At 40.9% G+C, this 136,371-nt stretch overlaps 1 protein-coding gene across 1 annotated transcript; it reads right to left on the bottom strand.

The window, feature by feature from the left end:
* Positions 1 to 32,290: 32,290 nt before the first annotated feature.
* On the bottom strand, positions 32,291 to 82,759 carry LOC126470912 (uncharacterized). The gene is made up of 4 exons (XM_050098943.1): positions 82,642 to 82,759; positions 70,800 to 70,926; positions 43,656 to 43,771; positions 32,291 to 32,386 (listed from the first exon to the last, which is right to left on the bottom strand). The coding sequence occupies exons 1-4, from the start codon at positions 82,757 to 82,759 to the stop codon at positions 32,376 to 32,378; spliced, it is 372 nt and encodes a 123-aa protein (XP_049954900.1). The 3' UTR covers positions 32,291 to 32,375.
* Positions 82,760 to 136,371: the final 53,612 nt, after the last annotated feature.

Genomic DNA, 136,371 nt, shown 5'->3' with positions numbered 1-136,371 from the left:
TGTGCGGAGTGGCATTCAGCTGGGAGGATGTGTTGCATGTCCAGGAATTTCCGTAATACTCTGTGTTTGGTGTGTGGTGATTTTACAATGGATCCACGAACAGAGCAGCACATGTGTATCAAATTCTGTGCGAATCTCAGGAAAATTGCTGCGGAGACCCTTGCAATGATTCAACTGGATTTATGGTTATGACCCAGAGACAAAGCAACAATCTTCCCAGTGGAAGAGCCCAGGCTCTCCAAGACCCAAAAAAAGTGAGACAGGTGAAGTACAAAGTGAAGAACATGATCATCGTTTTCTTTGATACCAAGGGAATTGTGCACAAAGAATTTGTCCCACCCAACCAAACGGTGAATTCTGCATACTACTGTGAAAACATGCAGTGACAATGGCCCAATATTTCATGTCAAGGGAACTGGCTGCTGCATCACGACAACATGCCCTGTTACATGTAATTGCTCACCAGGACCTTTATGGCAAAAAACAACATGGCGGTTGAACCCCACCCACTGTACTAGCGAGATTTGGCACCTTGCAACTTCACCAACTTCATGCTAGTCCCAAAACTGAAATTCAAGTTGAAAGACCATTGGTTCGACACTCTAGAGAGGATTCAAGAAACATCGCTGGCAGTGATAAACACCCTCAAAGAACAGGACTTCCAGAAAACGCTTGACCAGTGGCAGAAGTGCTGGGACTGGTGTGTACATGTGAATGGAAACTACTTCGAGGGTGATGGTGACTATTAGTCCAAAGGTAAGGTTTTCAACAGATGGCAGTGCCAGTCCCGAAAATTTTGGATAGCACCTCATACACAAACATGTATGTAACAAAATTATCAATACTTTCAGTCCACAAATCACTAAATACACACATCAAAAAAAGTGTGGCATCACCTCAGTTCCGAGAGTTACAAAACCTGTACAGAAAATTGGAACAAAGATCAACATAAACATCATTTCCCCTCTTTCTCTTGCTCATGAAAACCACACATTGCATGTTAAACTCACCATACGGTGGGACCTTCAGAGGTGGTGGTCCAGATTGCTGTACACACCAGTAACTCTTATACTCAGTAGCATGTCCTCTTGCATTCATGCATGCCTGTATTCGCCATGGCATACTATCCACTAGTTCATCAAGGGATTGTTGGTCCAGTTTGTCCCACTCCTCAATGGCGATTCGGTGTAGATCCCTCAGTGTGGTTAGCGGGTCATGTCGTCCAGCCCTTTCCAGTCTATCCCAGGCATGTTGGATAGGGTTCATGTCTGGAGAACATGCTGGCCACTCTAGTCGAGCAATGTCGTTATCCTGAAGGAAGTCATTCACAAGATGTGCGTGATGAGGGTGCAAATTGTCATCCTTGAAGATGAATGTCTCATCAATATGGTGGCGCTAAGGTTGCACTATTGGTCAGAGGTTGGCATTCACATATCGTACAGCTGTTACAGTGCCTTCCATGACCACCAGCAGCGTACATCAGCCCCACATAATGCCACCCCAAAACATTAGGGAACCTCCACCTTTCTGCACTCACTGGACAGAGTGTCTAAGACGTTCAGCCTGACTGGGTTGCCTCCAAACACATCTCCGATGATTTTCTTGTAGAAGGCACATGCAACACTCATCGGTGAAGAGTACATGATGCCAATCCTGAGTGGTCCATTCGCCATGTTGCTGGGCCCATCTGTACTGTGCTGCACAGTGTCGTGGTTGCAAAGATGGATATCGCCATGCATGTTGGGAGTGAAGTTGCACATCATGCAGCCTATTGCTTACAATTTGAGTAGTAACATGATGTCTGGTGGCTGCACGAAAAGCATTATTCAACATTGTGGCATTGCTGTCAGGGTTCCTCTGAGCCATAATCCAGAGGTGGAGGTCATCCAATGCAGTGGTAGCCCTTCGGAGGCCTTAGTGAGGCATGTCATTGACAGTTCCTGTCTTTCTGTATCTCCTCCATGTCTGAACAGCATCGTTTTGGTTCACTCCAAGATGCCTGGACATTTCCCTTGTTGAGAGACTTTCCTGGCACAAAGTAACAATGCAGACACAGTCGAACTGCAGTATTGGCCTTCTAGGCATGGCTGAACTACAGACAACATGAGCTGTGTACCTCCTTCGTGGTGGACTGACTGGAAATGATCTCCTGTCAGACCCCATCTTAGTTTAGTTTAGTTTAGTTATGTCTGTCTAATAGGTGCTGCTCATGCATGGTTGTTTATATCTTTGGGTGGGTTTAATGACATCTCTAACAGTCAAAGGGACTGTGTCTCTAATACAATATCCAGTGTCAACATCTATCTACAGGAGTTCAGTAACCAGGGTGATGCAACACTTTTTGGTATGTGTGTAGAATTGTAACATCACAGAAATTCATTACATATATTTGCCCATTTACTTCCGTTTCAGGCATCCTCAATACTGGCTATTGCATCTGCTTCTTCAAGGTTACTACAGACATCAATAGCATACAAAATGCTAAAAGATGAAATAAATAGATAAATTAATTAAGTGAGTCATTTAAATTGGGATATTTGCCAGTATGACTCTGCAGTATGATAATTCTTGTGATTTACATATGTTATCTGACTTCGTGGATTATAAGTCAGTGTCTACTGATTTCTTGAAAAAGTTTAATATAGTTGAAATTTCTGTACAGTTATTTTGCTTTAACATATGTAAAAATATAAAAACTGTGATTGACAAAGCTTTTGCACAATTTCTCATGCAAAATTATTGAGAGATCATAATTTAGGTATTGGGATGAGAAAGAATATGAGGAAGTTGTGTTGAGTGAAGGGGAATAGTAGGAACATGTGTGAAATATGGAAATGGTGTGTCTTCTTGGCTGAAACTTCCAGTTGACAATCCACTCACAGTTACATGTACTCACAAATACAAATGTTAATATTTGTGAGGTGGTGCAGTTTTAAAACTAAGTATACAGGGTGTCCCAGCTATCTTGTCCACACAAAATATCTCTGGAACAATAACAGCTATTGGAAAACGACTTTCACCGGTATCAATGTAGGGGTGGGGCCCATGAATGTACATATTTGGAAACATTCTGAAACGAAAGCATATGTGTTTTTTAACACAAATTTATGTTTTTTTTTAAATGGACCTCCTATATTTTTTCTTCAGCAATCCATTGCATGACAAAGCACATACACAATGGCATTGATTGCATCACAATATTCCCATTACATCCCGAGATATTGAGACGCGAAGTTGACACTTGAAACACCCGACATGCGCTGCTAGCATACGTCCTGAGGCTCAGGCGTGAACCCCATGCTGCCCGTAATCGTGATGTGATTGACATGTGTAATCACACCTCCATACCTATCAAGAGGGACACTTACTTGTCAATCACATCGCGATTACGGGCAGCATGGGGTTCATGCCTGAGCCTCAGGACGTACGCTAGCAGTGTATGTCAGGTGTTTCAAGTGTCAACTTCGCATCTCAATATCTTGGGATGTAATGGGAATATTGCAATGCAATCAACGTCATTATGTATGTGCTTTGTGATACTATGGATTGCTGAAGAAAAATATAGGAGGTCCATTTAAAAAAACATAAGTTTGTGTTAAAAAACACATATGCTTTCGTTTCAGAATGTTTCCAAATATGTACATTCATAGGTCCCAGCCCTACATTGATGCCGGTGAAAGTCGTTTTCCAATAGCTGTTATTGTTCCAGAGATATTATGGGCGGACAAGATAGCTGGGACACACTGTATATAAATGGGACACTCACAGTCAAATCATTATCTATACATTTTTCATAATCATATTAAGCAGATGTCAAGATGATACCATCAATTATGCAAGTATACCAACCTAGATCTTATAACAAACAGCTATAGAGATTATGTGAGTAAAATATAAATGATCAAAAATGAAGAAAAATTTGATTCTATCAAGTAACGATACAAACAAGAGAGACACACAAATTACAAGAAATCCTTCAAGGTCCACTGCCCACTTCAGTGAACTTATTTTAGAAAATAACACATCACTTGATGTGTGTCAGTCTAACATTTCTTACACTGCTTTACAACACATACCTCCCATAAACTAGATTATAAATTATATATCTAAATTATATATCAACACAACACCAGTTCTGTGACTAGTCTCAATCTTCAGCCTGGAAACAAAGGATGTCACTAGGAAAAAGTCCTGTATTAAGCTATTGGTCAACATCCAAGTGAGAACTAATTACATACGGTGTCCAACAAGATTCCTTCTTAGAGCCCTCTTTTTATTACATGCAGCAACAACCTCTTATCATCAATATTGCCACAAGCTGTACTGTATGCAGTGTGGAGTAGTGGTTAGCATTACTTGTCATTTAGTATTTATCATTTCTGGAAGATTCTTGAAATTTTTTATGTTTTTATAAACAACAGGACTCTTTGTCCAGAAGTTCATTTCTGTTCTAGCTGTATGTTGGAGTTTGTAATCAATGTGCTTTCATTGTTGACTGTTCTATTTCAGTGATAACCCTGTCTTCAGATTTGGGACTTGCTTCTGGTTATGACATGACAATATTACCAGATGCTAAGTTTATTTTCTTTGCAGAGGATATAAACATTGCAATAAATAGCAAATGAAGTATAATTTTATAAAGAATGGCCAATGAAACTGTCATGGATTTAGATCCCTCTTTATGAAAGGTAGTAGGACAGATATTAATAACTATTGATCTGCTTCACTATTTCTTCTAAAAAGCTTTGGAAATGATAATGCATTTCAGAATGGTTGAATCCTAGCAGTCTAACCTCAGCAGTTTGAGGCACTGTAGCTATGGCCTTGCTGGTAGGAATTTGTAACTACAGTCACTGACAATTTTGATAGTGCAATTGTAATGACTGATTTTGGTGTTAAAAGCAGAACTTTCTACTACACCATAATTGGCATTGGTTTCCTGCAATCATAGTTAAGTGTCTCCATTATTTTCTTCCATATTTTTAAGGTTTGAATTTATTGATATATTTGTAATTTTGAAGTGCCATGTAACACTGCTTTTAAAGTTTTGGCTGAAATTTATATAATGAGCTATTTTTATTTGCACCATTTCCTATGTTCAAAATCTAGCAGATTAGAATGTAACAACTATGACCCTGTTACAGTATGATTCCTCTATTAAGAAGCTTTTATATATGTCAACTATAAAATGTGGTCTAAGTGCTAAAAATAAAAAAAAATTCTTTTATTGTCAAAATATGGGCTATGTGCCTAACCTTCATCAGTAAAAACCAGGCTATTCAGTAATCAGTGTGGAAGCGGTTTAAAACACTGCCACTAGAATGCACCAGGTGCTAAGTGCCACCTGTTCTGAAACAAAATCCGGGCTATGTGCCCATGCTGTTGGTTTTAGTTTAAGGTTCAACTGTGTTCAAGTTGCAGTGATTAGTCCTGTCTGTTGAGTTTACTATTGTGGTTTATGTGATGGATGAAACAAGAAAATGTCAGAAATAAATAAGAAACTAAGAGCTGAGGGAACACTATATGAGAACAATAAGAAAGTTAATGTACCTCAAAAACAACTACCACCCGATCAGGTAAGTGTATATAACTTTAATGCCTTAGGACTAAGGCTTTTTGAAAGAATTTCACTTGATTATGATTTTTCCGTGGCATTTTAAGCTAACCTCTGTTTAGATTATGCAGACCATGTTAAGGTATGTCTGACTTGCTTCCTGGACTGTAGTAAACCAACTAACTGTGCAGAGTAGCAAACAAAAAAGGTTATTTGTGGCAGTCACAGATTATTTAATGCCTCTAATCCCCATGTCTGTTTGTTATAGGTTTCATGCCATTGCCACTATCAATATAGAGACATTGCATTGGAACACAAACGAAACACGTTCAATCAATTCTACAAAGTAAGTGATAATGTTAAGCAAAACTTCTATTTGATGGGAAATATAAGTGTATGCAATGTTAGAAGAAGGCGTCTTCTTACGAAGAACCCGAGGAGAATTGCAGGTAGGCTAGGGTTTTCTTACAGTTCCTGATCAAGGTGGACATTTTCCAGTTTGCAAAAACCTTTCTGGAAATATACTAAATTACCAGGCAAAGAGTGGAAACCTTGGCAAAAGCAAAAAAGAATGCTGTTGTTACCTACATTGAACATAGGGGAAATTAAAACAAAGAAAGGAAATATACAGCTGCTGATATAAAACATGTTGTTGAACACATTAAAAGCTTACTGAAGGATGAAAGCATCACACAAGGGCTAAAAGCTCTCTTCTATTTTTAAGCCTAGATTTAAATTACAGCAAAGCATATGAGGCTTTTGTTACATTTTATCCAAACACAAACATTAGATATTTGTACTACAAAAAAGTATTGAAAGAACACTTTTCCAAACTGAGATTTCACTGCCCAAGGAAAGATACCCGTAACACATGTGATCTGCTCAAAAGTAAAATGTTGAATGACTCAACCAATAGAGCTGTACATCATACTTCACTAGAATTTCATCATAGACGCACTGAAAAAGCTAGAGCAGAGATGAATTATGATCATGTATATTCTACCACTCCTGCAAGTGATACACGCACACTACCCATAGATTTACAACACGTTTTCCCTTTGCCGATATTGTGACACTGCCAAGTGTATTATTTACGTCAACTTTCTTGTTACAATTTGGGATTGCATACGGTAGATAATCCAATAGATGATCCAATACTGTCAAATGTTTTCCTTTTCTAACCACTATGATGAATGATGATGACTTTTATGACTTCTCCAAAGTAGCTAAAGAACACCTAATCACAAAAAAGTTAGAAATTTCCAAGGCCGTTTGGCTCAAAGTTTCCAAAACCAACCCAGGAAAAGTGTTTACAAACAACATTCCATGAAGTTAAAATGTGCATGCAAATGAATGTATTCAAAAAAAGTGTGAAGATGGAAACCATAAAAGGCTTAGTTTCACCAGCTGCGATATAGTCGCGTATATGAACAGTGGTCCAGTACTGTCAAATGTTTTTTTATTCCAGTCTTTGATCACAATATCAGTTGCTATGCTGACTATATTTATATGTTTTGATGATGCCATTATGGCCTTATCACTTTAGGACATAGTGTAAAAAAGTTCTGAGGATGGTCATTACGGACTAAAACCGGTCATCATCAAAAGAATTGATATTGTGTTCAAAGACTGGAATAAAAAACATTTAAAAAACATAAAAGGCTTAGATCTAGCCTAGCTTGAACTAATAGGCAGATTGAAAACTGAGAAGAAGGAGGACTCAAGAAAGATGATACCTTATCTCAAACTAGAAAACAAACTATTTTACTAAAACCTGACTGAGTAAACACAGCAGCTGTTTATTGACTGTAACATTGTAATATTTTGTTTATAAAATAGTGGTAAATTAATACAAAATGTAATTTTTTAAACTTCGTAAAAGGCATTTATTTTGAAATAAAACTTGTAAGAACACAGTAATGTGCTTGATTTTTTCTTTGTTCTTTAACTAGTTTGTTTGCAAACACAGCACTTCTGTAGGCCTAACTGACTTTTCATAATAAAATGGTTATTATAGAAAAACTGTAAACAGTAGTTTCCAGATTTTTATAATAGTAAAATTATTATTATTATTATTATCCTTCCCACTCCCCTTTGTTTACAGATATAAGTGGTAGACTTAGCCCAGTTTTTATGTTAGAGAGGTTGGCACATAGCCCTGTTCTTATTTTGTTCCATCAACAATTTTGTTTTGTTGTTGTTAAGTGTTTTACAGTAACTTTACTCTAAAAATGTTTGTAGATTAACTATCTTCACTTGTTTAGGCTATAAAAAAATAAGGATATCAAAAAGGATTGCTTTCTGGGAGTTTTTTGCGATTTCCTCAAAATAGCTGTTGTGGCACTTACCAAGGATTTTATGATTAGTCAACATATATGTAAGTTAAATAATACATTTACTTGTTTTTAGTAAGCATAGTCATGTAACTGTTTGTTATTTGTCATAGGCCTACTATTATTAACATCACCTACTGGCAAAATTGTTTAATTTGTTCCATGTCGAACTGCTTGTGTCAATCCAGGTACTGATCATGTTATGAGACGGAGTGGGAGGTGACAGGGTACTTTATACCAATTTTGACACACATATTTCTCAGCTTCACTGTGTTGTTGGAAGGTATGACTTTTAATACTTATCTTATATTTTATGTTCCATATCACAAATTTGATGATGCTATCCTGAAACTTGTGATGATATGATAAATAAGGGACTGTACTGGTGACCAAGATAAGCATATCACTACTCAGTATAAAACCCCAGTGTTCTATTGAATCCAGAAGTTTTGAAATGGTTGTGATAAAGAGAAAAATCAAAACTGTTAGGGGAATCTGGCAAACAGTCAGTGAAGGTAGTATTCAAGCCTTATGTGAACTAGTGGAAGGTGATCCCAGCATTGCTGTAGCCAAGCCTGCATCACAGATAGGGATAAATGTTGGAAGTGTCATTACATTTTTATCAGACACACTTAGGCACGGAAAACTATAGGTGAGGTGGGTTCCATGTTCTCTCACAAAGGAGCAAAAGAATCTGCAGAAAGGAATCTGTTAACGACTTCTGAATTGTTTTGAAGAAGAAAGATAAGCTTTTCTGGAGTGTATCATAACCTGTGACAAAACAAGGGTCCTTCATTATACTTCAGAGAACAGGAATATGAGTATGGAAAGGAGAAAAAGTGGACAGGGGGCACCGATCAAGGGAAAAACTTGACTATCACCTGGAAAGTTTTGGCATCTGTGTTTTGGGACTCAAATAGTGTATTGCTGATTGACTACCTGCATAGGTGGAGGATGGTGAATGTGGCCTACAATTGCAAGGTGACTACCTGCATAGGTGGAGGATGGTGAATATGGCCTACAATTGCAAGGTGCTGGATGATGCCAACACTGATTATTGCAATAAGTGATGTCAATAACCAATTCATTATGTCCTCTCCTGCACAAAAATGCAGTCCACACCTGTCCCCAGATGATCATCACACATTAGGTACACTGAAAAAGACATTAAGGAGGCAAAGTTTTGAAGACATTGCTGTTATCGAACAGTGTGTGCAGTTGGCTAGTGGGGCATCCATCTTCTTTCTTCCATGAAGGGATCCGAAAGCTTCCTATCTAATGGCAAAAATGCATTTCTGTTGGTGGAAACAATGTAGAAAAGTAAGGCACTACACTCGTATCACCAATAAAGCTGTGTTACAGTATTCAGGTTTTTATCTGAATGACCCTCACATATATGGCAGAGATCATTATTACATGTTTGTAGTTCCCTCAATTCCAGAGGGTCATATTCCTTTCCGACTGAACTTCCCCTAAATATGTGGGACACAGTCTTTGTCTTGTTAAAATATGTAGCATGCCTCATGTGGTTTTGATGTGGAATATTCTTAACTGCTCCCAGATGTTTGAGAGCAATGAAAGTACTCATTGCCCCTTATAATGTACCTCACAATCCCTTTACCACCTATCCAACTGATTCTTAAAATGGAACCTGTTATATTTCTATGATTCAGTGATAACCTGGTCCTTGTCTAGATACCCCATGTTCAACCAATGTAATTCATCCCATACCTGATAGACTAGTTCACCAAGTACATTTCAAGTATCACACACAATGATTACATTATTGTATTGTGGAATGCAGTAAATAATCTCTCTGTCTCTACCACACTGTTAGTCTCTTGTGTCAATTATTCCATTCTGCAAGTTACTCTGTTCTGAACAAAACAGAGTATAATGAACCAGAATTATGGGGTCCTAGTAGATTATGATACGAAGCCCATTAAATGAAATTTGCGATTCCATTCTTTTTTCAGCCATGTTTTACCTAAAATTGCAAGTCTGAAGTACAAGAGGTAGCCCTAAGGGATTGGTGTGATGTCTGGAAATACTTATTTAAATTTCACACTTTCTCAAGTTTTTCTGTAATACTTTTCAACATTACTTTTGATTTTGATTTTAATTTTTAAACGAATTTTACTATCTTAGAAATTCCATTTGTTTTATTTGACCATAAATGGCATATATTTTGAACTTTACAATATTTTGGTTATGAAATTTCTCACAATATTTCATTATCTATTAAATCAAGAACTGTTATATTTTTTCACAGACAAAATCAATTTTTCTTAAAAACGGTCATATGAAAGAAACTATAAAATGTTTATTATTTGGGCAATGTAACATACACCACAATTTTTACACCACTCTATTTAAAATTATGTACGATAGTATCTAATTATTTTAATTTTTACTAATCTCAAGAGTCATGTTTTCTTTGTAACTGTTCTCTCGTGTATGGAGAAAGCTATGTATGAATGTTAATTTGACCTGTTGCTAGCTCTGAAACAATCTAGAACTTTATGCTGTAATATATTGTTTGCCATACATACCAATCATAGTTGGTCTTTGGTTCAGGCTCATGTTGTTCACTCTTTGCTTAGACACAAAGTTGTAAGCTGGCCTGCCTGCTGTGGACAGAATGTGTGCCAAGTATGACTTCTTGTGTTGGAAATTGTAATTTATAATGAAAATAAATTTGGAATGTCTTACAAATTTGGACAGCGATCAGTATGTGTTTGCTTGAAAGAAGACTCTCAAGCAATGGGCAGAAAACTGATATATGAATTTGATTGCTTTGGCAAGTGTCAATGTGGGTGGAAAATAAAAGAAAATGTGATCAAAATTTGGTTGAGTATCTTCACCAATGTGCTGGGACGAGAGGCAAGATAAGGTCAAAAACCATAAAATTTCATTATTTTGATTCAGATGGTTTTTGAACATGATAAAAGAGATGAAATCATCCCCTGGACAAGAAAAAAGTTTTGAGCTACAAATACAGTCATGAAATAACATGAGTATTAAATTTTTTGCTCCATTCTATCATCCAGTTTAGAATTGTTTTTTAACATTCCTGTTTATGTAGCTATATGACTGGCTGAAGAACTGCAATTAAATATAGATGAACTTTGTAATCATGACTTTTAAATGGATACAGACAGCAGCAGTGTTACAAGTGCATGGTCATGTAGGGATTCTTTAACTATAAAGATGGCTATTCACATTTCATGATTTAGATAAAGGAAAGAAATTTGTTTCAAGATGTGATTAAGAAACAGAGCATCAGCAAGACAATGCAAATAATTTAGACATAACATGGATCTAAACACTTTGGGCCAAGCTTCTTAACAGAAAAATTGTAAGCAATGAATGAAAACTGGAAGTCCAATTCAAACAATGTGCCAGAAAGAAAGGTGAGATAAGTAAAAAAATTGTAAAATGTCTATATTTTGGATCAAAAGGGTTGTGAACATGATAACAGAGATGAAAAAAGTGAGGACATGGTTAATGAGGCAGTGTGTGTGTGTGTGGGAGGGGGGCAGGTGTGTGGGGGGGGGGGGTAGGTCATAAGTGAGTCAGGATACAGACCATTCAGAAAGTGAAAGAAAACCACATCAGGGCGGTTTTTGTTGAAAGCAATTTTAGGTTGAATAGAGGAAATGGAATCTAAAATAAAGCCCAGTAGTGATCTTTAAAATCTGAAAAAAAAAAACAGTGAACACATGGAAACTAAATTTATCATGAATCTCTCACCCAGAACAAAGCCCCAAGTGACTGGAAAAAAGCGCAGGCTACTCCTCTATGTATAAAAAGGGTAAAAGAACATGCCTGAAAAATTGAAGACCAATAAACTGCAGAATTGCTGCAGAATTCTTCTGCAGAATTCTTCAACATATTCTTAGTTTGAATATAATAAATTTCCTTATACTGACAAGCTTATGTCCACAAATCAGCATAGTTTTAGAAAGCATAATTCTTGTGAAACTCGGCTTGCCCCTTTCCCATGGCAACAGGCAGATTCCATATTTCTAGATTTCTGAAAAGCGTATGGCACAGTACCCTTGTTAATGAAGGTACAAGCATATGGAATAGGTTCATAGATATGTGAGTGGCTTGAAGGCTTCTTAAGTAATGGAACCCAGAATACTGTCTTCAATGGTGAGTGCTCATCAGAGACAAGGGTACCATCAGGGGTGCCCAGGGAAGTGTCATAGGACAACTATTATTTTCTATATACATAAATGATATGGCAGACAAAGTGGGCAGCAATCTGCACTTGTTTGCTGATGATGTCATGGTGTATACGAAGGTGGCAAAGATGAGTGACTGCAGGAGGACGCAAGATGACTTAGACAAAATTTCTAGTTGGTTTAGTGAATGTCAGCTAGATCTAAATGTAGAAAAAATGTAAATTAATGTGGAGGAGTAGGAAAAACAAACCTGTAATGTTCAGCTGCAGCATTATTAGTATCCTGTTTGACACTATGATATTCCTTAAATATCTGGTCGTAATACTGCAAAGTGATATGAATTGGAACAAGCATGTGAGGACTGTGGTAGGAATGGTGAATGGTTGACTTCAGTTTATTGGGAGAATTTTGGGAAGTGTGATTCATCTGTACTAGTGTGACCTATTCTTGAGTGCTGCTCGAGTGTTTGGGACCCATACCAGCTCGGATTAATGAAATACATCAAACCAATTTAGAAGTGGGTTGATAGAGTACTTACCAGTAGGTTCAAACAACATGCAAGTGTTATGTAGATGCTTCAAGAACTCAAATGGGAATCACTGGAGGGAAGGCAAGGTTCTATTTGAGGAACAGTACTGAGAAAAATTGAGAAAACCAGCATCTGAAGCTGACTGCAGAATGGTTCTGCTCCCACCAGCATACATTTCATGTAAGACCCATGAAGATAAGAAGCATGTAAGGGGCATGCAGGCAGACATTTTTTCTTTGCTCTATTGGTGAATGGAACAGAAAAGGAAATCAATTGTAGTGGTTCTAGGAGCTTCAGTGTGGAACCGTGTGACTGTTACGGTCACAGGTTCCAATCCTGCCTTGGGAATTGCTGTGGGTGATGTCCTTATGTTAGTTAGGTTTAAGTAGTTCTAAGTTCTAGGGGACTGATGACCTCAGAAGTTAAGTCCCATAGTGCTCAGAGCCATTTGAACATTTTGGAACTTGTAGAGGAACGAGGTTCCCTCTGCCATGCACCATACGGTGGCTTTCCAAGCATATATGTAGTTGTAGATGTAGATGCATCTGTATGATCCCTAATTTCTCTTATCTTCATGGTTGTTATGCCATGTGTATGTAGTAGATGTAGAAAACAGTAATCAGTTGAAAAATTGTAGGGATGAAATAAATCAGCAAATTTGTTCTCTAATTTCAGAATTAAAGAATCATTTGGAGGTTGGCCTAATGTCTGTGGATTCCAGAATAGATGTAGTTGAAAACAGAATCATAGTTTTAGAAAATGAATTTTTCAAAGAAAATTCTAAGCAGGTAAAGGACATTAAAGAATAAAGACTGCAAAAAACAGTAAAGGAGAGAATTAGTAATTCTGGTACTGAAACAGTGGGAAAGATAACTAAATTAGATGCAAAAATAAATTAAGTATAACAGACTGTAACAAAAGATGTAAATGTGTTAGATAAAAAAGTAAATGAAAATCAGGAGAATGTTATGTCAAGAAATGTGTGTGTTAACAATGGTATCATGTGGCCAAGCTTACCTGTGAAAGCTTTCCTTGAGACAACTTGCACCCTGTTGATTTCTTGCAACACTGTAAAAATAAGTTTGTGTCTGTCATGTCAGATAATTTAAAGATTAAATTTGTCTAAAAGTTTCTTGAAGTGGTAACACTGTCATGGCCTAATCAAAGTTTTGATCAGTAGGTAACATTTAGAGATTCTGAAGTTTTTTGAACAAATCTTGGTCAGAGTCTGAACAAGCTAAAATTAAGAGTGAATTTCTGAATGGGTCTGTTGAAAGAGGGGGAAATGGAACTATGAAAGTTTTTTGTACAAGCCAATGAAGGACATTAGTATATTTAGATAAATCTTTTGATCAAATGATTTAGAGAGATACACTCAAAAGAAGTTTGCCTTAAAGATTACAGTGGGATTTAGTTTATGGGCCAGATGATTCACTGGGTCAGTTTTGAAATATGTAAACAAATTAAATAGGGCTTTGGAGAGAAAAATACCCAAGGTTTAGCCAAGATAATTATCACCATGAGAGATGGAATTGTAGATTGTGGTGACCATTGACTGCCAGTAACTGCCACCTACAAAGTGCAGAGTAAACTGTCTTTGGGGACTCGTTGTTCTTGGTTCAGTCTTGAGTACTTTGGTTACGATGTGCTTGTTGTGATTTTCTATAGTGTTTTTCTTGTGTTTTGTGTAATTACATGAGCCCCTTAATAAAAGGGCTCAATCGTAATAGGTTGGAGCCTTCTGTGCGTGGTCAGTCACTATAGACAGAAAACCCACATTGGTGCCCCTGAGTAGCAAAAAATACGTTGCATTAGCTCACTGTGTACCACAGGTTTCTCACCAATAGACAATGTTGCAACCTCCAGTTTTTCCGGCAGTGCAGCACACCGCGACTGCAGAATGGACAGTCAACTGTGAAGCACAACACTTTACCCCATGTGCTACCAATACACCGGGAATGTTCATATCTCCGGCGTTTGCTTCGACTGGCCAGACAACCCTAACCTCCGCTGGCACATCACACATCGGCACAGAGACCTTCTACGGCATTCTATGCTCGACAGAATGCTCCTCCAGCGCAAGATCCCAGAAACCCCTCACCCGAGTTCCCATCGCACAACATGGTCCATGCAGCTGTCCAGTTTTGGGGTCCACATGCATGGCCTCCCCCTCCTCAGAGTGGCCTGCCGTTTAATGTGTCACCCTCCATGCCCATTGAAGGGACACTCGCATCAACCCTGCTAGTGTATGTATACGCCTACCCATCCTGCCGCCCCATGCACACCTTGAGCAATGCACCTGCCATGGTTTTGCCCTGTGACTTGGTGCTCAATTGCAATTTCGTGCCTCTGCTCGAGATTTCGTCTGCATCAGCCATTGATCCTTCCACGCCTGCTGTGCCGTGCTCGTCGTGCGGTCATACAGATTTCCTGCCTACAACGACTAGATATCACGTCTCGCCTGCACAGCTAATGGTCGTACAACGCAACACATCGCCTGTCACTGAGGCACAGTTCACATCAGCGAACACCGTGCAGAATCCCCGTATGATTTGTGCCTTTCCTACACCCCCACAGGCACTGGTCCTAGGTCGTTTTCTGAAGCTGCCGCCATTACAACCAGACAATCCAATGACATGGTTTACCTTGGTGGGCAACATGTTGGACATACATGGTATTGCAGACGACAGCACTCGTTTTCTGTGTTTAGTGAACCACCTGCATGACCACCCTGATCTCATCAGTGACTTGTTGCTGAACCCACCCAAGAGCAACAAATATGCCTCTGCCCGTGCACTATTCATCGAATGCCTTTCTCGTCCGCCAGCCGATATGATTCACAACATTATTTATGACGAGACTTTAGGCGACAGAACCCCATCACAGTTGTGGCGACACTTGCGTGCGCAGGTCAGCACCGAGATCTTGCCAAACTTAGCGATCTGGGCATTGTCGTTGGTGAAGCTGCTGCAAGAACTACAATTACATTTGCTCCCACATATAGCAGCGTCACTTGAGGATAAGCTACGGCTGGCAGACCAGGCACACGCCATTATCTAGCACTGACACCTTCCTCCGTGCAGCACAGTGCCCAATATTGCCGAGTTTGATAATCCTGTGAATATACTTCCACCGTTGGGTGGTAGAGGTCGGGTGTGTGCATATCGTTGACAGCACACAGAACAGCAGCCATCTAGCAGCCAAGACGGAAATCACGAGTGGGCTGGCAGCAGCCTCTCCCCACCCTAATCGGGCCAGCGTCTGCTCTCCCCGCCTTCCCCTCGCCTGACACTTTGGCTGGCGGGACGAGTACAGCTGACTCACGCATATGCTGGTTCCACTCCACTTGCAGGGACGCCGCTCGCAACTGCCGCCAGCCCTGCACATTCCCAAACGCCGCATGCGGGCCACAGTGGACGCCCACGGCTTCTGGATACATACAAGGGCGCCCACAGATGTAGCATTCTGTCAGATCGCCCAACTTATGAGGACGTCTGTATGACTTGGTTTTAGTTTCACGCCGATACTTTCTCGTCGATGCTGGAGCAGACGTTAGTGTCGTACCTCCCACATTTATCGTAAAGGACACAACACCAGCCAAACCGTTCCTTCGAGCAGCAAATAAATCGCCACTTTGTGTCGACAGTTTGGCCGAGTTACCTATCGAACTCATACCTGGCGAACAGTTCACTTGGTCCTTCTATCTGGTTGACGTAGAAGACCCAGTATTAGGCACTGACTTCCTTTTTCATTTTGGACTGTCTCCAGACCTCTAGTATGATGCATTATTGCACAACGCCTTGTCCACTCATATTGTGTGTTCAGTCGCCTCCTCAGCCCCCCCACTCCCTCCCTTTCAGCTTCCCGACGATTTCGATATGGCTCTCATCGAGTGTTCTTCATTTACGGACAGCCTCGCAACTTCCATCGCCCAGCTTCAGTCAGAGCGTTCTGTAGTTGACGATCTCCACGCTCGCCACACCAAACTGAACCGCGCCATATCGACAGCTGCGCAGGCCCTCACCGAGGCACGATGCCTCGTACAATGCCTGCCAGCCTTCGACACTGGCGACGCACTGCATAGGACTTTGACACCGCCACCCCCTGACACTGGAGACGCACCTCGTGGAACTTTGTCGCCACCGACGCGAACAGCTTCCTCGGCACATCAGGTTAGTGGCTCTCACATGCTACCGATCAACTTTCGCGATGGCCCCCGAGCGAGTTCGCGAGCCCAGCTGAACACTATCACGAATAGCACAACACACGAAATTGTCACAACAGACGGGCCACCATTGCGTCATAAAGTGCGCCGACTGCCGCCACATAAACTACGCCTCGCTAAGGCCGCAGCGGAGGAACTTAATGTGGGCAGATACTGTTCGTCCATCGGACAATAACTGGTCTTCGCCCATACATTTAGTTCCCAAAAAGGACGGCACAGTGCGACTCTGTGGCGACTATCGCTGCCTCAACATGCGGACTGTATTAGACAATTATCCAATACCTCTTATACAAGACTTTGTGCAAGTACTTAGCGGAGCACGCATTTTCAGTGTCTTGGACTGCCGCAAGGCATATTTGCAGAGACCCATGGAACAGAGTGACATACCAAAGACAGTACTGATCACACCTTTCGGCCTTTACGAATTTTGTTACATGCCTTATAGTCTCAAAAACGTGGCCCAAACTTGGCAACGTTTTATAGACTCACTTCTGTTTAACTGCACATATTGTTACGCATACCTCGACGACATACTCATTTTTTCCTCCTCTGACAGAGAACACAAACTCCACCTGGCCACAATACAGGACTTATTGACATGTAACGAAGTCTAGATCAATAATGACAAGTCACAACTCCGCTGCACCAGTGTCACTTTTCTGGGGTACACCGTCTCCTTGGAAGGTGTACGCCCTCCTCAGGAGTGGGTTGATTGCATTGGCGATCTACCTCTCCCAGTGTCATTTCGTGAATTACATCGGTTTTTAGGAACTATCAGTTTTTACCGGCGTAACCTGCCGATGGCGGGAGCAATTCAAGCCCCTTTGACAGGCGCATTGGTCGGGAAACAAACCTCGGGCAATCACAGAGTACAGTGGTCTGACAACATGGTGAGAGCTTTCGAAGACCTTAAGTCAGTGTTAGCACTTGGTGTCACTCTTGCCCACCCTTTGCCAGATGCCTGCATCTCTATTACAGCAGATGCAAGTGTTTTTGCAATCGGTGCAGTCCTCCAAAAGCACGTCGGTGACATGACGTAACCACGCCGGTTTTTTTTCCAAAAAGCTATCTACGGCTCAACATAAATGGTCAGCATTTGACAAAGTATTGCTTGTGGCTTATGATGTGTGAAGAGGAACCACTATGATGAGAGTTCATGGCAGTTCATCAATATTGCCTTTTTTTAAAAGGCAAAGGAATGATGGTAAGTAAATACTCATTAGAAAGTGTATTCCAATTTATTCAATTTTACCACGTCAGTGTAGTAGAACATCTAGTTTATAGGAATTTATGAACTTTTTTAAACTGATCTAAATATAACTTGTTATGTTACATGTTATTATCTCCTAGTGTTGAAGAATTGCTAACACTTATGCTTGTATGCCCAGCTTCAAGGTGCGAAGCAGAATGCAGTTTTCCTGTTCTTTGACGACTGAAGAACTAACTGTGATCAAAAATCACACTGCAGAGGCTCAATCACATAGCAGTTTGCAAAAGTTGCCGTTGGATCAAACAGACTTAAGAAATGTTGCTAGAACATTTATATCCAGTTCTGACAAAAGAAGAAATTTATTTGTATCACTATAAGATGAACTTTTGCAGATTATTTTACCTTGCTCTCTTGAAACCACATTTAATTATCGTCTCTTACTTTTTTACTACTTACATTTTTCCCCTAGTTTTCATAGTTTTCCATTTGTGCTCTTAAATGTATTTTTAATATTAAAAAAAAATGAATACGTAGTAGACTATTTATTTACATTTCCAATAAAAATAAAGCAGAATTTAGTTTCATAAAAGCCAGCCAAAGTGGCCGTGCGGTTAAAGGCGCTGCAGTCTGGAACCGCAAGAACGCTACGGTCGCAGGTTTGAATCCTGCCTCGGGCATGGATGTTTTTGATGTCCTTAGGTTAGTTAGGTTTAACTAGTTCTAAGTTCTAGGGGACTAATGACCTCAGCAGTTGAGTCCCATAGTGCTCAGAGCCATTTGAACCATTTTTAGTTTCATAAACTATTCAATTCGATATAGTTTCTACAGTTATTTAGAGCATAATACACAATAATTGTACATCGATAAATTTAAATGTTAATATTATGTAACTTCTTTATATTCCATAATTTTAATCCAGTCTTAACTTTGCATATATTAGGAATTACTTTGAAATACAAGGTAATCCAAAAATCCATTAACATTTGAAAATGCGCTAATTCACTGGATAATATAGACAGAGAGGTAAAAATCGATGTACATGCTTGAAATGACATGAGGTTTTATTGAATCCAAAAAAGTGCACAAAATGACCAATAGATGGCGCTTCATATGATACAAAATCAAACATTCGCCTAGCAATAGATTTTTAGCAAAGACAATTTCCTTTACAAGATATGCTCAAGATGTTGTCTGTCATTCATCAAAAATACTTGTAGTCGAGTGACAATGTTGTGAGCAGCATTGTACAGCACATCAGGAGGTATCATGAGAAACTGTCATCGGATGTTGTCTTTTACCTCTCTAATGAGGACAGACAATCCTGGTAGACTTGAGATTTCAAGTAACTCCACAACCAATAATCACACGGATTGAGGTCTGGGGACTTGGGAGAGGTCAAGCATGATGGAAGGGAAGTGGCGTCTCAGCACACAATCCTCACCAAATGGATTAGAGCAAGAGATATTTCAGATGCATAATGATATGGGGTGGAGCATCATCCTGCATAAAAGTCGTAACTTCCAGTAGGTGTCTATCAGCCAGGCTAGGGGTGGTGGGATTTTGTAACGTATCGGCATACTCCACACATGTCACACTGACAGTATGAAATGCAGCACCACGAAGAAAAAGGGTCCAATTACGATTGATGTAGCCAATCCACACCACACTGTGACTTTCTCGTCATGCAGCGGGGTTTCTGTGAAAGTTCTAGGATCTTCGGTAACTCAACTTCTGCAATCGTGGGTGCTGACAGACCCTCAGAGTGTGAAATGGGCTTCGACGGTCCACAATATATTAGACAACCAATCGACATCGTCCCCCATTTTTTGAAGTGGCCACGCACCAAATGCTCTCCTTGCCACAAAACTGGCGGCTAACATTTCATCAAGACGCTGGATTTTGTATGGATAGCATTGGAGTATACGCCTTAGTGGTCTCCAAACAGTAGTGCATGGAATGCCGGTTTGAATTCACAAGCACTTACTTCAGTATGCTGATATGAAACCAATGAAGCCTCCATTTCTTCCTGAAATGCCTGAGCAGCATTAGTACTTGCGTCTGGTCGCTCACTAGGGCCGATCATCTAAACGACCTGTGGCTTCAAACTTCGAGATCATTTTCTTCACAGAGACATTTATCACAGGACCTTAATCCATTTGAATACCCTTCTTATGGCGCCGGCCGATGTGGCAGAGCGGTTCTAGGCGCTTCATTCTGGAACCGCGCGACCGCTACAGTCGCAGGTTCAAATCTTGCCTCGGGCATGGATGTGTGTGATGTCCTTAGGTTAGTTAGGTTGAAGTAGTTCTAAGTTCTACGGGACTGATGACCTCCGATGTTAAGTCCCATAGTGCTCAGAGCCATTGAACCATTTTTGAACCCTTCTTATGGCGATAGGATCGTAAAGCTGCTGTAGCGGATTCTCTGTTCTGATGGTAAAGCTTTACTAGCAGTCCCTTTTCTGGTAAAATCAACATGCCCCAACTGCTAGTGCATCTGACTCACTCCCTCACTACAGCTCATTTTACACACGGCTCTAATGCTATGTCACAGATGTGTTGGTGTCCAGTGACATCTGTTGGCCAGTTTTTTTACTCGTTCTTGGTTTCAATAATATCACATGTCATTTCAGGCATGTGTGTCAATTTTTACCTCTCTACCCACATTATTCCGCGAATTGGTGCATCTTCAAATGATAACGGACTTGGGGTCACCCTGTGAATAGTCTGAGGCATCCAGAATGTTCCAACACGTGGTTTCAGATACTAATTTTTTTCAAATGTTTGAAAGGATGTCCCCTGTTTAGACAGCCTTGTCACATATACCTTATCCATTAAATGGTCCCCCCTCCTCCTGATAATGCAGTTGAAATATGTACAATTACGACATGTAGCTGAAGTCAGGACGTGTAAGGATATTTCAAGTCTTTGCTTACTTTGACTTAGACATATCTTACTCCAGTATTTAAAGAAATTTGTACTCTCCTATAATGTAGGGTGTGAAGTTTATTAATGCATTTACAGAGAAGTTCAATAAATTACAGTTGTGATGTTCACCACATGTGAGTCTAAATGGGCACATAAAATTATGTGCAGTGTCATATCAGCTGTAAAGACTGTAGATATATGGTGCAACTGAATACCACACCTGGAAGACTACGTAGATAATTTGATCATCTTCCACTTTTGGATCAAACTGAGTGGCTATGTGTTTGAACTGAAATGCTCCTCGTATGTAGGGTTGTACAGATTTGTCAGTAAAAGCTCCAGCAACACAGATTTTCGACACACAATTATGAAAATATAGTAAGTTGATAAAATTTTAGCTGTTGCTTGCTCCAAACACCATAATAACTGTGGGTCAGGACTGTGTTAAGAAGCAAGTGGCCACATGGGGTACCAAGTTGAGAATGGCTTCAGAGGTGTGCAAGTGCAAAAGTTGTATGCAAGGTATATTGTAATTAGGAGTGAAAATGATTATTGAAGGAAAAAAATTCCAGTAAATATGGATCCATAAAAGAGTAGTTTGCAAGACAACTGAGAATTTGTGGTTGTGAATGCTTGCTGACTGCAGTATCAAATTTTGTCCTTGTCAGTACAAATTTATTGAAAATGTAAACTTTCCGATTACATCCCTGTCTAATTGGGCTTAATTTTTCCCGATGACCTACTTAACAAGATATAAAATATAACATTCAGCATTTTGCATGTTAAAATGTAATGTACACTTATTTCCGTTAAAGTAGTCACTCAACGAGACGTCAGCATACTTGAAGGCAATACTGCACACTTTTTGTAGCGTATCAAGACCACTATACACACCCAGTGAACACAATTACTACATATTTACAAACATTTTTTTCCTTAAATAATGTTGTCGATGTGTGTAATGCATGATTTACAGTGCTACATAATTATTCAGACTTTATTCCTTGAATGCTTTTCGAATTAAATTTGTTACTAGTGGAATGCTTAGTAAACCAATCAAAGAGACCGTGTATTGCAAAGTGTGTGTTACCTAATAGTGGTTAGGCTTGTACTAAGTGACACAGTTTACATAAGTATGTGCTCATGGTAAGATGTGTCTCGTTGGCATAGTATGTAAGGCTGTAAGTAAACACTCAGCTGATAAAATGGAGCCGGATTCTGGTCTTTCCAAAGATATTAGCCTCAGACGAAAGCTAGTTAATGAATACAGATTTCTGAAATAATCATTGTTAAATGTTTTCACGTGTTCGACTGCCCTGAATCCAATTACTTACGGTACTGTATATCTTGTTGTGTGTGAATGAAAGTCGATGAGAAACGTACCAAACTGATGATAAATCTAAAACTATAATAACCAGTGATATTTCACAGCTCTGATATTTTGAGTGTAATCGTAAAACAGCAACTTTCATTAAATTTTATTTTCGATTAGGATTTTAACGCTTTTAGCCACATATTTATCTCACAGTGTATTTAAATTTAGCTACAAACAATGACTGAGTTTCATTTAAATAATCAAATAAGTACCTTCAGTGGAAAAAGTTTCGAGACTGGATTAACAAAAAATAGGGAAAGGTTAAGTTTAGTCCTTTTTTTGAAAGTTGTTCAACTCACCTGTCACATTAGTTTGAACACTGGTTATGTCGTCATAGCGATGACATTTCATATGAGTTTCTGCACTTATCGTTTTGTTGTAGGTTCGTTTTGATAGACCAAGTCTCGTCACCCGTGATGAGAAAAGAATTGTGTGCATTATGAATTTCAGACTTCTTCAAAACTTCTGGAGAATGTCTTGAACTCTTGATTTAGAGATGTTGCACGACTACCACTTGTGACACAACAACGTTGGACACACTACAACTGCACGTCCAGTACTTAACACTGTCTGCTCACAACTGCTCGAAGGCACATCTGTTGTTTACAGTTGTTACTTCAATGTGCCACCGTAACTACTGTGCTGACCCCACTTCTACGTCAGAAACACAATCAGTCCTGTAACTTCAACGGACAATGTATGGCGTGTTCTGATTACTAGAAACTCAAAGCAGAAAATATTCAGAGTCAATGGCAGATTTTGTCTTTTCAGTGCATAGTTTCAAATATATTTCCAATAAAAATACTTTCAGGTTAAGTTTCGAACGGTAGGTTCTGGAGTCGGTTATAGCCCCCCCCCCCCACCTCTCTCTCTCTCTTTCTCTCTCTCTGTTTGTGTGTGTGTGTTACAAAAATTGTGTCTTCAATGAAGGATTGCAAAGCAGTTAATAAATGAAGTGTTTAGATTAACGGCCGTATGTCCGGCGTGTCACATGTCTGCATATTTCCGATACCTTTGTCGATGATAAATGTTACAAAAAGGCAGTCAGCTCACAATGTAACTGTTTGTTAGGAAGTATATTAGATATAGTGACGATTATGGACAGATAACTTTTAGAGTAATTTGCCAGTGAAAGTGTAGTAGTTAAATTTTATTCCAAATTCATAATAAATTACCGTAATAATAAAACAATAAACCATTGATCTTACGATAGTCGCATCACGGTACTAGCAGTGTAGAATGTTCAGATGAATAATTATAAATCTACAAATAAACAACTCTTGTCGTCCATAGATACATAGGTTACTTCAAAACGTATTCGTCTAATAAGACCTACATGAGTTTATGTTTAAGGTTGTGTAGACAGGGGAAAATCATCAGAATGAAGTACAGCAGGGTCAGGGACGTGTTTATTAACCAGTGAAAAGGAGAACAGAATAAAGAAATACAGATTTCCATTTACATAAACACAGTTAAACATTCAAAAGTAAAGACAGGCAATTTAGTATCTAAAATAAGTTTTCGTCTGCAGTACTGAAAATGACGTTGAACATACAACGTTACGAGTAGTACTTAGCAGGCCCTCCTTTTCCCTTTATAACCTGTTCCATTCTCACTGGCATGGATTTCACCAGAGATTCTGTTTACGTTGTAATTTTATGCCATCCGTCTAGCAGATGGTTCTTTAGCTAATTTATATTGCATGTCTGATGATTGGTCACATTTCTCTAGAATACATTTCACAACTTCTCTATTGGACTAGTGTGTGGGGACTGCAATGATATCGCTGTCCGGCAAGGAGTGCCATACAATAGCCACAGCCTTGCATCTAGAACTGTATGTTTTGGACCATTATCTTGTGTGAAAATATAATCCTCGAAAAGATCCATATTATAAACACTTCTGACAATATGTGTTTTTAGGATATTTATGTTAACCTTGTGGTCGTTAATTCCATCAATAAAAAATAATACCCCCACGCCATTTGCAGTCATGCAGCCCTAGATTAGTACTTGAGGCTGTTATATTTCTCTCTTCAAGTTCACAATTCTTTTTTCTCTGTACTGTTACTTGCCCACTTGACTTATACAGATAAAATCGACTCTAGTCAGTAAATACAATCTTCTTATAGAAGGTTGTCTTGCAAGTGCAATGCGCTCCCTTCTGTTGATTTTACTGATGTTTAGTTTTCTATGAGCTGTTCAGCCCTCATACCCAGCTTCAAAAGCACATTTCTTATAGTCGGTGCTGAAACACTTTCCTGTATGCATCTGAACTGCAGTAGCAAGTTTTGGAGCGCTGAATTTGGGGTTTTTCTTGACTTCTCTAAGTAGCTTCCGTTTTCCCATCTTGGATAGAACTGTAGGAGGATCGCTTCATGATTGGTTTTCGTACGTTTTTATTCAGATTAAACGTGTATATAATGGTCTTCACGGCACTGGTAGGTCTGCGAATGGTTTCTACGATTTCTTGAAAAGGTTTTCGTTTTCAAAACAACCTGATGCAGATTTCGCTGTCTTATTCTGTATTTCCTCGACGTTTTCGACCCATATGCCGTAAATATCGCGCAATGGCTGTGAAAACAGAGAGAGATCTGTCCACTACTGTGGCTAAAATGCAACTGCATAAGGAAAGCGCGAGTAGCGTGTGTTGGTACAGCAGGATCCTGGGATCTTTTTTACTAGAGGACTACTTGTCTGACATCAACTGGGGCATGATTTTAAATTACGTGGATTTGTTCACAAATTAAGCCATAAATGAAGCCAAATAGCTTTCTATTTATAGATGTAGGTATTAACCAATGTAAGGAAATAATTATTCTTCGTTTATTAGATATATTTTTACACGTATGCTTGTTATATTCTATGCGCTAATGTCGGACGAATAGTTTTTGCAGTGACTGTAGATCAGTGGTTCCCAACCTGGAGGTGAAATGAAATTTTCTGAGGGGTAAAAAGTAAACGATTCGATTCTGTTTCAGTAGTGAAACTAAATTATTTTTAAATGATCACTAGTATTATCAGAGTTTTGTAGGACTCTAATACTGATTATATAATTTATCAGTAATTACTTTTTCTCAATATGCAGCATTAATGTGCTGCAGGTTACAGCTTCCTCAGATAGTCTACCCATTATACACATATGTTGTACTTTGTCCTATTCATCGCTGATGATAAAAGTGAGACATATACGTGACAAGTGCGAAATATCTCAAGTAAAGTCTTCTCCAAGTTGTACATAGTACCTACAGTATTCTGGAAATTGCTTTATTGTTCGCTTCAAAATAGATAAATTAATTATTTGACTGAATGACACAGAAATAATTGCTTAAGGGCTACTATAGTGCTGTACAGAGATTTATTATTATTTCTTTCTTGTCTCAGACGTTATGTCTGGTTAAAAATGGAAGGTGACGCGGACCTTGATCAAGTGTGACTTTCGTTTAACTGTACGGTATATGTTACATTGCATTTAGGAACTTTCGGGTAATTGAACATGTATCAATAATTACGGATTTCTGTAGTTGTATATATAAGTTTGGATGTAGCTGTATTGCATTCATGTACTGGTGGATATTGTGTGGTATGACTCCTGTAGTTGATAGTATAATTGGTATAATGTCAACTTTATCCTGATGCCACATGTCCTTGACTTCCTCAGCCAGTTGGGTGTATTTTTCAATTTTTTCTCCTGTTTTCTTTTGTATATTTGTTGTATTGGTTATGGATATTTCGATTAGTTGTGTTAATTTCTTTTTATTGGTGAGTATGAGGTCAGGTTTGTTATGTGGTGTTGTTTTATCTGTTATAATGGTTCTGTTCCAGTATAATTTGTATTCATCGTTCTCCAGTACATTTTGTGGTGCATACTTGTATGTGGGAACATGTTGTTTTGTAAGTTTATGTTGTAAGGCAAGCCGTTGATGTATTATTTTTGCTACATTGTCATGTCTTCTGGGGTATTCTGTATTTGCTAGTATGGTACACCCGCTTGTGATGTGATCTACTGTTTCTATTTGTTGTTTGCAAAGTCTGCGTTTATCTGTTGCGGTATTGGGATCTTTAATAATATGCTTGCTGTAATATCTGGTGTTTATTGTTTGATCCTGTATTGCAATCATGAATCCTTCAGTCTCACTGTATGTATTTCCTTTTCTTAGCCATGTGTTGGATGCATCTTGATCGATGTGTGGCTGTGTTAGATGATACGGGTGCTTGCCAAGTAGTGTTTTCTTTTTCCAATTTACTTTCTTCGTATCTGTTGATGTTATGTGATCTAAAGGGTTGTAGAAGTGGTTATGAAATTGCAGTGGTGTAGCCGATGTACACTCCTGGAAATGGAAAAAAGAACACATTGACACCGGTGTGTCAGACCCACCATACTTGCTCCGGACACTGCGAGAGGGCTGTACAAGCAATGATCACACGCACGGCGCAGCGGACACACCAGGAACCGCGGTGTTGGCTGTCAAATGGCGCTAGCTGCGCAGCATTTGTGCACCGCCGCCGTCAGTGTCAGCCAGTTTGCCGTGCACATACGGAGCTCCATCGCAGTCTTTAACACTGGTAGCATGCCGCGACAGCGTGGACGTGAACCGTATGTGCAGTTGATGGACTTTGAGCGAGGGCGTATAATGGGCATGCGGGAGGCCGGGTGGACGTACCGCCGAATTGCTCAACACGTGGGGCGTGAGGTCTCCACAGTACATCGATGTTGTCGCCAGTGGTCGGCGGAAGGTGCACGTGCCCGTCGACCTGGGACCGGACCGCAGCGACGCACGGATGCACGCCAAGACCGTAGGATCCTACGCAGTGCCGTAGGGGACCGCACCGCCACTTCCCAGCAAATTAGGGACACTGTTGCTCCTGGGGTATCGGCGAGGACCATTCGCAACCATCTCCATGAAGCTGGGCTACGGTCTCGCACACCGTTAGGCCATCTTCCGCTCACGCCCCAACATCGTGCAGCCCGTCTCCAGTGGTGTCGCGACAGGCGTGAATGGAGGGACGAATGGAGACGTGTCGTCTTCAGCGATGAGAGTCGCTTCTGCCTTGGTGCCAATGATGGTTGTATGCGTGTTTGGCGCCGTGCAGGTTAGCGCCACAATCAGGACTGCATACGACCGAGGCACACAGGGCCAACACCCGGCATCATGGTGCGGGGAGCGATCTCCTACACTGGCTGTACACCACTGGTGATCGTCGAGGGGACACTGAATAGTGCACGGTACATCCAAACCGTCATCGAACCCATCGTTCTACCATTCCTAGACCGGCAAGGGAACTTGCTGTTCCAACAGGACAATGCACGTCCGCATGTATCCCGTGCCACCCAACGTGCTCTAGAAGGTGTAAGTCAACTACCCTGGCCAGCAAGATCTCCGGATCTGTCCCCCATTGAGCATGTTTGGGACTGGATGAAGCATCGTCTCACGCGGTCTGCACGTCCAGCACGAACGCTGGCCCAACTGAGGCGCCAGGTGGAAATGGCATGGCAAGCCGTTCCACAGGACTACATCCAGCATCTCTACGATCGTCTCCATGGGAGAATAGCAGTCTGCATTGCTGCAAAAGGTTGATATACACTGTACTAGTGCCGACATTGTGCATGCTCTGTTGCCTGTGTCTATGTGCCTGTGGTTCTGTCAGTGTGATCATGTGATGTATCTGACCCCAGGAATGTGTCAATAAAGTTTCCCCTTCCTGGGACAATGAATTCACGGTGTTCTTATTTCAATTTCCAGGAGTGTATTTATATGAGTGATTGCTTTGTGTATTTTGCTAGTTTCTGCTCAGTCTAGAAAGAATTTTCTTAAATTGTCTACCTGTCCATAATGTAGGTTTTTTATGTCGATAAATCCCCTTCCTCCTTGCTTTCTGCTTAATGTGAATCTTTCAGTTGCTGAATGTATGTGATGCATTCTATATTTGTGGCATTGTGATCGTGTAAGTGTATTGAGTGCTTCTAGGTCTGTGTTACTCCATTTCACTACTCCAAATGAGTAGGTCAATATTGGTACAGCATAAGTATTTATAGCTTTTGTCTTGTTTCTTGCTGTCAATTCTGTTTTCAGTATTTTTGTTAGTCTTTGTCTATATTTCTCTTTTAGTTCTTCTTTAATATTTGTGTTATCTATTCCTATTTTTTGTCTGTATCCTAGATATTTATAGGCATCTGTTTTTTCCATCGCTTCTATGCAGTCGCTGTGGTTATCCAATATGTAATCTTCTTGTTTAGTGTGTTTTCCCTTGACTATGCTATTTTTCTTACATTTGTCTGTTCCAAAAGCCATATTTATATCATTGCTGAATACTTCTGTTATCTTTAGTAATTGGTTGAGTTGTTGATTTGTTGCTGCCAGTAGTTTTAGATCATCCATGTATAGCAGATGTGTGATTTTGTGTGGGTATGTTCCAGTAATATTGTATCCATAATTTGTATTATTTAGCATGTTGGATAGTGGGTTCAGAGCAAGGCAGAACCAGAAAGGACTTAATGAGTCTCCTTGGTATATTCCACGCTTAATCTGTATTGGCTGTGATGTGATATTATTTGAATTTGTTTGGATATTAAGTGTGGTTTTCCAATTTTTCATTACTATGTTTAGGAACTGTATCAATTTAGGATCTACTTTGTATATTTCCAATATTTGTAGTAACCATGAGTGTGGTACACTATCAAAAGCTTTTTGGTAATCAATGTATGCGTAGTGTAGCGACCTTTGTTTAGTTTTAGCTTGATATGTCACCTCTGCATCTATTATCAGTTACTCTTTACATCCTCGTGCTCCTTTGCAACAGCCTTTTTGTTCTTCATTTATAATTTTGTTCTGTATTGTATGTGTCATTAATTTCTGTTTAATGACTGAAGTTAATATTTTGTATATTGTTGGTAGACATGTTATGGGGCGATATTTAGCTGGGTTCGCTGTGTCTGCTTGATCTTTAGGTTTCAGATATGTTATTCCGTGTGTAAGCGTATCAGGGAATGTGTATGGGTCTGCAATGTAACTGTTAAATAATTTAGTTAGATGTGAATGTGTTGAGGTGAACTTCTTTAACCAGAAATTTGCTATTTTATCATTTCCAGGGGCTTTCCAATTGTGAGTAGAATTAATTGCTTGGGTGACTTCATGTTGCAAAATTATCACTTCAGGCATTTGTGGTATCATCTTGTATGTGTCTTTTTCTGCTTGTATCCATCGTGCATGCCTGTTATGTTGTACCGGGTTTGACCATATGTTGCTCCAGAAGTGTTCCATGTCTGTTATGTTTGGTGGATTGTTTATTTTAATGTGTGTGTTATCTATTGTCTGGTAAAATTTCTTTTGGTTTGTGTTGAATGTTTGGTTTTGTTTCCTTCTATTTTCACTTTTTTTGTATCTTCTGAGTCGTTTGGCTAATGCTTGTAATTTCTGCTTCTTTTCGTCTAATTGCTCTGTCGCTTCTTTTTGTGAGATTTTACCTAACCTTTTTCGTTTTTTTTTCCGAGATTTCATTTCTTACAAATTGTGTTAGCTGTCTGATGTCTTTTCTCAGTTTTTCTATTTTGATCTGTAGCCTGTGTTGCCATGCTGGTTTTGTGGGTTTCTTCTGTGTGTTGGTTGGTTCTGATCTCTGCCTAGTGTGTATATTTAGTGTAGTGAGTGCTCCTATATAAACCAATAGTTGTAACTCTTCCATAGTTGTGTTTTCATTTATTTTGTTGTGTATGATTGTGTTGATAGTTTTTATTGTTGTTTCGACTTGTGGGTTATTTGGTGGTCTATGCAAGAATGGTCTAATGTCTGTATTTGTGTCTTTGTATTCTATATATGTTAGCTGAAATTTTTCTTCTATATCTAACATCTGTGTCACTTCGTGTTCTATTTGTGCTTGTTCTGGTGGCTGTCTTAAGATTTCGTTTTCCTCTGATTGTTTAATTGGTGCGTGTTGTTCTTTGTTTGTTTGCTCTGGGATGTTTGAGTCCATTACTGTATTTTCTTCTTCTTATGATGGCACATTATTTTGTTCCAGTATTTGTTGTACTTGTTGTTTGATGTTTTCTAATTCTGACTGGGGTATCCTGTTATTTTGTATTATTACACAGATCTGATCAGCTAGTCGTTGTTCTGTTAAAAATTTTAATTCTGGGTATCTGGTAATAAATGTTGTGTATACTTGTGATCTGTATCCAGTTGTGTTGGTTCCTAGGTTTGTTGCTTGGTAATAACAGAACATGAGGTGTCAATTAACTTCATCTGACCATCTCATCCTCTGTCTTTGTTTTCCTTCTAGGGTGGTTGCAGGAAGCATATCCTGCAAAACACATCTATTTGGATTTAAATCATTTTCCAGTTGGCTAGCAGTGTCGTTACCATTGTGGGCGGGCATAGGGTTCAATCGTCGTCCCCAACCATGACGGCGCTTGTCCGAGGCTTCTTTAGTTCTGTCCTGAACCAACTAATCACACTAACAGGGGGGTTAGCCCTATTAGTGGTTTGTTCTTTTCGTCGCCTTTTACGACTGGCAGAACATACTGAAGGCCTATTCTTTTCCCTGGCTTATTATTATTATTATTATTATTATTGTGGTTAAACTTGAAGTATTCACAGCCTGAAGTCGTCCAATTTCTTCCAGTTCAGAAGTAAGGAATGCAGCACTGAAGTGATTTACGAACAGTAAGTATAGTGCGCACATCCAAACTTGTTTGATTTTAAATGGGGTTGCAGTGTGCTGTTCAAGCAAGTGCCACAGTGGAGAGGAGTAATGCAGGGGAAGCAAGTTTTGTAAGAAGTGTGTAGCCTTTGACACACACACACACACACACACACACACACACACACACATACACACACACACACACACAGACACACATGCACACGCTGAAATCATTCATCTTTCATCATTTTAAAAATAAAAGTGTTCCAAAAAATTCTACAGTTCAGTTGGGGCTAAATTTTGTGATAATTTGGGCAGGCAAGGCAACAGATTTCATGTTGAAGGGAGGGTGGGAGTACTAGCTAATATCTGATTGCAGTCAGGGGTAATGGTCTAATAAAAGTTGGGAACCACTACTGTAGATAGACAGGGCCTTTAGAGTTCCTGCAGCAAGTTACGAATTCTTTCAGACACCACAGAATCATGTCGAAAATCGTCACGAGACTGGACAGTTCGCTGCTCAAGTTCGTCAAAAGCATGAATGGGAGTGCCGTAGGCCTACATTTCACTTCTGAGATGACACAGAGAGAAAACCTTTCACCATATTTATCAGTTTTGAACTACTTTCGTGGGAGATCTTCTAAGATTTAAATACTTATTGGTGAGGTTTCTTCATATACAGTATACAATTTACGCAGTTAAACGGCGTCTTATGCTTAATATATCAATACAGAATTTGGAATTTTTTGTATTTCTAAATTATTTTTAAATTGTACAATTGAAATTTCCATTAATAAATTAAAAAATATCAGAAATTTTGTATTTTCATTGTTTCGATCCAGTTCAAAAGACAGCAAATTTTTATTGAAGCTGGAATAATACAACAGGTCTAGTTCTTTCTGATTTAATTATGGAAATGAATTATTTCTTTTTTTTTTATTTAGGATTGGAATAAGCATTGGAGTAAGATGCAGAAATTTATTTGTGGTACAGTGTAGTGTCTATGCAGTATTGATGTAAAAAATTTTCATCATCCATAGATTTATATGTATAACTAAATGTCAAAGGAAAGGCAGCTGATATCTGTGGCAGTGGGAAGGGGAATGAGAGTGGGGTAGTGCAGAAAAATGTTCTAGAACCAGTATTGCTAGAGGCAGATAAAAATTCAAATTAACAAGATAGGATGACCAGGCAAATGTGAGACAGATGCGACAAGCTGTTCAGTGATGAAGAAGCTGCAGATGCAGGCTGGTCAGCGCTGGGAGGCCATCTGGCGACTCCTGACCACACGCAGTGCTGGCTGCACCGTGAAGAAGTACGCCAGTTCGAAGCAGCTGAGCAGGCTCACTCCCATACACAGCCCCAGTAAACCGCCTACTGACGCTGCAACACGTCACACGCCCACTACAAACTGATGCTTTCCATTTCATATTGCCTCACCAATTAGGAAATTTTATCTTTATATGCGAACATTTTAAGTAAAGCTTTACTGTGAGACTACGTTGATAGCAATCGAAATTACAAATTTACTGTTAGCTAAGGCTGGTTTAAGCCGACAAGGAAGCTGCTTGGGTCCCAAAGATGAGAGGGGTATGAAGTATTCTCTTGGTTAGTATAAACGTATTCGAAATGTAAAATTTTCGATCAAGTTCCCATCTACTTGAGTTCAACTTCCACCTAATGGCTACCTTAAGAAGAATTACTATACTGCTTCAGGAAGTTGCTTGGAACATTTCACTATGCACTCTCACCTGTTGTTGGATGTGTACTACATGTTATCCCACCATTTGGATGCAATACCACTCTATGTTCTGCACCGGTTAAGAATTGTACCAAATGCCACTGCATCATCTCGTAAATCTTGGCGAGACTTACAACTGGCTTCTCTAGTTTTTTAGCTGTATTAGTGGGAGTGCTGTACACTTCACTTCTGAGATGACTCTGGACAGAAAAATCAAGAGGACTAATGTCAGGTAATCTTGGAGGCCAAGGGACAGGTTTTGCTCAATGTATCCATCTTGTGGCGTATTTACATGGAACATGTCATATTACATCAGCAGCAAAATGTGCGTGTGCCGCATAATGCTTAATGGCATAGTAGAGTGTGAGGAAAATTTGAGCCCCATTGGGCAGGTACTTAATCGAAAAGTCAACGTTTCATCCATATTTATACTAACCATGACAATATTTTATACTGAAATTAGGAGCGGCTCATAAACACAGATTAGCAATAAACATGTTTAACAAATGTTTTTAGCCTCTGTTATAATACACTTTCACCATATTAACCCTAGATAACTAAACCCTCGGAAAATTTACGACTGCAGTCGGGTATAAAACAGGACATATTATACTTAATTTGTTATGCAACATATCATTGGAGATTTGATAATTATAATTAACTAATGCATAACCTATAAATTATGACTTATTTTGAATAACATGCAGAGTAACAAACTTCATAATGGTTTAGTAGCAAAGTAACATTCCCTCTCCACCTTCAGTGTTCCAGGATTAATTTTGTATATAAAATAACAATACTTTGATAATAATGTTTACATATCATACACTGAAGAGCCAAGGAAAATCGGAACACCTGCCTAATATCATGTATGGCCGCCGTGAGCATCCAGAAGTGCTGCAATACAACACAACACGAATTTGACTAATGTCTGAAGTAGTGTTGGAGGGAATTGACACCATGGATCGTGCAGGGCTATCCATGAATCCCTAAAGTTCGAGCGGATGGAGATCTTGTCTGAACAGCGTGTTGCAAGGCATCCCAGATATGCTCAATAATATACATGTCGGGATAGCTAGGTGGCCAGTGGAAGTGTTTAAACTCAGAAGAGTGCTTCTGGAGCAACTCTGTAGCAATTCTGGACATGTGGGTTGTAGCATTGTTCTGCTGGAATTGCCTAAGTCTGTCGGAATTTATAATGGACATGAACGGATGCAGGTGATCAGACAGGATGGTTACATATGTGTCACCTGTGTCACCTCTCTGAGTCGTATGTAGATGTATCAGGGTCCCATATCACCATATAAGACTGTGTAAAAATTATAGTTAAATATCCTTCCCATATTATTTCTTTATAATCTTTAAAAAGAAACATCCTAAGGTTTCTAAAGAATAAAAACTTCTTTTTTTATTTTCTATTTCCAATATTGAGTATATTTCTTCTATATAAATTTTATCAGATAGAGACGAAGTTCAATTTAATAAAACTGATGGATAAATAAACGTATCTTCTATTCTTGATAAAATATAATTCCCTTTTATTATAGTTACAAAGTCAAATAATTTTGCAATATAATTATCAATTAATTTTTGTTAGATTTTCCATCATATTTAAAGACTCATACATAACAGGATGATTTGGATGGACTCACTGGCACCAATATTGATATTAATTTTCAATATCTTCATTAGAAATATTTAAATTTTTTTGCTTTTCTCATTCACTGGAAAAGAATAAAATTCATGTTCAATTATAATCATTAAAATATCTATTTATTTTGAAAGATCAAATATTATTTAATACATATCCAAAGATCAAAATTTATAAACTTTTTTTGTAAATTAACTATTGCATCAGCACCATTAAAAGCTATCAAATTATTATAAATCAGTAATATTTATTTCTGACTCCTGCATTCTTATTTAATGAACTGCAAAAAATGAAAGATATTTTGTTTCATAAAGTTGAGGAGTGCCAAATTCTAAATTAGGTAAAAAGAAGCTATAATATTGGTTTCTTCATGAAAATATTAATTTTTTCCTACAAGCATTCCACCAGATAAATTAAAATTTATATTTATTAATTGAAATGGGTAAATTTTGGCAAATTATTTGCAATATTTCCTTCAATAATTTGACTACTAAAACCAAATATTTCTCCAGTATAATCTTTTATAACCATATATAATTTAACATCACTTTATTTATTATTTTGTTTAGAATTTAATCTTATTTAATATCTGTATTACGTTTTCTAGAATAAATAAATTTTTTGTTCAGTAAGAATTATTGTATTTTCTCTATCAAAATATAATTAGTTGTTTTTTAAAGTAATCTTTATAGTTAGAAAAAGTTGTATAAAACCAATTACTGTGATATTTTTATAACTAGCTCTTATGGGAACAAATAATCTGTTTTCAAGGACTGATGAATTACTTTTTAATTTAAATAAGTGTCTTATTTAATATTAATGAAAAATTATGAAATATTAATAAATATTATTTAATAAACCGAAAACTGACTAGGAACCAAAAATAACAATTTTAGAATAGATATTAAAAAATAAACATTGTAAATTTTTATCAAATGCTATTTGTTGCTCTATATAAAAGTAGAAAAAATATATAGACAGAGTCTTAGACCTTGTTACTTTTATTGAAAACAGTGGCGCAGTTGTACCATTAATTAAATGTGGAGAGATTTCAGGTGGTTTATTTGATGACTGCATTCTCGAAAATCAAGATATAATTAAAGAATATTTTACTGGAGGAAGACACATGAGAATAAATTGCTTTTATGTACCACAAACATTTTCAGGATACCAAAACAATTAGTTAGAAACAATCGAAATTTTTAAATGCTTTCAGATGACATGAAACAAATTTAAATCGAATATATTATGAGGTTGTTTGGTGATGATTGAAAATTTGATGATTTCATAGAAATGTAGAGTAAACATTGGAATAATGAATAAATATAATTGCAATAGATGTGAAAAGAAAAATTAGTGAAGGTAAATATAGAAATAAAATAAAAGATTTTGTAGAATATAAAGCATAAAAACATAACTATATTGATATATGAAAACGTAAAAATATAAGAACTTAAACACGTGAAAGGAAAAAACCATAAGAATATAAAAACAAAACAAGATAATCATTAAAACCGCAAAACATAAAAATATAAACATAAAACATTAAAAATCATAAATTTTTTCTTTGCTAAATGTTTGAGAAATATGACATAGAAGTTATTAATAAAAGCTAGACAAAAATAGAAAAAAAGCAGAAGAATTAAAAGAAGAATCTAAAAAAGGCAGGAAACAACATAAAGCATCATATGAAAATGTAAAAAAGAAGATCAATGGGATTTTGATGCAACATAAACATTAAAGAACGAATTGGAAGTTAAGGTGATGATGTACTAAAAGCTATACATGAAAATAGAAAAGTAAAAATACAAATGGTTCCCTATAATCATCAACTGATGACCGTAGCAGTCTGGTCCCTTCAATCCCACAAACCACCACCCTATAATCATCAAAAGTATTTCGAAGAATTTGAAGATATACTACCAATTAAACATGTGATTATACACTAAGTGAATGAAAAATACAAGATGCACTGAATAAATATGAAGAAAAGTTAAAAATAAAAAAAAATTACATTAAAAGATGAACAGGCAAATGTTAAAAAAATAAATATAATTGAGAGGATGCTGGAATAAATCAACCACACTGAAGATCAAAGTTATGGATTAAGGCTTGTCTTAACAACTTGGGACCTTTGCCTTTCGCGGGCATTTGCTGTACCATCTGAGCTACCCAAGCACGACTCACAACCTGCTGGTTCACAGGATCGCAGAAAAGTTTCTGTGAAGTTTGAAAGGTAGGAGACGAGGTACTGGCAGAATTGTAGCTGTGATGGCGGGTTGTGAATCGTGCTTGGCTAACTCAGATGGTAGAGAACTTGCTTGCAAAAGCCAAAGGTCCCGAGTTCGAGTCTCAGTGTGCACACAGTTTTAATCTGGAAAGAAGTTTCGTATCAATGTACACTCCACTGCAGAGTGAAAATCTCATTCCTGTCTTAACATTCAAATTTGATTTTAAATTACCAGCAAAATCTGATGGAGATAATATTAACAGTTGGTGATAGGATGTATGAGGGTACAGATGGTTTAGCGTACCTTTCAACTAAAGAGAGATTACTATTAATGGTACAGGTCAAAATTTAATAGTACCAATTTATAAAATTATGCCACTATATTATTTCATTCAAAACCATTATATCTTGAAAAGAATCCAAATAACATAAAATCAGGTACAGGGATTAAATATAACAACATAGTACAATAATTTGTTGACATCCATCTCCTAAAATTATCAGTTGATTTAGATTCAAGTGTTGATGAGTGAATGGGCGAAAGCTTAAAAAAATGTAGATAAACAGATTGAGTATATTTAGTTGAATGATGTTAGAAATGTAATCGATAGATTAGCTATTATTTATGGAGAAGTATTAGCTGCAAATAAAAGTTCCTGTAATGAACAAGTTCAAATGGTTCAAATGGCTCTGAGCACTATGCGACTTAACTTCTGAGGTCATCAGGACTTAGAACTAATTAAACCTAACTAATCTAAGGACAGCACACACATCCATGCCCGAGGCAGGATTCGAACCTGCGACCGTAGCAGTCTCACGGTTCTGGACTGAAGCACCTAGAACCGCACGGCCAATTAATTAACATTTGAAATTCATCTTCTTGGTTATAATTGAACAAATATAAAAGAGCGATGAGTTAGATGTGATCAAAGAATATATAAATTGGACAAAGGTTGTAAACAACATTATGTTTTATGGAGATAATGAAGAACTAGGAAAAAGACATAAAGCAGATAAAGAATGAGCACTGAACATTCAACATTAGTTGAAAAAAAAAGCAGCAACAGCAGTATGAGGAACAACATTTGGTTAAGGAAAATTACCTATGGGACTCAATGAAAATGGTTGTAGATTGTAAAGTTTTTTGAATAAATTAACTTTAAGTAAGATAATTTTATAATTTATTTAAATATTAAATTTTTCAACCAAAATTCATTTTATTTAATCCTTATAGAATTTTAATCTATTAAATGAATAATTTTCGTATTGAATACTCATGGTTGCCGAGTGGTAAAACTGAGTCTAAGACAATTAGAGTTAAAAAATAATGAACGACAACACAGGATGTCTTTAATATGTTTGTTCTTTTATTAGAAAACAATTTTACCAATTTTTTTAATTTTAAATTTCATCTTTTTTTAATAGCAAAATTTTTAAAATTTGAAGTTTTTTATTTTTACAAAAAATGTTTTTCTAAATGAATTTTTCGGTTAGAATTAATTTATATATATATATATATATATATATCTTTAGTATGTTTTTTCATTTATTAGAAAAAGAATTTTAAGAATTTTTTTATTTTGTAAATTGATCTTTTTTAATAGTAAAATTTTTAAAATTTTGCAGATTTTAATTTTTCGGTACAATTTTTTTACTAAATAAATTTTTCAATTATAATTATTTATTATTTATTATTAAATACAAGTTATGTCATTAACATGATTGTTCATTTATTAGAAAAAGAATTTTAGGATTTTTTATTTTGTAAATTCATGTTTTTTTAAATAGTATTAATTTTTAAAATTTTGTCTTTTTGTTTCCATTAATTTTTTACTAAATAAACGGATTTTAAGCTTTGCATTAATTGTTGGGTCTGAAATCAATTCATAATTATACTTTAAACAAATATACAAAGGATGATTATAGAGCAATATGTAGAGCATATTCAAATGAGTATCACAAAAAGTATGTAATAAAAATAAAATTCTTTGTGTGTGCAGAAAATACATTTGTAAACATTATTACAAAGAACATCTAAAACGAATTCCGACTTAAGAACAATCAAAAATAGTATAATCGACTAATAATGACGAAAACATAAATTCAAAAAATGAAGAAAATACCAGATCCAAAAATGTATTAATCGTCAGGAATTTGAAGATTTAATTTGTTGATATAAGAATTCAATATCTAAGGACAAATATTCATGTAACTGTTATAGAGTATTCTAGAATAGAACAAAAAGAAGGATATCTATAACAACTCCTTTTTTAGCAATTAAAAGTGCTATCTAGGATACAACAAAATTAAGAAAATTTATAATAAATCTTTTTTCTAATTCTTTATTTTATTATTAAAAATTAAAATGATAACTTTGTCAGGAGTTTATTAGTTAATTTCTAATATCTATATAGTAATATGTTTATTACATTTCATGAAATATATTTCTTATTATCATGAGTACTTAAGGTTTTTTTATTAATGTCAAAAGAATTAATGTCCATATGGTAATATATTTATTACATTCTATCAGACATATTTCTTATTATCATGAGTACTTAAGGTTTATGTCAAGAGAATAAATTTCATTTCAAAACCTTCATATCAAATTGATAATTCTACATTGTTCATTATTGGTAAATAAACAGCCTTCACCGTCCTGTAAACTTATTTTATTTGTAATTAAAGAAATTTTGATTTCTCCTTTGAATTTTTTCTCTTCCTTCTCATCAACTTTGTGATCACACATTTTTCTCTTAAACCACAAAGTTCCTGCATTATTTTTCCATTACATACACCTTTCATTTCTCCTAATACATTTTATTTACTTGAGTTGTATTATAAATATCATCTTCTCAACAATTACTAGTATCGGTTTACCAATCACTGCTTTCATATCTTCCAAAAATGTCTTGAATTTTTATATTATAGATATAGCTATCAAAATCTAGGTATGGAAGTTCAATTTTTTCTCTATATTTTGATAATTATACATTATTTCTTTCGATAAATCAAGAATTCACTTTCCAATGTAAATAAGTTTATTAACGAGAATTATAGTTTATTCATATGGACAGAAACTAAATTTTTTAAATGTTATTCTTCCTTTGAGGATTGGTTTTGCTATTAATTTATCAAATTTAATTGAATTTGAAACAATTTTCGTATGTACTCTGTTGTATTTTCCATTGTTTCTCCATATACTGAATTTTTCATCAAGTTGGAAAAATCTTTATCACAATCAGTTTTTACTTTAGTCCTCAATTCTGTGTTTAAATCTACATACTTTTGTAAGCAATCAAGCTGTTTCAATTTTAAAACTATACGAATTTGTGTTAATTTTATCATTAAAGATAATTATTGTTTAAGATTTCTCTAGTGAGCAAAATAATTATGTTCATTATCTAAAACAATTAATAATTTTTTCTTCACATCCTGGCACAGGTATAGTTTCAGCTGCAAGAGGGGGATCTTTATGTAGATCCTGTTAACCTTTAGGTATTCTAGAGTTACAAGTATTTAAAAAACGTAATCTATTTTAGAATTATCTGAATTTTCACTTATTTTTTTAGATTCAATCAAATTTGGTTCAAGCCATTGAAAACTTTCATAAGGTAAATTTTGACTCATTGCATAATCATGTAAGTTATTTGAATGTAAATATACTAAATAAATCGATGCATTAGCGTTTCATATATTTATTATTACATTGGTATATAACAACTCTTACACCTTATTCAATCATTAAAATCATATCATAATTCCTAGAAATTCAAGAGGTTATTATGTCATCTGTGTCACGGAATGTAAAGACAAACCAGGAGCTGTAAAACACCAAGAAGGGTATAAATAATAAGATTTTCTACAAGTTTATCTGAAATTTTCAAAAGTGTCAACTAATAATAAAAATAAATTTTAAACATAAATAGAACAGTCTCCATGATATCTTGTATTAAATTTTTCCCAAATTAAGTTAGCACATTTATAATCTGCTTCACTAATATAATATTCATTTAATTTATTATAAAATGCTTCTTTTAGTGTAAGTCCTTTTTCTTCAGATTTGTCCTAACTATCTATACCACCATAACTGTAAACTCTTTTTTTAGGTACTAATTTTATTAGATTTACTATGAAAACGCTTTACATAGTTTTCATTTACATCTCTTTTACAACAGAAGAAACTTTCTCAAGACCTGCAGCTATAAATTAAATGTGTCAATAAACCTTTTTTTCAGATTTTCTGTCTTTTTACTAAAAATAATATGTCTATTTTCATTATCAGGTATTAAATTTATTTCTTTTTCATCATAACCAATTTGTTTAAATACTAAATGAGAATCATATCCTGGTAAATTATCTAAATAAACTGGTACAAAAGTTGGTTGTTTTAATTGCAAATTACAATTATTACACAATGGATTTATATATTTTTCGATAAGTGGTCTTCACAAACTTGTTTGTGTTTTTGTGAAATTTTTTGTACATAAAAAACAAATTTTTAATGTATTCTGTCTTGATTGTTCATGATAAGTTAAGGATTTCATTTATTATTCACAACAAAAATTCTTCCTATTCACGCAACTTCTTTTTCTGTACGTTGTATAATTTTTATGACTACCATATGATGGCCATTTATATCGTTCCTATAGTAAAAAAACCGCTTGGTTCATGAGTTTGATATTTTGTAGTATAAGACTGATTATTTACTTTTAATTCAGGCTGATTTATTCGTTCATTGTTAAGTTTATATATATCTTTTCATTTTTCTCTGCAGAAACCATTAATAGTATCATCTGTTGTTAATCCAAAATCTGTATCAATAAGGGAAGGATCTTTTTGAGTGCACTTACAATTTTTATATCGTTATATTAATTTCGATACGTATGGTTTGCAGTGTTTTTTAAAATGTCTTATTAACTAAATAAAGATAACTGTTTTCCTGTTCTTTTAGTTTCTCAGATATGCTAGTAGAAAATAGAAATTTTTTAGTTCAACATTTTTAAAAACTTCATAGCTTTTTCACTGTCAGAATAATGTAATTGTTTCCAATATATTTTTTTATTGGTCTCTGATTGATGATGATGATCACAAAATTAACTAAATAACTTTTCTTAATTTGTAATATCCCATGAAATTATTAGGTTTACAATAGTCACAAAGTTGAGCTACAGTGATGTTGCTCTGTTTTTGTGGATGTTAGAAAATATTTTTTGTGGAGTATAAGTCAAGGCTTTTTCTACAACATAGGTCTTTTATCTGAATATTTTAGGCTATTGCACTATATTCAGTTACTTTGGAATAGTGATAAACACAATTATTCTGCTACCTGCTAAACAATGACCATTGAATGAGAGGTCAAAGAAAATCACATGAATCTCTTGGCCTGCCTTGCATAGAGTCCCACAGCAGAGTCTTCCAACAAAAATAATTGGCCAAACAACATCATAATATGTATGAATGTATTTTCTGAAGCACAATAACAAAAGTCATGTTCTGAACACTGCCTGTGCACTTTCATGTGTTTCTCATAAGTGATATAGAACCGAAAGTAGAAGCAATGTATAGAGAGTTTTTCATACTGCCAACGAAGAAATGATGGAGGAAGTGTGTGTGTGTCTGTGTCTGTGTGTGTGTGTGTGTGTGTGTCTGTGTGTGTACACTATCTGATCAATAGTGTCTTAACTTCTCCATCTAATGCATAACTGACCACTAGGTGTGTCAGTATGGCAGATACACCAGTATAAAAGGGGCATAAAGTATTGTGTTATCATTGGACAAGCAGTAACAGCAGAGTGGGTCGATCGGGAGAGCTCAGTAAGTTCTAACATGGTCTAAGTATTGGATATCATGCGAGTAATTAATTCATCAGGGATATTTCAACCCTTATAAAGCTGCCCAACTCGGAAGGAACAACCATAGCTAAACCAAGACCAGATAGGAACTGCTTGGCATTATGGAAGGTTATGTGAAAATTGCATGTGAAAATTGTATGAAATCAGCAAAAGGAATCACTGAGAGTTCTAAAGTGCTACTAGCAGTCCAGCTAAAACAATGAATGTGCGGAGGGAGTTAAAAAGAGTGAGGTACAATGGTCGAGCAGCTTCTTATGAGCCACCCATTCCTGTAGTCAATGCTAAGTGAAACTTGAGGTGGTGAAAAGAGCGATGTCATTGGACAATGGCTGAATGGAAACGTGTGGATTGATGAGTCACGTTATACCTTGTCACAACCCAATGGAAGGGTTTGGGTTTATCAATGACTGGAGAACATTATTTGGCATCACATGCAGTACCAACATTTAAGTATGGTGAAGCTGATATTACAGTATGGGGATGTTTCCGGGGTTAGGGTGTGATCTCATTGTTGCTCTTAAGAAAACGCTGAATGTGAAACGATGTGAACACATGTTACCGAACTGTGTAATGTGTACAGTAGAGGATGATTGTTCGAATCATTATGACTATGCACTCTGTCATAAAGAAGCATCTGTAAAACCTTCCTGAAATGGACTAGCCCATCCAAAGTCCCGATCTGAAACCAATGGGGCACTTTTAGGATGAGTTAGAACGTCGACTTCGCTCCAGGCTCCAGCGTCCAACATCACTAACTTCTCTGGTTTCGGCTCTTGAGAAATAATGGGCTAGCATTCCTCAACAGATATCTAGGCACTTCGTTGAAAGTGTCCACAGAAGAATTCAAGCCGTCATAAAGGCGATCAGGGGGCATATCCAATATTCATGTCCACTAATAAGCGTCCAGAAACTTTTGAGCAGCTATTGTATACATCTCAACTGTAATTTATTTTTTAGTAAGGACGTTTTAAACACTTGTCCAATTCCGTTCCTCTACGCGAATTTTTTTTACGATGGTGTCATTATAGGTAAGGAAAACAACTTCACACAAATTTTGATGGTAGTCGTTGCATGTTGTACTGTCACTGCACTACAGAATGCACCACAGGAAAGCGATCAGTTTAAAAACTATGTGAGCTATTTATTGTTAATTAGTGCCTTGCGAAAAAAAAAACAAAGGAACGATAAAGGCATACCGAGCAGCCCACGCCATGTAGAGTAGACATCCCTGCGGTATCGGGTGCCCACCAAATCCACAAAGAAGACATGGATCAGCATCACTTCAGAGATAGAACTGTCATTCACGCCATCCCTGTGAAACAGTACAAAAACTATAATTTCATGTTAACAGAAGGAATTAGATTAAATGTGTAGTTTTTCGAAATCCTGATAACCTTTGAACACTTCTTCGTGAAGTGGCCCATGACTGCTGAGAATGTCATCTACACTGAACGATCTACAAATATCGTTGAAAAACTACACTGGTGTGCAAAACTTCCCGACGAAAGTAACTTTCGCATGATGTGTCACTGGCAAGTACCACAGCTCGATGGAACTTAGACGGTACTTAGAAATACCTGCTACTGTCTAATGAAGAAGGTAACAGAAAGAGATACTCAATGAGACACACAGAAATGACGCTTTTATTCAAGGACAGTAATTACACTCGAGTCATCGCGATTTGTGGTGATTCCCTGGACATTAAAAAAGGTGGAACATGGTTCTTAATAGGGTGTGTGAGCACCACAGACAGCAGTGCATGCTCCGCAGCTTGCTCCCATGCTAGTCACAAGGTTGGTAGGGAGTTCCATTTCTCCACCAGCGCGGTTGCCAACTGCTGGATGAACGTTAGTGCATGTGGCCCTGCAGCAATACGTCTCTAAAACGCATACCACTGCTGTTTGATGGGATTAAAGCTGGAGGAAGGGGTAAGCGAGTCCATTCGTCGAATATTCTCTTTTTCCAAGTGCTCCTCCACTTGCAGAGTTCGGTGTGGTCATGGATCCATAAAAATGAAGTCAGGGCCCAATGCACTCCTGAAAAGGCACACCCGGGTGAGGAGTTTAGTGTCACAATAACGTTGAGTGGTGACTGCACCGTGTTCAAAGACTTGGAGGTGAGTACGCCCATGCAATATTATGCATCCCCACACCATAGACCAGGGCCACCAAGGAAATCGTATTCGACAATGTTCCTGGGTGCTTTACGTGTTCCCACCACTCGCCATATGACGGTACGCCCTGTGTTATCGAACATGATCGTCTTCGTGGTCTAGATGTCGTGGTGTGGGGGTGTACTAGCCTCCAGACCTTATATATTGGTAACGACTAAGATAGTGGTTGTGCAGACCTGACCAAAAATTTTATGACAGAGGGAGTAGAGAAGATAGTGTAGTGATCTAGTTTTGCGGATTCACCAATAGGAGGTGCAGAGCTCAAATACCTACTCGCCCATACAGGTTTTAGATTCTACTGGCTACCCTAAATCAGTCCAGAAGGATGTCAAGGTAGTTTATTTAAATGCACCACAGCAAAATCTCTTTCCGATCCTTATTCATATGAATGCTTTGTTTCTGATGACCAAGATGGTCTGACGTCAAACTATAATCTTCCTGCCTTCCTTCGGGACAGACGAATTAGCGGAGAAACGACTATGTATCATCCAAAAGCAATTGTACTACATTGAGTTCCACTGAAACAATTGTGAGACACTCACAATCGAGATTGATTAACACATGCCCAATGTTAGTTCTGAGAGTTCAGAGGCCTTTAATCGAATGATTTGTACCAACAGTTTGTGTGTGTGTGTGTGTGTGTGTGTGTGTGTGTGTGTGTGTGTGTGTGTGTTGAAATTGAGTAAAGTAATTCTGTTTAAAAATTACACACACATTAATATGTCTCTTTTAGTTGAATTTGCTCTTAATTTATTGATATCATTAAATCATAATAGTTTAAAACAAACATTGTAAAAGCAATCGAGTGGTAAACAATACCAGTGGTCAGATAACCCATAAACATCTATTTGCAGTGCTAGAGAACAATACATTCATTATACTCCTTTGTAGTTGCAGTCTTTCATTGTTGTTGTGGCATGCATGTAGATTTGCACAAAGTATTTCGCAGCTGCGCTTGCAATTAACTAGATATTATTTTCAGTGCTATGTTAATGTGCTTTCTTATTTTGCTCTTCAAATTGTGCTTTTCTGTGTTATCGTGTGAAATATTGTGACAATAATGGCGTGTGAAAAACGTAACACTAGGCTCCAAAGTAAACTGAGAAATAATAGTGATGACGAGCGTAGCTTATCAGCACCACTGTGTAATGAATTAACAGACATTCAAAGTAGTAATTTGGTAACTGTGCATAGGGAAATGGAGTGGGCGGTAAATAATGGTGTAGACAGTGAAACAATTAGTGAACAGGGAAGCATTATCGATCGATCGGTCGGCAACAGCTCGCCTCAGGATTCCGAAATGACAGGACACAATCTTGCAAATACTGTAGATTCAGGTTTTGCGGCCCCACCATTTTCTCAAATAAATCAAGACACATTTTCTACTTTTCAAAATGCGAATATTGCCGGTTCAAATGCACTGCCGAATAGCATTGAGGAACATGTTTCAGACACCAGTGCATTGTTATTACAGTTAATGCAACAAATGGGACAAAGGCTACAAAAGTTAGACACAATGGAACAAAATCTTCAAAAGTTAGACACAACGCTTGAACAAAATCAGAAACAAATGGGACAAAATCTTCAAAAGTTAGACACAATGGATCAAAATCTTCAAAAGTTAGACACAATGGAACAACACCAGAGACAAACACAGCAACAGTTAGACGGAATAGAACAAAATCTTCACACCACGCTTGAACAAACACGTGATGATTTAACTACTGAGTTACATAAAACCGAATTGAAATGTCAAAAAGTCTGTAACGACGTAAAAACACAAATTTGTGAGCATTTCCAACCTATTATTTCGCGTCATGAAAATGGATTACAGAATCACGAGGCAGCCATAAAAGAGCTGCAAACTACTGTTCATGAAAATCACGACACCTTGCAAGCTAAAATTGACTCAGTTGCATCTACCGATTCGGTTACGCAACTTGCAAAAACTCAGGAAAACTTAAAAGACACAGTAGATACGATTTCAACACAAATGGACACTCTGAAACTTGGTTCAGAAAAACACACAGAGGAAATAATTTCACTAACGGATAAAGTAGCCGAACTTTCAGATCAGTTCACTAACTTATCTACAAAGCTAGATGATGATCTGAATAACACAAGACCTGTAGCCTTCACGGACACTGAAGAGTGTGAACAAATTAGAAAATTCAAACAAAATCAAAATCAAATCAATACTCAGTACAAAAGAGAAATCCGGGAAGTACAAGATCAGTTGGCACAAGTAAATTTCAGAGGACACTCGCGCTCCAGCACGGGAAGAGGGACATAGAAATATGGAACAACCACAAAATAATAACACAGGACACTTCAGAAATTATGAAAGAAATTGGCAAGCCGCATTGGATTTTGAGATGGAACCGCCGAAACGAAGTAACAATGAGCGATGTGCGACTCGCTGACACGATGATTTTGACTATAAGCTGTTCATTACCACACATAAATTCAAAACATTTAAGAATTCTGACAACGACAAGCATGGCTTCATCAATTCTCTCATTGTTTTCCTCCCAAATGGTCATTGGAGCACAGGTTAGAATTTATACGTGGTTATTTAGAGAATGAACCAGCTGTAAGAATGCGATCGGTCATTCACGATTGCCACAGTGAAGGACAATTTTATCATGCCTTCCTCTCAGCGTGTTGGTCTCAAGCTACACAAGACTGAGTAAAACATAGCATCATAATGATGAAGCGTTTCAAACAATCTGAATTTTCCAGTCTTATGAAATATTTTGAAGACATGTTGCATAAGAATCCGTATCTTTCAAACCCATACAGCCCCTCAGAACTCATCCGCATTTGCTTAATCAAATTGCCTGAACATTTACGACATATTATTTTAGCAGGACGTTGCAAAGACGACATTGAAGCTTTTCAGGGATTGTTACAAGAACTGGAAATTGACACTGACAATCGCGGAACGTGAAAACAGGAGCACAACAATTACAGGTCACATCTGTCACAATTCCGCGATGACAGAAATAATACACGACATGGCTATTCTTACAATGTAAATCGTGACCAAAACAGACACCACCCGTATGACAACCACTGGCAGAGTAATAATAGTTATAGAGAAAGATCGCATTTCTGTAGTAATGAATATGACAGAGATTACCATAGAAACAGACAATATGGGAACAAAAACAATTATTATCAAGGGAGACAGAATAACTTCAGACGCAACAGTTCAGCGCGCAGTTACGATTCCGCTAGAAATTCTCCACCACATGACCGACAATCAAGAAACTATGTAAACTACCGACAAAACGACAGAACTGAATTCCATCAGAACTGGTGGGATTCAAATAGAGCAGGGCATTCTCGACAAGGTGAATTTGTAGAAGTTAGGTCTCCTAATCCCAATAACGACGCACGCCAACAAAGAGACAGACAATGACTCGCACCGAAGGCAGCCACATGCGCCGTCTGGCTCAGGGAAAAATTACATAGACGCTAACCTTGAGAAAAATTTTAGCATTCTTTACCGATGTACCATATACCACATGATAATTCCACTGAAGCTGAAGCTCTGCGTACTAGGAAGAGTAAAGGTTTACACCACATTTCACATGTAAAACCGTTTATTGAAAGATAATCTGCTTTTTAACTTTGTCTTTGCCATAAAACTTTTCACTTCACATTTCTAGTATGGATTGTCAGACTTAGAAACTGTTACCATGCAACAATGTTTGAAGTTAAATATCCAATCAAGAACCAAGAGAACTTATTTAAACAGAAATTACGAATGCATTGTTATAGTGAACAGATGTCACAGTGTTATTGTGTGTGTACATTCTTGCTTGTTAGTTGCACGATTACGTAACGACTATAAGGCTTACATACTTAGAACATATACTGGTACTGTTAATGAGATTTTAATGCAACATTTTGGTTTACTTGAAAATACATTCTGGATTTAAAGTACTTTCAGTGAAATACCAGATGACACAGTGGTTAGTTTATGTGACAGCTACACGATTTTATCACGACGCTACTAATGAGTGACAATTTACAATGTTGCTTTTGCGGTGTTTCTGTTTTATATCTGCACAGTTTTTCTGAATTATTCTGGAAAGTAAAACATGTTTTAGTAGTAACTTTTGTGGTATAGCTACAATGAGACAGCCTTTTCTGTAGCACAACAATACGTCACAGCACAGTACTTTCTTCATCATGGCAATAAGCGTAATAACTAAGATATCTATACGCATAGCATTTCACTTTTGTTTATCATGAGGTAAGTACATAGGCTTCTGCAGAACTTAGCTTTCGGAGGACAATAACTACGACACTTCCACAGAGATTATCTTACAGCAAGACGCAAATTTAGCGCTACAGGACACGTATTTGAGTGATTAATTTTGCACTTAAATCATTTATTTTTAAAGATATTTGAAGTACAATGATACAAAGGTTTTCCGTGATACATTTCATTCCTTTGCTGTAATCTGTAACACCTGAGGGTATAATTACATTAATCCTCAGGGGGGTACACGCTTACTTTGTGTATCATGTGTTTGGCAAGCACAAGGAGCCTTAGCTAATATGGTATTTGCTTACACAACTTTACACATCGGTACCATATTTCTCTAACACATAATTACACAGCTATCTGATCATTTAACTGAAAGAGACAGACTTTTTTTACTATGGCAGTGACAGATGTTAACATAATTACACTGTTGGATAATTTCACACTTACTAAATTGTATTTTGTCTGTACTTTGTGAACTGTTCATATTTTTTCAGACCCATTGTGATATTATGAGAGCTTTGAATGATATATTTGGTATGGGATCACGATTTTTAAAGTACGTTTGAGGCAGATGACACTTTTGACATGAGCAGAGAATTTTTTTAGGTTTTGAAATTATTGGAGGAATCTACAACGATTTTGAGAGTTGACTGAGGTGTTATGACGTTATTATTACGATGACTATGTGTATTATGCTGTTGCGGTATGTTTATGATCAATAAGCTGATTCTATATGAGTTATGCTACGTATCTGTTATGATGAAATATTGAAGAAATGTGGACGAATAAGGTAAGAAATAATGAGTAGTGGTTAGGGACTCTGGTTTGTGAAAAAGGTTGTTGGAAACCAAGAATCGTACTTTAAGAGTTATGAAATGTATGTAAATGCGTAAATGTATTACAATGCTGATGGAAATTTTTTGGACACTGTTATATCAATAGGATATTGTTTCTACAGATTTGTAACGCAATTCTTGACCTGTGAAATATTTTTATATGAGACTGTCACTGTAGCGGAAACTGCTGTCGTAAATATTTCGGTAAGAAAGTTAAGTGACCACCTTCACGTAATGCATCATGGGCACCCAGCTGCATGACAGACGCCTGGAAAAAAAGCCATTAGTGTGTACCTTTCAGAGGCACAGGTGGAGAAAAAAAAGAGGCCATTATCCTCGCTATTGACATTCCTTTGTAGATAACATCGTAAATACGACACCCGCAAACTTGAAAACATGATTACACTGTAGAGTTCTTAATTTATGATATTTACTGAAATGAAATGATGAGAAACATTTCATGTCTATTGTCTTGCTAGTTGAAAGATTGTTTACTGCATTATGAAATGCCATATGGCTAGTGAATGACGTTTCATGCCTTGCTTTGCCTATTTTGTTTAATATCTAGTTCCTAGCTGCACTGCAGCATTGGTTAAAATAAAATTTTATAGATATACTAATATAAATATTTTATGCCTACAGGTCCAGTAAAAAATAACTTTATGATGGATGTACTCCAAAAAAATGAGGGAACACAAAAAGACATTTCCACTTCACAGGAATTGCATACATAATTTTTGTCACTGACTTGGTAACTTGTCTGCTAGAGCAAGTTACAGTGATGCATCACTCTAGTGTTAAGATGTGACATAGGTATTAAACATGGCCATTTTTACTGTAATATTTTTTCTGCTTGAGCTTTCTCATGTTTAGATATAAGTTATTGCATTTGCTGCAGCTGTTTGCCAGGCATAGTGCTACTAAATTTCACTTTGTATTACTCTGTTAAGCAAGTTTTACTACTGATTTATTTTTCTTGTTGCTACACATTGGCTCATATTAGTTGTAATGTTGCATTGCTTGGTAATTTAGTTTTACTGTAGCTTGGTTTGGCAATTTGCATTTTTTTGTCATTGCTGTTTGTGTTAATTGCTTTGTGCTGCTGCATTGCCTCGTCCCTTAGTTTAGCATCTGAGCTCAGTAGATTTAAGTTAGCTTAAGAGGGGGTAGACTATATAAGAGAACAAATTGTGATGAATTGGAAGAAATGCATTGAGAAGCTATAAGAAAATGGTTTGGCCAAAAAAGTATTTTGAAAGAGGGTATGAACCAAAAAAGTAGGGTTTAGAGACAACAGGTTTAGGTAGGATTTTCTTGGAAATAAATGATGAGGTAAGATAATGGAAAATAAATAATGAGGTAAGGAATGTGTGAACATATAAATACAGAAAGCATGCTTGGATAGAATTTTTTTGGTGGAAACAAATGTTGAAATAAGAGGAAAGATATATGGAATGAAGTTTTGGGGTGGACTGCAGTACCAAATGTCACACTGAAAACAAGCCCCGTCCTGTATTTTTGTGTTATTACACTATGTGAATTTGTGTTATTCCTGTCTTAATGTGTTTAGCTAATAAGAGTTATGTTGTAGAATTTTTCTGATAATATGTTATTTTCTTTGTAAAGATGTTTAGACATTATTTATTCTGTTCTGTTTTAATGCTCATGTGTGAAGTTGATGTTTCGAAAGTTATTCTGATCTTTTATGTATGTACTCATGCCATAATTCCTGTAACGCTGATGTATATGTTATTTCGATTCTTTTGTAAAGCCTGTACTACAAATGTATCTGTATTGTTATGTTCTTTAATGATGTATTTTGTACCTTTGTAATTGTATTCTTATGTTATAAAATTGTAATTGACACCAGTTCATCATATTATTAACTTGTAAGTTCCATTTCACTGCACACGTTTCTGTTGGTCATAATATATGGACAATATGTGAGAAGTAGAGACTGTTAGTGTTTGCACGTGTGTTAATAATTCTGCAAGGGACTGGATAACAGCATTCCTGGTTCTAATGACAATTGCAAAAACTTTGTGAGTGTACAAGTGGTGGTTTATGGACTTGCTATATTCTCCGCAAGACTCTTCGATGGTGATTGTGCACCTGCACAGTCGAAACAGATGGCTGCTGACCGTCTCTACAAGGACTGAAGTGGGTCTGAACCTTCCACGACCCACCAATACCACTATTTCTACAAGGACTGCAGTGGGTCTGCACCTCTGGTGGCCCACCAATACCATAATCTCTACTAGGACTAGTGGGTCTGCTCTGTGATGACCTACCTACCAACATTCTTCAAAACGTCGAATGACTCTGCTGTGGGTTTGCTCTGTTGTGGCCCATTACCTGTCTGCACGTCGAGAGTCAGCACTGTCTTTCCGTTGGAAGGACAACACTACTTCTTCAAGACTGCATGGAAATCCACTACTTCTGTGTGCATTTTCTTTTACTGCTCAGACTTTGAGAAAAACACTGCAATTTTACTGTGATGAATGATCAGGACTGTCTTTATGGACTGTGAGAAAATTTTAGCTTTTGACCAACATTGTATCAATAAGTTTGTGAATTTGATATCTTTGTTATTGTAACTATGAAAAATTTTTTTCAAATCTGTATTGGCCACTGCCCAAAACAATTTGTAAAATTTTTTGTGGGAGCATGGGGGCTATGTAAGTAGGCTGTTTAGGTTTCTTTATTGGTAACGCCACGTAGCACTCTGTATGAAAATCACTGGCTGTGCTGTGTGCAGTCTGTGGCTAGTTCGCATTGTTGTCTGCCATTGTAGTGTTGGGCAGCTGGATGTGAACAGTGTGTAGCGTTGCGCAGTTGGAGGTGAGCCGCCAGCAGTGGTGGATGTGGGGAGAGAGATGGCGGAGTTTTGAAATTTGTAAGACTGGATGTTATGAACTGCTATATATATTATGACTATTAAGGTTAATACATTGTTTGTTCTCTATCAAAATCTTTCATTTGCTAACTATGCCTATCAGTAGTTAGCGCCTTCAGTAGTTTGAATCTTTTATTTAACTGGCAGCAGTGGCGCTCGCCGTATTGCAGTAGTTGGGGTAACGAAGATTTTTGTGAGGTAAGTGATTTGTGTAAGGTATAGGTTAATGATAGTCAGGCCCATTTTTTTTTTAGGCATTATTAAAAGTCAGATAGCGTTGCGCTAAAAAATATTGTGTGTCAGTTTAAGCACAGTCTTGTATAATGATCAAAGGGGACGTTTCAAGAGTCTTTGTTAATGCAGATGTTAATTAGTAATTGCTACCCACCACCATTTATGTAATACATATATAAAAATTCTTTTAAGAACAGGAGGATTTGTTAAGGAGAACTTTTTGAGTTAGTTTTCAAATTTAACTTTGCTATATATCAGACATTTTATGTCACTGAGTAAGTGATCAAAAATAGTGATGGAAGCATTGCGCCTACCTTTTGTGTTAAAGATAACCTTAATGCAGAATGTTTAATATTCAGTTCAAAGTGGGAGGACAGAATGGACACAACCGTCTCTGATGTGGTCAGTACATTACCATTATACATAGACCGTCAATAACAATGGAACATTCTCTGAGGTGCATTTGACACTGCAACTGAAAAAGGCATAGCTGTGTTGCCTCTTTAGACCAAAGATGGTCCGATTCAGGACCGAATTCGATTGTCTTCAGTAAAAATAGGCTAGTACAACTGTGCAATGTACAGTGCAACTCTTAACCCCCCTTATATCTGTCCAGAATTGCCTACACAAAAGATTTCATAAATTATTCTAATTTCCACTGAGGGAATCTATACTGTAAGGCACTGTTATATATCCTAAATAACTGTGTACCAGAACAGGAGAGAACGTAAGTTACTGAATATTCAGTTATTTTCTTACTCTGAGCTTGAGCAAAGAACACATCAGCCAGAGTTCAACTGTCTTCATCCACATGTATTGGAAAGTTAATAACTGAAATCAAACTATAGGACTGAAGTAGGGTTTCCAAATCATTTTTCCTGACACAATTCTTTCAGAATCTTTATTGAAATCTTCAGAAACTATTAACCGTTTGTTGTTGTCTGACAGCATAATAAGGAATTCAGGTGGCTCAAAGACAGTTCAAAATTTCCCATTGAGATCTGTATGCAGTTATAATTAAAAATGAACCGCTTTTCAGCAGAAACTCACAAGCACACACTTCTGTGTACTGATCTCTACAAAATATACTTTTTTCAATGATTTTGATTTTGTGTTCTGTGTTTGTATGTGTAACAAATCCTTCTTTTCTCCATATTTGTTCTACTTGTGTAATTTGCTAGAGCGTAATCTTCTATATTTCATTTCTCTGTTATGTACTCATGTATTGCTCAGACAGACACAGGATGTCTACCTTTTCAGAGTTCTCTAAATTTTCCAAACGGAGAAGAAGTTCCTAATCATTATTATTACTCAACCTCTAATATTCCGATGAAATAAACAATGCTTACTTGTAGACAGCATTTCCAACTGTACAATCTGGGTCGTACACGTACGATAGTTTCAGACCGTGTACGAAAATACGATCTACCCCTCGGATCGTACGTCTATCGTACTATCTTATGAAACTCTTACTATTATTAAGGTCTCACCTTTTTTACTATTTTAATTTTTATGATTTATTTAACTGCTGACAATTTGTTTCACAGATGGGATTTTGAGCGGCCTACATGCCAATCTGTCCAGCTCCAGGATAACACAATTTCATTATGCTGCGGTTGCATAACGCAAATTAGGTTGTTCCCAGAGATGAATCCACCTGGGATATTCACCCCGTTCATTGCGTCGCACCGTACGCGATGCTCCTATGTAAGTGAAAAGGATTACAGTTAACTTGTTGACTTAGGTGAGGACAATGAGTGGCAGTGCACAGTTAATAACGTGTTACGAAGTGAAAAATAGTGAGTGGAAACAGAAGATAATGATAGAGGCCCTAGTACTCCCAAGAAATCTACAGCAGGGGTGTTTAAATGTAAGATGCGAAAACAGAAATACAGAACATTCTCGGAAGCTAATTCCAAATTTAAAAGTTGGATCGAACTCGGAAAGCGCTAGATGTAGAGTCTGTAATGTAACTTTTGTGTGTGAATTGGGATGCGTTAAAAACATTCTACAAGTAATAACCATGTCAAAAAATGAAGGGGGTGTCATGTAAACGCCCAATAATTTTGAGTACATTTGTGAAATCAGTTATCACACATATCTCTTTAATCAATCAGACTCACATTTCAGAATTTAAATTGGCAGTATTCGTGGCAGAACACTATCTTCCTTCCAGTGTTGAAGATCACCTGCAGGATGTAGTTAAGAGTTGCTTTCCTGATTCTAATATCTAAATTCTAAAATCGACCACGCTGCGTCGCACTAAATGTGCCCATATCGTGAAGAACATGACAGGAGAGAAACATAATATCGAACATAGAACGGACTTTCAGAAAAAGTGAAACACACAAAATTCAGTGTTCTTACTGATGTGTCAAGAGACGTAGGTTCTGTTAAAACGTGCTGATAAAGACACAAATAAAATTGAAAGGAGATTTTGAAATCTGATGGTTGTAATTCTCTTGATAGGATCAAGAAACTTTGTTGCCACTCGCTTAACTGAAAAATGTCCTGGATTAATTATTCTCAAACGCATATGAAGAGTATAGAAAAAGAACGAGTTTTGTCCACCTTTTTTAAAAAATGAGTTACGTGTACTATGAGATGTAGGATTCTGTGTTGTTTGGTATTGTTAGTCGACCAATATGATAATATGAATAATCCATATTCCATAGCCAATTTTACGTTAGGCACGCAGGGAAAGAAAATGCTAACGTCTCTCGCTTCAGGAAATAAATGTCCTTTGTCCAATGTTGTGTTTCAAGTTTTAGTTTCCTTGTAGCTTGTCAAACAATGTTAGAGTAAGAAACAGAGAATTTTTCCTGTATTGCGTGTTGTTGGTACGAGTGAAAACTGTTGCTTTAGTTTGAGACATTGTGTTCAGTGTAGAGGATTCACTTCAGTGTCAATGTTTTGTAGTTTATACTGTATGGCAAGTACTTCAACTGAGGATGAAAGAAAGAGACCTTCAGGTTCTAACAGTGTTAGGAAAGGGCAAGTATGAGGACGAATGCTTGCAGTCATTAAGAAACTAAATACTCAGTCACACGAACTAGGAGAAGACTGCAGCTGTAAGTTAAAGTGTTTTGAGGAAATATGTGCTCAAGGAAGATCAAATATTATTAAAAAAATTAATGATTTGGAAGACCAGAATGAACAATTATTGTATCAGACAGGTCTGATTACAATACTTCCGGTTCACAGAAGACAATCAAGGAATAATGAAGATAAAACACAATTTTGATAGTGTATTTTGAACTACTGAGTGAGAGCAAAATATGACACTGTACAAAAATTCCTATATGCAGAAAAGCCTTCATGGCAGTACATGGAATAACAAGGTGGTGATTAGTGACAGTTCATAAATTTATGAAGTTGTGTGAGTCTCCTCGTGATGAAGTGGGTAAGCATCGAAATAGGCCATCAGAAGTTAATGAAGAAGAGGGAAAGACAGTTTATGAAACTTCCTGGCAGATTAAAACTTCGTGCCCGACCGAGACTCGAACTCGGGACCTTTGCCCTTCGCGGGCAAGTGCTCTACCATCTGAGCTACCGAAGCACGACTCATGCCCGGTACTCACAGCTTTACTTCTGCCAGTATCTCGTCTCCCGCGAAAGGCAAAGATCCCGAGTTCGAGTCTCGGTCGGGCACGCAGTTTTAATCTGCCAGGAAGTTTCATATCAGCGCACACTCCGCTGCAGAGTGAAAATCTCATTGTGGAAAGACAGTTTATGTTCACATTGTTTCATTTAGTGTAGATCAAGGCATTGTTGTTGTTGTTGTTGTTGTTGTTGTGCTCTTCAGTCCAAGAGATTGGTTTAATGCAGCTCTCCATGCTACTCTATCCTGTGCAAGTTTCTTCATTTCCAAGTAACTATGCACCCTACAGTCTTCTTCATCCGCTTAGTGTATTCATCTCTTGGTCCCCCTCTACGATTTTTACCACCCACGTTGCCCTTCAATACTAAATTGGAAATCTCTTGATGCCCCAGAATATGTCCTACCAACCGATCCCTCCTTCTAGACAAGTTGTGCCACAAATTCCTCTTCTCTCCAATTCTGTTCAGTACCTCCTTATTAGTTACGTGATCTACCCATCTAATCTTCAGCATTCTTCTGTAGCACCACATTTCACAAGGTTCTATTCTCTTCTTGTTTAGACTATTTATCGTCCATGTTTCACATCCATACATGGCTACACTCCATACAAATACTTTTAGAAAAGACTTCCTGAAACTTAAATCTGTACTCGATGTTAACAAATTTCTCTTCTTCAGAAACGCTTTCCTTTTCATTGCCAGTCTACATTTCATATCCTCTCTACTTCGACCATCTTCAGTTAGTTTTTATTTCTTCTCCATGGATTTTAATTCCTACTCTGAATTTTTCTTTTGTTTCCTTTACTGCTTGCTCAATACACAGATTGAATAACATCGGGGATAGGCTACAAACCTGTCTCACTCCCTTCCCAACCACTGCTTCCCTTTCATGCCCCTCGACTCTTATAACCGCCCTCTGGTTTCTGTACAAATTGTAAATAGCCTGTCGCTCCCTGTATTTGACCCTTGCCACATTCATAATTTGAAAGAGAGTATTCCGGTCAACATTGTCAAAAGCTTTCTCTAAGTCTACAAATGCTAGGAACGTAGGTTTGCCTTTCCTTAATCTATCTTTCGGTGAAAAAATGCATGAAATATTTTAACAAGCCGAGACTCTAATGAAACAGAAGCAGTCTGCATGGACTACCACAAAACTGTATGCTTACCATGTATTAACATAAATACTAACGATGTTATTACAAGAAGCAGTTGTCTGTTTACTCTTTCACATACACTGAAGACATTGAAAGAACAGGGCCTAGTAACGTTGTTTCCTTTTTAAATCGCTTTATGAAAGAATTATTACACAATAAAGTCAAACATCTTGAAGTTTTTTGTGTTTTGTTTTCAGGCCAGAACGAGAATTACTCTGTTCTAAGTTATTTTAATTACCTTGTGACTAAACTAAACCTTTTGGAGGCAGTAAAATAACTTTCCCTACTAGGGGATATTCTTTTACTGGGCGATAAGAATTTTGGACTGATTAACACAAAAGTAGTAGCAGAAGTTCCAATGGACTGGGTGTGGATCATGTTTAAAGCTCGATGTAAACCTAAGTCTTTCGATGCTATCGTGGTCAGTCAATATTTGACAGAAAACTGGGAATTATTTACGGAAAAGGATATGCTAAATGCTAAAAAGGCCCTTTAAGAACGGTAGTCATCACAACAAAAAAAAATCTGTGCGTCATTCAACAGCGAGAAAACTTAAAACAGAGTTTGGTTTTCATTGGTGGTAAGAGCTTCACAGTGACTTCAAGAGCAGCAGTCTGGAGAATACCTATCTCCTTCTCGCAGAGGTAAAATATAAAAAGGTAATACAATATTATTTTAGAATAATTTTATGTAATAGTAGTAATAATAATAATTTGTCTTCACAGGCCCTCTAGCAATATCGAAAAAAAGTGTCATGACCTCCAGGTTTTGCAAGAGTATTGCAGACAAGGGGCTAGAGAGTTTCACACAAAATGTTTCACGAGGTTGAGAAGTGCACGTTGGGACAAAGTGATATTATATTTTGTTCTTATTACCGCTTTATCACACGACGCTAAAATGGCCACGACAACCTATTAAAAAACTGTCTTTATTATTTGAAACATTGTTCTTCATTATAAAATATTCTTGCACATGATCTTTCACAAAAACTACATTTTACTTGCAATATCTTCTGTTTCCTATACATAAGTAGCAAGTTTTTCCCTTGTAAGGCATGACTTTACTTTGAATATTATACCAGTAAAACTGCAGTTTGAATATTTAAGGTATCAGTTTATATAAAATTTAATGCATATGTCTTTCCAAATGACTTTAGTATTCACTAATTTTATCCACTAGCACCCATGAAATCCGGTTTCAACCTTTAAAATTGCACTCTTGAACAGTTTGACTATGGGGGCACTGCACATTCTTTTCCTGTCTCCTTCATATGTCACTGGCTTCACATATGTGCCGGTGAAGCTTATAAACGTCTTACCACGCGTTCTGAAGACCTGTATAGGAACATTCATAACCATTTCAAAGCTAGCGGTAAGGAACAGGCACAACTGCATGAATTTCAAACTTTTTTAGATATCAAAATTCAGAAATTTTGTATGCATCGCAGCCAAATCTCTATCTTTGCAGGCCTTTGTAGTGAGAATTTTAGAACAGTGAAATGCTTTGCGTCTCTGTTTTGTTTCTAAGTATGTACAGGAGAGACTGGTTGCGGCCGAAGAAAATCACCAATCCCTCAGTGACAATTTTTTAAAATTATTTCATTAATTTTGGCCTATATTTTACCGAAATTCACAGTTTTAAATAAGTACTTCCAGCGTGGTGAAGTTGTTATCATTGAGTTACGTGAAAAGTTGGTAGAGGGATACAAGGAAATGTTGCTTCAATGTGCATGGACTGGCAGTATGTCATAACCAATAAACTATCTGAGCTTGAGCCCAACAACAAGTCAAGTTTCTTCCTGATAGCCAAACGTATTTAGGAGCTGAAATTCTCAAAGCAGTTCAGAAACTAGAAATGAATGGGACGCCGTGAAAGACTTTTACCGCAAATACAGGTTTTTAATGCAGACAGCAAGTTCAGAGCTAAAAAACAAATATAACTTTGACGACGATTTATTGGCATTTCTTGCAGTTTTGACACCTACAGCGGCTCTTTCAAACAAAGGGAAAAAATTCTCTCCCCCATACCTCTTACGTCAAAATTGTCAAGAACAGTCTCTTCCAATGATAATATTCACCTATAACAAAACATGGTGACTGAAAGGAACTTCCTATTGTAAAAATAGAAGAAAATATCAAAAACTGTACAGAAGTGGACGTATTTTGGGGAAACATACTCAACATAAAACTTTATCTGGCGAGAGAGGATTCCCAGTCCTACCAGAATTTACATTCTCGTGTCTGTCCCTTCCACATTCAAATATCGACTGCGAAAGAGTTTTTAGTAAAATGAGTTTTGTAAAAGTGAAAAATAGGAATAGGTTCGTTAGTTCTACAGTGAATGGATGTTCGCCTCTCAAGCAGTGTGTGAGGAGCAACAGCTCATACAAACATTTTGTTCCCTCTGCAAATATGCTCAGTAGCTTGAAAAAAGCGCACTTAAATTCGTGGCGTTCCACTTCAGTTCTTCCGTTCCTGACCCTCTAAAGGAGGAGGGGAATGATGATGCATTCGATTTTTAAGTTTTCCTTGAAGGTAAGCAAATCCCTTTTTATAAATTTTATGAACCCTGTGTAATTTTAATAAATTATTCCCTAATAATAATTTCAGTAACATTAAAATGCGGAGAAATTAACGTGAAATAATCGGAATAGATCTATTTTTATGCAGTGTATGTGCGATTCCCTAACGAAACGTACGACGATTTCGATGCAGTTGTACATACATACATACATTAATCCTTGTTCCATAGATCATAAATACATTTCGTAATGATGTGGAATGTGTCACTTTAACACACGTTTTCTTTCCACAAAATAATTAATTAATTTTTTTACAGTTATTACTTCATATCTAAGAATTAATCTACTGAGTAGGGGGAGTTATAACTCAGATATTCTTTTAATTTGCTTTTAAATGTTGGTTGGCTATCTGTCAGACTTCTAATACTATTTGGCAAATGACCAAAGATTTTTCTGACAGCATAATTCACCCCTTTCTGTACCAACGTGAGATTTAATCCAGAATAGTGAATATCATCCTTTCTTCTAGTGTTGTAGTTATGCACGTCGCTGTTATTTTTGAACTGGGATGAGATATTAAAGAGAAATTTCATAAGTGAACATATGTATTGCGAAGGCACTGTGAGTATCCCGACTTCATCTAATAAATGTCTGCAAGGTGATATTTGGTGGGCTCCGCCTATTATCCTGATCACACGCTTTTGTGCAATGAATGCGTTCTCTCTTAATGACGAATTGCTCCAAAATATGATGCCATACGAAAGCAGTGAATGAAAATAGGCATACTAGGCTAATTTACTAAAATGTTTGTCACCAAAATTTGCAATAACCCTTATAGCATAAGTAGCTGAACCTAACCGTTTCAGCAGATCATCGATGTGTTTCTTCCAATTCAATTTCTCATCAATGCACAAACCCAGAAATTTTGAGTACTCTACCTTAGTAACAGACTTCCGTTCATAGCCTATATTTATCAATGGTGTTATGCCATTTACTGTACAGAATTGTATAAACTGTGTTTCCTCAAAATTTAGTGTGAGTCCATTTGCAGAGAACCACTTAATAATTTTCTGAAAGACATTATTTGCAATTTCCTCAGCTGATTCTTGGTTCTTGGGTGTGATCCAAAACGCTGCGATCCAAACGGTGCGATCCAAAGCACTAAAAGATTGACAACGCTCCTTGTATATGTATTCGTGAGCATTTTGTGAAGCTCTACTGTTACTGTAACTTCTTTCGTAGTAGGTCGCCTGAATCTTGACTCTAATGTAAGAAATGCAGCTAGATATCGACTCACAAAAAAATGAGAGAGTAACTCTATATCTGTGTATCGCTATGATCTAGTTACCATCTTCCGACCGCCCTAGCATCACATCCGAAACTGACATGCAATTTTGGACAGTTACTAATTACTGAAGTATCTGAATTAATTATTAGCCTCAAATGCTTCAGTTTCTTTGAGCCAAGTAATTTGCAGAAGACCTCCGGGGAGAAACCCACCACCCTACTACAACGAACATGAAAACAATCAGATTCAGCAACAAGAAACATCTCCTAAACTCACAAGAAAACTTCCAAATTCGAAAGGCAATAGCAGAGAGGAAACACACAATTAATGACCAGAGAAACGTCAGCAAGCAGACGCTATTTAAATTAGTAGAGGAAGTCGTAAAAATATGGACTACCATCTTGTTTCTCATCCATAAATTTCTCAGTTTTTCACGTTAAGCAAACAAAATATCTGTAGCACATATATATTTCAAGCTTCCTATATCTTCGAATACATGCTATATTAGGAACATTTCTAAATTAGGCATAACTCAAAGTTTGGCATTTTTGGCACTTCAGATTGTTCGGTGCAAATATGGGATACTCTATTCGTTTCAAGTTTATTAAAGTTAAAACAAATAATAGAAAATCTAATAATTCATTGTCAAAGAAAACACTGTGAAACATAAGAACACAGTAAAAAAACACACGAAATATACCATTCTCAGTTATTAAATTATTTACTCTAGGTAATTTCACTTGCAGAAGTCACACACATATTGTCCTTTAGCATAACGTGTACATTCAGCGTGCGCCCATGTTTCGCACATTAGACACATTACCCATTCTTCCCCTGCCTCATGCCGCGAAAATTTGCCTGAGCAAAAGAGATAATTGCCATCTTCATTAGTGGGTACATTGTTGTCCAGAACGCTTCTAAGGGTGAACGAATCATCTCTCATACTAAAAACATCATCCTCAGTAACGATTATTCTTGGTTCCTAGGCTTTGGTGGACTCTGCTTCTTTGTCTCTTGTTTATTTGTTGCTGTCGTCGATACTTCAGGAGATCTCTTGTATGGAGACGAGGTTGGGACTGCTGAAGAATCTGCTTTTCTTCCCTTAATTCCTGGCCTCTTCTTTATTTGTGCAATGGGTGAGATTTGTCACGGTGTAATTTCAGATGTGGCAGCAGACGTTCTTCCCTTGACATCAACATAAGCCTTTCCACTTTGAGAAGTTACAGCTCTTGCAGATGGTTCATTGACTGGATCATTAGGTAAATCCTTAATTATTCCTTCATTGCTGGAAATGAAGTCTACATCCGTGAAAATTGAGGGTTTGACGGATATATTCTTGCCACCGTAGACCCGTTGACTGTTATCTCCCCTGTCTGGCACTGGAGATAGACTTTCCCATTCAACTCGGCGATGTCCATGTTTGTTACTGGACCTGCATTTTCCCTCATCCTTACGCGTACCAGCTCATAATAGTAGGCTTTCAAAGGACTCATGAAAGTTCTATCCAGCGGTTGCGTATTGTGGGAGACATGAGGAGGCAGACAGAAGGTTTTAACATGGTTTTGCGTGCGAGATTTATAATACAAATTTCTGGAGTGGCCTATGTTCTTTTCTCTAATCTGGTACCGCGCGCCGCGGAATTTGAACTCTCCCCTTCACCTTCATCATCATCGTCTTCACTGTCGCCTTCGCCATCGCCTCACCGTCTCCGGCGCCGACTCCAGCACCGGGACCTGCCACTCCCCGCCACATTCCAGTCGCTCCCATCCCCCACACCTCCTCCGCCGCCGTCAAGCGCCCCAGTGGCACCCCTGCCTACTCTACTCCCAAAAAGGCTCCACCTCGTCCCCCTTCCCCAGCCCATGATGACATTGATGTCTCTCCGCCTGTCCCTGCCCCCTCCTCCTCCTCCTCCTCCTCCTCCTCCTCCTCCTCCTCCCCCTCCTCCTACCGTTACATCCTCTCCCGTCCTGATCCCTCCCTTCTTAACGCCCAGAACCTCACCCTCTTCCTTTGACAGAATTTTCCTGGTGCCCCCATCTCCCTCCTCACTCCTCGCCGTGATTCGGTGCTCATCTCCTCCCTCAGCCCTACCCTCCACACAGATCTCCTTTCCCGCATCCCTGTCACCCGCTTTGGCCCTAATGCCTCCCTCACCCCTGCTCCTTCCCCACCTCCCTCCCGCCAACCCCAACCCCCACGTCGCCTGCCAACCCTCACCGCCGTGATCACTCGGCTTAGTCCGGCAATCACGGAGGAGGAGGTGTTGGCGGAGCTCAAAGCCCATCCCCATCTGGAGGTGCGTGCGGTTCGCCGCATCCATAACTCAGCCGGCCCCACCCGCCTTATGTGGGTCTTTTCTGAACACGCCCCCTCCATCGACCGTCTCCTGAAGGAGGGTGCCCTTCTCTTTCACCAACACTACCAAGTTGACCCTACCGTTCCCCTCCTCAATCCCTCCGCTGCCAAAGGTGCTTGTGGTATAATGTACACCCGACATCTGAGTGCCGCGAGCCCCCTTCTGCCCGCACTGTAGGTAAGCCCACTTTTTATGGCAGTGCCCCAATCTCCAGTCCCCTCCCCCTCCTGTAATACCTGAACCTCCCTCATCCTACTTACTCCCAGAAATGTAAGGCCTGACCCCCTCCTACCACTCCTGAACTCTCCATTCCTGTCCGCCCTCTGGACGCCCCCACCCCTCCGGGCAATTCCCTTCGCCCACCCCCTACTGCTGCGGACATCATCAGATTCCTCACCATCGTCCTTCAGAATGTTCATCCTTTTCAGCGCCCCCACACCCTCCAACTGATATCCCTCGCCGCCCGTTCCATTTTCCAACTAAAAATGTATGCCACCTACTCTAACAACCAGGCCCATTTCACCTTCTCCCATCTTGACACCCTCGTCTAAATCCCTGTCATGGCGTGACAGCACTGTATCCTTTTCAACAACATCCGCTCTCTTCCCGCCACCAAGAACCTCTTCCTGCACACCCTTGCCACCCACCGCGTGGATGCCTTCCTCCTCAATGAAACCTTCCTTCAACCCCACCACACCATCCACACTTCACCCTACCTCCGATAATCCCCTCCCGATTACGCGTGGCGTAGTTACCATTGGTCACCACCGCCAGATCCCTGTTCGGCTCCAATCTCTCCTTCCTGACCCCACCGAACACCTGATCCTTAGTCTCTTCTTCCCCGGGCTTACCGTCACCTGCGCCACCATCTATGTCCTCCCTAATGCCCCTATTTCCTTCGACTTCCTCTCCCACATTGACCGTACCTTCTCCTACGTGATCGCCGCCGACCTCAACATCCATAGTCATTCCGCCGCCCAGTTACGGCGGTGGCATCAGTTCCTCTCCTCCCTTCAAGGCGACCTCATCCCCACCCCCAGCACACCTGTCCCGAATCCAACTCCACTCCCAATGTTGTCCTTTCCTCCCCCAACCTCCTTGTCCGCGTAACAGTGGATGTCCTGGAGCCTATTGGTAGCAACCATCTCCCTGTCCTCCTCACTGTTTCTGACGGTCGTCGCCCCCACCCTGACCCTCGTAATGACCCTCCCGTAAGTATGTCCATGACTATTCCCGTGCCAACTGGAATGCCTACTGGGATACCCTCTCCACCCACGTCGATAGCCACCCCTTCACCTACCACCACCCTGACGATGTAACCCATACCGCCTCCTTTCTCCAGCAGACCTTGTCTGAGGCCGTGGAGGCCCACATCCCTACTGTCGCCATCCACCCCCACCGTCCTACCTTACCCCCACAGGCTGTCCTCCTCCTCCGTGAATCCCACCATCTCTACCGTGCCTTCCTCTGCATGTGTGACCCGGACACACTACGACGCCACCGGCAACTCCAGCGACACATTCATAATTTGCTCGCAGCTAAGAAACGCCGGGACTGGCGACAGACATGCACCCGTTTAAATGCTACCCTACCTACTAGGGCTGTCCAGAAAGTAAGTTACGATTGATCGCGAAATGAAAATCACAGTGAAAATCAGAAATGTTTCATTTGTAACAGTTAGCTACACCTTTCAGCTACTTCTCTACGTAGTCGCCGTTCTGACTCAGACATTCGTCGTAGCATTGTACCAACTTTCCAATACCCTCATCATAGAAGGCAGCCGCCAGTGCTTTCCGCCAATTCTCTACGCTGGCTTAAAGCTCGTTGCCTGTGCCAAAATGTTGTCTTCATAGCCAGCGGTTCGTTTGAGCAGAGGTGAAACGCAGTGGGAGACAATTACAGTCTGTATTGTGGGTAACCAAACATTTACAATTGAAACGATGCAGGAACATCTTCATTGCCCCTGCAGAATGAGGCTGAGAACTGTCTTGAAGAAGAAACCGCACGACAGTTATGTAATCTTGGTTGCATAGCTTCAGGGGAAAATTCTCACCAGGCCCTCGTACTTGGCAGGAGACACTATTTTCTATAACATCTTTACGCGCTCACTAAGAGCTCAGGAATGAAAAGAACGACATAATTCTACCTAGAGTCATACTAGAGACACTGCCCAACACATCTTTGCAAAGGTTTATCGGATTTTCATAGTCATTTCCATTTCGCGACCGATCGTAACTTACTTTCTGGACAGCCCTCGTATCAACTTGTCCAAGTTCAGGTCAGCCTTCCGTCGCCTTACCGGAACTAAACCCTCCCCCTACTATCCTCTCTGCTCCATGATGATCACCCCTTCCCTGACACCCTTAGTAAGGCCAATCACTTTGCCTCCTACCTCTCTGATGTGTTTTCCATTCCCGATGATCCCCAGTTTGATTACTCCCTCTTCCCTGATGTCCGTGATCGAACTGACACCTAAGTCCCTCCCCTCGCACCTGGTTTCCAGTACTTGGACAACATTGCACACACGGAACTCAATGCCCTTATCACTACACAGGATCTCATTGCTACACTCCGCACGAAACGCAACACCGCTCCTTGTCACGATCGTGTCACCTACCGTCACCTTCGTGAAGCTCCTGTCTCTTTCCTCTCCACCCTGGCCAGGCTCTACAATGTAGTCCTGTCCACCGGCTACTACCCCAACCTGTGGAAAACCTCCCGTATCCTGATGTTCCTTAAACCTGGCAAACCGCCGTCCGCGTTCTCCTCGTACCGTCCCATCAGCCTTACCTCGGTCTTCAGCAAGGTCCTGGAATCTAATCTCACCTGCCGCATCCACCAGCATCTCCGCCAGCACTACCTTCTTCCCGTTACCCAGTGTGGCTTTCAGCCGTCCTTCTCTTCTGACGACCTTCTCCTTCACCTCACTCATCTTCTTTCTGAACAGCTTAATTCCCATTGCTCCGCAATCTTCTTCTCCCTGGGCCTCGAACGTTCTTATGACCGCGTATGGTATTCCAGTCTCCTCTTCAAGCTCCAAACCTTCGCCCTTCCCATTAATTACGTCCGTCTGATCGGCTCCTTTCTCTCCCACCGTCCTTCCTACATCATCATCCATAACACGGATTCGTACACCTTTTTTTCCTCCGCTGGTGTGCCCCAAGGCTCCGTCCTCTCCCCCCTTCTGTACCTTTTGTATACGGCGGACATGCCGCCGCCATCACCCCCCGTCCACCTTCTCCAGTTTGCTGATGACACCGTCTTCCTTGCCCTTGCCCCCACCGTGCAGCGCTCCCAACACCTTCTCCAATCCCATCTTGACTGGTTCACCGCTTGGTGCAACCAGTGGTTGCTCAAGGTCAATACCTCCAAAACCCAGGCGATCATTGTAGGCAAAACCACCCCTTTCTTCCGACTCCTTGATTTCTATATCACCGTCTATGGCCATCCTATCGCCCTCACCCCCACCCTCAAGTACCTTGGCGTCACCCTCGACCGTCGCCTCTCCTGGACCCCCCATCTCCGAACAATCCAAGCCAAGGCACGTTCCCGACTCCGTCTCCTCGAGCTCCTTTCGGGCCGTACGTGGGGTCTGGACCCCTCCACCGTCCTCCACACCTATAAATCCCTCATCCGCCCTATCCTTTGTTACGCCCATCTGGCCTGGATCTCCGCCCCCCCCCCACCTTTTATAAATCCCTTCAAATCCTTGAACGCCTTGCTCTCCGCCTCGCCTATCGCATCTGTCTCCCCTCCCCCATGCGGATCATGTACGATCTCATTCTGTTCCCCCACCTCCTCCTTTTCCTTGAAAGGATACGGATCCTGTACACATCCTGTATTCCCACGTCCCACCCGGTCTCCATCTCTCCACCCTCCTTACCCTCTCCCAAGGTGGCTTCCGCCAGCTCCCCCTTCCTGATGATGTCCTCCTCCCCTCCATCTAACCCTCCTATCAACTTTGATCCTCCCCCCACTTCCTGTGTCCTTTCCTTTGGGCACCCTCCCTCCATTCTCTTTCCTTTTCCCCGCCCCCTTCCTCCACCCCTCTTCCTCCGGGCTTTCCCCTCCCCCTTCCTCCCTTCTCCCTTTCTCCCCTGCCCATGGCATCTGTTCTCCCCTCTCCCTCTCCCACCCCTCCACTCCTCCTCTCTTGGCAGGTCCCCGGACTCGTACACGGTTAGTGAACATTCGCGCGCTGGAGATCAACGCCTCGTGTTTCTGTGTGTGCCGTCGTTTTGTGCTCAAGTGGATCAGTGTTATTCGTTCTGTGCCCCTACGTTCACGTGTGACAATTTTCGTCTCTGTATGTGTCCAAGTGTCTGAACAATTTTATCTTGGACTCTACGTCCGTGAACGGCACCTTGTATTTTAAAAAGTGTTTGTCTCCGTTTATATGTCCACCATCTTTTTTCTCTAATTGTCTGCATTTGTATCTTTGTGTTTCTCTGAGGCCAAAGAGCGGCGTAGTATGCTGCTGCAGGCCTGCCTGTAAACAAGTTTCAAAATAACAATAAAGAGAAAAAAAAGCTCAGCCAGCAGTCTAACATCGCGTGCGTCTCAGGACATATCGCCTCTGACAGCGTGTTGACTTTCGTGTTTCTATTCCAGTGGACGTGGTTGTCTTGTTTGGTTCGTTACTCTATTGTCTGTTCTTGTTGTGTCGTAACGTCGTCCGTTGGTCGTGACCGTCCACTCCTGTTGTGTTGTTGTTCGCCGGCCGCTCCGCGCGTCCCGCCGCGTTTCCGTCGCTACTACCCTGCGACCGTTCCGGTCGCCGTTACATCATCTAACATTTTTCATTGCTATTTGCATAGCAGATTCATCCCACTGCTTTCGAGCTCGTGAAGTCATTTCTGAAGCAATCCCTTTAAGTAAAGCAGACTGTGAAAGTATGGCACAAATATGGAATACCATGGTACAAATATGGAATACTAGTGTTCCATATTAGTGACACAGCCAATTTGAAATTCAGAAACGCAAATAAAAACGATAATTAAATTTCAGTAGGCTACAAATACGCCATTTTACGGCTTACTGTATTAGCTAAACGTCTGTTTACAAAATACACTCCTGGAAATGGAAAAAAGAACACATTGACACCGGTGTGTCAGACCCACCATACTTGCTCCGGACACTGCGAGAGGGCTGTACAAGCAATGATCACACGCACGGCACAGCGGACACACCAGGAACCGCGGTGTTGGACGTCGAATGGCGCTAGCTGCGCAGCATTTGTGCACCGCCGCCGTCAGTGTCAGCCAGTTTGCCGTGGCATACGGAGCTCCATCGCAGTCTTTAACACTGGTAGCATGCCGCGACAGCGTGGACGTGAACTGTATGTGCAGTTGACGGACTTTGAGCGAGGGCGTATAGTGGGCATGCGGGAGGCCGGGTGGACGTACCGCCGAATTGCTCAACACGTGGGGCGTGAGGTCTCCACAGTACATCGATGTTGTCGCCAGTGGTCGGCGGAAGGTGCACGTGCCCGTCGACCCGGGACCGGACCGCAGCGACGCACGGATGCACGCCAAGACCGTAGGATCCTACGCAGTGCCGTAGGGGACCGCACCGCCACTTCCCAGCAAATTAGGGACACTGTTGCTCCTGGGGTATCGGCGAGGACCATTCGCAACCGTCTTCATGAAGCTGGGCTACGGTCCCGCACACCGTTAGGCCGTCTTCCGCTCACGCCCCAACATCGTGCAGCCCGCCTCCAGTGGTGTCGCGACAGGCGTGAATGGAGGGACGAATGGAGACGTGTCGTCTTCAGCGATGAGAGTCGCTTCTGCCTTGGTGCCAATGATGGTCGTATGCGTGTTTGGCGCCGTGCAGGTGAGCGCCACAATCAGGACTGCATACGACCGAGGCACACAGGGCCAACACCCGGCACCATGGTGTGGGGAGCGATCTCCTACACTGGCCGTACACCACTGGTGATCGTCGAGGGGACACTGAATAGTGCACGGTACATCCAAACCGTCATCGAACCCATCGTTCTACCATTCCTAGACCGGCAAGGGAACTTGCTGTTCCAACAGGACAATGCACGTCCGCATGTATCCCGTGCCACCCAACGTGCTCTAGAAGGTGTAAGTCAACTACCCTGGCCAGCAAGATCTCCGGATCTGTCCCCCATTGAGCATGTTTGGGACTGGATGAAGCGTCGTCTCACGCGGTCTGCACGTCCAGCACGAACGCTGGTCCAACTGAGGCGCCAGGTGGAAATGGCATGGCAAGCCGTTCCACAGGACTACATCCAGCATCTCTACGATCGTCTCCATGGGAGAATAGCAGCCTGCATTGCTGCGAAAGGTGGATATACACTGTACTAGTGCCGACATTGTGCATGCTCTGTTGCCTGTGTCTATGTGCCTGTGGTTCTGTCAGTGTGATCATGTGATGTATCTGATCCCAGGAATGTGTCAATAAAGTTTCCCCTTCCTGGGACAATGAATTCACGGTGTTCTTATTTCAATTTCCAGGAGTGTATATTAACAGTTTATGTGTTATAACAAGAAAGAAACTGAAGACCAGCAACCTGCCACAATTATGTTTCACTCACTCGCAATGGCTGCCAGCTGTAATATGAATGCATCCCAAAGCAGTCTACAGTTTCTGAACGTAGTTTTTAAGCAGCTAACCAAAGTACAGCACATAAAAGGCGACGTGTAATAGTATTCCATATTACTGCCCCTATTCCAATTTTGTACCTCTTCCTCTAGTAAGTAAAGCATGCATCTGTTCATGATCATAGCAAACAAAATCGTAAGAGAAAAACCATATTGTTGCGGTGACCACTGAAAATATTTAAGAATAAAACGAAACGCGTCAGGTCTTAATAAGTCTTTCATTACAGCTGCAAAAGACGGCAATTAACCTATACAATTTGTAATTATAAGGTCTTATCGCTTGAGAGTATGGTGCCACAGTTGGTTGCACGCTTTATATCAGACGAAAATAAGTGAGAGTGTTATTGGCAGCCAGCAGCACTCACATGAGGTGATCGGAAGCTGGGTAGCGAGCCGCCCCCAGGATGCCAGTGGACGCCTCGGCGAGATACTCCACTGAGGAGCATTCCGGGGCGCAGCTGCAGCTCTCACCCTGCTCCGCCTCCAGTTCCTCTGAAACGTCGAAGCACACTACACTCAACAGTAAACTGAGGCACAATGTGGACAAGAACAATGCTCATAAAATCTCAGACGTATCCTAAGTCTCAACGCAAGGAATCCAGTCTCTAAGAGAATGGTTAAAAGCTGAGTAATTTAATGTTGATCTGTTGAACATATCTATACAGTATTATTCGTAAGTAATTTCGGGGATTCAGAAAACAATAAGACATAAGACATACAGAAAATAGACGTAGAAGGTGGTTGTAACTAAACTCTGGCTTCTTGCAAGGGACCCTATGAAAAGGAGTGACTGTAGGACTGTGAAACTTTGAGGAAACATTCTAAACGACATGAGGAAGAGAAATGACGAATAAAATGTTGAAAGAAACACAGTTTACATACGAGAGGGTAACATTTGTTAATTGTGTACCATTTTCACGCCCCAGGAGACAAGCGTTGCTCAAGGGGACGAGCATCTGCGTCCACGACAGCCTGGAAACGCGTCAGAGATGCAATTTCACAATTGTTCGCAGCACTATTCGGACAGTGGACCGTGGACTGTTCAGATGTCGTAACACATCTCGTGAACTTCTTGAAGATTGTAGGTTGCGTCCAGCAGCCCCAGCCATGGCAAAAGCAACTTCTTCACAATTTGTAGCGCAATTGGCAGTCGGCCTCCCCCAGGATCAACTCCCAAATCGCCAGCTAATTCGAACTTCCGAATCATGTTCTTCAACCTCAGAGCGGAAAGAGAACCTCTCTGTCTTCACCCAATGCGTCGTTACTCGCAGCAGTATTGCTGTTGTTTTGATAAAACAATTTTACGAGTAAAGCCTTGCTCACCTTGTCGGAACTATGTTAACTGTCTGCAACTCTAATGCACACTGATGCACGTACAAGACTTATTCAACGATCGGTCGCGAAATGGATACCACAGTGAAAATCCGATGAAGTTTTGCACAGGTGTGTTGGACATTGTCTCTAGGATGCCCGTCTATTGCGTTACGTCGTTGTTTTTAGTTCTGAGCACACATGGAGCACATAAAGATACCTACAACAATAGTGTCTCCCGCCGAGTACGAGGGTATGGTGAGAAATTTCGCCTGAATCTATGCAGCCAACATTACATTCTCAGCCGCATTCTGCAGGGGCAATGTAGATGCTCCTGGATCGTTTTCAATTGGAAATGTTTGATTACCTACAATACAGCTCGTAATTGTCTCCCTTTGAGTTTCATCTCTGTTCACATGAACCGCTGGCTATGAAGACAACATTTTGGCACAGCGTAGAGAATTGGCGGAAAGCACTGGCGGCTGCCCTCTGTGACGAGGGTATTGGAAACTTGGTACAACGCTACGACAAACGTCTAAGTCTGATCGTCCACTATGGAGATAACTAGCTGGAAGTTGTAGCTAACTGTTGCAAATAAAATAGTTTTGATTTTCACTGTGGTTTCCATTTTGCAACCTATCGTTTCTTACTTTTCGAATTGCCCTCATATTTCTGCTAGCGTGTCTCTTTCATTTTAATTAAAAACGGGATATTTTAAAAAGTTTACAAAAGCCTGAGACAATGAAGGGAAGAAAAACGTTACAAAAGTGTACTGACAAAATTTAATGTGCATAGAAGTTTACCTTTGTGTAAATGCACTCAGATTATCCCAAATGTCCTTTTACAATTATTATGCTGCACTGTCACCGTACTTTTCACTCTTATATATTTTATCAAGAAGTGCATTTGAGACTGAACACTCATCTGTTGTTTCTTCGTCTTAACCTGATTCACAATGGCAGACCTTCCATCACGCCCAATAGAAAAATTTGATTTCCACAGCCTGTATTCTACAGTTTCTTCACTACCACTGGTAAAAGCAAACTCACTTCCGATATTGGTGTTAAAATTACTCTTTCGCTTTGGCATGATGAAACAGTGACCATGAATCGGTACTACCAATAGTGTAAAACAACAACAGTGAACAAAGATTGTAGAGAAAATTGTACAAGTGACACTTCTTGGCGTATATATATGTGTAATGCGCAGTAAATTGCAAATCAAATAGGCGGTAGCCTAAAATGTTTCAGCCTTCACAAAAAGCGGGTCGTTTGAGCGTCCCAAAAAAAAAAATTCGGGACAGCGCGACATTTTGGAAAAAACGGAACTGTCCCGGGAAAAACGGTACGAATTGACACCCTAGTTTCAACCCAAAGTCGCTGTAGCAGTACCGGCGCCTAACGGCAAATCATGACACTAACACTACTAACAACGCCAAATCCTGCAGCACACAGTCTGGACATCTTTCCTATAAAGTTGTGTTTCAATACTGTAAATGGTTTTTCATCTGAAATGGCAGAAGTAGCGGAAGTTTAATTATAACAACCATGCATATCAGTGGATTGTAGCCATTTTACTCACTTCACAGGTGCTAAATAGGCACTGTCTGCGATAAGACAAACATGTTCTGACGTGCCTGCCCCCTTGCTGTGCGCCCTGCAACTACGAATGAAAACGTGAAGAGATGCTTTGTCTACTGATATTTTTCATTTCTCTGTTTCTTGAAATTTTCACACACTCCTCTTCTGAAATTCCGGAGTACTTATGGATAACCTTGTACTTCACAAGCAACCTACATCATAAGGCGGAAGGTATGTCATTACCACAGTTATCATACACGACTCTCCAGTGACGACTGAGAAATGAAAACCACGCTCTGGCACTGAAAAACTGTTACATACCCCAACCAGGGACATAACCCGCGCGGAGTGGCCGGACGGTTTAGAGGCGCCATGTCAGTGATTGGGGGGCTACTCCTGCCGGAGGTTCGAGTTTTCTCTCGGGCATGTGTGCGTGTGTGTGTGTGTGTGTGTGTGTTGTTTTTCTTAGCGTAAGTTCGTTTAAATAGTGCGTAAGTCCAGGGACCGATGACCTTAGCAGTTTGGTCCCTTAGGAATCCACATATTTTTGAACTGGACAAAAATATTTATTTGTTATTACAGGATACTGGATTTTATGGCAGTCTCAGTTCTTCCCAGTCTTTCATCACTATACAACATAATTTGTATAACTTTAATAGAAGCTTTTGAAATGTGGAGTAACAGAAGAATGTTTAAAATTGGATGGGTTGATCGAATAGCTAATGAGGAGGTACGAAATCGAATTGGGGAAAAAGAAAGTTGTGGCAAAAAATGATTAAAATAAGGGTTGGTTAATAGCACACATCTTCTGGCAGGAAGGAATCGTCAGGTTTGTAATGGAAGGCAATGTGAGGTCTAAAAGTTATAGAGGGAGACAAAGGACAGAATAAGGTAAGTAGATAACAATGGATTTCGGTTGCCGTGGTTATGCAGAGATGAAGAAGCTTACATGGGATAGACTAGTGTGGAGAGCTGCATGAAACCTCTCTTAAATCCGAGGATCACAACAAAGACAAACACTGGTTATTTTTTACGGTAACGGAATTCATTAACGTCTACTGTCACACCATTTTCACTCTTTAACGTCCGAAATTTGCTCTCGTTAAACAAATCGCTGCCTTCCCTTTTGTTTTTCAACCGTCACACAGCCGCCGAAAGCCAGAAACTATGCAGTATGCTATCATATTAATTTTCCTTTTTAAGGCTGCTGGAGCACAGGTTCCTAAGACACACATCTTTAGTTTGGAAGAAACTGCAAGAGAAAAATTTCCCACCGTTGTGCAAACATCACGAACTCACATGTAGTGTCCGGTGATGAGGAAGTTACGCGTATTTTGCATAACATCGTTCACTGCATGTTGTTGAGAATTGGGTTATGAGCCAAACGATCTGTGTGTGTGAAATCGTTAACCCAACGACATATTCAACAACGGCTGCCACATATTATGAGTGAACCATGGGGACTGCTTTTCAGATGATTGATAGGTCCTGTTGCAATATGTCGATGGTAGAGTCAAGATTCGTCGCTCCGAGGGGTGTTGAGCTCTCCACACAGACTTCGCAGATGTCAGGCAATCACATGGGTCGTTTTTGGGTCAAATGGTTATTGCAGGGGGCACCATGAGAGATACGACTGTGATCATTTCATTATAAACCATTTGCACTTTTAGTCATTTCCTTCTCCACCAGAGATGTCATTTCAGTAGTACAAGTGTGCAAGCCACGTGACCGCTATTATGAGAATTAGTTGCAGGACCATGGGGATCGACTGCATTTGACGTCATAGCTTTGCAATTGCCAGCATGAGAGCGTGTAGTGAATGACATAATGTAAGAAACAGCGTGTGAATGGACACAGAAGAGGGGACGCTGAAGTGCTTGTTTGAGTTTTGGGAAAATCCTTTCTCGAATCGCGAGCTATGGGCAATGCGGACTGGCCGAGAAGAGCACTGTTTCCCACTGTAGAGACTTTACAACTGTGTTGCAACCACGATGCTGATGGCGTATGTCGAGGGGTGCTTGCTTTTTTAAGAGAGCAACCAGAATAAAAGTCTGATGCGGAAAAAGTTTCTATATTAATTTAAAGGATATGTTGCATTTCGTTCTATTTTATTAAACAATGTATTGAAAATTGAATTTGAAATGACTATATGATTAGTGGTTGGCTAAGGCAGGTTTTGCCGCGAGAATGACCTGGAAGGATCATTATGATTGGTCATTCAGATCAATAGCCAATCAGAATCAAGCGATTCAAAAAGATGTTCAAATGTGTGTGAAATCTTATGGGACTTAACTGCTAAGGTCATCAGTCCCAAAGCTTACACACTACTTAACCTAAATTATACTAAGAACAAAGACACACACCCATGCCCAAGGGAGGACTCCAACCTCCGCCAGGAACAGCCGCACAGTCCATGACTGCAGCGCCTTGGACCGCTCGGCTAATCCCGCGCGACTCAAGCGGTTCCCGCGTGCAGATAGTTAGAGGGGCAGAGAGGAGAGGAGCATCGAGAGAGTCGCTCGCTAACCTTTTTCCGAGTAACACCATGCTTGATGTCTCCGAGAAAATAGTATGAAAAATGAAGAGCTTGTGAGATCATTTCAGATAGAACGCGTCGTGACTAATGCGGTTTAAGTTACGAACATTTTGAGGAAAGTGTGATTTTTCGGAACTGATTAGTTGAAGTTTTATAAGCGTGTGATATTTTGGTCGTAGAGACAATTCCGCGTGGCTTATTCCGTGTTCTTGACGGAATACAGAGGCGTCCAAAAAATGTATCCACTGTTTAAAAGTCCATAACTCGCAAACTAGTTGACGGACTTGTCTCATTTTTGGTGAAAGTGTAGCTTAAAGTCCAACTTAAAGATATCATTGTAGGTGTTCGAAATGGTCACCATTAACATTTACACACAAACGATGCCGCCGAACTGCAGCACGAACTACTGCCTGCAACGTGTTCAGTTGGATATTTGCACACGAATGTACGATGGATTCTCGAAGTTCATCCAATGTGCGTGGCTTTTGTCGATAAACGACGTCCTTTAGCGTTTCCCACAGGTAAAAGTCCAGAGGAGTTAGGTCTGGGGAACGTGGTGGGTACTCCACAGCACCTCTACAGCTGGTAGATTTTCGTCGAGATACGCCCTAACACGATTTTGGTAGTAGGCTGGGGCACCATCTTGTTGAAATTAAACTCTTCCGTCTTCATACAAGTCTCAGATGGCAGGTAAAATGGATTACTTTGGCTTTGGCGAGCACTTCTGCCATAGAAGACCATTGAAACGACCGAAAGTTAAATTCGCTAATAGTGGTGGGTCAGTGACTGTTAGATCGCAAAAGTTAATCGGGACGGACTTGCAGGAATTCTGGCTGCTTTTAAGTGTGAAATATGTTGGATACCTTTGTCTACATGGACTTTCGGATTTTCGGCGGTCCAGTAGATGCAATTGTGGCGATTTACTGTACCATTGAGTTTGAACTATGCCTCATCAGACCACACAATCATCTCTGCAAACTCTTCATCATTGCGCACCATGTTAGTAGACCAATGGCAGTACTCCATTCTACGATCTGGGTCGTCCTCGTGCATTGCGTGTAGCAATCGTGGGATGTAGCACTTCCACTTTGCTGTCTTCAAAACTCGCCGAACACTTTAGCGACTCACTCCAGTTTCACGGACACACTGTCTCACAGACTTCTGTAGTGAGCGAGTGAATTGTTGTAACACACGACGGGAGTTAGATGAACTTGCTACTGTTACAGGTCGTCCAGATCTTTATTTGTGTACATCTTTAACACAGTCTTCGGCTTCAAAATTGTCTCGAATGCGACGAATCGTTAAACGTATCGGTGGCTCTGTTTGATAGTCATTTCGCCATTGCCGTTGAACCTCATTAATGTTTTCGTACTTAAAATACCACTTCAAAACTGACTTCTTTTCATCAAATGTAAGCCTTGCGCCAGCCAAGTATACTCGAGTAACTAGGTGCAACTAAGAACAAAATACTGACTATCTGGCGACTGTCATCTGACAAAACAACACAATACAACGCTTGTGTGGCGACTGCCGGAACTACAAACTACTACACTATCAAAGATGAGACAACTCCGTCAATTAGTTTGCCAGTTATGGACTTTTAAACAATGGATACATTTTTTTGGACCCCTCTGTACTTTGGCGAGCACTTCTGCCATAGAAGACCATTGAAACGACCGAAAGTTAAATTCGCTAATAGTGGTGGGTCAGTGACTGTTAGATCGCAAAAGTTAATCGGGACGGACTTGCAGGAATTCTGGCTGCTTTTAAGTGTGAAATATGTTGGATAGACAGTAGACTTCGAATGATAGAGTATTACCATAGTAAATACGGACTTGATAGCCATGTCATGTGCTTCCTTATGAATAAAAAGACGATAATAGAATTTTCGAATGCTTACTGCAATTAAACTGCATTCTCCTACCGCCCGAAATTTGTGAGATGAACTTACAGGAACTGATTTGCAACTTGAGTTACGTGGCCTCTGTGTGGTAGGTATTAGGTAGTGGTTTCAGCAACGCTGCTTTACGCTGCCTAGCGTGTATCTACTACCGCAGAGTGAAGGGACGTCGGAAGGAACAAATATAGAGGTAGGTGAACTGTTCGATAAAAGTGACTTAGAGAGAGCAAAGGATACGAAAGAACGACCGACCGAGCCCGCCCCGCCGCAATTGGCAGAGGGACACGTCGCTAGCCGGCTTTCTGAGCTAGGAAAAAATATTCTTTCGCTAAATCTGCGCCTCCGTTAGAAAAATGATAACCTTCTTGCTTTGTACGATCACCAAGGAATGATATGGTAACTCCTCGAGGGCGTAAGCTTGGTTTCGACGCCACCCCCCCCCCCCCCCCCCATCCCCAGCCGTCACCCTGTAGGCAAAACCGGAAGACATTTTCTGGTCGCGTGTATGGGGTAGTCTGTCCACAAGAAACGAAAATGGACAGTGTGGAACAAGGAGTCAAGAGGAGGATAACTGCTCACGGGGAATCATCTATTGACTGGCATTGATATATAGTCAGCCAATGATAAGAAATGACGAGAAAATTCCAGCCCTCCCGAAGAGCGAGAGACCTGCGTCAAAAACCAGAGAGACAGAGAGTGGAGAATGAGGAATGAGCGTACTGTCAGTAGGGTGATGACATTCAGACGACTTTATTTTCTAAGAAGTGAGATTTCCTGATGATCCTTCCGAGAGACTTCGTGTTGGGACTTAATCTCAAGACTTGGTAGCCGCGACTTGGTTTGCACTTTCTCTTGGTGCTGATCCGATCCTGTGATGACTTTAGTCTACTCCATTTTGCTCTGGTTCCATTCCACTCTTTACTGCATTTCATTCCAGTTTGTTGCTTATTGTCAGGAGCATTCTCATTGGTTCCATTTTCTGAAGCCACTGTCTCAACTGATGCTACTTTTGCGGTCTGATTACAAAATTGATCTCAGTTTTGACTCTGCCAACGAGTCATTATCATCATCACCGTCATCCGGTTAAAATCCGATTCCTTGGGTGCCGCTTCTGTAATTCCACCCATGCACAGCCCCGGGAAACCGATCCTTCATGATGTTACTACTTGAATGGTAAACCTTCAGTCCTCGCCAGTGGACCACTGGGCGAATCCTCGCGGCCTGCACAAAGGGAACAGGCTGTTCAACTGTTGACAACTATCAATCATCTTCCTGGTGCTATCCACTCACACAGCATCGAAGTTACTTCTATGCTCTATGTGTCTCCTCGCAGAGGTAAAGAACACGAAAGAACCCCACCAACAGGCAACTCTGCACCGCTAAAGATCGGTTCAAGACTTCAGTGAAATCTCACTGACAAGCCAGCTGCTCTGACAACGCATTTGTGACATGTTTGTCCATTCCAAGCGCCAAGGCAAACTTTAGTCATTAATGTTTCTCCTTTTGTTTTTATTTTAATAAACTGTTTTGACATTACTATCTGTTTTAACCTGTCAGTCATTCTGATGTTTTGCACACATCCATTGAAGGATGACTTTACATTTAAATTAATGTTGATCAAGCTTGGCACCCAGAAAACGAGAAATCAATCATTTTTCCGTATACTTCCACCACAAGTTCCCATTTACCACATTTCAGCACCCAGCGTGGTGCTCGGTATATACGAGACTTACCGAAAGCGCTATATGTAAATTATTGTGTTCTTAATCAAAATATCCATGGGTGTACTGCCGGTCTACAGTGTCCAACGGGCACAATATTTCGGCGATCATACATGTCGTCATCATCAGGTGAACTGACGGACTGAGCTCCTGTGAACGTGCCGGTACGGAGATCCGTACGCTATGGCTGCTCAGGGGGAACTGGGTTCGGTCGCGGTGGCGGCCGATTTAAATACCCTCCGCCCGCGGCGCACTCCCTCCGCCGTCCGCGCCCCGCGCCACGGTCGCGCGGTGGAACAGATTGCGACGGCGTCTGAGGTGACGTCGGTGTGACGGCTTTGTCCGCCGTGGTCGTCACAACTGTACGTTTGCTCGATTTACTCTTGATTAACCCAATTGCTGCTTCCCAAGCCTTGCTAAGATTATAGCCACAGTCACGGTTTATGAGGTCGTGATTGGTGCGAATTTCGATGGCCTCTCTAACAACGCTGTCCCAGTATCTCGACGTCTGTACCAGAATCCTCGTGCGTTCATACTCCATAGCGTGATTTTCCGACAAACAATGTTCAGCGACCGCCGACTTGCTCGGATACATCAGTCGAGTGTGCCTCTGGTGTTCATGGCATCGATCCTCGACGGTACGCATCGTCTGACCAATATACGACTTGCCACATTGACACGGAATCTGGTACACGCCAGCCTTCCTCAAACCGAGGTCATCTTTGGCACTCCCCACCAGTGCACGAGTTTTATTCGGAGGACAAAACACAGTTCCGACCCGGTGTTTCTTCAAAATGCGGGCGACTTTCACCGAGAGTGCGCCTGTATATGAAATAAACGCAGTGCCTACCTCCTCCCTCGTGATTTCATCCATGGATGACCTCGGTTTGAGGAAGGCCGACGTGTACCAGATTCCGTGTCAATGTGGCAAGTCGTATATTGGTCAGACGATGCGTACCGTCGAGGATCGATGCCGTGAACACGAGAGGCACACTCGACTGATGTATCCGAGCAAGTCGGCGGTCGCTGAACATTGTTTGTCGGAAAATCACGCTATGGAGTATGAACGCACGAGGATTCTGGTACAGACGTCGAGATACTGGGACAGCGTTGTTAGAGAGGCCATCGAAATTCGCACCAATCACGACCTCATAAACCGTGACTGTGGCTATAATCTTAGCAAGGCTTGGGAACCAGCAATTGGGTTAATCAAGAGTAAATCGAGCAAACGTACAGTTGTGACGACCACGGCGGACAGAGCCATCACACCGACGTCACCTCAGACGCCGTCGCAATCTGTTCCACCGCGCGACCGTGGCGCGGGTCGCGGACGGCGGAGGGAGTGCGCCGCGGGCGGAGGGTATTTAAATCGGCCGCCACCGCGACCGAACCCAGTTCCCCCTGAGCAGCCATAGCGTACGGATCTTCGTACCGGCACGTTCACAGGAGCTCAGTCCGTCAGTTCACCTGATGATGGCGACATGTATGATCGTCGAAATATTGTGCCCGTTGGACACTGTAGACCGGCAGTACACCCGTGGATATTTTGATTATCAAATACGCCGGGAGAAACTCAAGAATCATGTTGTGTTCTTCTTTATTTTTAACTTAAAAATTTACGAGTTCACGTAATTCGTTCCTTTCACATAGTTCAAACATTCTACTTTTACCCACTGTGTACTCGTTTCAGAAAGTCTTTTCCGTACTGACGTAGATTAACCCTATTTTATTTAATATTGCCCCAAAAGACTAAGAGCACTGCACAAATGCACTGGTCGGATTTGCAAAGCAATTTCAATTTGGCGGAAAAAAATAGAACTACGCATGAATGAATTATCCGAATGGAACGGAAATCGATAGATGTGATGTGCATGTACGGGCAAACAAAAGATTTCAGTTCCAGAAAAAGTGGATGATTTACTCAAGAGAAAGAGCTTCACAAATTAAGCAAGTTAATGGCGCGTCGGTCTGCCTCTGGCACTTATTCAGCTTGACATTTATTGATAGAGTTGTTGGATGTCCTCGTGAGTTATATCGTGCCAGATTCTGTCCAGCTGGAGCGTTAGCTCGTCAAAATCCCGAGCTGGTTGGAGGACCCTACCCATAACGCTCCAGACATTCTCAATTGGGAAGAGATCCGGCGACTTTGATGGGCAAGGTAGGCTTTGGAAAGCACAAAGACAAGCACTAGAACTGATTATTGGGGCTCAATCTGAAGTGCGTCCAGGTCGAAGAAGTATCTGGAGACTCTCCGGACAGCGATGGGACACCAACCTGATTGTCGTTCGCCGTACAGCCCGACAACAAACAGTGATGGTCGGGGAATTATTTTATTTCATAGCAGGACTCCTCTGGTTGTCATCTACAGCACACTTACACCACAGCGGTACGTCGGCGATACTCTTCGCTCGGATCCGTTTTGTTGCCCTCCATGTCAAGCCAAGCTGAGCTTTCATATCAGCATGATAATGCCCGCTCACAAACGGCGAGAGTTCCTCCCACTTGTCTTCGTGCTTGCCAAACCATACCTTGGTCAACAACGTTGCCGGATCTATCCCCAATGGAGAACATTAGGAGCATTATGGGCAAGACCCTCCAACTAGTTCGGTATTTTGACAATCGAACACACCAATTGCACAGAATGTGGCACGATACCCGTCAGGATGACATCCAACTATTCTATCAATCAACAGCAAATCGTATAGCTGCTTGAATAAGGGCCTGAGTTGACCAGCGCGTTGTTGACTTGCTCCATTTGTGAAACTCTTTCTCTTGAATAAATTATCCAATTCTTCTGAAATTGTAATCATTTGTTTGTCTGCACATATACATCACATTTACCGATTTCCATCTCGTTCGGATAATTCCTTCGTTGTATATCGCATTTTTTTCTTAGACCCAGTTACGTAAGATATTTCCGTCAAGTACAATCCGAAGGAAACCATTTACACATGGAAAAAGTGAAGACATTTCTGATTTTCATGGAGTAATATATTATATCTTTTTTTGAGAGTGAGACAGTCACATCAGTACCAAGATAGAGTTTGTTTTTGACTTCGTTTGACCTGTTCAGTGAGAGAACTGATTAACTGGCTACATATTAATCGAAATAGAGGGGAAACATTTTCTACGCTTATCTGAGAAATCAAGTACAATTACCTCTGTGTTTCTGTAGACACTTCAAATCGAGGAAGCCACACTTTCTCTTTCCATCTGAAACCAAAGCAATTATTTCAGTGTAAAAAGGACATTGCTCCTTAGAGGAATATCTTGACATTATTGAAATCTAAGAAAGTTACAGGAGTGTATAGTATTATAACACCATATCTGTTATAATGTTAGACAATTAAGAGGTCGCGAATATGTTATGAAGTAATGGTGCTAGTCACTTTACATAATAAAGCATATTTTCGTATAAAGTCTTTAAAAAGATTATAACCCTTTTAGACTGAAAGTTGATCTTCAGGTGTCGATTCAGAGCTCAACGCTGATATATAAATATTCCTATGTCATTTACTTTGGTCTTCTAATGGATGAATATCTAAGTATGTTCATTAATAACATTCCATTTCTATTAATGGTAGAGTCACAAGAAATAAGTAGACAGTATCTCTACAAATGATAAGCCACGTTAGCTGGCGATCGGCTTCAGTTAAAACGTCGACTGTTTTACCAGAAGCAGAAAACAGTAACTGTAGAATCGCCAAATACTTGAAGAAAGACGTACACACAATCAATGAATGGAATAGGAAGAATATTTATAGAATTGGGGCTAAAGAGAAATGTGTGTACCTACTCCCATAACTGAGAGGTCAATGTATCTGACACCACACGAAAGGCCGGTCCGCTCAGCCTTATGAAGTATGCTGAGGAACTTGAAGGAGAAATTACGTATCCGATTTCGAAAGCCCATGTTATCAGCAGGAAGAGGAGCGTACTAACAACATTCATTTTTTTTAAGAAAATATATTTTCTTCCACACACTTCGCGATAATTCTTGGACACATAAAACTCCACCTAGCCCAAAGAAATCTAACTTATTTCTCTTTCGCTTTGCCCTATTAATTACGGATTATCCAGTATTTCGTCTAAACCGCGAGAAGTGCTTTCCGTAATGCATTATTTAAGATATACAACGGGCACTACAGGGCTATCGCTCTGAATCCTATGGAGTATCTGGATCTTGCGACAGACTGCAGAACGGTTCTGCTATCTCCATATCAACGTAAATCTTGCGTAAGAATCGCGAACACAAAAGATATCAGGACTCGAACAGAAGCATAGAGAGAATCGCTTTTGTCTAGTTCCAGTTACAGGTGTAACAGGTAATGCAGTGACTAGCAGTGGCACAAGGCATGCAATATAAGCTATGGCGAATTCCATGACACTCTCTCTCTTGTTTCGCGATAATAAAAAACGAGCTGTCCTTCTTTGAACTTTTTCGAGGTCCTCTGCCAATCCAGTCTGATGTGGATCCCACACCACACAGTAATACTCAAGAGGAGAGCGGACAAGCGTAGTGTAAGCAGTCTCTTTAATAGATCTATTCTATTTTTTAAGCGTTCTGCCAATAAATTGCAGTATTTGGTTTGGTGATCATACCAGTTTAAGTTATTCATAACTGTAATCCCTAAGTATTTAGCTCAGTTTACAGCCTTTAGACGTGTGTGATTCATCGTGTAACTGAAATTTAGCAGATTCTTTTTAGTGCTCATATGGATGACTTCACGCTTTTCATGATTTAGAGTCAATTCCCACTTTTTTTACTATACGAATATCTTGTCTAAATCATTTTGAAATTCGTTTTGATCATCTGATGACTTTATATGATAGTAAATGACAGCACCATCCGCAAACAATCTAAGAGGTCTGCTCCGATTGTCTCCTAAATCGTTTATGTGGATCAGGAACAGCAGAGGACCCACAATACGTCCACGGAGAACGCCGGATATTACTTCCGTGTTGCTCGATCACTTTCCATCGGTTATTACGAACTGCGACCTTTCTGACAGGAAATCCATGAATCCAGTTACACAACTGAGACTATACTCCATAGCCGTGCAATTTAATTAGAAGTTTCTTGTGAGGAACGGTGCCAACGGCCTTGCCGCAGTGGTAACACCTGTTCCCGTTAGATCATCGAAGTTAAGCGTTGTCGGGCTGGGCTAGCTCTTGGATGGGTGACCATCCGGTCTGCCGAGCGCTGTTGGAAAGCGTTGTGCACTCAGCCCTTGTGAGGCAAACTGAGGAGCTACTTGATTAAGAAGTAGCGGCTCCGGTCTCGTAAACTGACCTCCGGCCGAGAGTGCGGTGTGCTGACCACATGTCCCTCCATATCCATATCCAGTGACGCCTGTGGGCTGAGGAAGACACGGCGGCCGGTCGGTACAGTTGGGCTTTCCAGGACCTGTTCGGATGGAGTTTTAGTTTTAGTTTGTGAGAAACGGTGTCAAAAACCTGTGGTATGGAATCCATTTGAAGTCCCTTGTCCATAGCACTCATTACATGGCGAGAATAAACAATTGAATCCGTGTTGGCTACTTGTCAATAAATCATTTTCTTCCAGGTGATTCACAATGTTAGAGCACAGTATATGTTACATATTTCTATTGCAAAAAGACGTTAGTGACATAGGTCTGTAATTCAGCGGATTGCTCCTATTTCCTGTCTTGGGTATTGGTATGAGTTGTGCAACTTTCCAGTCTTTGGGCACGTATCTTTCCACGAGCAAGTGGTTGTATATGATTGCTAAGTGAGGAGCCATTGTACCAGCATATCCTGAAATGAACCTGACTGGTATACAGTCTGGACCGTCTATTTCTCTGTTTGCGTTTGAGCCGCTTGACTGACTCAATGCAGGACCGCGCACTGAACAGTGACTGTGCACTAATAACACTGCAAGAGTTCAAGGGTATGAAACATGGCGTTGGTGCGATGCCTGGCAAGGGTCTGGAAAAAATGATTACCGAATTAGAAAAGACAGGTTCTTTTGAAGCGCAATGTGGTAGAGGAAGGAAACAACCGACCCTACGTCAGTAGAAGTTGTGGCCGCAGCACTACAGGATGCATTAGGTTTCTCAGTTGAACATTCATGATGCGAAGAACCCGATCGAGGGGGTCCCACAGATTCTCGATTGGGTTTAAATTCGGGGCGTTTGATGGCCATGGGACTATGGTAAACTCACCCTGGTACTCTACGAATCGTGCACGTACACTGCGAGCTGTGTGACAAATTGCATTGTCCTGCTCGTAGATGCCACTGAGTTGAGGAAAAACAGGTTACATGTAGAGGTGGAAATGTCCCCAAGGATGGATCCATTCATGTGTTAATCCATTGCGCCTCCCAGAATGTCGAGACCACTCAGGGAATGCCTCGATAACATTCCCCAGACTATAACGCCCCCTCCTCAGGCCTGGACCATTCTGACAATTATAGCAGGTTGTTTGCCTTCAGAAGTTTCACGCCGTACATGCCAACCGCCATCAGTCCAATGGTGCATAAAACGTGATGCACAAGAGAAGGCCACCTATCGCAACCCAGTAGCTGTCCAGTTGCAATACTGGTGCACAAATTCCAGTCGTCGTTGCCAATGAACGCTAGCCACCATCGGTGCATGAACGAGGCGCCTACTGTGGAGACCCATAAACAGCAACGGTCACTAGACGGTCGAATACGAGACACTGTTGGTAGCCCCTTGGTTAATCTAGGGATCAGTTACTCAACTGTTGCACATCTATTCGCCTATACACGTCTGTGGTTTGGTGCACCACAGACGCCTCAGCATCGGTTTTGGATGTGACATTTTGCCATACACGGTGTACTTTAACCATGGCAGCATTCTATAAGCTTACAAACTTATCTATTTCAGAAATGCTTCCATCCTTTATGAAGTGGACTGACAAGGCAGCCAGTCCACAGTGACGGGCAGCCGATAGAAAGGCACGCGTACACACTCACGCCGACGGGCGTCAATTCTGGAACAGGATAACTATTGAATGGTAGCAAGAAAAGTACGTAGCTGCTTTATACTTAACTTTATTATTTGATGACTACAGCATTCTTCTTGAGACATTTATACTATAACTCTCAAAGTAGGTAAGGCTAATGGCGCCTTGCTAGGTCGTAGCCATGGACTTAGCAGAAGACTATTCGAACTGGCTCTCGGCAAATGAGAGGAAGGCTTCGTCCGTATGGTCGCTAGCAATCTCCTCGTACAACTGGGGCGAGTGCTATATCGTCTCTCGAGACCTGCCTTGTGGTGGCGCTAGGTCTGCGATCACACAGTGGCGACACGCGGGTCCGACATGTACTAAATGGACCGCGGCCGATTTAAGCTACCACCTAGCAAGTGTGGTGTCTGGCGGTGACACCACACTTTACCCGAAAGCCAATAACCATGCTCTTTTGCATGTCAGATAAATTGCTCGGTTTCCGCATTACGTCTCCCTGACATGCTTTAGATACCCTCCACTGCAAGTGCTCCCACCTGCCTTCTGTGAGTGGTTATTGCGCGTTGCACGGCCGCAGTGGGCGAGTGCTTCTAGGCGCTTCAGTATGGAACCGTGTGACCGCTACGGTCGCAGGTTCGAATCCTGCCTCGGGCATGGACGTGTGTGAAGTCCTTAGGTTAGTTAGGTTTAAGTAGTTCGAAGTTCTAGGGGACCGATGACCTCAGATGTTAAGCCCCATAGTGCTCAGTGCCATTTTAACCATTGCGCGTTGACGTCAGACATTGGCGGTGGTCACATTAATGTGACTGGATCGTGTAAGCAGCTTGAATGACTTAATAAAGGCAAGGCCTCCGTTCCAGATTGTATACAAGTCAGGTTCCTCTCAGAGTATGCTGATAAAATAACTCCATATTTAGCAATTGTATACAACCACTCGCTCACAGAAAGATCCGTATCTAAAGATCGGAAAATTGCTCAAGTCACGCCAATACTCAAAAAGGTAAGTAGGAGTAATCCGCTGTATTACAGGCCTATATTATTAACGTCGATTTGCAGCAGGGTTTTGGAACATATACTGTATTCGAACATTATGAAGTACCTCGAAGGAAACTATTTATTGACACATAGTCAGCACGGATTCAGAAAATATCGATCTTGTGAAACAAAACTAGCTCTTTATAGTCCTGAAGTAATAAGTGCTATCGACAGGGGATGTCAGATTGATTCCATATTTTTAGATTTCCAGAAGGCTTTCGACACCATTCCTCACAAGCGTCTTCGAACCAAACTGTGTGCCTACGGAATATCGCCTCAGTTGTGCGACTGGATTCGTGATTTCTTGTCAGAAAGGTCACAGTTCGTAGTAATAGATGGAAAGTCATCGAGTAAAGCAGAAGTAATATCCGGCGCTCCCCAAGGAAGTGTTATAGGCCCTCTATTGTTCCTGATCTATGTTAACTACATAGGAGACAATCTGAGCAGCCGTCTTAGATTGTTTGCAGATGATGCTGTAACTTACCGTCTTGTAAAGTCATCAGATGTTCAAAACGACTTGCAAAATGATTTAGATAAGATATCTGTATGGTGCGAAAAGTGGCAATTGATCCTGAATAAGGAAAAATGTGAAGTTATTTACATGAGTACTAAGAGAAATCAGCTAAATTTCGATTACGCGATAACTCAAACAAATCTGAAGGCTGTAAATTCAACTAAATACTTAGGGATTACAATTGCAAATAACCTAAATTGGAACGATCACATAGATAATATTGTGGGTAGAGCAAACCAAAGATTGCGATTCATTGGCAGAACAGTTAGAAGTTGCAACAGGTCTACTAAAGAGACTGCTTACGCCACGCTTTTCCACCCTATTCTGGAGTACTGCTGTGCGGTGTGGGATCCGCATCAGGTGGGACTGACGGATGACATCGAAACAGTACAAAAAAGGGGAGCTCGTTTTGTATTATCGCGAAATATGAGAGATAGTGTCACAGACATGATACGTGATTTGGAGTAGCATTCATTTAAACAAAGGCGTTTTTCGTTGCGACGGGATCCTCTCATGAAATTTGAATCACTAGATTTCTCCTCCGATTGCGAAAACATTCTGTTGGCACCCACCTACATAGGGAGAAATGATCATCACGATAAAATAAGAGAAATTAGGGCTCGCACAGAAAAATTTAAGTGTTCGTTTTTCCCGCGTGCCGTTCGAGAGTGGAACGGTTGAGAGACAGCTTGAAGGTGATTCATTGAACCCTCTGCCAGGCACTTTATCGTGAACAGCAGAGTAATCACGTAGACGTAGACGTGTAATCTAATCATGCATTCTTCCTGCTATACTGTGTAGACACAATAAGTAAAATCTTGCTATTTGCTATCCTTCCTCTTGAATGGCCAGCACTGCAGTTTGAGGAAGCGGCTGACCAGTGTCGTAGACGTGGAAGGGCAGGCAGGCGCAGAGCTGCCAGGTGCGGTTGTTGCGACAGTCGTGGCGGCAGTTGTGGCTGGAGTAGGCGCGTTCCAAGTCGAGCGGCCGCTCCTCGCGCAGCAGGCAGCCGCGGCGGCCCGGCCGCTCGAGCTGCGCGGCCTGCGTGGCGTACATCAGCTGCGGCTGCAGCGACAGCAGCACCTCCTGCCCGGGGGACGCCAGCCACGCCGCGCTCGTCTCCGCCGGCACGTTCAGCGCGTCGTGCACCAGCACCTGCGCAACACACGCTCTTCTCGCTCACCGTGCGTTTGCACTACGCGAAACAGCCTCTCACAGCAGTTTCGCGAGGCAAATCACACTAGTATCGCTACTGCGAAATGTGTTGCGCGAGGCCGACTCGTGGCTAGGTAGACCCCAGCCGATCGTTGGGTGCTAAGCAAAGATCCTCACCTCCCTTGTCTCACGCACTGTTATCATCACTAGTGTTACTTCTGAGTCAATGAACAAGGAGGAAAGCATACTCACCGTCAAATTACACACTGAAGAGCCAAAGAATGTGATACACCTGCCTAATATCGTGCAGGGCACCTGCGAGCACGCAGAAGTGCCGCAACATGACGTGGCATGGACTCGACTAATATCTAAAGTAGTGCTAGAGGAAACTGACATGAATCCTGTTGGGCTGTCCATAAATCCGAAAGAGTACGAGGGGTGGAGATCTCTTCTGAACAGCACGACGCAAGGCATCCTAGAAATGCTCAATAATGTTCATGTCTGGAGAATTTGGTGACCAGCGGAAGTGTTTAAACTCAGATGAGTATTCCTGGAGCCACTGTGCAGCAATTTTGGACGTGTGGGGTGTCGTATTGTTTTGCTGGAATTACCGAAGTCCGTCGGAATGCACAATAGACATGACTGGATGCAGGTGATCAGACAGGATGCTTACGTACGTATCACCTGTCAGAATCGTTTCTAGACGTATCAGGGGTCCCACATCACTCTGACTAGGCAACATGTTCCCAATCATCAACAGTCCAATGTCGGTGTTGATGGACCGAGGCGAGGCGTAAAACTTTGTGTCGTGCAGTCATCAAGCGTACACTAGTGGGTCTTCGGCTCCTAAAGCCCATATCGATGACGTTTAGTTGAATGGTTCGCACGCTGACATTTGTTGATGGCCCAGCACTGAAATCTGCAGCAATCTGCGGAAGGGTTGCACTTCTGTCACGCTGAACGATACTATTCAGCCGTCGTTGGTCTCGTTCTTGCAGGATCTTTTTCCGGCCGCAGCGATGTCGCAGATCTGATGTTTTACCGGATTCCTGATATTCACGGTACACTCATGAAATGGTCGTACGGGAAAATGCTCGCTTCATCGTTACCTCGGCGGTGCTGTGTCCCATGGCTCGTGCGCCGACTATAACACCACGTTCAAACTCACTTAAATCTATATAACCTGCCATTGTAGCATCAGTAATCGATCAAACAACTGCGCCAGACACTTGTTGTTTTATATAGACGTTGATAACCGCAGCGCCGTATTCTGCCTGCTTACATATCTCTGTATTTGAATACGCATGTCTATACCAGGGGAACAACCCATTAAAATCGGGAGAAAAGAGAGAGTGTGTGGAAGGAAATGAGCGCGATACTAGAGAAGCAAGTCGCTACTTAGTAATATTTTTCTTTCTTTATTTTGATTTCATTTTCCCATTCATGGATGGGCTGGCAGCAGAGATTTAGCCGCTGTTAACCTACTTTGTGAAATATGAAAATGGTATTAAGTACAAAGAAATACGAGAGAAGGCGATATTATTGAAAAAAGGTATCGCTGATGCGGTAAAGTTGATGTTATGTGGGGAGCTGCTTGGAGGCTATGAAAAGGAGGAGATTAGTGTGCCGGCCTGTGTGGCCGTGCGGTTCTAGGCGCTTCAATCTGGAACCGCGTGACCACTACGGTCGCAGGTTCGAATCCTGCCTCGGGCATGGATGTGTGTGGTGTCCGTAGGTTAGTTAGGTTTAATTACTTCTAAGTTATAGGCGACTGATGACCTCAAAAGTTAAGTCGCATAGTGCTCAGAGCCATTTGAGATTAGTGTTTAACGTCCCATCGACAATGAGGTCGATAGAGACGGAGCACAATCTCGGATTAGGGAAAGAAATCGTCCGTGCCTTTCCAAAGGAACCATACCGGCATTTGCCCCAAGTGATTTAGGGAAATCACGGAAAAGCTAAATCAGGATGGCCGGACGCGGGTTTGAACCGTCGTCCTCCCGAATACGAGTCCAGTGTGCTAACCACAGCACCACCTCGCTATGTGGCGCCTATGAGTTGCGAAAGATGATTCTCAAGTCGTTTCTTGCTTTGATCATTAGCTTCAGGTAATGGGTAGGGGAAGACATTACGATGGAGAAATAAAATGTCGAATGTAAACACCTTCAGCGGTCTAAATTTCCAGTTATTTTATTTCAGCAACCCTTACGCCAACATTACGCCATCTTCCTGATCGATTTGTAGGAAGAATCTCACGTCTGGTTCAGTCAAAATAGGGGCCAGCATTCAGTGAGTGGTATCCGTGGACTTTGGAACAGTGATTCCCTCATCGATCACTTGCCGACTCATACGATCGAAGGGATTGCTGTGTCAAAAATCTATGAATACTAGTCACTGAATGCTGGCCCCTATTTTCACTGGACCAGAGGTAGGATTCTTCCTACACGTCGGTTAGTTGGCGTGGAGATGGCGTAATATAGCGCCGAAACTGATTGCTCAAATAAAATAACAGGAAACTGAGACGGCTGAAGGGTTTTGATTCGACATTTTATATTGAACAGCAGAGGTTCCGCAACCATCCGTATAAAGATGGACTTACAGAGATATTATGTTGGTAAGTGGACACAGGATGAGAAGAGCAGAGGTAAATAAACTGGAATTATATATATGGGGATTGATATAAGAAATGACCGCTCATTTGGCGTTATATAGAAGTGAAAGGTAGAGGAACAACAACAGTTGGATCACTGAATGACATGGGCAAATTATGTACTGTACAACACTGCTGGTCAATAAAACAACAACATCATAAAGGCGAGATGGAACAAACGTTAAAATGGCATGGATATGCAAATTATTAGAACTTGTATTTCATTATTTCTTTATAAAGTAGGAAGGAATAATGTCACCTATACTGTGTATACAGGATGACTAGAAACAGCCTGAAAAACTTGTAAGGGTCTTGCAGGATAAGTTGTGCTGAGAAATGATCATTAAGAAAATACTTGATTCTTTGCGCCGTTTAAGACTTAATTAGCATTGAAATTAGCCAATCACTCTGTTTCGCGTGCAAATTCAAGCGGCCTGCCAGACACAATCAGAGACAATTGTTTTTGTATCACTCTTTCGTTCGGTTTTAGGAAACCAAACGCAGAATACGTTTGGCGACATCGTCTCTGACGAGCCCCTTGAATCTGCGAGAGCAACGGCCTGATTGAGTACTTTCATTGCTAATTAATTCGGGAACGACACAACGGATCGAATTTTTTTCTTCACAATTATTTTTCAATGAAACCCTGCAATGCCCTTACAAGCTTTCCAGACCGTTTGTGACCACTCTGTATAAAGAAAGATTACGCAGCGGGTTTTTCATTCAGACAATGTATTTGAATGTTGGTTGTTTGTGAGAAGATAGAATTATACCTCGTGTAAGAAGGAATTCGGAATTCAACAGCGGCATTGTCATGGCTTGTCAAGCATGTGGCTTCTTGTTCCCCGACATTTCTACTCGTGTTGGTCAGGATCCCATGACTGTTGTGTAAAATACGCAACCAATGGATTCTGGAGGGTTATACTTAACGCTACGCAGGATCCTAAGAGCCCCACAGGATTAGCGCCTGAGAGGATAGACACTGCTTGCTCGACCTTGTGGTCGTATCGCTGTGTCACATGCCTCGAGTCAGGAAATGGGCTTGTTTGCAGCAACACATTAATTCTATTTTAGTAAGTGCGTTGTACACAAGCTTTATGAAAATATATATTTTTTCTGCGACTGGTCTCGATCCCAGATCGTCGTGATGGTGTTAGTAATTACAATTTTGCAAAATTTTCCACCGTGATGATGATGTGAAATCGAAACCAGTAGTGGATGAAAGATATATTTCCAGGAACTTTTAAAATATTTATTGGCTGTTGACATCCGCCATATAGAAATGATTGACATTTGATACTGCTACGTTGATTGACATACGTTTATTTATAAAAAGCTAGTGATCTCTGCAGTTTCGCATGGATAGCACTGATTACCCTCCCCCACATGAACCCTGGGACTTGCCGTCGGTGGAGAGGCTTGCCTGCCTCAGCGATACAGATAGCCATAACATAGGTGCAATCTTAACGGAGGGTTATCTGTTGAGAGGCCAGACAAACGTTTAGTTCCTGAGGATCGGCAGCCGCCTTTTCAGTAGTTGTAGGGCAACAGTCTGGATGAGTGACTGATATGGCCTTGTAACATCAACCAAAACGGCCTTGCTGTGCTGATACTACGAACTGCAGGAAGCAAGGGGAAACTACAGCCGTAACTTTTCCCGAGGGCATAGGGCATGCAGCTCTTCTGTATGGTTAAATGATCATGGCATCCTCTTCGGTAAAACATTCCGGAGGTAAAATTGTCCCCCATTCGGATCTTCGGGTAGGGACTACTCAGGAGGACGTGGTTGCCAGGAGAAACAAAACTGGCACTCTACGGACTGGAGAGTGGAATGTCAGATCAAAATGGTTCAAATGACTCTGAGCACTATGGGACTTAAGTTGTGAGGTCATCAGTCCCCTAGAACTTAGAATTACTTAAACCTAACTAACCTAAGGACATCACACACATCCATGCCCGAGGCAGGATTCGAACTTGCGACCGTAGCGGTCGCGCGGTTCCAGACTGTAGTGCCTAGAACCGCTCGGCCACCCCGGCCGGCAATGTCAGATCCCTTAAACTGGCAGGTAGGTTAGAAAATTTAAACAGGGAACTAGATAGGTTAAAGTTATATATAGTCTGAATTAGTGAAGTTCGGTGGCAGGTGGAACAGGACTTCTCGTCAGGTGAATACAGCGTTATGAAAACAAAATCAAATATGGGTAATGCAGGAGTAGGTTTAATAATGAATAAAAAAAAACAGGAACGCGGATAATCTACTATGAACAGCGAAGTGACCGTATTATTGTAGCCAAGATAGACACCAAGCCCACAGTCACCACAGTAGTACAAGTTTACACTATGTGATCAAAACTATCCGGACACTCCCAAAAACATACGTTTTTCATATTAGGTGCATTGTGCTGCCACCTACTACCAGTTACGCCTTATCAGCTACCTCAGTAGTCATTAGACATCGTGGGAGAGCAGAATGGGGCGCTCCGCGGAACTCACAGACTTCGAACGTGGTCAGGTGATTGGGTGTCACTTGTGTCATACGTCTGTATGCGAGATTTCCACACTCCTAAACATCCCTAGATCCACTGTTTCCGATGTGATAGTGAATTGGAAACGTGGAGGAACACGTACAGCACAAAACGTACAGGCCGAAAAGTTGAAGAGGGTCATAATGTGTAATAGGCAGACATCTGTCCAGACCATCACACAGGAATTCCAAACTGCACCAGGATCCTGTGCAAGTACTATGACAGTTAGGCGGGAGGGAGAAAACTTGGATTTAATGGTCGAGAGGCTGCTCATAAGCCACACATGATGCCTTGTTGACAACTTGAGTCCATGGCTTCTTGGGAGCTGCGCCACACTCGAACCCTACCATCAGCAATTACCAACTGAAATCGGGACTCAACTGACCAGTCCACGGTTTTCCAGTAGTCTAGGGCCCAACCGATACGGCCAAGAGAAGCGCTGTAGGCGATGTTATGCTGTTAGCAAAGGCACTCGCGTCGGTCATTTGCTGCCATGCACCACAAATTTCGCCACACTGCCCTAACGGAAACGTTCGTCGTACGTCCCACATTAAGTTCTGCGATTGTTTCATGCAGTGTTGCTTGTCTTTTAACACTGACAAGTCTACGCAAACGTCGCTGCTCTCGGTACACTATTGACACTGTGGATCTCGGAATACTGGATTCCCTAACGTTTTCCGAAATAGAATGTCCCTTGCGTCTTGCTCCAACTACCATTCCGCGTTCAAAATCTGTTAATTCCCACCGTGCATCCATAATCACGTCGGAAACCTTCTCACATGTACCATATGAGTACAAACGACAGCTCCGCCAATGCATTGCCCTTTTACACGTTGTGTATGCGATACTACCGCCATCTGCATATGTGCATGTCGCTATCCCATGGAGTTTGTCTCCTCATTGTGTCATTTTCAATAAGGGGACTGAGTCGATACTATTAAAGTACGACCGCTGGCTGCCCCGGAAAAGGCTTCACCACCAAACATTACCCCACACCCTAACCGTCACCAGTAAAATAAACAAAATAAGTCTGATCAAGGTGTTCACGTGATGCCAGCTGACAGCTCCTTCGTCTTCTGCTTACATCATCATAGGACGACAGTACCGCAGAGTCATTTTTCTAGCACACCACTCAGTTGTTATTTAATCTTTGCTTTCGAAACTGGAGCTACTGCTTGTAAACAAGCAGCTCCTTCGCTGTTTTTACGGGGCTACGTGGAACCCGCTGTAGTCCTGCCAGGAAGTGGCAGTCCTTTACAGGGAAGTCTCAATGCTTAGTTGTAAAAACTAGAATCGCTGCTGAAGGAATGGACTGTTAAAGGGGGCTAAAAACGTTTGTTGTCCAGCATGAGGCTAAACTCTACTGTTCTCACATCCCTTACCATCTATGGTATACTGCTGCACCGATAACAGCGTATTGTCTATCCTTCCACCTGCATGTATAGTATCAAACATAAGCTGAAGAGCGTAGTGAACTCGAAGCATAATTTGAAGAAAAAATATCCTGACGAATGCGGGTAACTTAGAAGACACAGTCACTCGTCACGCCTCTAAGTTCTCGATGTGAATGACTTTCATTTTAACAGTGGCAGGACATTCCTTCCGCAAAAAGTCAATATGCTTTTTGTAATAAAATTGCCCGTATTTTCCAACATGATTCACTTACATAAACACGTCTCAAGCATGTCAACTGAATGAAATCCGTATTAGACAACGTATGAACGAGAGAACCAATGTCACGAGTGCATATTTGTAGTACTGTTCGCTGAGAGATAGAGACACGACGGCCTGTTGAATCGCTATGTCTATGATCTGGTCTGCTCATTGATAGTTCGTTCATTCATTATTTAATATGAAATTTACTCACTATTCTGAAAACTCATACACAGATTAACTTGTAGTCTAAAGTTCCCTATTCTATCATAAATACTTGAAGTAAGCAAATGTGAATACTGATGTACGGGGTGGGGCAGATAAATGTGACCCGGAAAACAGTGTTACAGGGTAAAAAGAAGCACAGCAGAAATAAAGGAAATACAGTACTAACCCGACTACAGCAGATGTTAAAAGTGACCACAAATCGTCTCTTGGCACTTCTGGGCCCGGGTCAGCAAGCTACTGAAGGCGGGTCGAAGTTGGAATTGCTGCAATCTCATCCGAAATGTTCTGCTGCAATTCTTGAAGACTATGGGTGTTGTTGCGATACACCTTAGACTTGAGGGCTCCCCACACAAACTAATCGCACACCGACAGATCAGGTGACCTGGGTGGCCAGCTAGGACCGCGACCAGACTGTCCTCCTCTAACAACTCTGTCAGGCGTGAAGATTGTGTAAATGTGCTTCAAGGTTCGGCTGGCTGTATGGACAGTTGCTCCATCTTGCTGGAAGTGACCGTAGGTCTTTTCCTCCCCGGTTAATGCTGCCACAAATGGTTTCAAAATGTTACCAATGTAATGCGCCGAAGTCAGCGTCTGATGAATGCATTAGCGGCGTGCAGACATTGCATACCAAACCCCAACATTCTGATCATGCAATGGTGTTTCGTGGAAGTTATGAGGGTTCTCCGCTGCCCAGAACCTGTGAGTCTGTGAGTTGACATAACCACTCATGTGAAACCAGGCTACATCACACATAAATAACAGATCCACGTCCAAGTCTTTCATTGTTGTCTCAGTGAACAGTCACTGACTAAACTGGAGGTGCTGAGGAGGATCAGCTGGTTTTAATGCATAAATAACAGACACTCGTTAGTGATGCATGTGCAGATCCAGGTGGAGTAATTGTCGCATGATCGACGTGATATGCCGGTCTCTGAAGCATTTTCTGATGAACGGCAGCGACAGACATTTTCTAATGTGCGGGCACGTTTCGGAATGTTTTCTGACTTGTTCAAAACGGATCAAGTGTGACGCCATTTTCGGACTGAGCGTTGCGTAGCATTCTTTGTTGGCTCTTTGACACCATTAATCGTTCCAGCAAACAACTAACCACACCGTTTCCACGACTTTGTTGTCGCGTGACATTTAACAACGAACACCCGCTGCTGCCCTAGTAAAGTCGTCCCCTTTGCACTGCTCCACTCACACCGACACAGCCCGCGCTACCCTCTGAACCGGTGTGGATCACGTGGCGGGCGTACACGTGGTGTGCTCGTCACGGGGTGTGGTTATATGCATAAGTGCACGTCCAGTCGTATCAACTTCTCCGGGCCACTTTTATTTACCACACCTGTATATAGATATCTAAGATGTGAGTACATGTTGAGAACTGCTGTCCATATCTTGAGGTAAAGCGAAACCACGGCTATTGCTAGATGCAGCAGGCAATATTCTCTCACGACGAAGTGTATCCCCAGACATCGCTTACTTCAGTAAAAGAACGTAATAAGTACAATGTGTTTCAGTCATGAGTAACCGACGACACTCTTTATCAATAATGCAAGTTAATATTCCACGAGAAGGTCAACGTTTTACACAGCCATTCTCCTGTGATTTGACAATACAACATCGGAGCAAAAAGGTTGGATTGAGAGTTTAGAGAAGAATGTAATCATAGAGAAGTGGAATGAAACCCTAACGACATATCTAAACGTTGTTAATGAGAATGTGAACTAACTCATTTGTGATCTACCTCCTTTTTCTTTTTCGGAGAGCAAACATCTCACAAGAGGAGGCCACGACGTTAGGATCACGGATTTACTTCAAACTTTGTTCACCTATAGTAGGCCATTAAAACAACATAATGTGCAAGTAGTAAGGTGCACTAAGGCAATACCGAGAAAATCGCAAGAGAAGTTTTACGCGTCTATTATTTAACTGATGTATCTGTGCGTAACTACCGATCGTCGGAGTTCATAGTGGGCTAGTGGTATTCAAAAAAATTGCATCTACAGTAACCGTCTCGCTACATTAGCAATGTTTCACCGCTACGCAGATTAACAGCCAAATGGGGCCTGCCTCCGCGTCTGCAACTCGAAGTGTAGAAGTGCAAAGTAGTCCTGGGTACCTTACCAGATTGCATGTGTAAGAGATTTCGCAGATCACGACAGGCACACATTTTGAGGAAAACTGTATGCGTTTCTTCATTTACTTGTCGATAGCTATAAATACTGTTACGACTTCTGCACCGCTTGTTAGCAGCAGACACAGTGGCTGTGCCAAAGACAGAGACGGCGTGGAGTTTTACAATTATTTACTGAGCTTTCTTTACAATTTCTCCCTCGTCGTCGCTGCCCAGCCCCGCGGATCCCTCCGCCTGGCTGCTGCTGTGTAGATTCTCCGACAATGCGCGCAACGCGCGCCGCTGATCGCACTCGGGAGCCTCAGGGCACCAGTGCTCCGCTGAAGCCAGGATGCTCTGTGGTTGACATGAACTCGTCGCCGCTCGGCGCTCCAATACGTGAGGTCAGATGCTGACGCCTGCTGCACCGGCGGCTGGGACAGTCGCGATGTCCGCGAGGTCCTGTCATGGACGGACCACGCGCCGTGGGACCGGCTTGCCGTGAAATCCGGGCATCGGTCTCCGGCGGTGCCTGTGACCAAGACCGCGCTGCGGCCGGTCCTGCTGGAAGTTCTCGCTGTAGTTAGTCAGCCATGGTGCCGACCAGACTCGGGCCGACCTCCAGAGCTGAAGTTGACATCTGGCGGCGAACGGATGACTCCTACGAGCTGGAACAGACTTCTGGAATCGTCACCTACGAAGATTGAACATTCGGACACGGACCACGTCCGTCCTCAGATCAGAACTGTTTCCTAATGGCTTCTGTGTGTTTGCTGCCTGCGCTCCACTGTTTATATCCGGCAGGAGGACTTTTTTTACCCTCGGTGGTAGCTTTTTGTTATTACTGCCGCAGTATATTGCAGCGTAACTTAGCGTGCTGGCTTCACTTCCCCTTACTCAGTACTCTCCAGGCTTCGCTCGGCGCTCGGTCTGTGTGCGTCCTTGTGTCAGCCTGTTGGTAGACTGCTGCTGTAAGCAAGGCTATCTGTGTGTGCTTTACTTCGCAACGTCTTGGTCGCCGGCGTGCCTCAGTTTCGCCATTCTCCACTGCGTAAAGCAACGCTTACTACAATACGTTTGTTTTAATAATTAAATTTAATTGAAAAAGTAAATAGTCAAATAACATGAAATTCACTAAAACTTCATGCAAATGCACGTGTTTTTTAATTATATTGCCTCTCATATGTCCTAAAAATTAAATAATACGACCAGCAATAAAAAAAATATAGATTAAAAATTAAGTGTGAGCAGGAGTCGAACTGTCACCGCATACATTTTCCTCTTACAAAGCTCGAACGCTAACTACTTCTTCTTTTTTTTTTTTTATAAGGGGGCTTTAGGGATCAGGTCATGGGTTGAAGGAGGCAGGGTGGGCAGAGATCGCAACCCAATGCCTGGCTACGATGTCTCCTCCCTCCCTTTTCCTGAGGATGTGGTCGAAGGGATTAAATTTATTTTCATCATTTTTTATTTTTTTAGATTTTTATTTGATTGTTTTGCTTTTTTGCCATTTATATATGTAAAACACAACATACAAAACCTAAAGATGTCATTCAACACAGCCAAACGTAAAACGACTCCGAACGCCGTCTAGATTTAAAAAATTCATTAACAACAGAAAAACGAGACCCTGCAACGGTCCAGTTGGCATGTATCCAGGTCGGCTTCTCGCCAACTTAAGAACGAGATATAGTCTCCTGCGTACATCCGGGACGAACGTAAGTTCCTGAACGTTGAGCCATCTTCTCATTTCACTTCTCACACCCGAAACAGTCCAGCTAGCCGGAGGGTCCGTGAATAACGAATCTAAGTAATTGGAAAAACATGTTCTATATTTCACAGTGCGATACAGATAATACGTCGCCAACCCCTTTATTCAGTTTATGGTGTCGTTCTGGAGGTGGGAAAGTATACTTTGTCTGAGAACAGTAGGTCGTCAGCTTTGATCGCCATATGCACCGTACGTAATTAAAAGAAGAGCATTTTGCTCGTTAGAAGCCAACAGTCGACTGCCTTGCCAGAAATCAAACGATGCTCGTCGGAGTCGACGACCGCGCAGTGGGGCATATCTGCGTGTCGACCAGGTGAATAGAGGGCAGCCGTTGACGCTTTAGGAATTATCCGTTCACCACTACATACCACAACGCACGTACCTCTGTAGGGAGAGAGGGAAGATGAACCGCTCTCCATATTCTCTGCCCCTGTATCGCCGTGTACTTCTGTTCGAACCCACTGTAAGATTTGTTGCTGAAGGAAGCTTCGACATACGTCTTTCGTTGTGTGCAGCATGGCCTCCGGCAAACTGTTCTGAACGTAACTGTAATCGACGAAGAAGTCCCGAAGGTCTGCGAACAGTGCTGTGATGTGGCCAACACTGACTGGTGGACGAAGTGAATGGGGGACCACTTCGTTGATCACAGCGCCCATTAAGGTGACATGCTCGGTTCGCCAATAGCGTTGGATCGTACTAAGAAATAACACACGCGCCCTGTTCCTCACGTTTACGACTCCGATGCCTCCCCCTCTCGGTGGCAGCGTCAAGGTTCCACTGTAGATTCTAAAGAGGAGGTCAGCACTCACGAAATGTCCGTAGACTAACTGTAGTCTTGACGCGATCGTAGTGGGCAACTGCAGTATGTGTGCCAAGTGACTTATTTTTGGAGCTATATAGATGCTGACATAACGCGAGCTGGAATACATCTGTGGCACGCAGTGCATATTGTCTTACTAATGCGCGAATTTGTCGCAGTAACCGTCGATAATTATCCGCCGCTGTACGTCGTATGTTTCCATGGAACACCACTTCCAGACACGTGAGAGTGGGGACCTTGGTGATGGGCACTGCTGTCCTTGGTTGCAGTCTCTGCCCACTTCCATACATCGGGTCTTTCGTAGGTTAATGACACTACCCGTCACCGTTCCATACTGCTGAAGCCATCCTAGCGCTGCCTGGATTTCATCTACTGACCTGACTAAAACAACGCCGTCATCGGCGTATGAGCGGTGTTGGAAACATGCGGCCCGTACTTAGACGCCTTTAAGGCGTCATCGGAGGCCGTATAGTGCAGGTTCAAGAGCGACAGCAAATAAGATGGCCGAAAGGAGACAACGTTGCCACACTGAACGCCGGATCGTGATAGGTTCTGAGCTAGCACTGCTCACCAACACTCTCGAGTGCTGGTCTTGAATCAACCTCGATACCGCGTCCACAAACGTAAGTGGTATTCCCATCCGTTCGATGACCGCGCGTAGGAATACATGGCCCACTGAGTCGAAAGCGTGATCGAAATGCACTGCCACTAGGGCTCCTCGTAATCTACTGACCCACATAAGTTCTATGACATTACTGTATTCCCCCTAGCGTTGTGTGTATATTGCTCTTCCCACCTACACATGTTTGACCTAAATGTATTTTGTCCTTTATCGCCGCTTGAAGACGGCCACGAACGATACGTGCAAAGATTTTGTTATCTGCGTTCAATAATCTCAAAGGCCGGTAGCTTTGTAGTCCACGACCACCACGTGGATTTGGAAAGGGTGTCATGGTACCATCTGTGAACTCGGTAGGAACCGATAAGGTACAGGGTGACAATTATTGAACTATATGAAATAAAATCTTCAAAACATCTGAATGGTTTGCGTTAGGACGTTAAAACTACAGGGTTGGCTGCGGGGCATGATGGGAATTAGTATGCGCTGTATGGTTTGGTTTAGCGACGAAGCCCTTTTCATTTGGAGGGTTCGTCAACAAACAAAATTGGTGCATTTGGGGGACTGAGAATTCGCATTTCGTGATCGAGAAGTCTCTTCACCCTCAACTGGTGACCTTGTGGTGAGCAATGTCCAGTCACAGAACAATCGGTGCGATATTCCTTGATGGCACGGTGGCTACCGAACGGTATGTGAAGGTTTTGGAAGATGATTTCATCCCCATTATCCAAAACGACCCTGATTTCGACGAGATATGGTTCACTCAAGACGGTGCTCGACCCCATCAAAGCAAGAGACGGTTTTATGTCCGGGAGGAGCACTCTGGGGACCGCATTCTGTCTCTGGGGTACACAGAGGCCTCTGGCGTGGGCCTCGATTGACCACCGTATTCTCCCGATCTGGACACATGGGACTCCTTTTTGTGGGCCTATATTAAAGACAAGGTGTACAGAAATGACCCAAAAACCATCGCTCATCTGAAAACAGCCATTCAGGAGGTCATCGATAGCATTGATGTTCCGACACTTCAGTGGGTTATGCAGAATTTTGCTATTCGTCTGCGCCACATAATCGCCAATGGGAGCAAGCATATCAAACATGTCATAACATAAATCCGAATATATTTAGTGACGTTTACATGTTGAATGAAGTGTATGCACGCAGTAGTTTGTAACTAATTTTCGTTTTTTTTCATATAGTTCAATAATAGTCACCCAGTAGGTGTTAAAGAGTTCGTTGAACATCTGTACCCACGACGGCCCATTAGAGAAGGAAAGATGCGTTAGAACTCAAGAGGGAGTCCATCCAGTCAAGCAGATTTGTTTAACGCACCACACTTTAGGGCAGCGTCCAGATCATCTACGGCGATTTCAGCTATAAGACCGTCCACTTCAGTGGGACGCTCAGCCGCTGGTATCTCGCGAAGCACGTCTGCAAGTTCTGCTCTGTCCAGTTGGTCCTCCACATAGGAACTATGATGGTGATGAGCGAAAGCACGTACAATAGCCTTCTGCAACGTGATCCGCGATCTATCGGCCATTTCGACATCCCGTGTAAGTGTACTTCGCCGCTGCCTCCTTTCTCTCACTACGGTATATATTGTAATGACGGCCGTTCATTGCGTAATCCATCGAGCAGCCTCGCATGTACTTTAACTCCTTCCGTCCTTACTACCGTAAGACGTAGCAGTTGTGCTTTGATACGGTGAACAGTCTCCTGACGGACCGGAGACGGTGGTTGCGTCGGTAATTCACGTAGGGCTGTGAAATAAAATTCGGAAGTCGCCCGTTGCCAATGTGACTTATCTTGACCATACCTTGTGACGGTTCTGCGTAAGGCCGGTTTAACATAGTAAAGCCACCGCTTAAGCGTTGAATCGTACGCACGTTGACGCCACTGACATTGATGCCATGTGTCTTCTGTTGTGTTGGCTGAAGAGTCAACACCGTGTTACTAGAGGAGGCTGAAATGCACACGTTTAGCTCACGCAGGCTGGCGTGAACAGGGAAGAACTACACTGACGTGAGGTCTGGAACATGACAAGGAATGAGAATTCAGAAAGCGGACGTAATTAGTTTCATACTTAACTTTAATCCATTAATGATGAACGTCGCTCTTGACGGTACATGATTCACAATATTATCTGTTAGTAACTGAATATGGCGCCTTGCTAGGTCGTAGCAAATGACGTAGCTGAAGGCTATGCTAAACTGTCGTCTCGGCAAATGAGAGCGTATGTAGTCAGTGAACCATCGCTAGCAAAGTCGGCTGTACAACTGGGACTAGTGCTAGGTAGTCTCTAGACTAGACCTGCTGTGTGGCGGCGCTCGGTCTGCAATCACTGATAGTGGCGACACGCGGGTCCGACGTATACTAACGGACCGCGGCCGATTCAAAGGCTACCACCTAGCAAGTGTGGTGTCTGGCGGTGACACCACATCTTCAACCTCCTGTAAACAGTTCTCATTACACAGGTGGGTAACATTGAACTTCCACGGAACCCTGCTGCGCCATTTCTTTTGTCGAGACAGAGCGGCGGAGCAGATGTAACCCTGGTCGTCTGTAAAGGCCGCAGGCCACACCTCCGCGTCAATAGTCGCCGTACGTAGCCCACGTGACACATACACCATCTCGAGTTGATTGGCTGAATGGATCGTAAAGTACGGATATCCGAGGCTGTCGCCGGGCGTCATTTCCCAGGTGTCTTGCAAGGCAAGATCCCGGATCAGCGTCTGTAACGCCGGGCAAGGGATTAAGTGTGGGCGCAGAACGAAGTTAAAGTCGTCACCGACAATGTAGTTCTCCTGACGTCCTCGAAAGATCGGTGACACTTCCTCTGTATAAAAGGATGTGCGTTCGCGTCTCTTCGTCAAGTCAAACGGTGCCTAAACATTCACCAAGCGGACATCCCCTACAGTCAGGGCAACACCACGGCTCGATGGTAAATATTCCACATCTTCAGCCACTATTGCTTCTCATGACAGTATGGCTTGCCACCGCTTCGTCGTAACCTGTTAAACGATAGACGCCATAACCATAAAACTCAACTGGGACATTGCTTCTTATCTCCTACATAAAACTATGTCGTCCACTGCCCACAGCATTTCTTGCAGCATTTGGATCTTTACTGGGACGCGAATACCATTGATGTTAACTGTACGAACACGGTAGACGTGTGGCATCGGCTCGGTTGTGCACTGCTAAAACGTCACGCACCAAAGAATTGGCTGTCTACGAAGCATTCTTCCTAGACCGGGACCACACGACACCGCTTCATTGGCCGCCGTGGGCAAGGTCCCCTCCCGACTCGTTGTCGGTGGAGCCAATGGCTGAACGTCGACGTCCTGCATCGTTTTCTGTCTTTTCGTCTTCTGTGGACAGCTGCCGCTTCTTTCGCTTCTTTGTCAACCGCTGTTTTGATAATCGTGCCTCCACGTCTGCTGAGGGATACTGTTCAGTGCAGTCCTCTTGCAGATCCGCTTCCACATCTGAAGATGGGTTCGATTGGAGTGTGGGAGGACCGTGGCTTCGCATCTGTTATGGGACGTCTGGCTGATGGTGTGACAAGGTCATTTGTGCCGCCAGTGACGTGGGATCGGGGACGATACTCGTAGACTATATGGGCATCGGCCTGTCGTAGAAACTAAAAATCTCGAAAAGATCTTGACCAATTTACTTAACATTTTTACATGATGATCTAGGAAACATTCGGTAGGACGTAGGTTAGATATATTTAAGTAAATCGGTCAACAACTATTCAACTATTAAAGATTTTGCGCTGATTTTTACAGGATACTCTAACAAATATTTGGACGGACATATATATATCAGTAAGACGGTCAAGAACTTTTTGAGATTTTTGCTAACAACGTTTCCCCTTTATATACAAAAAGTATATAGCCTACGTACTATCGACTGTTTACTAGAACATCGTGTAAAATTTTTAAGTAAACTGCCCAAAATCTTTTCGATATCTTTAGAAAAACGTCTCGTCTTTATAGTAAACAGATCAAGAACTTTTAGAGATTCTTTTTGACAAAAATTTCGAAAGGCTTTTGATGATTTTACTTCCAGTTTTTACACGATACTCTAATAAACGTTTGAACAGACAAAGGCTATATATATATATATATATGGACAAAGAGGGGGAGGTGGGGAATGACCGAGAGAGAGGGGAGAGAAGGGGTTGGGCACTTATATTCAATTCTCATACATATACAGCAACTGCGAAGCATTGCCGGGTTCTCTAGTTAATATAGAAATGTAGATTCTATACAGTAACAGCTTACCTTAACACCATGTGATGCCTCCGTTGTGGTAACATAATCATTGCGGTCGTCTTTTATCAGCATGGACAAGCCCATTTGGCGCCCGCAAGCGCTCATCCTGACAACGTCGTTTAGATTGTCTGCACTGTTTCTAAAAGAAAAAAAAAAGATAAGACTAATATTATGTAGAGATCTCAGACGAAAAGCGCGAGAGTAGAAGAGAAAGGATGTAGAGGTTCCGGGATGGAAAGAGGAAAATGAAGTCCATGAAGGGACTGCCAGTGTTCTTAAAGAGTCCATAACCTAAGAAGAAGAAGAAGAAAAGGATGTGGAGCATGTGCAGAAAGAATATCTGAGGCGGTACATAAAGAATACTTGCAGCGAAGAGAGTACGGGTGGCAACGATTACAGGCGACGGAAGACCCAACAGACGATGCTAGCGAGACAGACGACAGTAGTTGCAATCTGACGATGCGGCACAGGCGAAGACGTAACAACGTTAAGTTGGCTAAATGCAGTGTACTAACTTAGTCTAGGTGATACATTGGACTTGCTGGCTACTGCAGCAGATGAATCCTATAACCTAGGCATGGAATAATACTATCCACTTCATTATACAGGACACAACATACACATACAAACACACATGATAGAGATCCAAAGACCCTAGAATAGTAAAATTATAAACAAGACCATAATTAAACCTGACTGGTGATAGTCACTGGAGTGTCGCGACAAAAAGTGAACATTAGACAGTAACGTTGGATTATAAGGCAAATATAAAAATAGAGGACCACATACGCTGCCCTCTAGAGTAGATGAAAACTAGAAACTAACCTAGATGTATGATCATGACATCTGAAGGTAAGAGGATGAAGGTATTGCTGAGGTTCTCGCCTTTGGATGGCGAGTAGTAGTAGATGGGGGTGGAGGTTGTCCAGGAGCGTAAGTCTCAGTGTCTTTCTAAGGTACTCCCTCCTGGACAGCATTGGTGGGGGCAGTCTATAAATCTAAACTCTTTCCCATCTTCCTATTTTTCTATCTTCGAGATACATAAATTGTTAAATTTAAGCCTTTCTGTATCCCAGCTAGTTTTGTTTCCACGTACATTAAGCTACAACTATGTTAAAACACTAAGAAACCACATAACCTTCAATTTGATATTACGAAAACATGATCTGTCTTAGCCATTAGGTTACAGGTCAAATGAAAATGGCTGCATATTAAATAAAGTAAAAAAAAAATCACACAGAAGCATTGCAAAGCATCTCAGCTTATAATAAACTACATGGCCCAAACTCTCTGAACACCCATTCTCGGTCTCCTCAAAGACTAAAATTATTTCGGCCTTCCTTTTGCTGCTGTTTTAGTAAACCAGACCTCAGTGCGAAGGTTGGGTTGAACACCACAGTGAATTGTTAGGTATGGCCCTACTGGTGGCAATACGCAGTTGTCAACTCCCTAACCTATCAACTGACTTACCCAACCAGTTATAGGGGGAGCCAGAGTTTAAAGTTGACCCCAAATCACGTGACATCTAAGCATTTTTCGTGACATGAGGCAACAGAACAGATAAGTGAAAAAAAGTCCAACAGTCAGCTTGGAACTGAACCTCGTTTCTTTGCGCTTGGAGTGCGATACTTACTCACTTAGTCTCCGAGCACGCTTACTACTATTACTGCCTCCGTTATGCTGTAGTGGCTCTCCATTCCATTCTAACATACTACAGGCGAAATGAGTTTCCCTTGTCTCTTGAGCACGGTGAGCAGTTGCTGAGTTTTTAAGTGAAATGTTCTGTCGTGCAGCTAATGCTTTAGTTCATTTCAAACGCGCTCAATTGTTTGAGATCTCAGCTTTGATGCCAGTCCTAAAATTCCACCTAAACTCCTTCCCCAACCAAGATTTAGTAGTCATCGCTTTGCGGGTAACCACATCATGATAAATATACAGAAAATGTGCAACTTCAACCGCTGCCATTATGTAGAAACCGTCCTGTTGTCTACAATGGTTTCACGAACACCGCCTCCCATTTTTCTGAAGACGAAAGCTAGTGGTCTGAGTCCAAGTCAGGAAAAGAAGATACCGTCTGTGAAACAAACTTCACCGTACTTCACAGCCACCACAGTAACTCAGAGTTGTGACTAAACTTAGCATTTTTAGGTGCAAAAACGTGTCGAAAAAGGTGCAAAACCCCTCCTGCACTATATGTTAAAAGGTATTTAAAACGGTGTCAATTCCATATGCGAAAATGTGTTGTGGAATACGTATATAAGTCATTAAATCACAAACATCATACACTGGAAAATATAATGAAATGCATCATTGAATACACTGACCCACTTCAGTTACGCATTCAGAAAACTGTTTAAACAAATAACTTTCAACATTTCAATGTATCTGTGATTACTCTGGTCAGAATTGAAAAGAACGTACATATTACAGGAACGCGTTTGTGTCCTTCCGTTATCATCATTAGATGAGCTACTCTGTTCAAAGCTACAGTTTTATCTGTAATAATTTATGTAGATGTTTAGATGATTTGCTGTTTGTAAGTAGAAGAGGACCATTGTACATCAACAGGCACATGAGGTGCGTATTTTGTTTTCAAACGGTAGTCAATATTCTTATTTATCGATACGTTCCCCACAGCAGCGTTTCTAAGTTCAGCACGACTCTACTTCACAATAATTAAAGCACATCCTTCACATCTGTCAAAATGACCCAATTTGCTTCTTTCTCTGAAGAATTCGTCTCCAGTCTTCTCATGGCTGTGTACAATACAACACTCATCTCACATTTCCTCTTCCCCTGATACTTTCATAGCCTTTCTTTCAGCTAAAGTATCATCTGGAAAATCATCTAAACATCTTCAAAATGCCTGAAAATTACTACAGATAGCCAGTACAGCTGCTTCACTGCAGACGTCATTTTCCAAAATTTTTTGAGAAAGTGACATATTCTAAAATAATACCTCACCTGAGAAACAGTAACATCCACGACAAATCACAGTTGCTCTACTGAGAATGCCATTTATATGTCACTCCCCAAATTTTACAAGCATTAAATGACAAAATAGAGCCAGTTGATATTTTCTGCTACCTACCTAAGGCATTTGACTGTGTAAATCATAGTATTCTCCTACATAAATTGAAGTTTTATAGGATTGATGGTACAGCCAACCAATGGATAATATCATATCTAACCAGAAGAATGCAGAAAGTTGTTCTTAGTAATTCAGCCAATGCAGTCTGGGGACATAATTATGAGTGCGGAGAAATTACGTGTGGGGTTCCCCAAGGTGGGTTATTGTTCCTCATATATATAAACGATTTTTCGTCTAATACATAACAAGCAGAATTAGTTCTTTTTGCAGATGACACTAGTATTGCAATCAATCCAAGCATACATACAGAAATAGAAGAACTGGTAAACGTGATCTTAAAAATATCATTGACTAGTTTTCTGCGGAAGGTCTCCTTGTCAATTTTAAAAAGACGCAACAATTTCAGTCCTGCATGTCTAGGGGTACTACACCAATGATAAGTTCAACACATGACGAGGAAATAATAAATAGGGTGGAAACTTCAGAATTCTTAGGCGTCCATATTGATGACAATTTAAACTGGAAAAAGCATATTTTGGAACTCTTAAAAGAACTTAGTTCAGTCACATTTGCACTTATAATCATTGCAAATCCTGAAAGACACAAATCAGTAAGTTGACATATTTTGCATATTTCCGTTCAATAATGTCGTATGGTGTAATGTTCTAGGGTGACTCATCTTTAAGAAACAAGGTATTGATTGCTCAAAAACGTGCGGTAAGAATAATATACCATGTTCACATACGATCTTCTTGTAGACATATGTTTAAACAAATAGGTATTTTGACTACTACTTCACAGCCTATTTAGTCACTCATGAAGCTTGTTCTAAATAACCCACTGCAGTTCAAGACTAACAACTACGTACATAGTTATAATACCAGAAGGAAAAAATGATGTTCATTGCTCCACATGTAGATTGTCTTTATCACAAAAAGAAGTGCAAAATGCTGCCATCAAAATTTTCGATCACTTACAAAATAATGTAAGATACCTGACACAGAGCAAAGTTGAGTTTGAAAACAAACTGAAAAAGTTTGTCCTTGACAACTCATTATAATAGCAATGTGTAAAAGGTGATTATTATTAACTCACAACAGTACCGATCTTAAAATATGTACCGCACGCGCGCGCACGTATATATATATATATATATATATATATATATATATATATATATATGTGTGTGTGTGTGTGTGTGTGTGTGTGTGTGTGTGTGTGTGTGTGCATGTGTGTGTATGTATGTTGTTTACATCTCCTAAACCACTGGAGCGATTTCAACCGAACTTGGTACACGTATCCCTCACTGTCAGGCAACAATCGCTCAATCGCTGTCGGAAAAAGAACCACATACGTATCATGGTTCGGGAAATATGACGTCATAAATAACGAGAGGCGTGGAAAACTGCCACATCGTGCATGACGTTTACATTTATTACTTCTTTGCTACTTACTCTACTCGTAATACATTTTGCAGGCTGTATCCACATATGCCGCTGAATGTGCCTATAAAACTATATCACTTCATGACACATACATCAGGAGATGTCATAAACACTGAGATGCGTGAAAAAATGCCGCATCATGCATGACATTTTAATACAATTATTCTCTACTACCGAGGAACTCCTACAGTGGAGTCAATTTAAGGAAATCCCTGACACGTGGTAGCGCAATTAACAGCTTTCAACTGCGAAGCGTAAACGGCTGTACACGAAAACAATACCCGTTTATATAGCTATGAAGAGGCTTTTCCGCAGAGACGGCTACAAGATCGCGCTTTAGACACGTGAAGCAGCTGTACTCATACGTTTGTACACTGTGCATATTTCTCTGTACGACTATTTCACAATTTCAAAGGTATTTTCACGAATACGTGGAAATGAAATTTTTTCGATATTACGCTACAAACACAGTTCATTGTTTGTTTCCGTTTCTAACAGAAAATTGGCAAAATGGAATACCCAGACAATCCCGGGCTTGTCAGCTAATAATAGTAATAATAATAAAAATAATCATGTAGCCATTTTTACGTATGAATTTGTAATGTGAATATAAAATGACTCGTTTCAATCACCAGCTTTCTCCTCCGAATGCGAAAATACTTTGTTGGCGCCGACCTACATAGGGAGAAACGATCATCATAATAAAATAAGGGAAATCGGAGCTCGCACAGAAAGATGTAGGTGTTCCTTTATTCTGCGCGCTATACGAGATTGGAATAATAGAGAATTGTGAAAGTGGTTCGATGAGCCCTCTGCCAGGCACTTAAATGTGATTTGCAGGGTATCCATGTAGATGTAGACGTTCCACATCATTACGATTAATAGCACAACTGACCCATGGAGCATTAAACTAACTAACGTCTCATGAAATGCGATTTAGACGTTACAGACGCTGCACTTTTCAACAAATTTGTTACAGTAGCGTCACTATTAAACTGTTTGACAGTGTCATACATTCTCCCAGTGTCATTTTGGATTTTGGCATTTTGGATGCAGACAAAAAAAGAGAATCTATTCTAGCAGAAGAACACTACAAGTAGTGCAAACTGTATTCACTAGAGTATGCGACCTGCTTAACGTCAAACTGCTTCTGCAGTTGGTGTAGTCGCGAGACAGTCACCAAGCAAACAATCAGCGTGGCGACCATTGTTAGAGCTGGCGTAGCTATGTACTCTGCCTTGCCAGGAATTTTCGTAATATTCGAAATTTAATCACACTAATACGAGAGGGAACATACTTTATTGTTTAATATTTGTATGACTGACTTATAGTTTTTATTTACGGCTTCATTTATTTTCTGTTCCATATATTACTCTTTTCTTGTTATTTATGACGATGCAACATAGTCTTGCAGTACAAAATTATATTTCTTTCTTCGCTGTACATCATATGTATAAACATATCTGCAGGAAGTGTTATGGTACCTATCTAACTTTTATTGGAGCAACCGCTCATGTGCAAACAGCAAGTGATTCAAAGAAAATAAATCACTAGCAAAATAAGAAAAATAAGACTATTCCCAAATATCTCTACTTTGTTTTAGGGACGAACGTGAGTTATAAGAGAAGGAGGGTGACGAAGAGACAGAAGTTGAGTTTTTAGAGTTACAAGTGCCAAACAGTGTGTCCAGTGACGATGAATATCCACGATAAAGATATATGATCATTTCAGACGAAAGCTGAGAAGTACGTTTAACACTAATGGGATGAGCAGTACCTTGAGGCATAGGGTCACTCACTATTGGGATATAATCAAGAACAAAGGTACTTTACTGAAACCAATTTCGGGCATACGTGGACGCTTTGTAATACCTGCCAACATAAGCGTAAACTAAGCATGAAAGCCAGTAAATGAAATATCGTTGATACGTGCAGTTCACCAGCGATGATTAAAGACAGTTATTTTCGATCAGATAACGGCAATTTTCAGAGTAAATCTTCCATATAACAGCCCACTTGAGGTCCAACGGGATATATCTGTCTCTCTTACAGTGTTTCAAATACCAGCATGCTGAGAAAACTTTTGAAATTATGTCTTCCATGAGGAACTCTTTCAGCCCAAAACCCAAACATTACACAGTGGGTCTCAAAAACAAAATAAATGAGATTGTCATAAAAGAGTTAAAGGTGCGGCAGAAGAAAAAAGTATTACAAAAGATACTGATAAAAGAAGCAGCAAAATCACGGTTAGGAGCATTTATTCCATGTTTCCTTTGCACGATAAGTCATTCACAATAGTTCAAATACGAAATAAATTAAGGCGCAGCTTTATATGCAGTAAAGTTGTTACAGTTGGATCTAAAAGTGACCCACATTTCCGTGGGTGGCTGAGCGTTAATTGTGCACGAGCAACGTGATTGACTGCCAAATAGTCTGAAGTTCTGTGAATTTTCAATTGATTACTAGTTCCGCTCTCTATCCTAAAGAAAAAAACTGTGCAACGGAATTTTAATTATTGAACTCCAGAATGACGGATCAATACTATTCAGTATTTTTTTTCACAGAGTACACGATGCTAAAGAGCATAGGACATGGAGGCGTGTGGTGGCGTGCACTTGAGCGAAAAGTTCAGTGAACTAAGTAGCTGCATTACTAACATTTATTTATTATCTTTTTTCTATCAAATTATATAAAATTTTAGACTCGTCACGAGCATCACATGCGCTTGAATGGAGAATAAATCTCAAAGGCTTAATCCAATGAATGACACAAACTTACAAATCGGAAGAAACAGTTAACAACTGACACTGATTCGTAGCTAGTGGAGGAAAGATAGTAGCTGAACTATGGAAGTGAAACAAGTTGGTGGCTTCAAACATCACAGCACATAAGCTCGCAAGCCTAGTTCATTAAATGAGTGACCACGCAGCACTTACAAGGTGAGAAAGGATACGAAGATGAACAATACCATTTGACTTGACTCGGTTCCCACTTTACCCATATAATGGTTGATTTGGCCCGTCGTTATCTAACCTGAAATCCATTCCTATCCCTTACGATGTGCGTTCAGCGTTCTGCATTTCGTATTTTTAACCCTGGCTGACTCACTGATTACAGCGGCCGGTATCGCGGTGCGCCCGCAACTCATGCCTTCGCCTCACGTACCGGTAGCGGAAGCAAATTTCGTGCGTCCGCAGTCTGCCACCGTCGTCGGGTGAAAGTCTCTACACCATGTTACACTGACATTCAAGCACGAGTCCGACCTCCATCAAACCCCTGGCCAAATGGATGCCACTTCAAAACTGATAATCTCCATCTAGTCTTCCAGCAGTGTATCGTCACCTTCCCTCGACCAATCGCTGGGCAGACGCGAGATGCAGCTGCACATCAAAATAATTTGCAGTAAAATTTAAGCTCCCACCCGTGTGCGCGAGAGAGCCAGTTAGTATGGAATAGAATGGGAGAACCGACCGCGGTGGCCGAGAGGTTCTAGGCGCTTCAGACCGGAATCGCGCGACTGCTATTGTCGCAGGTTCGAATCCTGCCTCGGGCATAGATTTATGTGACGTCCGTAGGTTAGTTAGGTTTAAGAAGTTCTAAGTTCTAGGGGAATGATGACCTCAGATGTTGAGTCCCATAGTGGTCAGAGCCATTTGAACCATATTTGAATGGGAGGAGGTTGTCGATTGGACTGGAAAACTGCTCGAGTTACACCAATACTCAAAAAGGGGAATAGGAGTATTCCGCTGAATTACAGGCCCATATCACTAACATCCATTTGCAGCAGGATTTTGAAACATATACTGTGTTCGAACATTATGAATTACGTCGAGGAAACAATTTATTGACAAATAGCCAGCACGGATTCAGAAAATATCGTTCTTGTGAAACACGACCAGCTCTTTACACTCATGAAGTAATGAGTGCTATCGACAGGGGATGTCAAATTGAGTCCATATTTTTAGATTTCCAAAAGGCTTTCGACACCGTTCCTCACAAGCGTCTTCTAATCAAACTGCGTGCTTATGGAATATCGCCTCAGTTGTGTGACTGGATTCGTGATTTCTTGTCAGAAAGGTCACAGTTTGTTGTAATAGATGGAAAGTCATTGAGTAAAACAGAAGTAATAACCGGCGTTCCCCAAGGAAGTGACATAGACTCTCTAGGGTTCCTGATGTATATTAACGACGTAGGAGACAATCTGAGAAGCCCTCATAGATTGTTTGTAGACGATGCTACCATTTACTGTCTTGTTAAGTCATCAGATGACCAAAACGAATTGCAAAGTGATCTAGATAAAATAGCTGTATGATGCGCAAAGTGGAAATTCACCTTGAATAAAGAAAACTCTGAAGTTATACACATGAGAACTAAAAGTAATCCGCTAAATTCCGATTACTCGATAAGTCACACAAATCTTAAGGCTGTAAATTCAAGTAAATACTTAGGGATTACAATTACAAATAACCTAAATTGGAACTATCACATAGATAATGTTGTGGGTAGAGCAAACCAATTGGCAGAATACTTAGAACGTGCAACAGGTCTACTAGAAAGACTGCTTACGCCACTTTTGTTCGCCCTTTTCTGGAGTACTGCTGTGCGGTGTGGGATCCGTATCAGGTGGGACTGACGGATGACATCGAAAAGTTCAAAGATGGGTAGGTCGTTTTTTACTATCGCGAAATAGGCGGGATAGTGCCACAGACACGATACATGAATTGGAGTGGCAATCATTAACACAAAGCCGATTTTCGTTGCGACGGGATCTTCTCATGAAATTTCAATCACCAGATTTCTTCTCCATTTGCGAGTACATTCTGCTGGCACCCTCCTACATAGGGAGAAATGATCATCACGATAAAATAAGAGAAATCAGGGCTCGCACAGCAAAATTTAAGTGCTCGTTCCTCCCGCGCGTCGTTCGAGAGTGGAACGGTAGAGAGACAGCTTGCAGGTGGTGCATTGCACCCTCCGCCAGGCACTCTATTGTGAATAGCAGAGTGATCACGTAGATACAGATATGCAGATGTAGATTAGGCCGCCGCCTCACAAATAAGCTAATCAAATTTCGTAATTTTTGCACGAGAAACTGATCATGAAAAGTGGAAAAAGCAATCGCAAAACCAACCCGCAATGATTTGTAGAGGAATGGAAAAAAAACCTCACTTTGTACAATATTATATTAGCGTTGCCATGCACAGCAAGTTATTTCATTTACAGTGATCTTACCAGGCAAACGCAAAAGACAATTCTGAATGTCTCATAGATCTGAGATAGGATCACTACAAACCATTAACTTACACGTAAATGTCTACCATACATGCATTCTGAGACGGATAGACGTTGATTAGGCAGACCGTCGGGTAATGACAATGTAATTACATTTTCTTATTTTCGTAATCAAGCTTGTAATTTGAAGAGAGCCTATTCGTCCATCTATAACTGTAATTCGTCAGCTATTCATTAAGAGAAGCAGACGCTAATTATTTATGCACGATCAAATTTTACAAGTCGAATATCATTTCCGATAAAAAATTATAGTTTGTCTTGTTCGTATTCCAGTAACCTGACACAAAAAGATGTAATCTGATGAATAGGTTTATAGCTGTCTATTCTACAAACTGAGTAAACACAGATGAGCGTGGCACATCAACGAAGCTGCATTCTTAACTTACTTCCTATAACAGTAGTGCGATTACGAGGTTTGTAGGAAAGCCCATTGCCAAAGTGTACCAACGTATACTCGTTTATTATTAAGTATAGAGTAAACCTTCCACGGGATGTAAAGCAATTTATGCAAATGATGTAACACGTAATTCGATAGAAGAATGGGTAGAAACATTTTTTTATGTATTCTCGGTTATTTGCGTCCATACAACATGTAACAACTTCATATTGAACAGCAAACAGTCAAATGTATTTTTGGACAGGCAGCAGGACAACACTGAGTTTCACAGTCCTAGAGCTACTGTCATTCTAGGCAATTCCTAAATGATTGTTTTGAAATGTTTATACCGAAAACTACAGCTATTAAACCTTTGTTGCATAGCGGAACGGGCGGCCCTGTAGTTGAAGCTGCAGCAGACGCCACATTCGGTGAGCACGGTCTTGAAGAGCTTCTGGCAGTGTCTCTGGAGACCTTTGAACTGGCACTTGATCACCACCTGATCGCACTGCGGGGCTACCTGAAAAATCACAAGAAAAACCTGTACCCAAACTGCCTGCACACGTTTCACGTTTGGAAACATCCTGCGCTTTAAAAGAAACTTCAATACGAGTTAAGAAAAGGCGTAAGCAAACTCCCGTCATAAACGAAAACAAGTATCAAACTTTATGTAAATGAATATTACACAGTGCTAAAATATTGCGTGCTTCATTGCGGAATACTGAACACCACTGCGGGCATCTTTAGATAGCTGATTACACGCAGCAGCCGCCAAATCAGACGCCTCATAATTATTGTAAAACTATTTCCTGCTGCAATAAGGAGCAGTGTCATCAGCATTTCACAAACAGGAAGGTAGAACTGCTCCAAACGCCAGTTGTTACTGAACAACACCATCACAAGCGTCTACAATCACTTTCAAAAGTATCGTTCATTGCAAAAACTATATGCCAATAGTCAGCATACTTGGTGAGAAAATGTTTTGTTTAATCAGTTGATGCATTCAGTTAGATAGCAATAAGGTTGGTTCAAATGGCTCTGAGCACTATGGCTCCGAGCATCTTAGGTCATCAGTCCCCTAGAACTTAGAACTACTTAAACCTAACTAACCTAAGGACATCACACACATCCATGCCCGAGGCAGGATTCGAACCTGCGACCGTAGCGATCGCGCGGTGCCAGACTGTAGCGCCTAGAACCGCTCGGCCACGACGGCCGGCAGATAGCAATAAGTATCAAAAATAAATGAAATGGTACGTGTTATAACTCACTATTGTTCTGATCAGCTCCGAAAGAAGGTACGATACTAGATTCAGATTCGGAAGGAATAGACTCAAAATCTCCGTCGACTATGCAGATATATATACTTCTTGGTTCCCCAAACCACTGAAGGTCAAATGATGCTATGATTTCTTTCTACAGGTAATCGTTAATTTCCATGCCTATTTTTGTACTCCATCCCTAATAGCCTAGTCAGTGACAGGACTTTAAATCGTAGCGTTCCTACCATCAATACAGTATCGATACGTCTCTACTGCATCAGATCTTTTTTTCACCTACAAAAGAACCAAACAGGAAAATTCATCGTAATGAATGATGTTATAGCACAAATAAATTATTCAAGAAGCTTCCTGAAGTGAAATTGTATAAGTGACATGTATTGAAGGTATGCTACACTACTGGCCATTAAAATTACTTCACCAAGAAGAAATGCAGATGCTAAACGGGTATTCATTAGACAAATATATTATACTAGAACTGACATGTGATTACATTTTCACGCAATTTGGGTGCATAGATCCTGAGAAATCAGTACCCAGAACAACCACCTCTGGCCGTAATAACGGCCTTGATACGCCTGGGCATTGAGTCAAACAGAGCTTGGATGGCGTGTACAGGTACAGCTGCCAACGCACCTTCAACACGATGCCACAGTTCATCAAGATTAGTGACTGGCGTATTGTAACGAGCCACTTGCTCGGCCACCATTGACCGGACGTTTTCAATTGGTGAGAGAATTGGAGAATGTGCTGGCCAGGGCAGCAGTCGAATATTTTCTATATCCAGAAAGACCCTGTAAGTAGGCTGTTTAGGTTTTCTTATTGGTAACGCCACGTAACGCTCTGTGTGAGAATCACTGGCTGTGATGTGTGCAATCCGTGGCTAGTTTGCATTGTTGTCTGCCATTGTAGTGTTGGGCAGCGGCAGCTGGATGTGAACAGCGCGTAGCGTTGCGCAGTTGGAGGTGAGCCGCCACCAGTGGTGGATGTGGGGAGAGAGATGGTGGAGTTTTGAAATTTGTCATGAACTGATATATATATTATGACTATTAAGGTAAATACATTGTTTGTTCTCTATTAAAATCTTTCATTTGCTAACTATGCCTATCAGTAGTTAGTGCCTTCCGTAGTTTGAATCTTTTATTTAGCTGGCAGTAGTGGTGCTCGCTGTATTGCAGTAGTTCGAGTAACCAAGATTTTTGTGAGGTAAGCGATTTGTGAAACGCATAGGTTAATGTTAGTCAGGGCCATTTTTTTGTAGGGATTTTTGAAAGTCAGATTGCGTTGCGCTAAAAATATTGTATGTCAGGTTAAGCACAGTCTTGTATAATTCTTCAAAAAGGGGACGTTTCATATGGCGACCCTTAGCCGAGGATACCTCACTGGAATCTTCTGATTTTTTCTTGTAGTTTGTGTAGTTAGTGTAGCTATTGTTTATTGCTAGCGCGTAATTGTAGAGAGAATCTCCTTTGTAGTTGCAGTCTTTCATTGTTGTACAGTAAGACAGTTGTGGCATGCATGTAGATTTGCACCAAGTATTTCGCAGCTGCGCTTGCAATTAACTAGATATTATTTTCAGTGCTATGTTAATGTGTTCTCTTATTTTTGCTCTTCAAATTGTGCTTTTCTGTGTTATCGTGTGAAATATTGTGACAATAATGGCGTGTGAAAAACGTAACACTAGGCTCCAAAGTAAACTGAGAAATAATAGTGATGACGAGTGTAGCTTACCAGCACCGCTGTGTAATGAATTAACAGACATCCAAAGTAGTAATTTGGTAACTGTGCATAGGGAAATGGAGCGGGCGTCAAATAATGGTGTAGACAGTGAAACAGGTAGTGAACAGGGAAGCATTATCGATCGATCGGTCGGCAACAGCTCGCCTCAGGAATCGGGAATGACAGATCACAATATTGCAAATACTGTAGACTCAGGTTTTGGGTTCTCACCGTTTTCTCAAATGAGTCAAGAAACATTTTCTGCTTGTCAAAATGTGAATGTTGCCGGTGCAACTTCACTGCCGAAAAGCACTGAGGAACATGTTTCAGACACCAGTGCATTGTTATTACAGTTAATGCAACAAATGGGACAAGGGCTACAGAAATTAGACACAATGGAACACAATCTTCAAAAGTTAGACACAATGGAACAAAATCAGAGACAAACACAGCAAAAGTTAGACACAATGGAACAAAATCTTCAAAAGTTAGACACAGTGGAACAAAATCTTAAAAAGTTAGACACAGTGGAACAAAATCTTAAAAAATTAGACGCAATGGAACAAAATCTTCACACCACGCTTGAACAAACACGTGAAGATTTGACTACTGAGTTACATAAAATCGAATCGAAATGTCAAAATGTCTGTAACGACGTAAAAATACAAATTTGTGAGCATTTTCAACCTATTTTTTCGCGGCATGAAAATGCATTACAGAATCACGAAGCAGCTATAAAAGAACTGCAAATTATTGTTCATGAAAATCATGAGACCTTGCAAGCTAAAATTGACTCAGTTGCATCTACCGATTCGGTTACGCAACTTGCAAAAACTCAGGAAAACTTAAAGGACACAGTAGAAAGACACATGGAGGAAATTAGTACATTATCAGAGAAAGTAGTTGAACTTTCGGATCAGGTCACTAACTTATCTACAAAGGTAGATGATGATCTGAATGACACAAGACCTGTAGCCTTCACTGACACAGAAGAGTATGAACAAATTAGAAAATTCAAACAAAATCAGAATCAAATTAATACGCAACACCAAAGAGAAATCCGGGAAGTACAAGATCAGCTGACACAGGTAATACAAGTATTACGTATTTCAGAGGACACTCGCGCCCCAATACAGGAAGAGGGACATAGAAATACAGAACAGCCACAAAATAATAACACAGCGCATTTCGGAAATTATGAAAGAAATTGGCAAGGTGCACCGAATTTTGAAATGGAACCGCCGAAACGACGTAACAATGACCGATATGCGACTCGCCGACATGATTACTTTGACTATAACCTGTTCATTACTACACGTAAATTCAAAACATTTAAGAATTCTGGCAACGACATTCATCCACAAGCGTGGCTCCATCAACTCTCTCATTGTTTTCCTCCCAACTGGTCATTAGAGCACAGATTAGAATTTATGTGTGGCTACTTAGAGAATGAACCAGCTGTAAGAATGCGATCGGTCATTCACGATTGCCACAGTGAAGGAGAGTTTTACCATGCCTTCCTCTCAGCATATTGGTCTCAAGCCACACAAGACCGAGTAAAACATGGCATCATAATGATGAAACGTTTCGAACAATCTGAATTTTCCAGTCTTGTGAAATATTTTGAAGACATGTTGCACAAGAATCAGTACCTGTCAAACCCATACAGCCCCTCAGAACTCATCCGCATTTGCTTAATCAAATTACCTGAACATTTACGGCATATTATTTTAGCAGGACGTTGCAAAGAAGACATTGAGGCTTTTCAGGGACTGTTACAAGAACTGGAAATTGACACTGACAATCGGGGAACGCGGAAACAGGAGCACAACAATTACAGGTCACATCTGTCACAATTCCGCGATGAAAGAAATAATAACTGGACACGACAAGGCTATTCTCACAACACATATCGTGACCAAAACAGACACCACCCGTATGACAACCGTTGGCAGAGTAGTAATAATTACAGGGAAAGATCACCTCTCCGCGGTAGTGACTATCACAGAGACAATCAGAGAAACAGACAATTTGGGAACCAAAATAATTATTATCAAGGGAGACAGAATAACTTTAGACGCAACGGTCCAGCGCGCAGTTACGATTCAGGGAGAAATTCTCCACCACTTAACCGACAAGAAAGAAACTACAGGGACTACCGACATGACGACAGACGATGTGATCGTAACGACAGACCTGAATTGCATCAGAACTGGCGGGATTTAAACAGGGCAGGGCCCTCTCGTCACGGTGAATTTGTAGAAGTTAGGTCTCCAAATCCCAATAACGACGCGTGCCAACAAAGAGACAATAGGCAATGACTCACACCGCTGGCAGCCACAAAACGTACTTATGAAACTGATGACGCAGCTGCCGTAGCTGGTAATTACGTAAAAATGGAAGACATTAGGGACATGTTACTCCAGGAACACGACGTAAAACGTAACAACATTGCATATCCTGTGATTTACATTACTGTAAATGACGTAAAATTTACGGCAGTACTTGACTCTGCCAATCCCATTTCAGTAATTAGTGATACAGCTTTTAGCAAATGCAACAAATCGAATGATTGTCCCACACTTCCGTTACGTAAGATTAAATTACAAGGTGCAATCTTTGGAAAAAGTGTAGATGTACGTCAACAAACCAACTTAGAATTCTTTTGTCAAAGCCACAGCTTCTCTATGAACTTTCTTATTGTTCCATTATTGTCGACGGAAATTATATTGGGAGTAGACTTTTTGAATGAATACAAAGCAATCTTAAACTTTCACGATGCTGAAACAAGTTTAGAGAAGGAAGGTAAGTCAATAGCTTTGAAATTTGAAGATTGGCTCTCAAACCATGACGAAGAAATTAATCGGCTTTACCTTCTGTTGGACAACAGTTCGGAATTTTCTACGGAACTAGACATTAACAATCACTCTGCAAGTACTGACAGGGATGATATCGACGGCATATTTGAAATTAATGAGTTAATTCAGAATAAAATTTAAACAATTGAGAATTGTAATGACACTGATAGGCAGGACCTTTTTGAGATTTTACAAGAACATTCCACAGTTTTTACTCACAAAACAGGAACAATGAAGGGATTTCAATACCAGTTTCGTGTTCGTGAGCATACTAAATTTTGTGTTAGACCATACGTAATTCCAGCACATTATAGGGACTGTGTTAGAACAGAAATACAATATATGCTTGACGAGGGCATTATTGAGCCTGCAGTAAGCTCATACAACAATCCATTACATGTTGTTGAGAAGAAAAATGGATCGATCAGGCTTGTCTTAGATTCGAGACAAATCAATACTATCATTATTCCTGAAACAGACAGGCCGCAAACGTTGGAAGAACTTCTTCAAAATTTTAATGGCGTAAAAGTGTTGTCTTCCATTGATCTCAGATCCAACTTTTATCAGATCGAACTTCATCCAGAATGTAGAAAATACACAGCTTTCCTTTGTTTCGGCGTTTGTTATCAGTTTCGGAAACTTCCTTTTGGTTTGAACATTTCTTCAGCAGCATTCATTCGCGGGCTAAATTCCATATTACCTGAGTTCTTAAAAGTCACATCACCTTATATGTGGACGATATTCTAATAGCAGAAGCTTCATGGGAACAACATAATCGCATCCTCAACAGTTTGTTACGTATTTTTGCAGAATCTGGAATTACAGTTAACTTGGAAAAGTCTGAATTCGGTAGGTCAAAGGTGAGGTTTTTGGGACATATTATTTATTCTGAAGGTATTCAGCCGGATCCTGAAAAGTTAGAAGCAATCAGAGCCATTCCAGTTCCATCCACAAAAAGACAAGTCCGCAGTTTTCTAGGTCTCGTAAATTTTTACCGTCGTTTTCTGAATATGCAAATTCTTGTTACACCAAAACTTTGTTCTCTCACTGGAAAAAATACTATTAGGAACTGGGACGAACAAGCACAGTTGGAATTCAATTCTTTGAAAGAAGCGTTACTTCATGCGCCAATATTAGCTCATCCAGATCTGTCACAAGATTTCTGCCTTAGCACGGATTCTTCTAAAGTCGGTCTTGGTGCCCATTTATTTCAAGAAGCCATAGAAAATGACATTACTGTTCAGAAAACCATTGCTTTTGCTAGCCGAGTGCTAACAAAATCTGAAAAAAAATTATTCCGTTACTGAATTAGAAGCTTTAGCTATCGTTTGGGCATTTAACAAATTCCGTTTCTTTCTTTCTGGTAAGCACGTAAAAGTATACAGTGATCATCGTGCATTACAATTTCTTATGTCTTCAAAATTAAATCATGACAGGTTAAAACGTTGGGCATTGTTTCTGCAAGAATTCCACTTCACAATAGTCTACATTCCCGGCAAGGAGAACATTGTTGCGGACGCGCTGTCACGCGCACCGGCTGGGCTTGAGAAAAGTAACACAGAAGGCAACATTGAGAAAAATTTCAGTATTCTTTACATTCAGAAAGTCGCCTTCGAAAACTTCATCACCACATCTTTAAAGGACATCGCTCATGAACAAGATAAAGATCCGGTTTGGAAAGACATCAAAAGTAAATGGCATGAAAAGACACACACTCAGATTCGGCATTATTACCTGGTTAGAAACAACATACTCTTCAAACGCTGCACTGTTGATGACAAGCTATGGGTACTTTGCATTCCAGACGATTTTGTTAATAAGCTCATTTGGTACATTCATTTCAGCTACGCACATTTTGGCCCACGAAAATGTTATCATATTCTTCGAACGACTTGTTATTTTAACAATATGGAAAATCGAATTCGAAGAGTCTTGTCTATTTGTAAACTTTGTCAAAAGGCGAAACCATCTACTATCTCACATCGTGCTCCGCTGTTTCCTATCATTCCTTCTAAATTAAAAGAATTTGCTGCTGTTGATCTCTTGGGACCGCTTGTCAGAACATCTAATGGATTTTCGTACATTCTAGTCGCTGTTGAACTTACTTCAAAATTTGTTTCTTTCACACCGTTACGTAAAGCCATTGGACGGTCTGTATCCAACGCCTTTGTTAAAAATTTCTTACGTGATGTTGGACACGTTAGCAAAGTCATTTCAGATAACGGACCTCAATTCAGATCTGCTGTTTGGTCACGCATGCTTCGGAATCATAAAATCAAACCTGTTTTTATTTCATTGTACTCACCACATTGTAACCCGTCTGAACGGATTATGAAAGAAGTCAATAAGCTTTGCAGACTTTATTGTCACAGAAAGCATCAGCATTGGGACAGATATTTACACTTATTTCAAAACGTGCTGAATGAAATGCCTCATGACTCCACTGCTTTACCATCTACTCTTGTACTGAAGAATGAAGAACCACCGAACAGAATCAGAGAGCTTGTACCTTTTCCGAATACACGTAAACTTCGACACAAAGACATAATTGATTTGGCTCTTAAAAATATAATATCTGCAGCAGACAAAAGGAGAAAACTACATGGTAAAGCAAACGCAAAGAAACTGTATATTGGTCAGAAAGTTCTCATTAAAGCTCATTCATTGTCACATAAGAAGAAACACTTGAGTCACAAATTCTTTCTAGTTTACAATGGACCTTACAGAATCCGACGTATACCACATGATAATTGCGTTGAAGTTGAAACTCTGCGTACTAGGAAGAGTAAAGGTTTACGCCACATTTCACATGTAAAACCGTTTATTGAAAGATAATCTGCTTTTTAACTTTGTCTTTGCCATAAAACGTTTCACTTCACGTTACTAGTATGCTTTAGAAACTGTTACCATGCAACAATCTTGGAAGTTAAATATCCAGTCAAGAACCAAGAGAACTTATTTAAACAGAAATTACGAATGCATTGTTATTGCGAACAGACGACACAGTGTTATTGTGTGTGTACATTCTTGCTTGTTAGTTGCACAATTACGTAACGACTATAAGGCTCACATACTTAGAACATTTACCAGTACTGCTAATGAGATTTTAATGCAACATTTTGGTTTACTTGAAATTTGGTGTATCATGAGGTAAGTACATTGACTTCTGCAGAACTTAGCTTTCAGAGGACGATAACTACGACACTTCCACAGCGATTATCTTACAGCAAGACGCACAGTTTAGCGCTACAGGACACACATTTGTGTGATTAATTTTATACTTAAAACATTTATTTTTAAAGATATTTGAAGTACAATGATACAAAGGTTTTCTGTAATAATTTCATTCCATTGTTGTAATCTGTAACACCTGAGGGTATAATTACATTAATCCTCAGGGGGGTACACACTTACTTTGTGTACCATGTGTTTGGCAAGCACAAGGAGCCCTAGCTAATATGGTATTTGCTTATACAACCTTACACATCGGTACCATATTTCTCTAACACACAAATTACACAGCTATCTGATCATTTAACTGAGAGATAAACTTTTTTTTTACTACATCAGTGACAGATGTTTACATAATTACACAGTTGGATAACTTCACACTTATGAAATTGTATTTTGTCTGTACTTTGTGAAATGCTCATATTTTTCGGAACCATTGTGATATTATGAGAGCTTTGAATGATGTATTTGGTATGGGATCATGATTTTTAAAGTACGTTTGAGGCAGATGACACTTTTGACATGTGCAGAGAATTTTTTAGGTTTTGAAATTATTGGAGGAAGCTACGACGATTTTGGGAGTTGACTGAGGTGTTATGATGTTATTATTACGATGACTATGTGTATTATGCTGTTGCGGTATGTTTATGATCAGTAAGTTGATGCTATATGAGTTATTTGATTATGCTACATATCTGTAATGATGAAATATTGAGGAAGTGTCGACGAATAAGGTAAGGAATAGTGAGTAGTGGTTAGGGACTCTGGTTTGTGAAAAAGGATGTTGGAAACCAAGAATCGTACTTTAAGAGTTATGAAATGTGTGTAAATGCGTGAATGTATCACAATGCCTGCGAAAATTTTTTGGGCACTTTTATATTTACAGGATTTTGTTTCTACATTTGTAACGCAAATTCTCGACCTATGAAATTTTTAAATGAGACTGCCATGTAGCGGAAACTGCTGTCGTAAATATTTCGGTAAGAAAGTTAAATGACCACCTGCATGTAATGCGTCGTGGGCACCCAGCTGGGCGACAGTCGCCTTGAAAAAAGCCATTAGCGTGTGCCTTCCAGAGGCACAGGTGGAAAAAAAAGGGAGGCCATTATCCTCGCTATTGACATTCCTTTGTAGAAAGCTTCGCAAATACGACACGCTCGAACTTGAAAACATGATTACACTGTAGAATTCTTAATTTATGATATTTACTGAAATGAAATGATGAGAAACATTTTATGTCTATTGTCTTGCTAGTTGAAAGATTGTTTACTGCATTATGAAATGCCATATGGCTAGTGAATGACGTTTGACGCCTTGCTTTGCCTATTTTGTTTAATATCTAGTTTCTAGCTGCACTGCAGCATTAGTTAAAATAAAGTTTATAGTTGTACTAATATAAATATTTTCTGTCTACAGATCGAGTAAATAATAATTTTTTTCAAAAAAATGAGGGAGCACAGAAAGACATTTACCTTCACAGGAACTGCATTCATAATTTTCTTTTCAAGTACTTGGTAACTTTTTTGGTAGAATAACTTCTTGTGGTGCACCACTTTAATTACTTAGACATTAAGATGTGATTATACATTTCCCTTATCTGCATTGTTGTCTTTAGTGTAATATTTTTTCTGCTTGAGCTATGTCATGTTTAGGTATAAGTTTTTTCATTTTCTGCTGCTGTTTGCCAGGCATAGTGCTACTGAATTTTAATTTGTCTTACTCTGCTAAGCCAGATTTATTTTTCTTGTTTGCTGCACATTGCCTTATATTAGTTGTAATATTGCAATTGCTTTGCTAATTTCTGTAATGCTGCTTCCTTTGCAAATCTGCATTTTTTTGTCATTGCTGTTTGTGTTAATTATTTTGTGCTGCTGCATTGCCTCGCCCCTTAGTTTAGCATCTGAGCTCAGTAGATTTAAGTTAGCTTAAGAGGGGGTAGACTATATAAGAGAATGAGTTGCGATGAAATGCATTGAGAAGTCATACGAAAAAAGTACAGAAAGCAGGAATAGATAGGACTTTTTGGGAATAATGAAGAATGAAGGGAGATCTCCAAGAAGTAAAGAAAGTTTTGTTTGCAAAATACTACAGTAAAAGAAACCCTATCCTTTCCTTTTGTGTTATCGCACTATGTGTTTGCGTACCCTTGTGTATTTGTTTTCTTCCTGTCTCTGTGTACTGTTTCATAGAATTTTTTCTCTTCTAATACTAAGCTACATTCACTATGATGAGGAATACTGTTATCCTCAAATATAATTGACATTAATAATATGTTATTTACCTTGTAAATATGCTTAGACATTATTAATTCTGCTCTGTTTTAATGCTCATGTGTGAAGTTGATGTTTCAATAATTATTCTGATCTTTTATGTATGTACTCATGTCATAATTCCTGTAACACTGACGTATATGTTATTTGGATTCTTTTGTAAAGCTTATACTACAAATGTTCTCTGTATTGTTATGTTCTTTAATGATGTATTTTGTACCTTTGTTATTGTATTTTTATGTTATCAAATTGTAATTGTTACCAGTTCTTCAAATTAAGTATCATTTCACTGCACACGTTTCTGTTGGTCATCGTATATGGACAATATGTGAGAAGTAGGGACTGTTAGTGTTTGCACGTGTGTTAATAATTCAGCAAGGGACTAGATAACAGCATTGCTGGTTCTAAGGACAATTCCAAAAACTTTGTGAGTGCACAAGTGGTGGTTATGGACTTGCTATATTATCCGCAAGACTCTTCAATGGTGATTGTGCACCTGCACAGTCACAACAGATGGCTGCTGGCCATCTCTACAAGGACTACAGTGGGTCTGCATCTTTGATGACCCACCAATACCATTATTTCTACAAGGACTACAGTGGGTCTACACCTTTGCTGACTCACCAGTACCATTATTTCTACAAGGACTGCAGTGGGTCTGCACTTCTGGTGGGCCACCAATACCGTAATCTCTACCAGGACTACAGTGGGTCTGCTCTGTGATGACCTGCCTACCAATACTCTTCAAAATTTCGACTGACTCTGCTGTGGGTTTGCTCTGTTGTGGCCCATTACTTGTCTGCATGTCAAGAGTCAGCACTGTCTTTCCATTGGAAGGACACTACTTCTTCAAGACTGCATGGAAATCCACTACTTCCATGTGCATTTTCTTTTACTGTTCAGACTTTGAAAAAAAGAAAAACACTGTAATTTTACTGTGATGAATCAGGACTGTCTTTATAGACTGTGAGAAAATTTTAGCTTTTGACCAACATTGTATCAATAAGTGTGTGCATTTGATATCTTTGTTATTGTAATTATGAAAAATGTTATCAAATCATTATTGGCCACTGCCCAAAACAATTTGTAAAATTTTTTTGTGGGGAGCATGGGAGCTATGTAAGTAGGCTGTTTAGGTTTTCTTATTGGTAACGCCACGTAACGCTCTGTGTGAGAATCACTGGCTGTGATGTGTGCAATCTGTGGCTAGTTTGCATTGTTGTCTGCCATTGTAGTGTTGGGCAGCGGCAGCTGGATGTGAACAGCGCGTAGCGTTGCGCAGTTGGAGGTGAGCCGCCACCAGTGGTGGATGTGGGGAGAGAGATGGAGTTTTGTAATTTGTCATGAACTGCTATATATATTATGACTATTAAGGTAAATACATTGTTTGTTCTCTATTAATATCTTTCATTTGCTAACTATCCCTATCAGTAGTTAGTGCCTTCCGTAGTTTGAATCTTTTATTTAGCTGGCAGTAGTGGCGCTTGCTGTATTGCACTAGTTCGAGTAACCAAGATTTTTGTGAGGTAAGCGATTTGTGAAACGCATAGGTTAATGTTAGTCAGGGCCATTTTTTTGTAGGGATTTTTGAAAGTCAGATTGCGTTGCGCTAAAAATATTGTATGTCAGGTTAAGCACAGTCTTGTATAATTCTTCAAAAAGGGGACGTTTCATAACCCGTACAGGACCTGCAACATACGGTCTTGCATTATCCTGCTGAAATGTAGGGTCTTGCAGGGATCGAATGAAGGGTAGAGCTACGGGTCGTAACACATCTCAAAGGTAACATCCACTATTCAAAGTGCCGTCAATGCGAACAAGAGCTGACCGAGACGTGTAACCAATGGCACCCCATACCATCACGTCGGGTGATACGCCAGTATGGTGATGACGAATACACGCTTCCGATGTGCGTTCACCGCGATGACGCCAAACACGGATGCAATCATAATGATGCTGTAAACAGAACCTGGATTCATCCGAAAAAATGACGTTTTGCCATTCGTGCACCTAGGTTCGTCGTTGAGTACTCCATCGCAGGCGCTCCTGTCTGTGATGCAGCGTCAAGGGTAACCGCAGCCATGGTCTCCGAGCTGATAGTCCATGCTGCTGCAAAAGTCGTCGAACTGTTCGTGCAGATGGTTGTTGTCTTGCAAACGTCCCCACCTGTTGACTCAGGGATCGAGACGTGGCTGCACGATCCGTTACAGCCATGCAGAGAAGATTCCTGTCATCTCGACTGCTAGTGATACGAGGCAATTGGGATCCAGCACGGCGTTCCGTGTTACCCTCCTGAACCCACCGATTCCATATTCTGCTAACAGTCATTGGATTTCGACCAACGCGAGCAGCAATGTCTCGATACGATAAAGCGCAATCGCGATAGGCTACAATCTGACCTTTATCAAAGTCGGAAACGTGATGGTACGCATTTCTCCTCCTTACACGAGGCATCACAACAACGTTTCACCAGGCAGTGCCGGTCAACTGCTGTTTGTGTATGAGAAATCGGTTGGAAACTTTCCTCATGTCAGCACGTTGTAGGTGTGGCCACCGGCGCCAACCTTGTGCGAATGCTCTGAAAAGCTAATCATTTGCATATCACAGCATCTTCTTCCTGTCGGTTAAATTTCGCGTCTGTAGCACGTCATATTCGTGGTGTAGCAATTTTAATGGCCAGTAGTGTACTTAAACCTAACCAACATAAGGACATCACACACATCCATGCCCGAGGCAGGACTCGAACCTGCGACTGTAGCAGTCGCGCGGTTCCGGATTGAAGCGCCTGGAACCGCTCGGCCACAGCGGCCGGCGTTTACATTCGTTTTATGTCCTACTGATGCATCCGTTTGTTGTTCTGTATGCAGTATATGAACATAATACAGATATCTTCCAATTAATACATCACATTTAAAAAGTTCTCTGCACGCAACCTACACTGCATCGCATTTCACATTCTCTTGTTCACTTGCCTTACGGTTAATTGAAGGATCATTGGTACTGTAGCCATGAGAGTTGAGTAGAGGTAGAGTAGATGATGGGACACTGTGCATGAGTGTGTTTGTGACACAATTAATATCAGTTTCATATCAGCGCACACTCCGCTGGAAACATCCCCCAGGCTGTGGCTAAGCCATGTCTCCGCATTATCCTTTCTTCCAGGAGTGCTAGTTCTGCAAGATTTGCAGAACAGCTTCTGTGAAGTTTGGAAGGTGGGAGACGAGGTCCTGGCAGAATTGAAGCTGTGAGGAGGGGTCCTGCGTCGTGCTTGGGTAGCTCAGTTGGTAGAGCTCTTGCCCGCAAAAGGCAAAGGTCCCGAGTTCGAGTCTCGGTCCGGCACATAGTTTTGATCTGCGAGGAAGTTTCACAATTAATATGTCATACGTAAACATTGCCCTGCAGATAAGCTGTGTTGTACCACACTATGCAATTCTTGCTCGCATGCTTTAAGGCTGATGGAGGGATCATAGGAGGTGTATAGAGTGAGAGTGGAGTGGCACGACACTGTGTGTGTTTGTATGTGGCCAGGTGGGTTTGTGTGCATGCGTGACACATTACGCATATTTTGATTTGAGATCTGTATTGTTTCTTCACGGCTCATTTAAATCTAATTATTTCTATTCACAACTACATGGTTGAGTGTGTGTGTGTTTTTTTTATTCACATACATTCATTTTCTTCATATTCGCTTATGTGTGTGTGTGTGTGTCACGGTATGGTAGCAAGAAAGTTATGTCGTAATAATTTTGATTGCGTCCATCTTGTTTTCAAGTAAATCCGCTACACTGAAAGAAAAGATTCAAATAATATTTTTAATTAATTACAAAAGTAAAGTACAGAATTTGTCTCTTCAGGACTGGCTACTGTTATCTTTTAATTGTAGTATTTATTTCAGGCGAAAAAATTGACAATAAGTTAGGTGCTGTTCTCAACTCAGTGGCAAATACATGAACTCAGGTAGGAAGTGCAGTGAAGTGTTTCGTTGTTGTGTTTTGTATGGAAACAACCGAACCATATATCCACCCAATGCTTCGGATCTTATACGACAGCCTTCTGCAATATTTCAGATAGAGACCTGAACACCGTTTATCACATCATAATAGTTGTCAGTAATGTCCATTTCCAATTCAATAGGAAGTTGTAGGTACAAATGACTAATGTGAACTGTTAAACGGAAATTTATGGCTTGTTTCGAGTGTAAAAGTTCTGATATGTGCGGGAGACAAGGTCGCGCGACAAGAAGCACTCGAACAGATGTGCTGGCCCACTCTAAACGTAATAGTTAAAAAGAGAGGATTGGGTTACTAATTTTTTTGACAATATTAGAAATAAGCGGGCGAGGTTAAACACCTTTTTACTTTATACTTCTAAAAACGGCGAAAATTGTTATCCTCTTCAAGTAAATCTGAGTCTTTCATTGTTGAAAAAATTTTAGTTAATGAAAGTTTCTCTATTTGAGGCGTCCAGAAGAAAAGTGTGGTAAATCCACTATTTTTTGAGAATAAGTTATTGCCACTATTTTCCTCTCTATGCTGTCGTCTATCGATTAGGCCCTCAAAACAAGAGAAAAACAGTTTTTCTCTAACCTAAAACGCACCCGCAAAATAGGCTACAGGTGCAAACGTAGGTGTATCTACTTTTGGTTGCAAAGCAAAACTGAGTGATCCATTGCTCGATAAAGTAGCAGAACGTAGGATATCCTTAGCAAGGGCCATTATCTAAGAACGTTTGAAGGTCCAAAACTCACTATGTACCCGTTAAGTATTTTGTCTGAATAGCGCTGCTTTCCAAGTTTATTACTTCAATACGTTGATTTCCAGCCTATGCGTGGCAGTTTCGTCAAGTTGTTCAAACTGATCGCTAGTATAAAACAAAAACAGTAGCCATTTTTCTTGACTGATCTTGCTTGTGAATGCATGGAGAACGTTTATGGTGTTCTTTGTTGGATAAAATGTCAAGAGTGCTTTGTCATTTCCTTGATAGTGACGGATGTTAATAATGGAATACGTGTACGACCAGATCCGAAAGGGAAAGGCATTAAAAGATCAGCAAATCCTTCTGAGTGGAAGAGGAACAAAGCAAAGGGCATGAGGTAAGATTGAATCGTAAACTCTCGTCTTTTGTGCTGTTTGTCCGCATGGAAATAGTAAGAACTTCATTATCAGCATATCTTCAAACAGTAATTTTAATTTACACTGTGATGTGTTAGGTTCTTCAGGGGTTGGTCAGCCTGGCCTTCGTCTGTACGCCAGGGCACGGACGTCGGACGGAACTGTCGACCTTCCTATCGAGTGGGACTCCGGGTTGGCGGGCTACCACGGTCTTAAACATTTGACGATCACAGTAGTTCATGACGTGCGGGCCACCGCAGTTCTTGCACTTGGGAGGATGCGTCTTGGGTAACGGGCATTTTGCGCTCGCGTGTTCACCTGCGCGCTTCAGGCATGCTTCGGGGAAGGCACAGAGACGTGTCACATGTCCCATCGCTTTGCAGCAGAAGCACTGGGGTGAGCCTTTCTTATTCCGTAGACCTCTGACGGTAAACTGAGTGTCCTCCACCTCCTTCACTGAAGATACCTTCTTGTTTTCCTGATTGTTGTTGGAGACCAACGGAAGTGAAGGTGACTCTCTCTGCATCTAGGTAGATTTGACGCATGTCACTGTGTGCTCACCGAATCCGATGTCCTCCAGGGGGTCTGTTTGGAGGTCATGCTCTGAGAAACCCATGAAGACCGCTTTGTTGAAATTGTCTGGGCCAGCAGCCTAAGTGTAGAAAGAAAGCGAGAGCTCTGCCGCCTCGCTTGTGTTCTTCCGGAGGTCTTCGACATTTGAGAGTTGTATTCGCACATTGTTGTCTCCTGCAATCCCCGCAGTGAAGACAGCTGTCGTCCAGTGTTTTGAGGCCCTGCAGCACTCCTTTGTAGTCCTTCTTTAACTCCATGACGGTGGGCGGATGTCGATGCACACATCGCCTGGCGGGGAGTGCCGGTCGGGAACTGGCTTTGTCTGTATTCTGCTGGTTCTCGGCCGCCTGTGCTGCGGACCATGTTTGTAGACCCTGCTCCGACCTCCCGTCAGGGAATATTGGAAGGGAGCTGGTCAGGTCTTCTGTGGGTTCGTTGTCGGCCGTTCGCATAGGCTTTCTGTGTTCCGCCGCCAGTGGTTGATACCAGTTGGTGACTCGGGTGATGGTGGGCGATACTGTAGAAAAAATTTTTGGTCGAACAAAAAAGATGCTCAGGTGACTTTAAGTAACAATTATCTCACCGTGTGGGTACAATTAAGTGTTCAAGTACCACGGGATAACTTTCCAATTCTTCATCGTTCGTATGGCAGACATATGCAGTGCATTTATCTAACATGTAATGAATGTCATCGCATAAAACGAAAATAAATGGACTAAATATTAATATCTAGGATTATAATCCATTTCACTGCTATGGCATTGGCATTGATAAAGTCAATGCACGTGCCCTCATAGCATCGTAGGATGCACTTCAGGCGTCGCAGCTAGGGCGCGATCGCCAATTTGTCTATTAAAGCTTTCTTGTATGAATGTATGTGGGCTCCAATTTAAGCAGTCAGAATCTTATACGTTCTGCAACGGGCGAGCTGTGTCCTGCAGACGTGCGTCATGACCATATGGCGTGACTGCAGGGTGTGAAAGTAGCGGAGAGGCGCTTACAGAGTAGTTACATTCTCTGGAACTATAAAAATTAATAACTGACCTAGAAATAGCCTGAGGACCTTCATATTAAGTACATAACCTTCTGTTGTGTAAAGGAACAATCTGTCAAAATCTGAAGTCAATAACTGTCATAATTTGGAAGTTAGAAGTTAAAAAAAAAAAGGCAGTAAAGACGTAATTATTCGACAGTTTAGATTCAAATTTGGAAAGTTCACGTTTTAGAAAACCTTTCGTAATTTTGCTGTAGTAATAACTTTAAGAATTTAAAGTAGATTGCCAGGTAAAATAAATGCATAAATAAATAAATAAATAAATAGATATTTATGTTTTGTGTTAGGGTGAGTGTGAAAGAGAGTACTTGTGTGAGTGTATGTGGGACATTCGCCAATATTAAATTTTCGGTTTGTAATTCTCTGTAGGAACTTGCAAGTATTCCAGCTTTGTATCGTGGGAACGAATCCACCAGTGGTTCCCCTACTAGTGGATGACGGATGTCCAGTCATGTTTGAATATGTAAGAGATGGTCAGAATGTTCGCGACTATATAGTTAAATTCCGCACGTAAAGTAGATCTTGAAGTTTATTTCATTTTATTTGTTTAACAAGAGAGTTTTGAGTTGCTTATTTTAATGACGTCAATGAGCTGAGAGCAGTGGTTGGTTCATGCTCAATTTTGGCGCGAGGCGCGCCCTGAAAGTCAGTTCTGATTGCCCGTAATTCTGTACAGCCAATCAGAAGTGAGACGGTTTGCCACGTAACGCATGAGACAGACGTGCTTGTAGAGGCAGAGAGAAGAGGGAAGTGGTGGACTAGCTTTCGAAGGAGCCGGTCATGCATGTGTAAAATGAAGTGGTATTGTGACTTTCGCGTTTCGGTACAGTGCTAAAGGTAGCTGGTGTTTACCATTAAACACCATTAAGCTGTGAAATTTTAAGAGTCCAGAGACATTTTGTTCTGGAGAAAATCGGGTGTGTAAACATTGAACTAAAAGCGTGGCGGTACTAAGTAAATTTTTTTTACTGAGTATTTATGGCGAGCAAAAACTTTATGTAAAGATAACCACTGAATGCCGAGTGCAAAAGTAAATAGCAGTTTATTGACTGTGTTACTCTCGAAAATGATTTCGGAATTGGATAGGAAAAGTTCTGGCTGTTTGAGTGTGATGAGGACTGTGAACAGGAACTTTAATGATTTGAACACATGTGGGCTGATGATCTTGCTTAATAGAAATAAAAAAATCCTAATGCAAGTTTAAAAGGCCCTTTGAACTTAGAAATTTGAACAGCAACCCATTTCCGATTTATTCTTTAGAGTTCACAAGACTATTTTCAGCTTTTTGTACTTATAGCGACCTCCGACGTGTAACTACATGAAATCTCAGTTTTTTCAACACTGCTTTTCTGAGATCTCTTAAGTAGCTGAAGTCTGGAGTTACGTGTGCAGATCTGAAGCAGTATCGAGGTAGGTGGACAATTTATGTTGCAGAACCGCTGTCGATGTGTGAAAGAGCGCGTTACGTCGCACACTCCTCTCTTATATGACTGATACATTGTTTCAGTGCACCACAATCACAACTCGGAACTCCACAGTACCGCATTTACAGAGTGAGTCGGAGCACCGATCACATCCAGTGTGGATTCTATTTAATTTGGCCCACAGTTTCCCGTCAAGTTCGACACTCACAGTATCACAGTTACAGAGCCATTCCTGTTCTTGCTAATTTTCAATGTGTTGACAGTTCTTGTTCCAGAGCTCTCTTAGTTTGGTGTTTCTTGTAGCTCAATGTTCAGCGCACAGTAGTTGCATGTGTCTTGAACGAAGCCTATTTCTTCGTAAGACAGGTATATCGTGATGAATGGGTAGTTCCTTACCCTCCAGTATATTATGGTAGTCTGTAAGCAGGGTCTCAGTTTTGCGAATCTGTGGTGAGTAGATATTGCTTAGCAGGCGGAAGCCAGTAGGCAGGAGTTGGTATGATTATAAACGTAATCATGCGTATCGTGTTGTTGAGTTATGCATCGATGAAACTGGTATGACAAATATTGTACCACTCTGAAGCACAATACTCTGCTCCCCAGGTTGTGACATACAGCCTCTGAATGAAGTTGTTGCGAGTTTTTATCTTGGCCGATGTGTCTTCCAGGTGATTTTGTAACACAGAGTGCGGTAGAGTGTGATGCCAAGATACTTGGTGTAAAATGATAATTAAATCGACACCCCAGCTGCAAACAGGCGTTGATATACATCACTGGGGACATTTTGAAAATGTGTGTCCCGCCCGGGACTCGAACCTGGGATCTCCTGCTTACATGGTTGACGCT

This window comes from Schistocerca serialis, chromosome 3 (assembly GCF_023864345.2).
Source record: "Schistocerca serialis cubense isolate TAMUIC-IGC-003099 chromosome 3, iqSchSeri2.2, whole genome shotgun sequence".
Taxonomy (NCBI): Eukaryota; Metazoa; Arthropoda; class Insecta; order Orthoptera; family Acrididae; genus Schistocerca; species Schistocerca serialis.
Note: the sequence above shows the minus strand (reverse complement) of the source record. Positions and strands in the feature narration are given on the sequence as shown.

Bases quoted from the DNA above. Each gene is read 5' to 3' on its own strand.
- LOC126470912 (XM_050098943.1), bottom strand. From the start codon at position 82,759: ATGTCAAGATATTCCTCTAAGGAGCAATGTCCTTTTTACACTGAAATA. The intron at 70,927-82,641 runs GTAATTGTACTT...TCGACGTTTCAG, and splicing joins GTGTCTACAGAAACACAGAG to AGGAACTGGAGGCGGAGCAG. The intron at 43,772-70,799 runs GTGAGTGCTGCT...ACTGTTTCACAG, and splicing joins CCAGCTTCCGATCACCTCAT to GGATGGCGTGAATGACAGTT.